The 144,179-nt window shown below is 41.1% G+C and overlaps 3 protein-coding genes and 1 pseudogene across 11 annotated transcripts in view; 2 read left to right on the forward strand and 2 right to left on the reverse strand.

Annotated features, from left to right (window-relative positions):
* Positions 1–30,200, forward strand: part of SYNJ2 (synaptojanin 2) — a 102,746-nt gene extending 72,546 nt beyond the window's left edge. For 2 of the 5 annotated variants that reach the window (XM_073894155.1, XM_073894156.1), the window contains exons 12-27: positions 1–158; positions 2,096–2,177; positions 2,926–3,066; positions 4,772–4,964; positions 7,282–7,440; positions 9,012–9,168; positions 10,140–10,257; positions 13,846–14,064; positions 14,184–14,262; positions 15,018–15,186; positions 15,636–15,809; positions 18,161–18,295; positions 19,976–20,088; positions 21,196–21,304; positions 23,112–23,263; positions 24,801–30,200. The exon at positions 1–158 is cut by the window's left edge and continues 34 nt beyond it. In XM_073894155.1, coding sequence (XP_073750256.1) covers positions 1–158; positions 2,096–2,177; positions 2,926–3,066; positions 4,772–4,964; positions 7,282–7,440; positions 9,012–9,168; positions 10,140–10,257; positions 13,846–14,064; positions 14,184–14,262; positions 15,018–15,186; positions 15,636–15,809; positions 18,161–18,295; positions 19,976–20,088; positions 21,196–21,304; positions 23,112–23,263; positions 24,801–25,535 — 2,893 coding nt within the window. In that variant the 3' untranslated portion in view covers positions 25,536–30,200. Of the gene's footprint in view, positions 159–2,095; positions 2,178–2,925; positions 3,067–4,771; positions 4,965–7,281; positions 7,441–9,011; positions 9,169–10,139; positions 10,258–13,845; positions 14,065–14,183; positions 14,263–15,017; positions 15,187–15,635; positions 15,810–18,160; positions 18,296–19,975; positions 20,089–21,195; positions 21,305–23,111; positions 23,264–23,642; positions 23,794–24,800 lie in introns of all 5 variants that reach the window. The other 3 variants (XM_073894159.1, XM_073894157.1, XM_073894158.1) reach the window with 3 other exon arrangements.
* A 12,289-nt stretch (positions 30,201–42,489) lies between these two features.
* Positions 42,490–42,933, reverse strand: LOC112815537 (large ribosomal subunit protein eL36-like; annotated as a pseudogene).
* A 4,114-nt stretch (positions 42,934–47,047) lies between these two features.
* On the reverse strand, positions 47,048–107,721 carry SERAC1 (serine active site containing 1). 4 transcript variants are annotated; one of them, XM_025866387.2, is made up of 19 exons: positions 107,590–107,721; positions 88,707–88,807; positions 88,256–88,543; positions 87,619–87,710; positions 85,156–85,192; positions 82,723–82,859; positions 81,481–81,570; positions 80,027–80,158; positions 77,555–77,676; positions 76,422–76,550; positions 70,516–70,629; positions 68,346–68,508; positions 56,711–56,861; positions 54,947–55,088; positions 53,823–53,917; positions 52,497–52,594; positions 50,885–51,067; positions 49,653–49,796; positions 47,049–48,123 (listed from the first exon to the last, which is right to left on the reverse strand). In XM_025866387.2, exons 3-19 carry the CDS (start codon positions 88,306–88,308, stop codon positions 47,987–47,989), a joined length of 2,019 nt encoding a protein of 672 aa, XP_025722172.1. In that variant the 5' UTR covers positions 88,309–88,543; positions 88,707–88,807; positions 107,590–107,721; the 3' UTR covers positions 47,049–47,986. The 4 variants fall into 4 exon arrangements, with proteins under 4 accessions (XP_073750262.1, XP_025722172.1, XP_073750261.1 ...); XM_073894160.1 differs by having other exon boundaries at positions 88,707–88,810; XM_073894161.1 differs by lacking the exon at positions 49,653–49,796 and having other exon boundaries at positions 47,048–48,123; positions 88,707–88,810.
* A 50-nt stretch (positions 107,722–107,771) lies between these two features.
* Positions 107,772–118,655, forward strand: GTF2H5 (general transcription factor IIH subunit 5). Of its 2 annotated transcripts, none has more exons than XM_025866389.2 (3): positions 107,772–107,864; positions 108,697–108,769; positions 116,104–118,655. In XM_025866389.2, the coding sequence occupies exons 2-3, from the start codon at positions 108,735–108,737 to the stop codon at positions 116,282–116,284; spliced, it is 216 nt and encodes a 71-aa protein (XP_025722174.1). In that variant the 5' UTR covers positions 107,772–107,864; positions 108,697–108,734; the 3' UTR covers positions 116,285–118,655. The 2 variants fall into 2 exon arrangements, with proteins under 2 accessions (XP_025722174.1, XP_025722173.1); XM_025866388.2 differs by lacking the exon at positions 107,772–107,864 and adding an exon at positions 107,871–108,075.
* The last annotated feature ends 25,524 nt before the right edge of the window (positions 118,656–144,179 follow it).

The following is a 144,179-nucleotide window of genomic DNA, read 5'->3' on the forward strand; positions in this document are numbered from 1 at the left end:
CCAGTCGGAATTCACGCATTTCAAGCGGATCCGCATCGCCACGGGGACCTGGAACGTGAACGGAGGCAAGCAGTTCAGGAGCAACCTCCTTGGCACGGCCGAGCTGGCCGACTGGCTGCTCGACTCCCCGAAGCGCGCCGGCCTCGCGGGACCCCAGGGTGAGCGCCGCTGCCTTGACCGCCACATGCAGATTCCGGGGAGCCCTGGGTTTCACCTCTTCCGCAGCCCGGGACTCCTGCGATTTGGTATTTGGTGTTCTCACACCTCAGGTTTAGAAAGGGCTGTGGTGCGGGTGTCCAGAGCACATCTGGACAATTACTTGACAAATGTGTGGAAGCATCGTCGGAGTGGGGGGGGTCTCTCTTTTCCTGGACGGAGGTTTCTCGGTTTGCGGTTTTGCTCACCAGAGCCGTCTTTGTCATCGAGAGGAGGACATGGCCCCTTGAGCCACGTTACTGTAGGAAACCGGGCTGGAGCCAGGCACACACACATTTCATGTTGCTGCTGACCCGGAGCATCTGCCCCCGCCTTCTCCCCAAATGCCTCTGTCTGCACATTCACATTAAGTCATCACAAAAGAATTGCGTGCCTTTTAAGAACAAAATAATTCTTAAGTTTGGCACTTCACCTTTGTCTTACATCATGCAAGGTAATGCAGAAAGGGCCTCACGGTGCAGGATTTGAAGCATAAATGATTTTCTGCTGTCAGCGTTATCGTGGGGCTGGCTTTTCCCAGCTGCCTCGGATTCTGCAAGAGAGCCGGCCTCCATTCTCTGCCGGGGGTTGGGCAGGAGCCGCGCGTTCTCAGCAGCCGCCCCAAGCCATGCCCAGAGCCCGTCCCTCACTGTCACGGGCAGTCTGCAGCCACCCTTGCTGCTGTGAGGCCCAAGCTGGCTTGAGTCCACAGGCTGGGGTTCCTGGGATTCTTGGGTCGGTGGTGACCATTCACAGTGCCCCCCCCCCCCCGTCCGGGGCAGGCCCTGTACGTGCCGAGAACATGAGAGCAGCCCCAGCTGAGGGAGCTTCCTTCCCCCTTCTTGGAAAAATGGCTCTTCATGTGCCTGCAGGGATGAGTGCGTGGTGACAGCAAGCCGGCTCTTCCTTTGCAGGGGATTTTATTGGGATGGCGGGCTCAGCAGTGCCCCCACTAGAAACTCACCGGGTTCGGGAGCGGGGAGGGGTTGTGGGGACTCTTGCCAGCAGAGCAGACAGATGGGTATTTTTTTCCTTAAACAAAGAAAAACTCCAAGCCGCTTAAGCTTGTGGTTCCAGGTTGCCCTGTGAGGCCAACAGGAAAGGAAGTGGACGGCCTGGCCTCCCCCAGTGGAGTCAGGGAGGGCGGGGCCTCCCTTTCTGCAGCGCTGGGAACCGCAGCCTGGCCTGAGGGCTCAGGGGCTGAGTGGCAGAAGGGGTTGGGGGGCGCCCTGGAGAGATGCGGCCAGTGGCTGCAGGGGCCATATTAACCCCTCTGCTTCCTTAAAGGGGCCACAGAGAGGATGGATGAGCACCACCTCACCCTGCTGTGTTCCCCATAAAATACCTTTCTGTAGGAGACCTCTGCGGTCCCCGAGCTGGGCAGGGTTTCCCCTCCGGTCACCAGGATGGCAGCCCCTGGGACAGGACCACATCAGTCTGTCATGAGCCGGGCAAGGCTGGGCCTGCACTGGGCAAAGCACGGAGTTGGCTAGCGTGAGACGTGCCTTTGGGTCTGATGCGGATGCTGGGGATGCACGTGATATGTTGGGGAGGAAGAGGAACCCACAGGGCCGTGCCCTTACTACCTGCCAGGTGGGGCGGGTGTGGATGCTTCCCGTCGCCCTCATGAGGTGGCGGTTATCGCCCCTTCTGCAGACAAGGGAACAGGGCCGTGGAGAGGTCACTAACGTGTCGCAGGATGGAGACCGGGAGAGGCCATGGGCACCGGGGGAGGTGAGGGAAGGTGGGGATCAGTGTGGAGCTTCACTGAGTCATCTGGACGAGTGCACCCGAGCAGTGGCACACCTGGGCTCAAACGGAGCACGCGTGGCACCCCACACGTCCACAAACGCAGACCTTGTGCTGTCTGATTTCCCTCAACTCCCGCCTTTCCCCCTAGATGAGGACAGCCCAGCTGACATATTTGCCGTGGGGTTTGAAGAGATGGTGGAGCTGAGTGCAGGGAATATCGTCAATGCCAGGTGAGCATCCGGGCACGAGGGGTGCAGGATTGCACCCTGAAACTCACCCAAGGTTTTCCTGAGCCAGGCGCCTGGCCAGGAGCAGGACACTGGGTCCATCCTGCTGCTGCACCCACTGCCCTGTGACCCTCGGGGTGTAGGTACTCCCGATTGCACTCCTCCCTTCCCCTCCCCCCCACACAGATGTGCACCTCTGGTTCCCCCTTCTTTGCAAATTAAGGAAATAGAAGGAAGGGCGGGTTACTACTATATATTCTTGGACATGTGTGGAGGCTGAGTCATGCTGTGAGCTGGCGTGTGCACATGCCACAGAGTGGGGGCTGAGGGCCGGCCTGGGAGGGTGCTGATTCACCTCTACTGGGGAAGGTGCTTCTCTTCTCTCTACAGATACAAAGAAAACCACTGAATTAATGTTTTGTTTGGGGTCAACTGGACCTTTTCTTTCCTAGTTTAATTTCAAGGAACTTTCTGAACAAGTAGTAAAACCTGATCTCTGCAGCTCTTATGAGCAAGGTGCTGTGTCGGGTTTTAGGTGGCAGGGGTCGGGTGAGGTGTGTGCGATGATGTGTACGACACAACCAGAAATACACGGGTAGTCCAGTGCAGGAGTGAAGGCATGGCACTAACATGGGAGTGGGGACAGTGTGACACTAGTTCTATAAAGGGAATAAGGGCGGAAGGAGCTTGTCAGTGGGAGAGCCCATGTCCAGCAGACTGTAAAGTGTCATTTGATTCTCGTCTTTACCAGTACCACCAACAGGAAGATGTGGGGTGAGCAGCTCCAGAAAGCCATCTCACGCTCTCATAGGTACATTCTGTTGACTTCGGCACAGCTGGTGGGCGTCTGTCTGTATATCTTTGTACGTCCATACCATGTCCCATTCATCAGGTAAGAACATTTCGTTTATGAACATCTGGGGGGCGTGGGGTCGTTTGTCTTGGTGTTTTGTTCAGACTTCCTCTTCCTCCTCCCCTCCTGCAACAGGAATCAGGACTTGCCATTATTCTAGATAAATGTAGCAACCCCCCAAGGACAAAGCAGGCTGAATAGAATATTGTCTGACGATTAAAAAGCCACAGTGGGAACCTTGCAGGCCAGGAAGCTGAACTCTTTCAGAAGGAGTGATTGTTGTCCTCCCAAGCTCGGTTTTGTGCAAGGAAAGGGATTCCTTATTGAAGTTTTAGACGGGAAACCTCTGACCAAGAGCTGAGTAACTCATCGGGAAACGCCAATTCTTTTGTCTCTTTTTAAAAGAGTTCTAAATAAGATGTGTGGGCAGAAAGCCTCTACTGCTGTTACCCCATTGTAATGCCCCTAAAGTGACCGCTTTGTGTGTGTCAGATAGGGAACACTCAGCAAATGGGTGTCCTCATAGGAAAGACTGTGTGCGTGCGTGTGCGCGTGCGTGTGCGTGTGTGCATGCATGTGTGTGCGTGTGTGCGTGTGTGTGTCCGCGTGCATGTGTGCGCGCGCATGTGTGTGCGTGTGTGCATGCATGCGTGTGTGCATGCGTGTGTGTGCGTGCATGTGTGCATGCATATGTGTGTCCGTGCGTGTGTCCGCGTGCATGTGCGTGTGTGTGCATGCATGTATGTGTGTGCGTGTGTCCGCGTGCATGTGTGTGCGCGTGCATGTGTGTGCGTGTGTGCATGCATGCGTGTGTGCATGCGTGTGTGCATGCATGTGTGCATGTGCGTGTGTGCATGCATATGTGTGTCTGCGTGCGTGTGTCCGCGTGCGTGTGCGTGTGTGTGCATGCATGTATGTGTGTGCGTGTGTCTGCGTGCGTGTGTGTTTAAGGTTTGGGAAGAACTCACCTTTTCCTTCAATGACTCATAGCTTCCCACTGCTACCTGGTCTCACTCATATCCATAGAATTTCCGCCCATGCCAGGCTGAAGTCACTGCCTATGCCAGGCTGAACTTTTCCCCCTCCCGGTTGAACACCTCTGAATATTTAGAGGAACAGAGGCATGCTGGGGGCAGTGCGGGGAGAGCATGACTATGCCCCATGCTCATCGTCCTCTCCTTTGACTTTGGGAAAATTTTTAAGTCCGTGTCCGCCTCAAGTGTTTGTTCTGGCAGTTGGGCGGTGTCCAAAGTGCGTGGGTGAAAGCCAGTTATCCCCTCACCTTGTCTGCCCGCTGACAGTCCCAGGGAGCAGGTGTCTGCGTGGAAAAAGCCTACAAATCCCTGCACAAATAACTGGACGATTCCTGCTTCTTGACACTTGTTGGTTACCTGATGGCACCTCCTGCGCTTTGTAGGAAAGTGAGGGGTGGGGCAGGGTGAGCTGTGTCATGGGCAACAAGGAGGACGAGAACTCGGGAGCGGAAAGTCGGGATGGAGGTGAAAGCTTCCCGGGTGCCTTTGTGAGCTCAGGGCACTTGAAAGTTGGGGCAGTGGAGACGGTCCTCCGGGCCCCACCACAGGGAGAGGAGAGAGGTCAGGAGTGACGGCCGGGGCAGTCACCGGGTGGCCTGGCTGCCCAAGAGGTGATTGAACAGCCCAGCTCTTGGCCGCCGCAAAGCTGGTTCGCGCTTCTCCGTCCTAGCTGCTAAGGAGCCACCGCATGTGCACCTTCTGTGTTGCAGGGACGTGGCCATGGACACGGTGAAGACTGGCATGGGGGGAAAGGCAGGGAACAAAGGGGCCGTGGGCATCCGCTTTCAGTTCCACAGCACCAGCTTCTGCTTCGTGTGCAGCCACCTGACGGCCGGGCAGTCCCAGGTGAAGGAGAGGAACGAAGACTACAGGGAGATCACCCAGAAGCTGAGTTTCCCGATGGTGAGAGCACCGTGGCACGGGTGTTTGGTGGCCTGGAATGTGACCGGGGCGTGCGTGCTAGCTCCCTGCTCAGTGCGGCCCCGTGCGTGGTTTTCTGAGTTGCTGAGAGAGGCCAGGCATCGGGGGTGTGACTCCGGAGGGTCCCTGCCCCCGGGAGGGGAAGTGACTTGGGCTGGGACAGTAGAGCTAAGTCCAGGGGATGTCCCTGGAGTGTTCTGTGCCCTGTCTCTGTTACACATTTCCTGAATGTCCTTATGCACCCTACATTTTCTTTGCATTTGTGTGCGTTTTCTGATTTTCTCATTCACTGTCCATGCTTTGTCCAAGTTGGTGAAGAACATCTGAATCCAAACAGTACGAGACTTGGTTTTCTTAAGATTCATGGTCTTCAGACCTACCTTCTGTTGCAGCTCAGATAAGAAGGCCTGTTTTTGTTTTTTTTTTTTTTGCAATCTGTGTATTCATGTTGGAGGAGCCCTAGATCCTCCCACCTGGTCTCCCCGGTTGCTGATAGCGTGCACCATGCTGCCCTCTAGTGGTGTCAGGGGTTTCCACCCCAAAGCCCGCGGAGGGCCTTTCCAGACTCACGTTCAGATGTTCCCCTTCCTGTGCAGAGATGATTGCCTGCACACCTTCAGCCTGGTGCAGACCCCCGTCTCCCTGCAGTGAGGGGAGGCCAACTCTTTCCGTCCCATGTCCTGCCTGTGTCTGTGACACAGCTGGCAGGGTCATGGAGCTCCTCCGTGTGAGCCCAGATAGATCCCATAAACCTGACATCCTGTGTACGGGGCTGCACAAGTACTCCAGGCGAAAACTCTTTCATTTTCACTAATAAATGCTGTAATCTCTGCTGTAGTTTCTATTTCTTGGATTAAAGAAGAAACAGACAGGGTTGGGAAATTTACAACGTGAAGTCTTCTGGGACTACAGAGGACATGGTGCATGTTTTCTTTGTGTGTCCATTTAGTTAAAAAAAAAAAAGTCCCTCTCTTCTCACTTAAGAGTGCTATTTTGAAATAGTAAACTTTGGACACATTGAAACTATTCAAAGGGCTTATAATGGAGCTTTTTTTTTCAACAACAGAAATATCGAGGATACCTATAAGTTAATACTCTATACCTGTGCTGCCCAGTAGACAAGCCACAAGCAGATATTTAAGTTTAAATTCATTAAAATTAAATGAAATAAAAAGTTCCTTGGTTACACTGGCCATGTGTCTTGGCGGCCACGCAGTGGCTGCTTGTGGCTGGTGGCTCCTGTTTTGGAAAGTGTGGATGGAGAACATTTACATCACTGTAGAACATTCTCTTGGGCAGCAGGGCTCTACACACTCATTGATTTGGTTGTGATCATGTTAATCTTCTGTCCAGATTACTGCCGTGGGTTGCAGGGAGTGGAAATGCCACAGGAGGATAGTAGAAACAGACTTTGGAATTAGGCAGATCTGAGTCCAAAGTTGCCTTTGTTACGCATTAGTGATGAAACCCCAGGACAGAGCCCAGCACAGGTAGACGGGGGGGGGGGGGGGGGTTGTGGCTGCTGTCATTGGCATGTGATTCGTGGCAGGCAAGGAGGGGTGAGGATCCCGTGCTCTCCAGGGCTGCGCTGGGGGACCACGGGCGCAGGGTGGGCTAGACAGGGCGGGGGAGAAAAGAAGGGGACAGAGGGTCACAGGATGGAAATGGATAAAATCCACGACACTTTACAAAGTTGCCCATTTCGAGCATTTTTATGTTCTTAAGCCTGATCTCATAGCACAATGTTTGGGCAACTCGTCTTTGGATGTAGACGTAATGAAAGCAGCACGGCCCGATCTCGGAGCTGGGGCGGGTGCAGTGAAGATGGGAAGCCATGCTTCCCAGTTAGAGATGAACTTTCTCCAAACCACTCAAAAACACCATCATTTAAAATGAAGGAAGGGGCGCCTGGGTGGCTCCGTCGGTTAAGCGTCTGCCTTCGGCTCAGGTCGTGATCCCGGGGTCCTGGGATCGAGCCCCGCGTCGGGCTCCCTGCTCGGCGGGGAGACTGCTTCTCCCTCTCCCGCTCCCCCTGCTTGTGCTCCCTCTCTCGCTGTGTCTCTCTCTTTCCGTCAAATAAATAAATAAAATCTTTAAAATAAAATAAAATGAAGAAAGCCACGTAAATGCTCCTCAGTAGGTGTATGGGATTAAGGAACGATGAGATGCTCCCTGGGAAGTCTTCCGTTAAGTAACATTTTAAGAAAAAACACACATCGGTATCGTCCGCACGGTGAGTCCCCCTCCCACTCCACCTCCTCTGCAAATGGGCCGAAATGACTGTGATTTTCTTTAACAGGGAAGGCATATTTTTTCCCACGATTACGTGTTTTGGTGCGGCGATTTCAACTACCGCATCGATCTCACTTATGAGGAAGTCTTCTATTTTGTCAAACGCCAAGACTGGAAGAAACTTCTGGAATTTGATCAGCTGCAGCTACAGAAATCAAGTGGGAAAGTAAGTTGGGCTCTTAAGTCAGCAGCACACTCTGCTGGAGTCGGAGCTGCTTGGAAGGGCCGCGCGTCCCCATTGAGTGCAGCGCTGTGTGAGGCTGCTGAATGCTGACCACCCCACCAGGTACTCGCGGGCCAGCCCTGTAGGGTCCGCCGTACTTATATGTCCTCAGCCACCGAGTTACACTCCAAGTGCTCTGTTTTCGGGAGATCTCTGTTTCTCAGTGGTGAGCACACACACATTAGAACAATATTTGATATACTTTATATACCAACTGCTGTGGATAATCCTCCAGACCGTCCTACACATTAGGTATTATACCCATTTTATAGACAAGAAAACTGAGGCCCGGGTCAAATGAGTCCAAGATCACACAGTCAGTACACAGAGCCGTCACACAGATGCAGTCCACAACTGTCAAACCACCGGTGGTTCATGTTTACCCCCTACATGACGCATGTGCAATTTTTTTAAAAGATTTATTGATTTATTTTAGAGAGACAGCATGAGTGGGAGGAGGGGCAGAGGGAGAGGGAGAAAATCTCAAGCAGACTTCCCACTGAGCGTGGAGCCTGATACAGGGCTCAATCTCATGACCCCAAGATCACGACCTGAGCCAAAATCAAGAGGCAGATGCTCAACTGACTGAGCCACCCAGGTGCCCCCCCATATGCAGTTTTTTAGTGACTCCTTAGGCTATGACGTGATAGGAAAGATTCAAGTATGGGATCTGTCCTCAGTTCTTCAAGGGCACCCTGGCCAGCTTCCAGATGACCCAAAGTGTATCTTCTCCAGCTTATACCGTCTGCTCGTTTTGGTGCCTCTTAGCTTTGTAGCAGGTGGGGCTCAGATGACAGAAGCATGGCCCCGCTCCATTTACCTTTTGAAAATAATACAGCTGGTCCAGTGTGCGGAGCTGGGGGAGGTAAGGTCTGTTCCTACAGCGAGATTCAGACATCCTCGAGGTTTTCTGTTCACTTCCCGCTCAGCCCTGCCCCGGATTGCCAAAGGGTGGCCAGATGAAAATGTAACCACACCTTTCCTCTCTAGAACAGGTTTTTCTTCCTTCCTCCTACCAGTATTGTCCACACCCTTCCACAGATGCACGGAGAGAAGTAGTGAGGTCTGTTCCAGGGTCTTCTCACGGCCCTGGGGCTGGATCCAGAGCTAAACAGAAACAGAATTTAGTTTCAGTTCTGTGCTTCTATTTACCCAACTCATTTAGTTAGCAGATATCAACCAAGGCCTTGTTAGGTACGGTCTGGCGTTTCACCAGGTCTGGTGCTGAACGGGTGGGCACCTGGGATCCTCGCCGCGAGGTGATACATTGGATACCCGAGGTGGGTGGGAGATCCTGGGGTGGTGTGTAAGTCAGTGGAATGAATAATCATCACTCTGTTGCTAACAAAATAGCACACACGTGTTCAGTTTTAAACATACTTACAACTGTGATGTAGATTCTGTGTCTTTTTAGGAACAGAGCACTCTGGAATGTGCTTTTCTGTTTTTTGTTTTTGCGTACGATGTACAGAATCTAGGAGAGCTAAGGTGGTCTTGGTCTTTTCTCCCAATAGATTTTTAAAGACTTTCATGAAGGCGCCATTAATTTTGGACCTACCTACAAATATGACGTTGGCTCGGCCGCCTACGACACAAGTGACAAATGCCGCACCCCTGCCTGGACAGACAGGGTCCTGTGGTGGAGGAAGAGGCACTCTTTTGACAGGACAGGTGCGAGAGATGTGTGCGCACTCAGAGCTGGCGGAGGGTGAACGATCAGTAGCGTAGAAGTCAAGTCAGTCACGTTTATTCAGCACAGCGCCCTTTGCTACATAAATAACATCTTTTTTGATAACCCCAAACTACAGGAAAGTCATTCCAGTTGGTAGCCCCTAAGCTTTGGAATTTGTGCTTTGGGGAGCCCCCCGGCTCGCCCTGCCCCCGCATCACGGCTGTCTCCCCCCCACATACACCACGCCATCTGCCTTCCATTCTGGGTGGACAGCAAGGAGAGAAGCCGCGGCTCTCCCTCCCCGGTGACTCACCCTCTCACACACGTGCACTTGATCAGGCGCATTTCATTCAACCAAGCGCTGACCTGCTTAAAGCTCCAATTCCACATCGAACGTGAGCCAGACGCAGGAAAGAAGAGTTTTTTCTCAATTCATTGTCAAGTACGTTTTGAATTGTTAGTGATGGCCAACTAGAAAGGGCGGTCGATTTAGAGCACCTAGAGGTAAAACGGCTCTGCTTTTCTGGCGAGGTGGACGCAGAGATTTCAAAGCAGGGAATCCCGTCGTTCAGCTCAGTCTTTGGACATCTGTGGACATCCCCCGGGGCACCAAGAGGCAGGCGCACCGTGATGTCCTTAGCCGCGGCTTTGCCTGCATAGGGGGCTGCAGACTTCCTGTGTTCCTGTGGGCCCTGGGACGGGAACCCCAACAGCTACGTCTGCATTCCCACTCAGCTTGTCCACTGGGGAGGAAGTAGGCAGCACTGGGTCATCTCCATAGATGATCTACCCTAGACCCCCCCAGGCCAGCTCGGCAGGGTTTCCGGCCCGGCAGGTTAGAGCAAACGAGTCTGAGGCAGGTGTGTCTGTGCCGTAGATCCCTGGTGTAGGCTTCCTCAGTCGGCATTCCCATATGTTGATACTGTTTTCTGTTGTGTGTGGGTCTCTTGATTGGAATCCCTGTGAGTAGCTGGAGAACTCAACCTTCTAGACAACTATGTAGATGCTGACAGCACCGTCAGACATTCCTGGTCTCCTGGTGCCCTCCAGTATTACGGCCGAGCTGAACTGCAAGCATCTGATCACAGGTACGGTCCTCGCCGCCTCGGGCACGTTCTCCTGGGCTGTGGAAAGCGACATCTGCTTATCCCCATAACCCCACAAAGAACGGACATGTGGTCCCCCCCGGGATGCGTGTGTGCACACGTGTGAAATATGGTAAAGAACGAAGAATAGTGTGACCAGTAGCTGTGTCCCCACCACCAAGAATGAATCCGTGTTGGTATTGTAATTGCTCAGATCATAAAGGACCTCATTTATGAAAATTGCAAAGATGCAGCCTGTAGTATTTTGCAATTTAAATTCCTATAAATGATGTCATTGTGCAACTTGCTTTTTTGTCACTTAATGTCTTTGAGATGCAATCACGCCGGCATTAACAGACCTGGCTCATTCCCTTCTAATTGCTGTTCAGTATTCCACTAAGTATATCGATGGAATTTACCCATTTACCTACTGGTGACATTTTTCTTCTAATATTTTATCATTACAAATGCGAAATGGTTTCTAAGTATTGGATTCTGAGTTCTTAAATGCTCTGAGCTGTTGGTTTGGCCTGACGTGTCTTGCATTATGGATGGAACACAGCAGCAGGGTCAGTCAGCTCGGTGTGCGCTGGGACCAGCCACAGAGGGAGATTAGTCTCATGGAACATCTTTAAAGAGACAGAGGATGGCATTTGAGGGTGTGAATAGGAAGGGTTTGATCTTCCCATGGCTGCTACCAAAACTAGCCTGTCAGTTTCAACTTCTACAAGGAAAGAAATTAGGAGAGAGAGTTGGTGATCAAGAGCTGGTCAGCCAGTAGGTCTAAAACTTCAGATATTCTAAATTCTTAGGAAACCTGTTGTGGCAAATCCACACCTAGAAAGGAACCTTGGAAAATCTCCAGTTATAGGACTTTCTATAGCAAAGTATTGGTTTGCAAGGTCAGCGAGTGTCTTTAGAAGCAATTCATTTAACTTCTATTCACCGAAGGGCCTTGTATAGCAGGCCCTGTCCCTGGCACAGTGAACAAAAGAGACAAGACCATATTCTCATGGAATTGTCTAATGAGGACAGACAGACAGTAAACAAATGTGAAAGGAAAAATAGTAGTGACAAGACTCAAAGGGTTGGTGCTCTTTTATACCCAGTGTTTAAGGAAGGCCTTTTGGATATGATGACCGTGGAGCCCTAGACCTGAAAGAAGAGTGTGAGCCATAGGGGTGACGGGGGGAGAGCATTCCAGGGCGAGGCGGCGAACCTTCAGGGATCCAGAGAATCGAGGTGGAGTGGAAAGAGTAGAGGAGGTCATAGGAGCCAGGCAAGCAGTGCAGGCCATGAGGAACCCCGTGGGCCACAAGAATGTTGGGTTTGACTCAGGCTGAAGAGTGGCATTATCTGATGAGGTGTTGACAGAATCAGCCAAAGGGAGTCCAGTGGGGCCAGGGAAGAAGCTAGTGCAGTAAGCAAGGGTAGTGCCAGCCTTGGACCAGGTGGTCACGGGTCCCCATGGCGAGAAGCAGTTGGGTTCTTGATAGATTTTGAAATTGGAGCCCACAGAATTGCCTGAGGGATTGGATGGGGTCTTGGGGGGGAGCAGATTTGAGGAGGACCCCAGAGTTTGGCCTGAGCAGCCGGAAGGACGGAGTAGCCTTTGCTCAACTGGGATGCTGGGAGCTGCAGATCTGGACATACTGGTTTGAGGTGTGACTTAGACATTTGTGGATTTTTCCGATTACAAAAGCAGAGCCTTTCAGTTATCGACAGTTAGGGGAGACATACGTCCACAAACAAACCCTCCGTAGTTCCACCCTCTGAGACAGTGTCTGCAGTGGTCTGTTAGGTGTCGTCTGCATTTTCCGTGTGCATTAGAAGACTTTACACCAAAATGTTAACCTGTGTGCGGCGTGTATGTGCTCGTGTGCAGACACCCTTTTACATACATGTATGCGTATAGGGACATTAGGAGTATATTTTGCAGACTTACTGTTTTGCTTTACTACATTCATATTTTAAATTAAACGTTTTATGTTGGGGTAATTCTAGATTGGCATGCGACTGTAAAGAATAATACAGAGCTCGAGTACTCTTTCCCGGGCCCCGCAGTGAGGAGATCCTGTCACTCTGTAGCACAGTGTCACCACCAGGATAGCAGCCATGTCACTGTCAAGACACAGAACATCTCCTTCATCAGAGGGATGCCTCCCGGCGCCTTTTCACAGCCCTGCTCCCTAACCCCTGTCCGCCGCTGCTCCTCTTCTCCCTTTCCATAATTTTGTCATTCCAAGCATGTTACATAAATGGAATCAGAATGCGGGGGGGAGGGGGGGAGACTGGCTTTTTCCCGCCAGCCTCATTCTCTGCAGATTCATGCAGTCGTCCTGCGTATCCGTAGCCCATTCGCTATGGGGGCGCTGCTGGGGGCGCTGCCCGTGAGCATCTGCACCTGCCGCTGCCTTCCTCAGCGAGGAGGCTTCTCTTAAGCATGTGCAGTTTCTCCCAGAAGGTTTTCTGCCACTCACTTAGTGCATATCCCTGCATCAGATTTTTCTCCGTCTTCTTTTTTTTTCTAGATGCCAAAAAACCCCCAAAATCTAACAATGGCGATACAAATTTGTGGGAGGAGCATACTGATTATCACTCACATCTCTTCATTTTTGCAGTGTTCCCTGGTTTTAAAGGTCACTGCCATATCATCTACTATTTTGTCTTCTGTTTTGTTTCCACTTAATGCTGTATTATAAAAGTCTTCAGGAAGATTACATAATCTTCATAATAGAGGATTTCCTAAATTTTTGTAAAGAGAGTAAACCCATCCCTATATCACAATGGCAATAAACAGTTGCATTATTTCCTGCTGATCTGTTTTCCTGGGTATGTCAACTCGACTTCTGACATTATTCTTATTAATTGTGTAAAATATTATCATATGGCTGCACCATAACCTGTTTCCCTGTCATGGGACAGATAGACTGTTTCCCCTTCCCCCTTCCATCAGCAGTGCTGTAACAATCATCCTGTGTACAAATCTTTATGTGAATCTCTGGTCACTTTCTTAGAACAGAGTCCTAGAATTAAAATTAGTAGGTTAAAAGAGATGAACATTTTTGAGATTCTTTTTTTTTTTAAAGATTTTATTTATTTATTCATGAAAGACAGAGAGAGAGAGAGAGGCAGAGGGAGAAGCAGGCTCCCAAGGAGCAGGGAGCCCGACGCAGGACTTGATCCTAAGCCGAAGGCAGATGCCTAACCATCTGAGCCACCCAGGCTCCCCATTTTTGAGATTCTTAACAGCAATTGCCAAATAGCCCTCCAAAAAGCTTGAACCGCTAGCCAAGGGGGAATTCCCACTTCTCTCCGTCCTTGGCAGTACTGACTAATACCACGTAGAAAAATCTCTGCTAATGGCTGGCACTGTTTTTTCTAAATCACCCTTAGGTGAGAATGCCAAGACAAGACTAAGATTGGGCAAAGATAGACTCTGAGAGCCTAGGACAGCACAGCCAGGTGCCGGCGCTGGGCTGGGGCCACACCCGTGGGTCATCGATGTTCGCTCTTGACAGCGGAGCTCTGGGGATTGGGACCTGCTCGGCCCCGTCACCTGTCACCTTCTTCCCTCCGTGTCTAACGCAGACCTGTGCTGGCGATCGTGGAGGTGGAGGTTCAAGAAGTCGATGTGGGTGCTCGGGAGATGGTGTTTCGGGAAGTGTCTTCTTTCCAGGGCCCCCTGGATGCCACCGTCGTGGTCAACCTTCAGTCACCGACCTTAGAAGAGAAAAACGAGTTTCCTGAAGATGTGCGCACAGAACTCATGCAGACCCTGGGCAATTACGGGACCATCGTTCTTGTCAGGTAATTAGTGCCCCGGCTGGTGCGGGTCCCATGTGCGTGTTGGGTACATGGCCGGCCAGAATCCACGAGAGCTGCCGGGTCGTTCTTGGCATTGACTTGGCCCATGTCGTTCATTCTAGGATCAACCAAGGGCAGATGCTGGTGACTTTTGCAGACAGTCACTCGGCTCTCAGCGTCCTGGATGTGGACGGTATGAAGGTAAGTCGTGCTCAGTCACCCGTGGAGCGGGGGGCTGCTTACTCCCCAGAGTCTTCTTGGGCACCACATGAGGGCAGAAACTAGCACCCTTCCTTCTGGTGTCTATTTCTGGTCCCCTCGTTGAAGTCTCTAATGTCCAGCCCTGGCCACTTGCAGAATTTGGGGGGAAGAGCAAGTGTTAAAGATTTTTTTTTTGATTTATTTGAGAGAGAGAATGAGAGAGAGAGAGAGAGCACATGAGAGGGGGGAGGGTCAGAGGGAGAAGCAGACTCCCTGCTGAGCAGGGAGCCCAATGTGGGACTCGATCCCGGGACTCCAGGAACATGACCTGAGCCGAAGGCAGCCGCCCAACCAACTGAGCCACCCAGGCGCCCCGGAAGAGCAAGTGTTAGAAGGTAGATCCCCCTGAGTCACTGGGTCTGTCTCAGCTCACACCTGCACATGGGAGAGCATTGCAGTCCTTCTCTTTAGACAGAGTACTTTGGAATATGCAGTGTGCAGGAGTTCACGTTTTGACAATATCCTGGTTTTACGTTCACATGGGATGAAAAGCTGGAGATGATAATTCAACTTTTATTTGGGCCAAACGTGAGCTCTGCTGATCTTGCCTGAGGTCTAGACCCTCAACTTTTCTTGGCAAAACATGAAGATTGGCCTGCTCCTGATGCAGGAATTTGAGCCGGATGCCCTTTGAAAGCAAAGGGGGTGGTTCTGAGGTCTGTACTTCTTCTCAGATGGCCACTCTGTCCTCACAGGTGAAAGGCAGAGCCGTGAAGATCAGACCAAAGACCAAGGACTGGCTGAAAGGTTTGCAAGAGGAGATCATCCGAAAGCGGGATAGCATGGCCTCCATGTCCCCCACTGCCAATTCCTGTTTGCTGGAGGAAAACTTTGACTTTACAACTCTGGATTATGAGTCAGAGGGTGAGTAGCTTTGCAAGGACCTCTTGGTCATTGTGGCAAGGCCAGCAGGCAAAAAGTTCCAGCAACCAGCATGAGATTTTCAAGACCCCTTGTCACACCTAAGGTGACAGACGGTCCTTGGAGCACAAGCACTATATTCCATGTGCTCAGCTGGACACTGTGCACATCTAGGGGTGATGCATGAAGCGGTAAATAAGACCTGGAGCCATCTGAAATGACAGTGAGAACAGTGTTTTTGAGGCTGTCTGGGCTGTGGGCTCAGTCCGTGTCTCAGGCCTAAATGGAATTTACGTCCTGTACCTGTCGACACGTGGGTGTCCCCAGGCTGCTAGAGGCTGGGCCACAGGTGTCCCGACGCCCAGCAGCAAGCCCTGATGGTGAAACAGACCCACTGCCCAAAGGCTATGCCATTTATCCTTATTGTGTGCTGACACATTTCCTTTCCCAAGGGGATATTCTCGAAGATGACGAAGACTATTTGGTGGATGAGCTAAGTCAGCCTGTGGTCTCAGACGGTGAGATGGGCGGGGACAGCCTCTCCGAAGCCCCCAGCTCCACAGCAGCGGTGCCTGCCAGCAAGTCACCTACGCTCACTAAAAAGAAGCAGCACTCGACCTACAAAGGTAGCTTGGCCCTTCCTTTTCTAAAGAGCCTCTGGCATCGAATCTGCTCTTTCTCTCAGCACCAGGGCATTGCATGAGGCTACCAATTAAGTGCTCACAGCCCACGCTAGAGCTGAAACCACAAGTCCTAGTAAGTGGGTGGAAACCGGGCTCTGGGCCCACATCCAGCTACCACCACACTGATTTTCTCTGTGCTTTTTATTTATTTATTTTTACCACCGGTACCACTATAGCACACCAGATCCGTGGTAATCCCTGCTTCCTCAGTATGTTTAAATGGCCACAGCCCTGAATTGGTTTTACATTTGTAATTCTGTTTTTCTTCTCCACAGTGTATGTTTCAATCCCGTAAGAGACACAATTATTTTTTTATTGAAATATAATTGACATACAACGTTATATTGGTTTCGGGTGTACAGCTTAGTGAACTGTAATTCTGTACATTACACAGTGCGTGTGGTTACCATGTGTCACCGTATAATGTTGAAACAGTATTATTGACTGTATTCCCTATGCTCTACTTTTCATCCCTGTGACTGATTTTAAACTGTAAGTTTGTATCTCTTAATCCCCTTTACCTATCTCCCTCTCACCCTGGGGGCAGTCAACAACCAGTCCTCTGTATGTATGAGTCTGTTTCTGGGTTTGGGTTTTTTTTTTTTTTTGGCTGTTTGTTTTGTTTTTTAGGTTCCACATGTACGTGAAATCATACTTGTCTTTCTATGTCCAATGTATCTCACTTAGCACACCTTCTGGGTCCATCCAGCATCTACGTCCTGAGTGCTGGGGTCTGGTTACATTCCTGTAACATGGTATTACACAGTAATATGATACATTAGCATCATTCTATCATTTGAGACTTAAGCAAAGAGGGACTGAAAGTCCCGCAGATTAAACTGCAAAGCCCTAGGTTATATGGTATAATGGCCCTTTTGAATAAGTTTTAAAGCCCGCTGGCCTTTCATGGGCTGGAAGTTAGGGTCGTTCGTGCCCCAGACTCTCCCACAGCCACAAGTGGATTCCCTCTGCCTCTCACTGTGCCTTCCCCAGTGGAGGAAAGCTCTGTCTGGTAGGTTCGGCAGCTTAGCATGTGTCAGGCCCCTTTGAGCTGCGCCTGCGAATACAGAACAGGGTGAAAGTGAATTGAGACTCTTCCCAGGGAAGGTAATTTGCCAGGAGAGGTGCACACACCCCCAAGCCTCTTTGTGCCCTGGTCCCAAAGGCGGTTAGTAGCCTGGCTGCATTGAGCCATCAGGAGCTCTCAGATGTACAGTTGCTGATCCCCATCATGGAGATGTGGGTTTGGCAGGGGTGAGCTGGGACCCTGAAAAATCTGATATTTCATGAAGCTCCCCAGGTGACTGAGATGCATGACTGGGTTTGGGGACCACTGCCCAGTCGAGGTGGTTCTGTGCACTGAACATCCAGAGGGCTCCTGCCCTGAGTAGAAGTGGCTGAAGGGGCACGCTCTTCAGACAGCAGGCGATCCTTTTCTGCGGGAGTGGCCATCATTCAGGAAGCCTCTCGAGGGGAGGGCACATATGTGCACCAAGACCTCTTGGAGTGAAAAATTAGTAGAGTGGCATGGGGCTATGTGGGCAACCTTGCCACCTGGCAGGTGTCAAGAAGGACATGTCCTCGATGCTATGGGGGTTCAGGCATTCCCATTAGAAGGAGAAACCCTGCCTCTTCCCAGCTCCAACCTCAAAAATACATGGGTTTGAGCCGTTGGAAATGTGAGGGGTGGAGTGTCTGAGCCAAAAATCGGGCTATGTTGTAGTGTGGGAGAGAAGACCTGCAATTTCCCTGAACTTATGTGTAATAAGTGTATATGTAATAAAGTCAAAGCAGTCACGTCCTCACGCCCCTCCGAGCTTTAGAAGGTATTTGCAGGACAAGTCAGGAGGCCGATCACCTGTGAAGTAGCTGGCAGTGGGTGACGGTGAGCAGGGATGCCCCATACCAGGAGCTTGCCCCCGGATGGCAGGCTACCCTGTGGGCAGAGGCAGAGAATATTCTCAGCTTCCAAAACAGCTGTCCTGTGTTAGAGTGAGGAATTCACACTGAGGGGCTCTGGTCTTCAAGCGTCTCCTCTACTCTGTGTGAGTCTCCTTCATTATTTCAGAAGGAGACACCCCTACCCTTGGAAAAATTTCCATGTCTGGACTAGAAGCCTTGTCCACAGTTCATCTGTTCCAGGCAGGCAGTGGGCGCCCCACCCCCGCCCTCCTGTGCCAGCGGAGAGGGGCCCCCTGCCCTGCGGGGGGCCCTCCTGCGGCCGGTTGGGTTCCGCGCAGACCCGAGTCCGGGCCCTGCCTCACGCCTCCCTCGCGTTCCACTGTGTCCTCCAGATGATGCTGAGCTGGTGGCGCGAAAGCGGGAGCCGGAAGCAGTTGGAGATTTCCGGCACCGTTCTCCAAGCAGGTCTCTGTCGGTTCCCACTAGGCCTCGGCCACCTCACCCACCGCAGAGACCCCCCCCTCCAAGTAAGACTTTGTTGCTTTCGGCTTCCACCATGCCTGCTGGAAATAACCCCCTATGTCCTGCTACTCAACACCTGCCTCTGAGTCGCTGCTGCCTCGCTGGGTCCCCAGCGCCTTCCCTTGCTCAGGCTCCTTTCTGTGTTGATCCCAGAGATGGTTGTGTTTCTCACAGCAAACTACGTGATTCTTGTACACAGCTCTTCGCCTTCCCGTTGCCGTGGTTTGCATTAAGGGGCTTTCTGTTGGAGATGGTAGAGAATGGAAAACTTGAGGGGGCCGCCAAGCAAAGACCTTTTAGAACCTTCCTCCACAGCCCCGCAGAAGTGGCCTTCTGTCCATGCCTGCTTCCCCCCTCCCTGTTTCCCAGGGCTCCAGGAAGCCCCGATACCTGGCACTGCAGGCGTCCTGGCTTCTGTGGGCCCACACCTGCTGCCCCTGGCGTCCGGCCGCCTGAGGGTGGGCCCTTCCCAGCCCGGCCCCGAGGACGGCGCTCCTCCTCCTGCTCTCTCCTCCAGAGCAGTCCTTGGCCCCTCAAGCTTCCCTTAACGACCTAAAAAGACATTGGCGACGGGCTTTTGAGCACTTTCTCTTTTACCTCTGCTGTTTACTTCTTCCCCCCCACCCCAAAAGTGTGACAGTCAGACACAGAGATTTTCCCTCAGGCTTTACTTTCCCATTAGGTTCATCTTGGCTTACGTCACATTAGTAATCGATGGCAAGCTGGAAGCACGTGACTTTTTAAGCATAGTCTTTCCTTTTCTGAGTGAACACTCAGAGATTAAAATACTAAATAAATAGTAAAATTTATATCGTATTGTGAAAATTTATAAAAATAGATACGTATAAAAAAATAAAATTTTAAAATGCACTTGATTGTCTACAAGTAACAGTTGTTAACCACAAGACTTCTAGCCTTTTTCTGATTATATACATCTGTACTTAACACGCGGTTATTTATTTAACACACGGTTATTTATTTATTTTTTTTACAAAACTGTATCCATTCTGCTTGGTCCTTTGTCTTTCATCTAATGTCTGTGTCTTCAAATGTTCTTTTTTTTTTTTAAAGATTTATTTATTTATTTTTAGAGAGAGAGCAAGCGCATGCCAGTGTCGGGGGAGGGGCAGAGGCAGAGGGAGAGAGGGTCCCAAGCAGACTCTGCACTGAGCGCAGAGCCTGACACGGGGCTCGATCTCATGACCCTGAGATCACGACCTGAGCCAAAAGCAAGAGTTGGACATTCACCGACTGTGCCACCCAGGTGCCCCTACATGTTCTAAAATATGCTTTCCTAATGACTGTGTCATTTAATATCATTTATTCCCCTGCTTTGGGATTTTTTAGATTTTGCCCACAAGCCATTTTTTAAAATGGAGTCCCAATAACAGCAGTATATTTTAGACCACTCAAAAATACATTGACTTTTATATCAGATTTTTGAACCCCCCCCCAGGATGTTAGATTAAAATTTGCTTTCAAATAATACTTCTCTAGAGAATAGGCACAAACTGAGAATCAAAAGAAAAATTTAATATCGACCCTGTGGATGCCCACTTGCCCCACACAGGCTGAGACCCTAACTGCGTCCGTGGTTGGCCTGGCTCTCGGCTGCCTGGGAATTGGCCTCAAAGCAGCTGGTGACTTCACTAAGATTGAGACTCTGCCCTCGTTGGTTTTCACAGCTGGTTTAATGGTGAAAAAGTCGGCGTCAGATGTGTCCATCTCCTCTGGCATCCACGGGCAGTACTCGATTTTGCAGACGGCAAAACTTCTGCCGGGAGCACCCCAGCAGGCGGTGAGTTCTTCCGTGTTCAGCTCAAAGCAAAACAGGCCAGCATTTCAAACCTAAGGGATCTGCACCATGGTTCGTCTTCGGCCCCTAAGATCCTGTGGGATTGCCTCTTCTCAGTGAACACATACACCTACATCTCTTTACCCTCCGCCTGCCCACCAGCGCACTCCCAAACCCAGAACTCAGGAGCAGATCTGTTACAGGGTTTCTGCATGGTGGTATAGAGTGTTAGAAAATCTTACTTGATGAAAAATCCCACGTGTCCCTGTGTGGTGGAACTGTTGGTTTCCAGACTCCTCTGCTGCTTTCTGAGGCTCGCTTTTGACCTTGGTGTATAGAGCAGTGCTCGATAGAAGGCAAAATAGGAGAAATTCAGATCAGTTGTCTTGAGAGAAGAGGCTAAGAAGAGGGGTAATAGGGCCTAAATAAGTAGGGGAACTCAAGTAATAACCACAGTGAGGGAGGATTCTAGAGGCAGAAAGTTCCAGAGGATGGCAGTGAGCTGCTCAGGAGGACAGGAGGTGACAGTCAGTGGCATGGAGGTGAGGGCGGTGAAGCCGGGGTGCTGGGTGGAGGCGAGCTGTCCCAGGAGGCTAGACCAGATGTCACGCGTGATAGCAGGAAGAGGGAATGACTCGGCCTCAGTAGTTGACAACAGTGAAGGCAGGTCATCAGTGGCAACCCAGAGGTTTGGGTTAAGAGGGAGCAAGGTGAAGACGTAGAAAGAGCATTTGCGAGAAAAGAGTGGAAGGTGTTTTAATAACTTTGCTGAGCTGTGGGAAAAGTGGCTTCTGATGGTGCTTTCTGGCTTTTACCTGATTAATTAAATAGATAGTGGTTTATCCACATTGCAAAGACCTGTAACCACCCAGTTTGGGAGAGGAGGCTTGTCAGCTCTGAATTATTGCATTCCTCTTCGTGGTATGAGAGTACTTCCAGGAGAAGGAGGCTTGGGGGTTGCAGTCTAGATTGGAGTTTGTGTTTAACTCCCATCTGATGGAGCCCTTTGCCCCTCACCCCTGCAAATTGATCAGTCGGCAGTGAGGGGACCCGGCGAGCCTGTTTTCCTGCCTCTGTTAATATGCTTTTTTTCTTGTTTCTGTCCTGAAGCCCAAAGCCAGGATGGGGATAAGTAAACCCTACAATGTCAAGCAGATCAAAACTACCAATGCTCAGGAGGCAGAAGCTGCCATCCGATGTCTCCTGGAAGCCAGAGGAGGTGAGTGTTCTCCTGGGGCTCTCCTTCTGGTCTTTTATGCATCTTCTTACTAAAAGGGGCCTGGTAGAGAAAGTAACTTTTTTTTTTTTCTCCTGGAGGGAGTATTAAATTGGAAGCACCCTTTAGCAACATTTTATAAAATTCCACTACAAATGTTATTTATTATCCGTTTAAAATTATATATTTAAAATTCAGTGAGAATATAAAAATAACCCAGGATTATTAAGAAGCACTTTAAGGGAGAGACTGAAATAAACAAAAATGAATTTTAGAAAAGAATAATGGTCCAGGCACTAACTCATTCTGCCAGCTCCATAACAAGAGATAATTTGGGACCCATCCCTATTTCAGGCACAAAGTCTTCTTTTTAAATCACCAGCAAGTATAGATTCTTTACTGTCAGGCAGGGACCTCTCCCCCACTATACTGCCTGTTAATTTTTTGTTGCTGTTACTTCACCTAACCCATGTTAATCATATTAATTATAATCACATTCAAAATTGCTGATACTAATATTTTTGAGGGTTGTTGTTTTCATTTTGATTTTGTACAAATATCTCTTTTAGAAAGGAGAGCTCATGCCCTCTGAAAAGCCATAGCCAATCACAACTTTCTATTTGCTTTTAGGCAGGATATGTAACTTATTTGGAATCCCAAGTAACATTGAAGGAGGGCATGAATTAAGAGGTCGAGAAACACTGTTGTAGGATAACACTATCATGAGTGGTTTCTTTTTTTACTAACCAAAAATAATACAGTTGTATGGATGTGAACCACCCACGTGACCACCAACTGATGAATGGATAAAAGGTAGCGTAACAACTATATAGTAGAATATTATTCAGCCATAAAAAAAGAATGTACTCATATATATGCTTTATCATGGGTGAATCTTGACCTTATTATTGTTTAGTAAAAGCTAAACAAAAAAGGTTATATATTGTATGATTCCTTTTATTTATTTATTTGAGAGCATCAGTGGGGTGGGGAGAGGGAGAGAGAGAGAGAGAGAGTCGTAAGCAGGCTCATGCCCAGTGAGGAGCCCAGCACGGAGCTCGATCTCACGACCCTGAGATCATGACCTGAGCCAAAATCAAGAGTCGGACGCTCAACCAACTGAGCCACTCAGGCACCCCATACGATTCCATTTATACGAAATGTCCAGAATAGGCAAATCTCTACAGAGAGAAAGTTACTAGTAGTTTCCAGGGGTTGGGGGGAGGAGGGAATGGAGGGGCGACTGCTAATGGGGGACAGGGTTCCTTTTTGTGGTGATGAGGATGTTCTGGAATCAGATAGTGGTGACGGTTTGTACACCTCCGGGAGTATACTAAAAAACCCCTGAATTGTATCCTTAAAAAGGGTGACTTTCGTGGCATGTGAATTATATCTCAGTAAAGCTACTTTTTAAAAGTGTTCTATGAACGTAGAGGTTAGGAAAGGTTTGAGATCTGAAATCTCCCGGGGATCCCAGCCTAACGTCTTCTTGGTCCTGAGCCCTGCTGAGATTTTGAGATGTTTCGAATTACCTCCCCAGAGAAATGCACACAGACATAAAACTTTGCATATAATGTCTGGGCCTCACTGATCCCCCGTGAAGACCATCCCTGTTGAGACGGTGAACATGAGAAGCTGGGAGCTAAACCTAGCTGGTTGGTCCTGACAGCCCTTAGAGATTTTTTTGTTTTTAGAAAAAAGGAAGTACGTTGCAAATTATTCTTAGGATGCGAACTGCCTACAGATTAAGTGATGCAGCGAATCGCCCTGTCCTGTGCACTTCAGCCGTCCATACGCTTGTGTGTTTCAGGTGCCCCAGGAGATGCCCTAAATGCCACATCCCTGAGGGACCCAGAGGCTTCCAAACCAGAGCCCACGGCAGGGGTGGCCCCGCCCCTGCCCCGGCGGTCTGCGCCCAGAGTCCCCGCCATCAGGAAGCCAACCTTGCAGAGGACTGGAAAGGTAAGAAGCTGTAGTGGAGCCTCTCACTGCCGAGGGGCTCCAGGGCCTGGACTCCCGTCTGTGGGGACGCTGCTTGCCCATCGCTTCCCTCCTTCACACGCCTGTGTGTCCTTGGCTCTCGCTGAGCAGAAAAACCAGGAGTCTCTCGCAGCGATGGAACAGCTGGGAGGTTATCAGGCCTCCGGAGTGTTCTGTCGGAGCCCCCAAACGAAGCCCCTGTGGGATAATTTGTTCCTGTTTGTGTGTCTCCGTATCGTGCGCACGAGGTTGCACGGGTACAGATTTTTGTTTGCCGGTCGGTGGATTTGCAGTGGGGACGCGCTCTGCGCGGCCTCTGATACCGGGGCCTGGACACCTTCTCTTGCCACTTTTCTTGCAGATTGTGTTTTGCTCTCGCTCTCAAGCTTCTCAGCCTTGCTTGCTGCTTCAGAGACATGAGTTTGTCAGGACAGTGGCAGCCCAGAGACTGGCACCTCTAGAGACATCTGGATCTTCCGTTTGATCTCGGTGTTCTAGTAACGGGACCCTCGGTAATCCGTTGGCTGGCCATTCCCGAGTGACTGCCGCTTTCCACCCGTAGAGCGTGTGCGACGTGGCTTTGGCGCTCGCTCTGTGTCCTCCGCATTGGTCTGCCCCACGTCCGCACCTCGAGTCTGTCCATCTGCCCTGCCTCCTTACAAAGCAGACCTCTCCCTCCTCCTTTTCCTTGTGCCTGCTCCATCTTTTCTTTTAAAAGCCAGGGCAGAAATGGGTCATTTTCCCAGGCCGCCGCACAGGAGTGACAATAAAAGCCTGGGGGAGAAGGATCGTTTCTGCGGTTGGTTTTCTAAAGAATCAGAGGAAATGCTGATGCTTTACGATACGAACAGCTCCTTCCGTGCAAAAGCTCCCTTTTGCACCATGCGGTTGTTTTGTGATGGTTTTGAGTCAGAACCGAGGAAGTGACGTTCCTGTGTGAGATTTGCCTTCTACTGTAGTTAAATATCAGAGATTGAAGGAGCAAGCCGATCCATTAGCCCTTCAGTTAGCTTACTGCCCTCACATAAGTTCCGTCCGCCTTGCATGGTACACGCCGAATTGTCCAAGCGGCGGCCTCAGAGATGATAGTTTCCAGAGGTTCGCTTTTAATAAAGGAAGAGCATAACCCCATTTCCTAAGGTAACAAAGGAAAAACTAGTCTCAGAATATTCACGGTGTGGCCCTGGTTTTCAAGTTTCCACTCCTATGTTAGTTGGACCTGCTGGTACTGGACAGATGTGTGTTCCTCCTGCGCTCTCTTGTACCTGGTCACACTTCGGCATCCCAGACATTCTCAGATCTCGAATTTGCTAGAATGTCCGCTTAGCCCCATCTCTGCTCCCCCTGTTGACACTGTCTTGGGTCCGCTTAGCCCCATCTCTGCTCCCCCTGTTGACACTGTCTTGGGTCCGCTTAGCCCCATCTCTGCTCCCCCTGCTGACACTGTCTGGGTGCTGACCCCCGCACCCCCAGTGCTGGCTTCCGACTGACTGACACTGTTGGTCCTGCCTTTCCTCAGCCAGAGTCACCGGAAGACCAGTTTGGGCAACAGACGGTCCACTTTATGATCGGGCCCCCAGAGACAAGCCTTGAAACCCCCCCTCTAGCAGCCGTTCCTCCCGTTCCCAAACCGAGAACACTTCAGCCTGGGAAGGGTACCGAGAGGAAGCCGAGCGGGGGCCCGCCAGCACCAGACGGTGCCCCTCCCGTGGCCGCCCCGCCGCCCCCGCTGGAGGTTCCGCCGCCCGCGCCCCAGGCGCCCCCGAGGAGGAAGAAGTCGGCCCCCGCCGCCTTCCACCTGCAGGTGCTGCAGAGCTGCGACCGCCGGCTCCTCGCGGCCCTCCCCTGCAGCGGCAGCGACCGTCCGCCCGCACACCCACCCGCCGGGGGCGCTCTCCTTCCACAAGCCGCTGGCCTCGGCGCTTCATGCGCGGCAAGCCCCGCAGCCCCCGGCGCCGAGCAGCCCAAGTCCGAGGTGGCCTCCCTTCTTGGTGATTTTCAGGATCCCTTCTGGAGCCTTCTCCACCACCCGAGCCTGTTGAAGAATGCCTGGCTCTCCAAGAGCTCCGACCCGCTGGACTCGGGGACCAGGGGCCTGGAAAGAGCGCGCACAGCCCCGCTGCAGGGCTCTGCCTCGGCTGCCCAGGGGCTGCCGCCGGGGCGCGCGCCGGAGGACTTGGATCGCTGCCCGACCGGCGGTGAGCAGGCCGACAGGACGGTGCTGCAGGTGTTTGACCCGCTGGCGAAAACATGAGCAGGAAGCTTGGGCAGCCGCTCTCCTGCAGAAAGTGTGCCTTCTTCCCTCAGGCGTCCCTTCTCAGGGAAAGCCCGGAGCCTCGGCCTCCGCCCGCCCTCACCCCTGCTAAAGAGACCACTATTTAAAGGCGCACTGAAAAAACATTTGGACTTTCCTCACTCGTGTGTACTTCGCAGAAATTGTGTCTCTTATTCAATAAGATGATTATTCAGCCACCAAGACCGGTTTCTTCGTCCACACTCGTGCATTTTAGTTTCCCCTCAGGGGTCGGAGAAACTTCTGGTTAGATTCGATGTGTGGGTTTGAGGACAGGGCATCTGGCTGATAATGTCCAAGAAGTTCTCCTCCGGTTGGATTTTCCGTGGTTGTTTTTTTTTTTCTTTGGTGGTTTTTTTGTTTTGTTTTGTTTTTTCCGATTCATGTGTGTCTGTGGTGTTTTTAAAATGTTGTTTGTGCTTTACAGATTTGGGATAACTTTCTGGCGATCCACCTGAAGGGTGATGTATCAGCTCAAAGGTGGTTGGGACCATTAAGAGCTGTACCTGGCCTGCTGACCCCAGGTTTAAAAAAAAAAAAAAAAATCGGAGTTGAAAGCGGCCAACAGATCAACCAAATGACTAGACGACACACTCCCGTGAGCCCTTGTGTTTCTGTACATGTACAGGAACCTTGATTATGTGGGAGATGGTGTCATGCGCTGTTTGGGCTCCGACGCACATACCATTGGCTTAACCGGAGCTTCAGCTGGCTGAAGACTCCTCCCCATACCGTGTCTCAGCTACTGCATGTCCCATCACGTGCTGCCGTCTTGAGCCCTGGTGCACTAGTTAAACCAGTTTGTGTACGCTGGCTCTTCCCTACTAAAGGAAGCCTCGTCACTTCTTCCCCCCCCCCTTGGGTTCCACGTGGAGGAAAAGCACCAACCGTGCAGACTCAGGCTGGCACATAATATTGGTCCTCGTCGTGACGCTAGGGAGAATATTTCAATTAGCCTGGGCTGCCTGGCTGTGGTTTCGGGAAGGAAAGTACCACCTGTCCCTGTATATGAGAGACCCCAGGGCAGCATTTTTGGGTTTGCTTATCTGTCTGTGTACTAGGTTTGTTTTTTTGTCTGTACATTTGTGACATCTCTTCTTGCCCTAGTCAGTCCTTTAGAAAGACATCACCAGACTATTTTACATTTTCAGAATAATGTTGTAAGGCCTAGAATCCGTTTGGAGCAGATACCATATTTTTGCTAACAAGAAATTCACGGGTGAAATCTTAGTGTGCCACATACCATATTTAGGAGTTTTTAATGTCCTAGAATCATACAGCAGTGACTCTGTATTATCTCTAATGTGACCGGAGAATTGGTTAGGATGGCACTAAATGCTAATGGTAGGATGGCAGTAATCGTCCTGCCTGGGGGGATAAGACTCTCTTTTTGCCTCTGGGATTTCAGAATGACTTCTCACTGCCACTATCAAGGCACCCTGCAGATTATTTAAATCTGGCACTCAACACAAAAACAAAACTACAACATTTATCGCATTTCATTTGAAAACTGGTAAAAGAAGAAGGTCTTAGTGACACACAGGGATAAACAGGTAATATACGTAGTTGACCAGTCTTAAAAAGAAGGTGTTTCTGACCTTAGCTGATTAGGACACTCTCTGTAGAGCGTAAGTACTTTCTTTCCCGTTTACCTCTCTAACAAACACAAGTAAACAACATAATTCTTGAAGAGTTCGGGGGAGAAAGAACAAAAGATGGGTAAATGGTTTGGAGAAGTTAAATAATTTGCCAGGATTCACATTGCTACTAGGAGTACAATTGGGAATGGGATCAAAGATTTCCTCATTCAAATGTACTTTCCTGTCACCTCTTTTTCCCACCAAAAAGGAAGTGAATTTGAAAGCAGATTATGTGTAATGCAACAGTTGCTTGCAAGGCTGGAAATAGGCCTAATTTTCAGGTTTCTTTGTTCTAGATGGAAGTGGCCAATAAATGGGACAGAGAACAGAATTTTAATGAAGAAAGGTGCTCCTCACACAGGTAGCTCTTAATGATCTGACATGAAGTATTAACACAGAATTGTGTTGACCTCAGGAGGCAGGTCACGAGGAAAATTCATAAGTAGTTTAACGTGAAGAATCGAACAAATACTTGATCAGGGGTGTTCAAATTCCGTGAACAACGTAGACTGGATTCTGAGGTGATCCTATGTAAGGTTCACACACCAATGTTCTCTTAAAAAAGACAATTGGAATTGCCTTACTTGGTTTTTAGATCAGGGCTTTAAGAGATGGTAGGTTTCCTAGGTTAGCAGCAGAGTTGGTTAAATATTCTGGACGAGCAACTGCCGGCCTAGGGATTTCTCTTTGTGGGTTTTTTATTTTTGGTTTTTCTGTGCCCCCACACGGGCCTTGAAGTGTCTTTTATTACTGCTCTGTAAGACAGTACAGTTCACCGCGGAGAATTTGAGGCACAGAAATTTACAATTCAACGTTGTCTCTGTGACCCCAATTATATTCCCTTTTCCAACCTAATCTTCTCTGACTTCTTGCCTATTTTTAAAATACGTTCCGGTAAATGACTGAAATTAGGACATCTGCTCAAGCAATTGCTGTAAAAGTTCTAAGTTGTTGACTTTCAAGATAGAATATTCTGGATATGTAGAAGTACAAGCAAAGTAATACATTAAAACATTCGCTTTATAATGAAATAATTTTTATCAGCTGCAAAAATTATTTATTGGGCGACTAGTAATTAAAACCCTGTAATGTTTATTTGAAGTGATAATTTGTACTGCAGTTGTAAAAAATGCCTATTAAATATTTTGTCTTTTTTTTTTAATTTGGTTTGTTTCTTTTTGGATATGGAAGAATGTTGGAATATCTTCTTCATGTTGCCTTGTATTCTGGGTGAAATGTGATTACTAGTTATTCCTCTGAGTTTGGGTTTTGTCTCTTTTATAAATGGTGTGAGGTAGGGGGGCCAGTATCACCTTGCCCAGGGATAGTTACACTATACCATTCATTAAATAACAAACTTGCTCTTGCTTCCTTGAATTAGGTTCCTTAAGGGGTTATTCAGTTTTATTGGCACTTTCAAATAACATTAGGATTTATATAGCCTTTCTATTTTATTTTTTTCTGTTGGTTTTTAAAACATTTTTCATTAACTTTAATTTACATCTTGTTTAATTTTGTTCTTAATTTAAAAGTAGCACTAGATTACATTATCTTTAGACTTTCTCACTTAACACTAAAGATATTTAAAGTTAATATATTTTCCCCTGATTATAACTGCACCCCACACATTTTGGCATGAAATATTCTCCTTTTTGTGACTTTCTAGATTAATTTGCTTTTATCTTCTCTCTCATCCAAGGGAGACTAATTTTCCAGTAGTTAAGGGTTTGACATTTAAAAATTGTTTACTCCTATTTTTTTGGATTATGACCTAAGAATATGGCCTAGATAAACCTACTTTTTAAAATTTATTAAGGTTTGGTCTGTGGTCAAGTGCAAGATTGATTTTTGAAGTGTGTTCATTGATGTGTGTGTGAGAGCGAGCGAGCAAGAGAGAGATTTGATGTATCCTCTGTACCCCAAATGGAACAGGTCTTTTTGTAAGGCAGAACCCAGGGTGGGGGGCGCAGGGGGCGGGTAGAGGATGGGTGCATAGTTCTCCAATGCAACGGCTTCCCACCTCCTCCCATTTTCTTACCAAGATTCCTTGGGTTTTGTTGAATTAATGCTTCTCGGTTTAAGTCTTTGGTCAATCTCTAGACAAATTGCCTTTACTAATTTTGACTAGTTTAATAGATGCCTCTCTGAGGGAGAGATTTCCCTCTGCTCCTCATCCTGCCACTTCGGACCTTCTGCCCCCCACCCCGCACCCCCGCCCCAAGCAGTCTGTTCTGTGCCGCAAGAGATTACTTGTCAATCTCTGAGCTGATACTACGTTGTCTTTTTTTTTTTTTAAAGACTTTATTTATTTATTTGACAGAGAGGGAACACAAGCAGGGGGAGCTGGAGAGGGAGAAGCAGGCTCCCTGCTGAGCAGGGAGCCCAATGTGGGGCTTGATCCCAGGACCCTGAGATCATGACCTGAGCCGAAGGCAGCCGCTTAACCACTGAGCCACCCAGGTGCCCCCCCCCTTCTTTTTTGACTAATTTTTATTAAGTCTTAATTTTCTTTAACTTTGGTATCTGGTAAAACAAGCCCTCCTACCTCATTCTTTTTCTTAAGAGAATCTTGTCTAGACTCTGAAATTGCATATAAATTTTAGAAGCGATTCATCAATCCCATTAAAAAAATAAAACCTATTGGAATTCTTTATTGGGAATGTACAGAATAGAATAGCCATCTTTGCAAGATTCACTCTTCAGTCTAAGACCATAACGTATTTCTTCATTTAAGGATTTCATCATTTCTCGAAGTTTTCAGCATTATTTCTAAATATATATGAAATCAGAGGGAATAGTTTGAACCCTCATATGTTCATCACCAAGATTTAATAGTAGTTAACATTTTGCTGTATTTGCTTTATATTTTTCCTTTAAAATATTTTAAAGGAAGGAATTCTGTTCTCATGACATTTGGCTTCTAAATGCTTCTAATATGTACCTCTAAATAACATTTTTATAACCTTTATACCATAACTATATCTAACAATTCTTACTTTAAAATTCATTTGCTATTTTTTGCTGGTATACTTAAATATGAGGGTTTTTTTTGTGTATGGGCTATATCAATTTTGTTAAACTCAAAATTATAACAATTTACTGTATTTCAGTATACCTAATACACCATCCATGTACCCTATTATACCATACCATTATAAGATATGCCCTATATATATATATATATATATATATATATATATATATATACACTATAATTCTGAAGAAGGTGCTATGGCCTGAATGTTTGTGTGCCACCCCTCCCCCAAATTCATATGTTGAAATCTTAACCTGCAGAGATGATGATTAGGAGGTGAGGCCTTTGGGAGGTGCTTAGGTCATGAGGGAGGAGCCTTCACGAATGTGATTAGAGTTCTTAGAAAAGAGACCTCACCGAGCCCTCTTGCCCTCTGCACATGTGAGGACACAGCAAGACAGTGCCCGTTTATGAGCTAGGAAAAGGGCTTTCACCGGCACATGCCCATGTTAGTGCCGTGATCATGGACATCCAGACTCCAGAATTGTGAGAGATGGATGTTTGTTGTTGAGAGCCACCCAGTCTGGTGTTTCAGTATAGCAGCCCAGACAGACTAACACAGGCTCCCAACTTAATCGTGACTCTTCATTTATTGTGAAATGCAGCCCATTTACAAAGATGTTAAAATAATTTTTAATGTGTCTTTAAATTGATAAAATACGGTCTCTGTAGATTCTCTTGGATTTTCTATGTAGACAAGCATATCCTCTGCAAACAAGTTTTGTTTCTTGCTTTCCCATCCCTGTACCTTTGTATACCTTTTTCTTGCCTTACAGAGCTGGCTAGGACATTCAGTACAATGTTAAATAAAAGTGTTGGTCACAGACATTCTCCTCAAATGGAAAGTGTTAATATTTTTGCCATTAAGTATGATGTCTATTGTTTTTTGTTCTCTAGACACCCTCTTAATTAGGCTAAGGAAATTCTTTTTGTGGATTGCTAAATTTCTCTTTTTCATGAATAAATTTTATCAGACTTTTTTTACATGTACTGAAATGATTATGATTTTTCCCCTTTTTGTTCATTCATAGGGTGAATTACATTGATCAGTTTTCCAACGCTAAACAACCTTGCATTCTTGGTATAAATCCAACTTGGACAGATCATATTGTCTTTTTTTTTTTTTTTAAGATTGTGTTTATTTTAGAGAGAGACAGAGATAGCAGTAGAGAGAGAGCACAGGTTGGGAGGACAGGAAGAAAAGCAAGCTCCCTGCTGAGCGGGGAGCCCAATGGGGGGCTCGATCCCAGGACCCTGGGTTCATGACCTGAGCCAAAGGCAGACACTTAAACAACTGAGCCACCCAGGTGCCCCCAGATCATACTGTCTTTTAAACTATTACTGAATTTAGATTGTCATTATTTTTGCTTCGGACTTTTGCAACTGTATTCATAATTGAGATTCTCTTTTTTGTACTGTTTTGTAGTTGTTCTTGGTATCAAAGTTACACCTCATAAGTTGGGGAGTATGCTCTTTTCTATTAACTGGAAGAATTCAATATTGAAATTACTCTCTCCTTAAATTTTTGGTAGAGCTTACCAGTAGAGTCAATTTGGTCTATAGTTTCTTTGCAAGAAGATTTTTTTAAATCACGGATTCTGTTTCTGTAATAGTCATAGGACTAGTTTCTACTTCACAGGCGAGTTCTCTACGTCACGGACAAGTTGGGTAAGTTTATTTTTCTTGGAATTTTTTTATTTCATCTAAAATTTTTAATAATATCGACCTAAAAGTATTCATTATATTCTCTTTTAATGTTTACATTATAGCAATAACTCCTTTTCATTCTAATATTGGTAAATTGTGCCTTTTTTTCTTAACTGGTCTCACTAGAGGTTTGTCAATTTTATTAGCCTTTTCGAAGAATCAAGTTTTTTGAGACTATTTTATGTTTGTTTTCTACTTAACTAATTTGTGTTCTTTTTAAATTCCTTCTATTTTTTATTTTATTTTGTTCATTTTTCTAATTTCTTGAGATCAGTGCTTAGCTCATTCAACCATTTGGTCAAATTTGAAAAGAATGCATATTCTCCATCTCTTAGGTACAGTGCTCTGGAAAGCATGTAGTTCAAATCTTGTATTCTCCCCCTCATTTTTTGGTCTGTCTGTTCTATCAGCCATATGTTAAAATCTCCCACGGTGTCTATTCTTGTAGTTTTCTCCATTTTTGCATTATATAATTTTAGGCTATATACTCACATTATATACAATTAAAATTCACTATTTTCCTGGTGAATTTAATCTTTTGTAACTATGAAATGACCCTTGTTTTCTCTAATAATTCTTGTCCTAAAGTATGTTTTATCTGATACAGCTACATCATCTTCCTTTTGGTATTTGCATGACATGTCTTTTTCTATCTTTTAAATTTTGAATCTCTCTGTGCTCTTGTGCTTCAGATGGGTCTGTTATAAATGGCATACAAGTGAATGTTGTTTTCTTACCTAGCCTGACATATTTATCCTTTAACTGGGATATTTAGTTCATTTACATTTAATGTAATAATTGCTATATTTGGGGTTAAATTTTACCATGTTGTCTATACTTTCTCTTTGCATTATCTGTTCTTTGTTTCTTTTCACCTCCTTCCATGCTTTCTTTTGGATTTTTATCATGCCTCTTTTTCTTCTAATTTGTATGTCCTTGTATCCTATTTTTGTTGATTACATTTTTTATTGGTTATCTTAGAAATTACAACATGTGCCATTAAATTTTCCAAGTCTCATGTTAACCATTACTTTACCTTCCTCTTGAATAAGGCAGTGACCTTGGAACACTTCAACTGTGTATATACCATCCCAAATATAGTTGCTGTGTATTTTAATTTTATATATTTTAATACCCACTCAAGTCATTATTATTGTTTTGTACAATCAGTTTTCATTTCGTTTATCCAAATAGTTGCCTCTTTTCTCACTCTGCATTTCTTCTTGAATCTCAGCACCTCTGGATGAATCATTTATCTTCTATCTGAAGTACATCCTTTAATATTTCCATTACTGAAAGTCAGTTGGTGGTAAACTGCTAATTTATATAAAATGTCCATTTTCTCTTAATATTTTAAATGTCATCATTTTTACTGAATGTATAATTCTAGGGTGGGAGTGGTTTTCTTTGAGCACATTGACAATACCATTGCGATGTCTTCAAGCTTCCATTGACTGATGCCTAAGCAGCAATCTTAAATGTTGTTCCTTAAAACTTGTTTCCTCTCTTGTCTTGGCTTTTCTGCACTTTCACTGTGCATGTATAGATGTGGATTTATTTTTATTTGCTTTACTTTGGAGTTGTTGAACTTCTAGAATCTGAGGGGGGGGGTTGGTGTCTTTCATTAGTTCTGGGAACTTTTCTACCATTTTCTCTTCAAATACTGCCTCTGGGACATTCTTTTTCTCCTTTCTTTCTAGGACTCTCATGAAACATATGACGGAATTTATCTTTTTATTTGACTATATCCTTAGCCTCTCTTCTGTATTTTCCATCTTCCTGTCTCTGTTGAATTCTGAATAATTTTTCTGACCTCTCTTCCAATTCACTAATTTTCTTTACTTGTATCAAATGTAATTTCAACTTTCTTTTTTAGAAGCTGCTTTAGTACTTTCTAAAATCTAAGTCACTATGTAGTTTCCTGTTACTAGGAAACTTTCAACCTTGTATTCTTAAAATAGTAAGCATAGTTATTTTATCATCTATATCTGATAGTTCCAGTATCTCACAGCCTTTTGGAGGAGGGGATTTTTCTATTTGTTCCCATTTGTGGTATCTTATTTCCTTGTATGCCAGTTATCTTTGTTTAGTGATTGTGCCATTTGGAAAAGTATTGTAGGAATAATTTAAGGGCTGGTATGAATGTGTCTTCCTCCTTTCTCAGATGTCTGGGGACACTACCAGTATGGGATCCTCTGATTAAAATTGTTGGCTTGCGATTCCCTGGACCACTCAAGAGTCATGAACACAGGATGTTTACTTCCAGGTCACCCTTATTTCACATATATAGCCCTTTGCAGTCCCAGCTTAATGAATGTGTTGGGTTATCAGACTGCCTTGGCCAGTTTTTGACTTCTGTCCCCTTCACCTTGCAAATTTGCCAAAACCACAACTCAGTCTCTCAGTTGTTTGTTTTGGCTCTAGAAATCACCACGGAGTGGGGGGCCCTTGCACAAAGATGCCCAGCTAAGGAGGGTAAGTGGGATAAAAAATGTCACCCCGCCCTATGTCACAAGCCACGTGCTGCAGGAGGAAGGGCCTTTTAAAAATTATCTGGCCACAGGGAACACTTTTTGTAACTACCTGGGCAGAGGGGCTGCCAGATATGCCAGTGGCATCCTTGCCTCAAGCAAAAGTAGTTCCAACTGCTGGTTCCCTCTCTGGTTTCTTGCCTTTTCCTACATTTTTGTCAATAATTTTTTTGCTAGCACTTTGATCAGTTAAAAACCTTTCATCCAGATTGGTTGGTTGTCCTCAATGGGAGGTGGTTCCAAATTATCAGCCTGCTACTAAAGCAGAAGTTTATAGTTAATTTTTTTAACTTCATAAATGGTTCTATTTGGGGTAATCTCATTTACAGAGCAAAAATCTACAAGAACAGAATTACTATTCAAGAGTCATTTATTCTTACTAGTTTCAGAGGTAGAATTTAGCGACTCATCAGTTGCACACAAACCCAGTGCTCATTACATCAAGTGCCCTCCTTAATGCCCATCACCCAGTTATCCCTCCCCCTGCGCCCAACCCAACTTCCCTCCAGCACCCCTCAGTTTGCTCCCTAGAGTTCAGTGTCTCTTATGGTTGGCCTTCCTCTCAATTTTCATCTTATTTTATTTTTCCTACCCTTCCCCAATGTTCATCTGTTTTGTTTCTTATTTCCACATATGAGTGAAATCATATGGTATTTGTCTTTCTCTTACTGACTTATTTTGCTTAGCATAATACCCTGTAGTTGCATCCATGTCATTGCAAATGGCAAGGTTTCATTCTTTTTGATGGCTGAATAGTATTCCATTGTATAAGTATACCCCATCTTCTTTATTCATTCATCTGTCAATGGACATCTGGGCCCTTTCCATACTTTGACTATTGTGGACATTGCTGCTGTAACCACTGGGGAACATGTACCCCTTCAAATCACTGTGCTGGTATCCTTTGGATAAATACCCACTAGTGCAATTGCTGGGTCATAGGGTAGCTCTATTTTCAACTTTTTGAGGAAGCTCCATACTGTTTTTCAGAGTGGCTGCACCAGTTTGCATTCCCACCAGCACTGCAAGAGGATTCCCCTTTCTCTGCATCCTTGCCAACACCTGTTGTTTCCTGAGTTGTTACTTTTAGCCATTCTGACTGGTGTGAGGTGGTATCTCATTGTGGTTTTGATTTGTATTTCCCTGATGCCAAGTGATGTGGAGCATCTTTTCATGTGTCTGTTGGCCATTTGTATGTTTTCTTTGAAGAAATACCTGTTCATGTCTTCTGCCCATTTCTTGACTGGATTTTTTGTTTTTGGGGTGTTGAGTTTGATAAGTTCTTTATAAATTGTGGATACTAGCCCTTTATCTGATAAGACATTTGCAAATATCTTCTCCCATTCTATCAGTTGTCTTTTGGTTTTGTTGACTGTTTCCTTTGCTGTACAAAAGCTTTTTATCTTGATGAAGTCCCAATATTTAAGATTCCCTTTTCACTGATATTTTAACTTATCTTTGTTCTTCTACGATATACTCTAGCTTATGTATTGTTGCAATAACTTGACTAATAGTGGCTATGATTTGAATTTTGACTTCTATAGAGCTTCCTTTTTAGAATAGTGTATCAAAATAACATACTCATAACAATTCAGCATTACAGAAAAGTATAAAAAGCTAAAAATTCACCCAAAATCTACCCAGAAATAATTATCAACATTATTTATCATTCTAGAAATGTTTCTCTGTGTAATATACAGTAACATATCAGATGATTAATATTTTAACATCACACTATATGTTATTGTATAATAGTGATAAGCTTAATTTATCGGAAATTAACCTAAGAGGATCAAACTACAAGAACTGATTAATAATATTCCCTGAGTTCCTTAGGCTTGAGCATGTTGCTCCATTACCTCTGTAGCCATTTCAGGGGGCAATTTAGCTGAGTACATAATTCTTCCTTTCCAACCTTACTGTTTTTTTTAACACAGGGGTTTTTTGTTTTTAGGATATTTGCTTGCATTTTAAAGTGCGGTATTTTCATCCTTTTTTTCTTAGTAAACCTGGATTTAACCAATAAGCTAATTTGTCAGAAGGGGCACATGGTTCCCTATTTATTGCCTGAGTTTATATTGGCGATGTTAAGTCTTTTGCCTTTATCGTTGAATGATGACTTTTTATCTATTCTAATTATTTTCCTTCTGTATCTATTGTGGTTGTGCATCCGTTAAGCCATCACTCTGTTGAGAGGATTTTCATGTATGTCTTTTATTCTTTAACATGGTCTCTGCTTTATGCTGTGATTGTACTGATTTGGTTTTCATTTTATTTCCATGTCTCCACCTTTTTCCCTGTATGTCACTTTTTGCTGCTGTTGTTCAGGGATTATATTTCCATTTAGAATTGAATCTTCAGCCATCTTTATATACTTGTTTTGCTTCGTTATGTTGTTTAAGTGTCATGAACAAGACTCTTGCTTGTTCATAATAAACTTCATCTAGACCCATTTATTTGGCCAAATAAATGGAGGGTGAACTCTTCTGACAAACCTTCCCTCCTATCTGAGGCTGCTTTTGGACATCTGTGTTTGACATTACCACTCATTCTCTCTTTATCTGAAAGTGGGAAGGGACAGCACAGCTGGGGTGAGTCCTATACTATCTTTATTAGAAGATCTGGCCTCTTGTCCCTCTTTTGAAGGTTTGTTACTAGACTAGAGTCCACTTAGAGTGATTGTATCTTATTTCCATGAGGGCTTCAGAAAACAAAGCCTTAGTGTTTTGGTTTTTGAGTGTTTTAACATTTTCAGTGATAAATGAGGTCTCTAACATCAAGGCTTTTTCTTTAACTTTGCTCAGCACCTTGGTCGTCCTCTTCTTCCATAAAATACAGACCTGTCATCAAAATTTTCAAGATTATATTGATTAACCTTCTTCCCTAATATCACTTATTTTTCTTAATCACTGGTTTTCAAAGTTAATGGCATGAGCTTTTAGTCCTTTCATTTTTTTGTTTGCCGAATTATTTTTTCCTACTTTTCCTCTTTTTTCTCCCTTTAGGTATTGGGGGAGAGAAATTCTGAAATCAGCTTGAAAGTCCTAGACTATTTGCTGTTGTGACTTTGTCAGTTTTTAAAAATTAATGATGTGTGAAATGTTTTATGAAGCTATTGCAACAAACATGCATAGATTTTAAAATCAAAACTGGGTTTAACCTTTGCTCTCAATAGTTTTGAGACTTTGCACCAGTTTTACGATTTTTTTAATGCTCAGTTTCCTATCTCTAAAATGTGGCTAATAAAGCTATTTTGTGTTTTGTATTTATATATATGTATAAAATACACCCAAAAGTCTAGTTACCATCCATCACCCTACAATTTACCCCTTTCATCCGCCCACCCCTCAACACACTTCTTCTCTGGAAACTACCAACTGTTCTCTGTATCTGAGTTTGTTTTCAGTTTTTGTTTTTTTAGATTTCACATATGAGTGAAATCATAAGGTATTTGTCTGTCTTCTGACTTATTTCACTTAGTATAATACCCACTAGGTCCATCCATGGTGTTGCAAATGGCAAGGTTTCATTCTTTTTGATGGCTGAGTTGTATTCCAGCGTGTGTATGTGTGCATATACACATCTGCTTTATCTGTTCTTCTGTCAGTGGACGCTGGTTGCTTCCGTATGTTGGCTGTTGTAAATAATGCTGCAAGGAACATAAAGGTACATAATTTTTTTTTTCTTTTTGAACTAGTGTTATCTCATTCTTCAGATAAATACCCAGTAGTGGATGAGCTGGACTATATGTTAGTTCAGTTCTTAGTTTTTTGAGGAATCTCCATCCTGTTGTCCATAGTGGTTGCACCAATTTACAGTCCTACCAACAGTGCACAAGTGCTCCTTCTCCTCCACATCCTCTCCAACACCTGTTATATCTTACTTTTTTTTTTAAGTTTATTTAAGTAATCTCCCAACCCAACATGGGGCTTGAACTCACAACCCCAAGGTCAAGAGATGCATACTCTTCTGACTGAGCCAGCCAGGTGTCCCGTCTTTTTGATAATAGCCATTCCTGCAGGTATGAGGTGATAATCTCATTGTGATTTTGACTTGCATTTCCCTAATAATTTATTTATGTTGGACATTTCTTCATATGCCTGTTGTCCATCTGTAGGTCTTCTTTGGAAAAATGTCGATTCAGATCCTCTGCCCATTTTTCAATTGGTTTGTTTCATTCTTAAGTTGTATCGGTTCTTTATTTGTTTTGAATATTAACCCCTATCAGATGTATGACTGCAGTTAACATCTCCTACTCAGTAGGTTGCCTGTTCATTTTTATGATGATTTCCTTCACTGTGCAGAAGCTTTTTAGATTGATGTGGTCCCCATTTATTTTTGCTTCTGTTTCCTTTGATTTTGGAGTCTGACCCACAAAAGCACTGCTAAGACCATTGTCAAGGAGGTTACCATCTATGTTTTCTTCTAGGAAGTCTGTGCTTTCAAGTCTTATATTCAGGTGTTTAATCCACTTTAGTTAATTTTGTGTATGGCCTAAGATAGTAGTCAAGTTTCATTCTTTTGTATGTGACTGGCCGGTTTTCCAAAACTTCTTTATTGAGGAGACTGTCCTTTCTCCATTGTATATTCTTGGCTCCTTTGTTGTAAATTAACTGTCCATATATGTGTGGGTCTATTTCTGGGCTCTCAATTCTGTTCCATTGATCTGTTTGTTTCTTTTTGTGCCCCCACCATACTGTTTTGAATACTATAGCTTTGTAATATAGTTTGAAAACAGGAAGTGTAATACCTCCAGCCTTGTTCTTTCTCAAGATTGCTTTGGTTGGTCAGGATCTTTTGTGGTTCCTACAAATTTTATAATTTCTTTTTTCTGGTTCTGGGAAATATGCCATTGGAATTTTGATAGGGATTGGATTAAATCTCTCATATTCTTATGTAAAGCAACACTTGGTACACAGGAACTTGTTAAGTGTTTATTGCATTACAGTTCTATTTTAATACTAAAATGAGAAGCCAACTAGGAGGTTACTATATTCCAGGCCAAGTGTGAAAATCTGAACAGGAGACTGTGGCAGTAGAAATGGAAAGGGATTCTGGTCCTTTTGAATAGACTAGGCAGTGTATTCAAAGAGAAGTCAAAACAATTGAAAAAGAGTACTGATTGAAGGAACGTAATAGATTATCTAAAATAGAAACAGAAGAAATGGACCTGACTGAGCATAAACAGAATATGTAGTTCTTAAAGCTTTCAATGAATGTTTAACATTCTTTTAATGAAAAAAAAATTAATTTCAGCTTTATTGGGGTATAATAGACATATAAAACTAAGATATTTAAAGTATACTTGTGATTTGATAGAAATATATATTGTGAAAGGATTTCCCCCATCTAATTTAACACATTCATCACCTCACATATCATTTGTATGTGTGTATATGTGAGAGCATTGAAGTTTTACTCTCTTAGCAAATTTGAATTATACATTATAGTGTTGTCAATTATAGTCACTATGTTTTACAGTAGATCCTCAGACCTTATTCATCTTATAGCTGAAAGTTTGTACCCTTTTACCAACCTCTCCCTATTTCCTCCTACCTTTAGGTAGGCAAACCACTTTTCTACTGTTTCAAGGAGTTTGACTTTTTTTTTTTTTTTTAAGATTCCACATATAAGTGATACCATATGCTATATGTCTTTCCCTGTCTGGCTTATTTCACTTAGCATAATGCCCTCAAGTTCCATCAACGTTGTCACAAATGGCAGGATTTCTTCTTTTCTCATGGCTGAATAATATTCCATTGTGTGTATATACCAAATCTTTATCCATTCATCTGTAATAGACACTTAGGTTGTCTCCTTACCTTGGCTATCGTGAGTAATGCTGTAATGAACATAAGAGTGCAGATATCTCTTCGATATCCTGTTCTCATTTCCTTTGGATATTTACAGAAAAAGGAGATTGCTGGATCATATGGTAGTTTTTAGTTTTTTTAGGAACCTCCATATTGTCTTATATAGTGACCACACCAATTTACATTCCCACCAACATTTCCTCCACATCCTTGCCAACACTTGTTCTCTCTCATCTCTTGATGGTAACCATTCTAATAGACATGAAAGGATATCTCATTGTGGTTTTATTTGAATTTGATTTGAACTGATGATTAGTGATATTGAGTACCTTTTCATGTACCTGTTAACCATTTGTATGTCTTCCTTGGAAAAATATCCATTTTAAAAATCGAATAGTTTGATATTTACTATTAAGTTGTATGTGTTCTTTATATGTTTTAGATATTAACCCCACATCAAATATATGATTTGCAAGTGTTTCCGCCCATTCAGTAGCCTGCCTTTTTAGTTGATGGTTCCTTTGCTGTGCAGAAGCTTTTTAGTTTAACAGTGTTCCAATTTTTATTTTTTTGCTTCTGTTGCCTTTGTTTTTGGTGTCACATCCAAAAAATCATTGCCAAGACCAATGTCAGGATGCTTATCAGTATGTTTCCTTCTAGGAGTTTTATGATTTGTCTTGCGTTCAAGTCTTTAATCTATTTTGAGTTGATTTTTATGTATGGTATAGATAGTAGTTCAGTTCCATTCTTTTGCATGTGGCTGTCCAGTTTTCCCAACACCATTCACTGAAGAGACTATCCTTTCCCAACAATATATTCTTGGCTCCTTTTCCATCAATTGACCGTATATATACTGGTTTATTTCTAGGACTCTCTATTCTGTTCCATTGATTTATTGTCTTTATATGCCAGTATCATACTGTTTTGGCCACTGTAGCCTTGTAATATAGTTTGAAATCAGGAAGTGTGGTGCCTTTTCTTTCTCAAAATTGCTTTGGCTTTTTGGGGTCTTTTCTGGTTCCGCAAGAATTTTAGGATTGTTTCTTCTATTTCTGAGAATAAATGCCATTTGAATTTTGATAGGAACTGCATTGAATCTGTAGATTGCTCTGGGTAGTATGGACATTTTAACACTATTAAGTCTTCCAGCCCATAAGCATTTAATGTCTTTCCATTTATTTGTATCTATTTCTTTCACCAGTGTCTTACAGTTTTTAGTGTACAGATCATTCACCTCCTTGTTTAAATTTAGTCCTAGGTATTTTTTGATGCAATTGTAAATGGGATTGTTTTCTTAATTTCTAATAGTTTGTTATTAGTGTATAGAAACCTCATCGATTTTTGTATATTGATTTTGTATCATGCAACTTTACTGAACTCATTTATTCTAAAAGGTTTTTTTGGTGGAGTCCTTAGAATTTTCTAAATAAAACGTAGTCTGCCAATAGAAACAGTTCTACTTCTTCCTTTACAATTTGGCTGACTGTTCTTTTTCTTGCCTAATTGCTCTGGTTAGGCCATCCAATACTATGCTGAATAAACAGTGGCAAAAAAAAAAAAAAAAAAGTGTGGGCACTCTTGTTCCTGATCTTAGAGGAAATGCTTTTAGCTTTTCACCTTTTCATGATGTTAGCTGTGGCTTGTCATATTAAGTTGAGGTGCGTTCCCTCTATACCCACTTTGTTGAGAGTTTTTATCATGACTGTTGAATTTTGTCAAATGCTTTTTCTTCATTTCGTTAATGTGGTGTATCACATTGATTGATTTGCAGGTGTTGAACCATCTTGAATCCCTCGAATAAATCCCACTTGATCATGGTGTATTATTTTTCTAATGTACTGTTGAATTCAGTTGGCTATTATTTTGCTGAGCATTTTTACATCTATTTCATCAGGGATGTTGTGTCTTTGTCAGGTTTTATTTCAGGGTAATGCTGGCCTCGTAAAATGAGTTTCAAAGTATTCCCTCCTCTTCTACTTTTTGGAAGAGATTGAGAAGGATTAGTATTAATTCTTCTTTAAATATTTGGTAGAATTCACCAGTGAAATGATCTGGTCTGGGACTTCTGTTTGTTGGATTTTTGACTACTGATTCAGTCTCCTTAATAATTGGACTATGCAGATCTTCTGTTTCTTCACAATTCAGTTTTGGTAGATTGTATGTCTGGGATTTTATCCATTTCCTCTGGGTTGTCCACTTCATTGGCAAATAATTGTTCCTATTAGTCTCTTATGATTCTCAGTATTTGTGTGTTGTTAGTTGTAAGTCTCTTCTTCTTCTTCTTTAAGTTCCAAAAAGGCTTTATTACTTAGAGGGGAGGCATTCAGTCCTTCCGGGCTGCCACTTTTCTCATAGCTGCCAGGACGTTGCTCAGCTCCTCTCTCTTCCTCTTGGCATAGAGGTATATTCCCACCCTTTTCTTGATGAACTTGAGGCGCGCTTATCCTTGGAGACCTTGAGCAGCTCCACAGGATGCCACTTGTATGTGGTGATGCCACACACCTCTCGGATCATGGTCCACACAAACTTGATGTGCTTGGTGAGGCACCTTCAGCAGGAGCTGTGCCTCAGCTTGGTCACATTCACTTTGTGGACCTTGTTGAGGCCCATGGCCATAAGGTAGCATGGAGCCATCCATGGCTGCTGCTCTTCAATAACTCCCCTGGAGGGACAGCTTCCTCTTTCATTTCTAATTTTATTTGCCCTCTCCCTTTTATCTTGGAATGAGTAGCTAAAGTTTTGTCTATTTTGTTTAACTTTTCAAAAAAACAGCTCTTAGTTTCATTGATCTTTTCTATTGGTTTGGTTTGGTTTTGTTTTTAAGTAGGCTCCATGGCTAGGATGGACCCCAGTGTGGGGCTTGAACTCATGACCCTGAGATCAAGACCCACGCTGATATCAAGAGTCAGAAACTTAACCAAATGAGCCACCCAAGTGCCCCTCTATTATCTTTTAAGAATCTCTTTCCTTTATTTCCACTCTGATCTTTATTTCTTTCCTTCTACTAACTTTGGGCATAGTTTGTTTTTTCTAGTTAAGATACAAAGTCAGGTTGTTTGAAATCTTTTTTTTTTTTTTTAAGATTTTATTTATTTATTTGAGAGAGAGAGAGAATGAGAGAACACAAGAGGGGGGAGGGTCAGAGGGAGAAGCAGACTCCCCGCTGAGCAGGGAGCCCAATGCGGGACTCGATCCCGGGACTCCAGGATCATGACCTGAGCCGAAGGCAGTCGCTTAACCAACTGAGCCACCCAGGCGCCCCGAAATCTTTTTTTCTTAATGTAGGCATTGGTTGCTATAAACTTCTCTCTTAGAACTGCTTTTGCTACATCCCTTAACTTTTGGTACGTTGTATTTCCATTTTGATTTGTCTCAAGGTATTTTTTGTTTCTTTTGATTTCTTCTTTGACCCATTGCTCATTCAGTTGCATGTTTAATCTCCACATATTTGTGAATTTTCCAGTTTCCTTCTTTTCACTGATTAGTTTCACACCATTGTGGTCAGTAAAGATGCTTGATAGATTTCAGTCTTCTTAAATTTATTGACTTGTTTTGTGGCCTAATGTATGACTTCTCCTGGAGAATGTTCTGTGTGCACTTGAGAACACTGCATATTCTGCTACTGTTGGATGGAAGGTTCTGTAGTGATCTATTAAGTCCATCTGGTCTAAAATGTCATTTAAGTCCAATTATTGAGTTCTGTCTGGATGATGTATACAGTGTTGAAAAATAGGGTATGGAAGTCCCTGCTATTATTACACTGCTGTATATTTTACTCTTCAGGTGGGTTAATATTTGTTTCATATATTTAGGTGCTATGCTGGATGTGTAAATATTAATAAATGTTATTTTCTCTTGGTGGATTGACCCTTTTATCATTATATAATAACCTTCTCTGTCCCTTATTACAGTCTTTGGCTTCAAGTCTATTTTGTCTAATATAAATACAGCTACCCCTGCTTTCTGGTCTCCAACTGCATGGAATATGTCTTTCCATCTCTTCACTTGCAGTCTGTGTGTGTCCTTAAAGCTGAAGTATCTTATAGCCGGCATATAGTTGGTTTTTTTAAATCCACTCAGCGACTCTGTCTTTGGGTTAGAGAATTCAGTCCATTTAAAGTAATGGTTAATAAAATGGCAATAGTAAATCCATGTCTAATTGTCTTCCTTTCTCTCTTGTGTATTTACTATAAGTTTTTGCATTGAGGTTATCATGAAACTTACATAAAACATTTATGTCATTTTAAACTAACAACTTTCCAAATGCCCACTAAAGCTGTTTTTACTCCTCCCATTCTGTTTTCAGTGTCACAAATTACACATTTTTACCTTGTATATCCAGTAAGAAATTGTAGTTATAGCTATTTTTAGTACTTTTGTCTTTTGACCTTCATGCTAGATTTATAAGTGATTTACCCACCATTACATTAGCATGTTCTGAATTTATATATTTACCCTTACCAGTGAGATTTATACTTTTCTATGTTTTCCTGTTCCTAATTAGCATCCTTTCATTTCAGCTTGAAGGATTCCCCTGAACATTTCATATAAGACTGGTCTAGTGGTGATGAACTCCTTCAGCTTTTGCTTGTCTGGAAAACTCTCTCTCTCCTTCAGTCCTGAAGAACTTTGCCAGGTAGAGTATTCTTGATTGCCAATCTTTTTCTTTCAGCACTTTGACTATATCATCCCATTTTTCTGGCCTACAGAGTTTCTGCTGAAAAATCTGCCGATAGTATTATGGGTTTCTCTTGTACATAACCATTTGTTTTTCTCTTGCTACTCTTAAGATTCTCTGATTTTTAACTTTTGGCAATTTAATTATGTGTCTTGGTGTGGATATGTTTGGATTCATCTTAAGTTGTATTGTCTTGGCTTCCTGGTTGGGGAAGAATTCAGCCATTATTTCTTTGAATAAGCTTTCTGCCCCTTCCTCTTTTCCTTCAAGGAGCCCTATAATGCAAATATTGATCAGCTTGATGGTATCCCATAATTCCTTTAAGCTATCTTCACTCTCATTCTTTTTTCTTTTTGGTCCACTGATTGGATGAATTCCACTGTCATCTTTGAATCTGCTGATCCTTTCACACAATCTAGTCTGTCACTGAAACACTCTATTGAATTTTTCAGTGTATATTTTCCAAGTTTATGATTTTTTTGGTATTTGCTTATACTTTCTGTATCTGTTGAAATTCTCACTTTGCTCATGCATTATTCTTCTGACTTTGGTGAAAATATTATTTTGAACTCTTTATCAAGTCACCTATCTCCATATCATTAAGGTTTATTTCTCAAGTTTTATCTTCTGTATTCCTCTGTTTAATCATTCTTCTCAACACTCTGTTGATTTCTGTGCATTATGTAAAACAGCCACTTCTCCCAGTCTTGACAGAGTGGTCTTATTTAGATGAAACTTGTCATTGAGTCTGCTGAGTTCTTGGTTCTCTCTCAAACCTTTGTGACTATCCAAGCCGCCGCCTTTGTTCTTAGTGTCTGCCACCAGTTGAGGGTCTGCCAAAACCTGTCAGTGTTCCAAAGGGGAGAAGGATCTGTCAGTACCTACAAGCAGGCTGATTGGAAGCTGGATTTTTAAAGTACGTAAACAGACTTCTTGCAGGGAAAGACTGGGAGATGGGTGTTTCTGCCTGCTGTCTCTGTGCTGAGCCCTGAATGGTGTTTGCTACAGTGCTGAGGGACCCGCAAACACAAGCTCTGCTGGCTACCGGAGCCAAGCAATCGAGGGGTGCATTCCCTGGGTAGCAGCCACAAAAGCCAGGGCACAAGACATGCATAAAGTTCTTCCAGGGAGACACCAGTGATCTGGAATGTGCCAGAAGGAGAATGCGGATATGGCTCCCTTCTGCCTCCCCAGGCTCCGTGGAGTATCACAGTCAGTCTCTAGATGGGTGCTAAATTAGAAGCCTGAGCCTCAGGTTGCAGCTTTTAAGATATGCAAATAGACATCCATTAGCTAGTACTTATTGTTAGCTAACTTACTGTTGTTAGCTAATGGTTATATTCACTGTATCTACATAATAAAACAAGTGGTTAAGTCACTTGTTAGGTCGGTGCATAATTAAGCAATGTTGATAGGATTTAGGGATGACCTCAGTTTACCTTCAGATGCTGTACTCCAGTTTTAGCTTTGACTATCCCATTCTACAAATGTCTGCCATCTTCAAAATGCTAAAGACAGGACCCAGCAATTCCACTCTTAGTATATATCCACAAGAATGGAAAACATGGCCACATAAAAACTTGTACATAAATGTTTACAGCTGCATTATTCATAATAGCCAACAAATGGAAAGAACCTAAAGATCCATCAGCTGATGGATATCCATAAACAAATGTGTATCTCCACACAGCTGAATAGTATTTGACCAGAAAAAGGAATGAAGTACTGATACATGCTACATCATAAATGAACCCTGAAAACAGGCTAAGAAAAAGAAGCCAGACACAAAAGGCCACACATTGTATGATTCCACTTATATGAAATGTCCATAATAGGCCAGATCCATAGAGAGAGGAAGTAGATTAGTGTTTGCCAGGAGCTGAGGGGAAAGGTGGTGAGGAATGATTGCTAATGAGTAGAGAGTTCATTTTAGGGATGATGAAATGTTCAGAAATTAGATTGTGGGGAGGGTTATACAACACTGTATATTTAAAAGGGTGAATTTTATGGTATGTGATTTCTATCTTAATAATGCTGTTACTTAAAAATAAAAAGTCAACATGATTTCCTTTTTTTTTTTTTAAGATTTTATTTTTAAGCAATCTCTACACCCAATGTGGGGCTAGAACTTACGACCCCGAGATCAAGAGTCACATGCTCTACCGACTGAGCCAGGCACTACATGATTTCCTATTTCTCAAATGCTCAAGGTCAATTGATGCAACTTTTAAATGAGCATGAAAGAAAGGTACACATTATTTAGCTAAAAAGAATCTTGATACTAAGTACTGTTAGTATATATAATGGTTTAGAATAGTTTTATTTCATATTCTGATCAATAATGGATTAGCTACTTTATCCTTATCTGGGAAAAATTACAAGTACAGGTAGCTACAGTCTGGAAAGAATTACTATAGGCTATAATTCTCTTTAAAAAAGAAGTATTTGTTCTTAGCAATATGAAAATAAAAACTTATAAGGAACTGACCCATGGATGACAACAGGTCTGACAAAGTTAACATGTGAGACAAAGGTTTACACGGATATATGTATTTTTTTAATTTACAGCACATGGAAACCCAGAACAAAACGTTTTTATATTCTAGTTCAGTCTCTAGTCTAGGTACTTTCTAAATGGTATTTTTATGGAAGGTGATGATTGTTCTCCCTTTGGAAACCATCGGTGTTCCTCCTGGCATGAGCTGGAGACCATCACAGATGACAGGCATTTTCTATCTCTAGCAGCTTGTTCCCTGCACCAGGGACAACACTGCAAAACATAAGCTGGCACACATGGAATTTCTTTCAAATCAAAAGAATCCAGTCTAGCCCTTCCTTCTTTGATTGCCACTGTTTGTGCTTTACAGTGCATGAACTGAGAACCATATTCTGTTGCCTGCAACATGCTCCAGACCACGTCGATGCCACAGTGACCGTGTTCACATGATTGCTCAGAGCTTAAAAAGAGAAACAGAACACCAAGTTTCTTGCAAAATGGAAGAAGATAATTCAGTTTTCAAGGTCTTTGGCTAAAGTTTCACAGATGAATTGTAAGGTACGCTGGTATAAAAAAGCATCCTTTTTCTTTGGCTTACAAATGTTCAAATGGTCAACGTCCACAGGAATTAGATCTCCAATGCCTAAATCTGAAGAAAACAAAAATATCAATAAAATCCAAATAAAAATCTAGACGTCCCGTCAATATTGAAAGAAGATGAATGGGTAGTTCTAAATGGTGATTTGGTTGTGATAAGGGACTCTAAAAAGATAGATACAGGAACTGGAAGTTTGACCATAGCTAAACTACATGTGACTAATCACACGAGAATGGATTCTCAGTAGGTCTAATTTTAAGCTTTTCATAAATTCTTTGTATGTAATCTGGCCTACTCCCTAATTTAATAGTGAACAGAATCTGAGCAGTAGCATGTTACTACTAAATTATTCCACACTTCTTTTAACCACCTCTTTTTTGGAGTTTATATTATTATACTTCATAATGAGCTCCCCTGTCCTGATGACAGGAATGGGAATGTCTCACATAGGATCCATTCTTCACTCTGCCAGGGGGAAGAGGATTTAGTCCTTGAGAGATCTGAAGTTGAGTTTCTGGTGTTTCAGCCTAGCAAAGTGCACCTAGATGGAAGTGACAAGAGGTCCTGGTGAGGACTGCCAGGTAAGGAATGCAGGTGGTGGTTATGAAGGAAGACAAACCTCCTCATGACCCCAAAGAAAGGGCAGACAGAATTATGACAAGGCTCTATGGCGACAAACCGGTGGTCCACAGTATTACCTTTACTTTTGCTTCCAGCTTCCAAAGTCCTTTAAGTTCTATAACTACTAAATAGTAACTCCTCACCATATTTGTGCTAAAGCCTCTTTAGGTTCTACTACAAAGTACTGAGTCTTTCATTTTATTTCAATAATACCTGATGGAGTTAGGACAAAACTTGTTATACAGGCTGAAGAACCATCTGGCAGGCACTCCAGATTCCCACTGTCCCTGAGAGCTCTCAGTATGGCCGAGTGCCACTAAGACAGCACCTAATCCTGCCTCAGAGGTCATCAGGTTGGCCAGGTGAGAGAAAAGCATTTCAAGGAAGGAAATGTGTGGGTTATCTACTATTACTGAGTAGTATAGAGGTAAATAAAGAGAATTAAGATTTGTGCCCTACCTCGAAGAGCCTATATTACAAGACACCACAGTTAAAAGGTATTGGTTATTTCCTTCAAACCCAGGATTATAAAAGAAATTGTTGCTTAAATATTCCCCATCTAAGATTCCAATGGAAAAAAATGTTTAAAAAAATCTTTCATTTGTTAAAGCTTCCACACCTTTAGCTGCATAGAGAAAGCTTTAACAAACCAATTACCAGTCTGTTAAATGCCCCTTTCGTTGTAGCTGATAGAAGGACTTTGAATTCTTAATACAACAGAGCTCACAGAGGAAGCCAATTAACCTGTGCCAGCTAAATGAAGGGAGGAAGGAGTAATGCCAAGGTTGTATGTTGGAAGAGAAATTTTAATCTATAGCTGAAAAGAATAATAGAATCTAGATCTTCATATACACTGTCTCCTAAAACTGAGAAGCTTGAATATAAAAATGGGTTGTTTATGATTAAATATTGGTACCACCAACCAGGCATCTAAGAGCAAATTTCAAAAGGAGGAGTACCTGCTGATTCCACGGGCACCACGTGCAGTTTAATCATGCTACCAATGTAAGTTGGCAGTGTCTCTACAAAATTCAGCACCTGAAAATTTTTGTCTTTAGCAAACTCCAGAAAATCATCTTGTAACGTTTTAAGAGCAGGAGAATCTGTAAAATTCCAGAAAACAAGATTGTGACAAATTCTGTTTACCCAATTTATAATAAAATGTACTGAAGAGAAAATTAGGGTTCTGGTTCAAGATAGTAACTTGTTTATTTTCTCTCCTTCCTATGAAGTCATTAAGATGGGAGCAGAGCTAAAGCCGCACCAGAACTGATAGGGGCCAGCAGGCTGAGGGAGAGGCTTCACATGTTACTGGCTGACCATAAGCATGCGGGGCAATGGGTGTGTGGGACTGGGGTCCCTCAGTGTGCTGGCTGGCACCTTCACCCTAAAGCACAGCCTCCCATCGACAAGACCTATCTATAATCACAGAGGGCCTGTCCCCCATCCTCAACTAGGAAAAGGCAACCAAGACATACCAGACCCTACAGGATAGCTTACAACCTAAAAGAGACCCAGTGAGCAAACAAAACACCTGGGCAGAGAAGACACAGAACTCAGTGAAGAAACAGAAAGGAACTTTAAGAAAAAAACTCTTAATTAGTATTGTTAGAATGACTTCAAAAGAATCCGAGAACAAGAAAGAGCTTCTGGAAAATAAAACCTGACTGCAAAAAATAAAGTTCAATAGAAGGTTTAAGAAGATAAAGTTAAGCAAGTCTCCATAAAGCAGAAGAAAGAGAAAATATGAAAAAAAAGACAACTGGCATAATATTAAAGGCTCAGCCAGGGCCTCCAAATTGGTTAACAGGCATTCCAGAAACTGAGAATCTTAATCCTGAAAATCTTAAGTCTGTTTATATTTTAACAGTTGATTTTCCAAACACATGGAAAAAAGCAGTTCATCGGTAATTTGGAATAATCCTTAAAACATGATATAACTTAAAATTTTAAATATTTAAGACAGTATTAAAATTGTATTTGAAGATACCTTTGATACCTTAAGGAAAGGTATCAAAGAAAAATCAAACCCAAACTAAAAATTTTCCATGATAATCTAAACACAATTTGTATACAAATAATAAAGTGGCATAATATAAGCCAAGTTAGAAACCGTCTTCTTTCTCCTTCTCCTGTATAACTGTTATTAATACAATCCCACTTCCCCTTCATGACAGAACACAAATATTACCCTTGCTGAGTTCTTTGACTTCCAAAGAGGGAAAAAGAAGGTAGCGAATGTTGACAGAGTATTCAGCCAGATGGGATCCGTGATGAGGCACGCTATAAAAAATTATTCCTCTGGTATTGTTTATAAGAGTACTCATTTCTGGCTTCTTAGAGGCTTCCAGCAGCATCTTTTTGACAAGAAGACCTAGCCATACAAAGAAAAACAATGCATAAGCTTTTTCTTCCTTCCATTATTCTAAAACAAAAGGAGGTGGGGAACAACACAAAAAGAGATGTTTTCTTTAAAGTTTAATTCTCTAGAGTCCAACACACGGGGCCTTAAAATACTAGCACTTGGTAATACTGCTGACCTAGAATCCAGCGGACCCTTGAAGAGCACGGTTTCAAAGGTATGGGTGCACTTATACACGTGGATTTCATACAGTACTATTAGTGTATCTTACGATTTTCTTTACTGTAAGAATACACATACAAAACGTGTTAATTGATGTCAGTAAAGCTTCTGGTCTACAGTGGGCTATTAGTAGCTAAGTTCTGGGGGAGTCAAAAGTTACAGGCAGACTGCTGACTGCACAGGGTAGTCAGTGTCCCTAATCCCCGTGCTGTTTCAGGGTCAACTGTATATAATACAAGCCTACAAACAGGGAAGATTCTAGAAGCTCACCCTAGACAGGTCTTTTACCGCAGAATACACTATGCCCTAGAAGGAGTACTGGGCACTGCTACGTTGGGTGCCCGTCCACGAAGTGAATACGCAGCACCGTGTGCCCCGTCCTGTCGCCAGGGGGCCACTAAGGACCACACCATCAGGACAGTACTGCTGTTCAAAAAAGAGCCCCACAGAGCTTATCCACCATGGAAAACAAAGTTTCTATAGGAACATGCACCTAGGAAGGCCCCATCTCTTCCACCCCGCCACCCTGGGCTTGAAGCTGACAATACAACACCAAGGTCACTTATATGGTTGGTAACCGCAGAGCTCTAGGGACACAAGGGGCTACATCTACCTCTCAGCAAAGAGCCCCGACTCGGTTTGCAATCCCGAGCATTTCATCAGATAAACTAGGCCGGAGGCAGCAGCAAGGCCCTCTCCAAGGCGGATGGTGACATCTCTTGTGAGAAATGGGCTGGGGAGTGGGCCGAGGGGAGCAGATGACACTTAGCAAGCACACACCAGGCCCCAAAGAGCAGAAATCTGCCATCACACCTCCCCCCCAGCAGGCCTGCGGCTGCGGGCTCTGCGATGCTTGGGGATGCAGGGAAGAAAAGAGAGCACAGGGACCAGCCAGGAATGCCTGAGGGATATTCACAAGTCAGGCTTATCCGAGCCACGGACTGCTGCTGATGTCCACTGATTATCGCTATATGAAAGCATTACGTTGCCAACCACATGTTCCTTTGACACAGTTTGTTACTAGTGGTCTCCCCCTCATAGAAAAACAACTAGGATGGAAGGAAAGTATAGTCATTTAAAAACTCTTAGCTATAGCCAAAAACATTTAGAGGGAAAAGGGGCCAGTAGTAGGTGAAACAGGGAGCTGTGGTAACAGGTTAGCCCCACTGGCTGACAATGACCTCACAGTGCTGGCTTCACAGAACTGAAACATACGTACCTCCCATGCTATGTGAAACCCAAATGACTGGCCTATCCCCAACACCAGCCGCTCTGAGCTTCCTTAGAAGTTCGTTGCTCCTGAACGCAATGGACTTTCTGAACAAATTGAAAACAGCAGGCATTATATGAGGCTATGGATTCTGCACCCTCCCCCCCAAATTTTACTATCCAAGTTTTTAAGGCAAGAAGTTTCATTGGGCCAATACTACATACTATATTTTGGGGTCAGGAATACCCCTACTCTGTTTGATCTCTACAATTGCTCATTCCCTGCTTCTAACTTAGTCACGGTGGCATGACTGGGAATATCTAGACCCAGAACAAGCCATTCACTTACTACACAAGCAGGGTTTGAGCATCTGTTACGCATCTGGCAATTTTTACAAGCTGGAACTCACACCGACTGCCCCCACCACTTAGGATGTGTGTCTTTGTCATGATGTGGCCTGAAAATAATGCCGCATTGTCTGCTGTGAGCTCACCTACATGGTAAGCTGCCACTCTACTTAATTCTACTGGTATTTATGCTGCAAACATTAAGCTTTCATCATTTTGGTTTATTCAGAAATACCAGAAAGCTATTAGAATCAGAAAATTCAAAGTAATTTTCAGGCTAAAAGGGAAAGTCAAAACGATCTACTCTGGTAGTTTCAAACTGTTTATCTATAAAATCCTTTCCCTGCAATAAAGGTTTGTCAGAGCTCCTCTTGGTGCAATAGGGAAGGACCCCTGAGCTCCTGCCCCCTGGCACCTATGCAGGGTCTGTTCAGAGACAACGCTCAGCTTAGTACCAGTGATTCCGACCAACGCTCTCAACTTGCAGACCAAGCTTCCCAGACAAGTTAGATGACCTGAGACCACATAGTGGGTCATAGGCAGAATCGGCTACCATCCAGGTCCCAGAGCCCAGAGGTCCAGTGCTCCTCTTCCTGTATACACAATCAGCATGTATGACATGCAAGTGACAGAGGCACCCTACGTTGCTCCACAGCTTTTCCTTTGCTTCCTGTAGCCAATACACTTGCGAACACAAAAGCAAAAAGCCTTATGTTTACTTCTGGGAGTAAAGGAGATTCTGCTATAGAATCCATGGTCCTTACTACTAGAATAGTTATAAATGAACCACTTTAGGAACCCAACACTGACACACTATCTAAGCCTTACACTAGTTCCTTGTTAATATATTACTCCTTCTAGAAGGAAGAGAAAAAAGGTTTTTCATAAAAAAAAATTCTGTCTGTGGCATCAAAAGACAAAGCTCCCCTCAATCCCTGAGGGTCGTGGACCCCGGCCCTTCCTCCCAGTCCACAGTACCCCCTGTTACCTCTCCACAGGACACCTCGTTCTCCAGTCGCTAAGGCTGGTGTCATACTCCACAGATATGATTCGGAGAGCAGGACAGTCTCTTGCCAACCATGTCTACACAAAATATAAGGTACAAAAGAACACACATGAATTTCCACTGCTCCCGTTGTTTGCTAGTGATTGACACCTGTAACTAAAGGCCACTGACACGGACAACTATAACACATCACAGAAGAAAGTTAAAAGATGACTAGAAAACCGTTTCCGGCATTTTATCTTTTTATGTCTCTGGTCACAAGGAGGCATTAATATCTTTAGCATAAAGCCAATGTGAATTTCAAGAGAATATTCTCAGTTTTAATGTGTTGTATAGCCAAAAGCAAGGAGTTTTTGGAGTCCAAATCAAATTGGCTTTTAGAAAGCATTTAATAGAAAGTTATGACCTCAGGACAGATGGTACCATCTGACGGCTGAAGATTCGAGCGGAGAACACAGAGATGCTAACTACAGCCACAGTTCCATCTGTGGACCCAGGACCGATAGCCCTCTCTGTATGTCAGTGTTGCCAGAGACAAAGTGCAAACCATGTTTTCTGCAGGATAGCCTCCGTGAAGGTGAAGAAGCTGCGGTGGGACAAAGCCCTGGAAACTACAGGCCTAGCCGTCTTCGCTGAGCTTTGGGTACATTGCGTGCAATGCGTTCATCCCAGAGTTAAGGCTCTTAGAAGAAATATCAGCAAGGAAATCCAAAGTAGAATTATCTTATAATAGAAATACTTTGAATATCTCTTCAAAGTATTTCTATTTTTATAATTATTAAAATCACAGAACTAGCAATGTATTATTTGTTACATTTTTAATAGGAGTGAACGAATACTGGTCCTTGCCGGTTTTTTATTCAATGAACTATTCTTTGAGAGTTCTAGCCCACACCCTAACCAGAAATGACACAACAGAAGGCAGGGTGACAAGCCCAGCTGTTCATGAACATACTACAAGTGTCTCTAAGGGACAGAAAAACTGCATGGTAGAAAAATCCCAGGAAAAAGAGAAAAATAAGCAAATCAGAATGCAGGCTTCAATAGCCAGAGATGCCACAGTGCATCATGAAGAGGGTGGCCTACCAGAGGCAGCACTTCCTTACCTTGGGCCAACACGTGGTATACCTGGCTTCATCCTCTAAAATCTTTTCAGTTAAAACTTGCTCGCTGTCCTGCTGGCGCCACGTTTTGAATGCTGCTCCCATAAGGCCATGAATAAAAAGGACATCTGCTTTAATGGGCTGACTGATGGGGGAGAGAGTTTTAAAAAGAAGCAGAATAAATGCATTACTGCTTTGGTAAGAGTCTACCTACTATTCTGTGGATGGTGCTTAGCAAGTTTGCATACCGGAAATAAAACTATGAAGGCAAGCTGTGTAAGCACAGGTGTGGCAAAGACATACATGGAGTGTGCTCACTGCTCTCTCTATAAAAGTGAAGACAGATCTAGCCCTAGCCAGCCAGACCAACCAAAATCAACTGTAATGAGTTTAATAACCAATGAAGTGACATATGTCATAGACTGCCCTCCAAAGAATTTCATGAGAATATTCCACAAATCAATAAAGTATTTAAGAAAGTAAATAAGAATATGCTAGTGTAGATTCAAATTGAGCATGCATGAGAGATTTTTAAAAACTTATCAAGGAAATAAATGTTTATCAGAAATGAGATTTTAGGGGTGCCTGGGTGGCTCCGTCGGTTAAGGGTCTGACTCTTGATTTCAGCTCCCGTCATGATCTCAGGGTTGATGGATTAAGCCCCATGTAGGGCTCCATGCTCAGCAGGGAGTCTGCTTGAGATTCTCTGCCCCACCCACCGCCCTGCTCACTCACACTCTCTCTCAAATAAATTTAAAAAAAATAAAGAAATGAGGTTTTAAAGTAATTCATAGTCTTTAGATATGATTTTTTTTTTTTTTAAATATGAGAGCAGGGGCAGAGGGAGAGGGAGAATCTTAAACAGGCTCCATGCCCAGCACAGAACCCAACATAGGGCTCAATCTCATGACCCTGAGATCATGACCTGAGCTGAAGTCAAGAGTTGGACGCTTAATCAGTTGAGCCACCCAGATGTTCTCAGATGTAACATTTTTAGAAACTGTAGACAGCATATGATTTGTAAGCTATTTATAGTACACACACACAATTATGCAACACATATGAAATATATTTCCGTATTATTTTGTTTATAAATTGGAATTAACCACAAAATCCATTTTTCAATTAAATGATTTTGCTATTTTCTGAGGTATTATTAAAGTACTGAGAAAAATCCAAGAAATATATAATTTTTTCATTGTGGTCCTTCTTATATTTATTATCTCAGCAATGATACAACTGGAAATGGTGACCAGAAAGAAATAATCTTAAGAAGGAGCATGAGTCAAATTTATTACAACTTACTCCTTCCAGTGAACAGTTTTATACCTTGCATAAACTTTGTCCAGTCCTTCTGAGTTCTAGAACCAGGCTAATATATAGCTACCTGCACAGGATGTCCTATCTCCTCCCATCCAGACCAACCTCTACAATCCAAATCAGCTATTAACTCAGATCTGCAGGAAACAAGTAGCGAAACAAAGAACTATGCATTACAAAGTTTAAGGGGGGCCACATCACAAGAGGTGAATGCGATCTTACTGAAGGTCAGCCCTTCGTGTAAAATCACACTGATTAGTTTAGCTAGTTCCATACTTCCATGATAGCCCGCAATTCTTCTGAGGTTATTACAGACAAATTGTGTCAGTAAATAAGGTTCTCGGGATTATTTGTAAGGTATTTAACATCTGAATTATGCAGAAATAAAGTGAAAAGATAAGCCCCTGAGGCTTTACATCCCCACAAGAGACAAAGCGACTTTCTTACCTCGTGCGATACTGAGGGTGTAGCACGTACACACCATCCTGGTACTTTTCTTGCATAGTCTCTCGGTCTAGATTAGCCAGGGTTCTGGCGGCATGTGAGGCCTCCATAATGCGGTGAGACTTCATTGCCTCTGCCAGTATGGAAACCCAACCTGGTGAAGAGAACAAACCCCCTCAATACCCACACTACTCCATCTGACACTTTCAGCAGTTTCTGACTGAAAATGGTGGGAGAAAGGCAGACTCCAGCGTCTGTCTCACAAAAAGAAAGAATACTCCCAACTCCACTCTGCACTAAGGTTCTCCACATCCCACGGCACATGAAGCCCCAAGCCAGGTACCCTATATGGGGGTCTCAAGGAAGGTAGAAGGGGTTCAAGAGCCATTTCCTTTATTTAGAAAATCTAACAAAAGTTGCAATTACTAGAGATGTCATCAATAAGAATATGATATTCTGCTTTTAGCGAGAATTACTAAACTCAGTAAGTTTGAATACTAGTTATTTCATCCTGATTGTCAGACATACTAGCAGCCTTTAATACACACAAGAAATGATTCCTTAATAATGAGCTTGCTTAGAAATAACAAGTATTGGCGAGGATGTGGGAAAAAAGGAACTGCTGGTGGGAATGTAAATTGGTGCAGCCACTGTTGAAAACAGTATGGAGGTTCCTCAAAAAATTAAAAATAGAATTACCATATGATCTAGTAATTCCTCTACTAGGAGAAAATGAAAGAAAGAAAAGAAAACACTAATGCAAAAAGATATATGCACCTCTATGTTTACTGCAGCATTATTTATAATATGGAAGAGCAAGACAGGGAAACAACCTAATGTCCATCCACAAATGAATGGATAAGGATGTGGTACATATATGTAGTGGAATATTGCCCAACCTTAAAAAAGAATGGAATCTTGCCATTTGTAACAACCTGGATGGATCTAGAGAATATTAAAGTCTTAAAAAAAAAAAAAAAGGCGCCTGGGTGGCTTAGTTGGTTAAGCATCTGCCTTTAGCTCAGGTCATGATCTCAGGGTCCTAGGATCAAGCCTGCTGCTGGCTCCCTCCTCAGTGGGGAGCCTGCTTCTCCCTCTGTCTGCTGCTCCCCCTGCTTGTGATCCCTGTCAAATAAATAAATAAAATCTTTAAAAAAAATAAAGATGGTTTTAACTTTTTTTTGCTGTACCTATGTTCTCTGAAGTATTTACCATGATAATCTATTCCCATTTTATTTATATAACTTAAAATAACACAACATGGGCCTTGAGGGCAGAGATGCGGGCTCAAAATCTCTGTCCCCTACTTACTTACTGTGGAACCTCAGTTAAGTTACTTGGCTCCCTGGGCTGGAAGAAGGTTCTAATAAGTTAATCCATATAAAAACTGCCCTTACCAAATCCAGCAGGCACTCAGTACAAAGCAGCTATCCCATGTCCTCCTCCCTTGCTCTGTGGCCAAAGTGTTGAACATCAGTGTGATGACAATCCAAAAGAAGTCTCAGGCCCAATAATTCTTTAATATTCAAATTTGTAGTATCAAAAAATGCCCCTTCCAAATGTGTTAAAGAAAGCTTTATAATAACAATAGAAGAATGTTTTAAAATTCTACCTAGAGAGATATACAGGTATATTACTGGTATACATACAAAAATATGCTTTATTTCTATTTATTTATTTTTAAAGATTTATTTATTTGACAGAGAGAGACACAGCGAGAGGTGTAACACAAGCAGGGGGAGTGGGAGAGGGAGAAGCAGGCTTCCCGTGGAGCAGGGAGCCCGATGCGGGGCTCGGTCCCAGGACCCTGGGACCATGACCTGAGCCGAAGGCAGACGCCCAACGACCAAGCCACCCAGGGGCCCCTGTGCTTTATTTTTAATGGAGTCCCAAGAAAGGAAACACAAGAGAAATCATGGCACAAGCCACTTCTATGGCTTTTTTTAATTGACAAAGTATTTTCACAATGCCTGAGATGCTTCACCTTTTACAAAACATCAAATGCCCCTTGGAGAACGCGTCTTTAAGATTCAGTGTTTTTAAATTATGTAACATCTGAATACATGATAATTATAAAAACAATTTAAAAATAGCTTTTAATAATCAAAGCCCCACTTTAGCACTCCCATCATTTCCCAGTTCCATTTATATCCTCAAAAGTAACTAGAGTTAAAAGTTTGGTGGTGACCCTTCCAAACCTTTTTAAAAATTCAGTCCTACACCTATAACTTCTACATATACACTATAGCTCTATTTGGTTTTTTTTGTTTGTTTGTTTGTTTTTTGCCTGAATGGAATCGTACTATTCCTACTGTTCTGTGACTGAATCTAGTACTTCAGTATTATGTCTTGGAATGCTCTCCACATACATCAACTTTTCTTTTTAACTATAGCATTTAACATAATTTGAGTATACCATTGTTTAGTTAACATTATTCCTACTGGCAGACATTTAGGTTGTTTCTATTTTTTCCATACTGCAAATACCAGTCCAATAAACATTTTTATACATAAATCTTTAGGAACACCCTTGAGTATTTAGGTAGGAGAGAGTCCTAGTAGTATTATTACTAGGTCAAATGGTATCTACATTCTTTTAATAACTACTACTAAGTGCCTATCAAAAAACTTAATCAATTTACATCCTCACCAACAATATATGAGAGGAGCAGTTTTAACACACCTTCAACCAGCAAGGGCTACTACCAGAATCTTTTTAACTTTTGTAAATCCGAATGGTAAAAAGTTACAGATCTGGTACTATTGAGATTTATATATATATACACACACATACATACATACACACAGACCTATATGTATATAGGTAAAGATACAGGATGCCTAAAGGAAAAAATACAAGGTGAGGCAGCAGAATTCAAACTGAAATATTCAGAAATAATGGGAGCTGAGCAAAAAGAAGCACAGATAACTTTGAAAAGTTTAGATATAAAATGGAAAAGCAGAAGAGAGGTGCAAAACCACGGGGGTGTCGTGTCGCACCGCGAATTTAGGTGGTTCTTCACAGTGTCCCCTAATCTGTGTAGATCAAAGAGTCCCGTTGAGAAGGAGCCTCTGACTATGCAGATGAGAAGATACTGGCAGTCCCTGAGAAAGTGAAAGGAGCCAGGAGCCAGGTGTAGTTGGAGGTCTCGTAAGAGATGTCCCTTTTCCTATCATCAAGAGCAGAAAAGGGGAAAACGGGTTTGGTTTTGGTAGCGGGAAACTGAGGCAAATTCCTTTCAGGGTCTCAGCTGTCTCACTGAAGTAGGAGACGTCATCTGCTGAGAGGGACGGAGTCTGTGGGAGGTCTGAGGATGTGAAGGAGGTTCAAATCGTCACTGCTAGGAATGTGAAGGCATGCTGCCTGGAGAAACAGGACTGCTGAACGACACCGAAGGTGACGACACCGAAGGTGACGACCAATCCGCTGTGATGCTGTGCTCAGCCACAGAAGCAGCAGACAGCAGGTTTTCTGTCGCGTTGGGGTCCTGACCAAGGGTGTGCTCAGAGGATGGAAGAGAAGGGAGATCCGGGGCACTGAAGAGAACGTCAGTGACACAATGGGCCACGGAATCGACATCCAGCGCGTCAGGAGGGGTGAGGAGAAAGACGACGACCGGACCGGGAGAAAATAAAGGGGTCGGCAGATAAATTCCTGGAGAGAATAAAACCAGTCACTGCGGGAGCAGATGCAAAAACAACCTTGAATGAGAGGCGGATGTGCTCAGAGAGGTGAATTACTGATTCTGAAGGTGAAGTGGTTTCAGGCCATGACTAAATCCAGGTGTGGAATGGGAGTGGAGTACCAGACAATCAGGAGCAGAGCAGAAGTCAATGCAGATGAAAAGGTCGAGGAACTGAGAGACCAAGGTGTTCAGTGGGCTGGTCCAGTAGGTACTGAAATCCCTGAATGAAAGACTTGGGGTAAGAGCCAGGGTTCAGTTCGGGGAAGAGTGTTTTGTGGGCTTTTTAAATAAAATACTGATTTGATCAGGCTCTATCCCATTAAAGAAACTGAAGATAAGTCAACAGAAATTATCCAAAGTAAAACACAGAAAAAAAAATATTTGAAGAGAAATGAAGAGAGTCTCAACGACCTGTGGAACAGAATCAAGAGATCTAATAGCCATGACTGAGGTCCCCAAAGGAGAAAAGAGCAAAAAGAAGACAAGAAAAAGTATTTTAAGATACACTGACTGGAAATTTTCCAAATTTGATCAAAAACATCAACCCACTGATCCAGTCAGCTCAGCAGACTGTGAGCAGCATAAATATAAAAAAGGAACCAAGCACTTCATAGTCAAACTGCCAAAAACCAAACATAAAAACCTTAAAAGAAGCCAGAGAGGAAACAACAAGGTACATACAGGAGAACGAAAGTGGGAATAAGACACTTCTCATCAGACAGCGGTGGTTAGGAGAGAATGGAATGACAGTTTTAAAGTGCTGATAGAAAAAGTAACACACTGTCAACACAGACTTCTTTATCCATGGAAAATCTCCTTCCTGGGATAATCAAATAAAGGCAAAGGAAAGACTTTCAGAAAATGAAAGGTGAGAGAATTTATCCAGCATGCCCAGCTCTTTAGCCTGAAGGGAAATGATATCAGATGTAAATGTAGATAAACAGAACAGAAGGAAGAACACTGGATATTATAAATGTGCAAATAAAGACTTTTTTTCTTATCGTCTTTAAATATCACTTGACTGAATAACAACAATGTATCACAAAGTCTATAACATGTGGGAATAAAATACATTATGACAATACCAAGGCCAGGGGTGGAAAGTGAATTACGCTGTTTTAAGAATGTCACACTATATATAAAGTGGCATAATAATAATTCAAGATAGACTGTGATAAGTTAAGGATACCACCAATAAAAAAAATACACAGATAATACTATATAAAAAGCCAAAAGAGGAGAAAGAACAGAATGTAAAAGATACTAAAGTAACCCAAAAAAGTCAGTAAGGGAGAAAAAAAGAAAACAATATTCATAATTACGTTAGCGGTAAAGAGAGAACACACTCCAATTAAAAGGATCAAACTGGATTTAAAAAAAAAAGATGCAACTATATGCTGTCTATAAAAGATGTACTTATTTTTAGAGTCACAGAAAAATGAAAGCAAAAGAAGGGGAAAAGATAAAAGATTGGTAATGCAAACAGCAAGCATAAGAAAAAGCCAGTGTGATCATTAGGGAAGTGAAAATCAAAACGACAATGAGCTATCGCCTCACACCAGTCAGAATGGCTAGAATTAAAGACAAGAAATAACAAGTGTTAGGATGTGGAGAAAAGGGAGCCCTTGCACACTGTTGGTGGGAATGTAAATTGGTGCAGCCATTGTTGAAAACAGTATGGAGGTTCCTCAAAAAAGTAAAAATAGAAATACCATACAATCCTGGAATTCCACTACTAGGTATTTATCCAAAGAAAGTGAAAAAACTAAATCAAAAAGATATAATAAGCACCCCTATGCTTATTGCAACATTATCTCTAAGAGCCAAGATATGGAAACAACCTGTGTACGTCAGTGGGTAAATGGATAAGATGTGTATGTGTGTAATAGACTATCACTCAGCCATAAAAAAGAATGAGATCTTTCCATTTGTGATAACATGGATAGACCTAGACGGTATTATGTTAAGTAAAAGAAGTCAGAAAGAAAAACACAAATACCATATGTTTCACTTATACATGGAATCTAAAAAACAAAACCAAAAACTCCCATAGAAACAGAGTCATACAGAGAACAAACTAGTGGTTGCCAGACCGGGCGGGGGGGGGGGGTGCTAAGTGAAACAGGTGAATGGGATTAAGAGGTACAAACATCTAGGTATAAAATAAATAAGTCACAGGGATGAAAAGTACAGCATTGGGAATATGGTCAATAATATAAAATACGTTGTGTGGTGACAGATGATAACTACCCTTATGGTGAGCATCATATAGTGTACAGAATTGTCAAATCACTATGTTGTACACCTGAAACTAACATAACACTGTATGTCAATTATACTTCAATAATAAAAATGTTTTTAAAAGAAAAAGAAAGCTAGTGTGGCTATTTTAATACCAGATCAAGTAGACCTAAAGAAAAGGAGTGTCCCCAGTGGGAGAGACATCCTTTATTAATAAAAAATGAATAATCTACCAGGAAGAGAAACCTGAAAGAACTAAAGGAAAAAACAAATTCACAATCATAGTTGGAAAAATTTCACACATCTCTCAGTAATTCATAGAACTCGACAAAACACAATGAAGACCTAGAGAAGATTTGAGCAATACTGTGAGCCAATGTGGTCTGTTATATATTGAACACTTCACCTAACAACTACAGAGCACTCATTCTTTTTAAGTGCACACAGAACATTCACCACAACAGACCATACAACAGGCCATCAAGTACGCCTCAATAAATTCCCAAAGACTAAAATCTTATAGGGTATGTTCTCTGAACACATGACATATTAAATTAGAAATCAGAGACATACGGTACCTAGAAAACAATATTTATAAACTACACAGCACACTTTTAAGTAACCCATGAGACAAAGAAAAAATTCACAAAATATGTCAAACTGAATAATGATAAAAATACAATATATCCAAAATGTGAGGGATGCATCTAAAGCAGGTTAGAGGAAATTTACCACTTTAAATACAAAATTGTAGTGATTTGAAAACATATCTTCAAATTCCTCGACACTACTCTCCATTACAAGGTGATGAGTCTACACGCCTTCCAAATCTCTTTCCCTTGAATGTGAGCCAGGCTTAGTGACTAGTTTCTAATCAATAGATCCTGGCAGAAATGACTTCCAATGTTTGATTATAAAAGGAAAAAAGCTTATACCTGGCCCTCTCTGGGGACGTTTGCTCTTTACACCTAGCCATCATGCTTAAAGGAAGCTCAAGCTGCATGCAGAGGCGCGTGTAGAAAGGAGCCAATGTCCCCAGTCCCAGCTGAGAGCCAGTACCAGTCTGCAAGCCAGGTAAGTGAGCAATCTTCAAAGTGTATCCTTCACCCCACAGCTGAGCTGCTCCAGTTAATGCTGCTTGGAGTGATGTAAGCCTTCACTATCAAATCTTGCCCAAGTTTCAGACTGATGAGGAAAATATATGACCACTATTTTAACCAATGAATTTTGTGTTTGATACACAGGTAACTGAAACAAGAGGTTAAAATCAGTGATTAAGTTTCTACCTTAAGAATCTAAAAAGTAGGAACAAATAAAACCCATAGTAAGTAGACCTTTATAGAAAAAGTTGGCTGATCCCTGAATGAGACTTCATTAAACTAAAAACTTCTACTGATCAAAACTCTCTTAAATGTAAACAAACATAAAAGCAGGGACACAAGAAAAAATGTGAATTCATAGTTTCTAATAATAAATAGCTCTAATAAAATGAGCACATATGTATGCATATTTGTGTGTGTGTATCTGTATATATTACCTTGCGTTTTCCACTGAAAGAGCCAAGAAGCAAAGACACTCCAGGACCAGTAAGGACACCAAGCACCCAGATCCTGGTCTCTGCCAATCAATCTGCACTAAAATCTACCTGCATTTCTCCTCAGAGAGATGAGCCGGGAACATCTTGTTATTCCAGACAGTAAGGAATGCCTCCCAAAATGAGGTAGGCACATTGCAAGGACACATGGAGCCAGTCTATGGGGCTCCCACTAACCAAAACTGAGACAATCTGGCACCAAATGTGAAGTGCAGTAATAAGTTATAAACCATTAAAAAACCAGGAATCTACGTACCCATACTGATGGGGGAGGGGAGGGGGAGGGACAAGAAGGAAAAACGGAGGGAAACAGATGGAAGGAGAGAGAAGGGCGGGCTCTTGCTTACAAGAAAATGCCAAATGCTGAAAAGCACATGGGGAAGGCGTGCTGCAGTTAGAAAACCATTATTTTGCAACCATCATGCTAAAGACTAGACGAGGCAAGAAGGTTCAGTAGATGAGCAGGATATCTGCATGGTCTTAAGTATCTCCCCACCATCAGTTTATTCGTTGCAAGGGGGGAAAATCACGAATTATACTCCGAGTACACCTCTTGGTTAACCAAATCATATCAAAGATGATGTAAACAATTAGATGGTTATCATGGCAAAAACTACTCTCCTGTGAGAAGAGAAATAATAAAGATCAGAGCAGAAATCAATGAACTAGAAACCAAAAGAAAAGTAGAACAGATCAACGAAACTAGGAGCTGGTTCTTTGAAAGAATTAACAAGATTGATAAACCCCTGGCCAGACTGATCAAAAAGAAAAGAGAAATGACCCAAATCAACAAAATCATGAATGAAAGAGGAGAGATCACAACCAACACCAAAGACATACAAACAATTACAAGAACATATTATGAGCAACTCTGCCAGCAAATTAGATAACCTGGAAGAAATGGGTGCATTCCTAGAGATGTATCAACTACCAAAATTGAACCAGGAAGAAATAGAAAACCTGAACAGACCTATAGCCACTAAGGAAATTGAAGCAGTCATCAAAAATCTCCCAACAAACAAAAGCCCAGGGCCAGATGGCTTCCCAGGGGAATTCTATCAGACATTTAAAGAAGAATTAATACCTATTCTCCTGAAACTGTTCCCAAAAATAGAAATGGAAGGAAAACTTCCAAGCTCATTCTATGAGGCCAGCATTACCTTGATCCCAAAACCAGACAAAGACCCCATCAAAAAGGAGAATTACAGACCAATATCCTTGATGAACATGGATGCAAAAATTCTCACCAAAATACTAGCCAATAGGATCCAACAGTACGTTAAAAGGATTATTCACCACGACCAAGTGGGATTTATCCCTGGGCTGCAAGGATGGTTCAACATCCGCAAATCAATCAACGTGATACAATACATTAACAAAAGAAAGAACAAGAATTATATGATCCTCTCAATAGATGCAGAAAAAGCATTTGACAAAGTACAGCATCCTTTCTTGATCAAAACTCTTCAGAGTATAGGCATAGAGGGTACATACCTCAATATCATAAAAGCCATGTATGAAAAACCCACAGCGAATATCATTCTCAATGGGGAAAAGCTGAGAGCTTTTCCCCTAAGGTCAGGAACGCGGCAGGGATGTCCACTATCACCACTGCTATTCAACATAGTATTAGAAGTCCTAGCCACAGCAATCAGACAACAAAAAGAAATCAAAGGCATCCAAATCGGCAAAGAGGAAGTCAAACTCTCACTCTTTGCAGATGATATGATACTGTCTGTGGAAAACCCAAAAGACTCCACCCCAAAACTGCTAGAACTCATACAGGAATTCAGTAAAGTAGCAGGATATAAAGTCAATGCACAGAAATCAGTGGCATTCCTATACACCAACAACAAGACAGAAGTGAGACAAATCAAGGAGTCAATGCCATTTACAATTGCACCCAAAACCATAAGATACCTAGGAATAAATTTAACCAAAGAGGCAAAGGATCTGTACTCAGAAAACTAGAAAATACTCATGAAAGAAATTGAAGAAGACACAAAGAAATGGAAAAACGTTCCATGCTCATGGATTGGGAGAACCAACATTGTGAAGATGTCAGTGCTACCTAGAGCAATCTACACATTCAATGCAATCCCCATCAAAATACCATCCGTTTTTTTCAAAGAAATGGAACAAATAATCCTAAAATTTGTATGGAACCAGAAGAGACCCCGAATAGCCAGAGGAATGTTGAAAAAGAAAAGCAAAGCTGGCGGCATCACAATTCCGGACTTCCAGCTCTATTACAAAGCCGTCATCATCAAGACAGTATGGTACTGGCACAAAAACAGACACATCGATCAATGGAACAGAAGAGAGAGCCCAGAAATGGACCCTCAACTCTATGGTCAACTTATCTTTGACAAAGCAGGAAAGAATGTCCAATGGCAAGACAGTCTCTGCAACAAATGGTGTTGGGAAAATTGGACAGCCACATGCAGAAGAATGTAACTGGACCATTTCCTTACACCACACACAAAAATAGACTCCAAATGGTTGAAAGACCTAAACGTGAGACAGGAGTCCATCAAAATCCTAAAGGAGAACACAGGTAGCAACCTCTTCGACCTCAGCCACAGCAACTTCTTCCTAGAAACATCGCCAAAGGCAAGGGAAGCAAGGGCAAAAATGAACTATTGGGATTTCATCAAGATAAAAAGCTTTTGCACAGCAAAAGAAACAGTCCACAAAACCAAAAGACAACCGACAGAATGGGAGAAAATATTTGCAAATGACATATCAGATAAAGGGCTAGTATCCAAAATCTATAAAGAACTTATCAGACTCAACACCCAAAGAACAAATAATCCAATCAAGCAGTGGGCAGAAGACATGAACAGACATTTTTCCAAAGAAGACATCCAAATGGCCAACAGACACATGAAAAAGTGCTCAACATCGCTTGGCATCAGGGAAATCCAAATCAAAACCTCAATGAGATACCACCTCACACCAGTCAGAATGGCTAAAATTAACAAGTCAGGAAACGACTGATGTTGGTGGGGATGTGGAGAAAGGGGAACCCTCCTACACTGTTGGTGGGAATGCAAGCTGGTGCAACCCCTCTGGAAAACAGTATGGAGGTTCCTCAAACAGTTGAAAATACAGCTACCGTACGATCCAGCAATTGCACTACTGGGTATTTACCCCAAAGATACAAATGTAGGGATCCGAAGGGGTACGTGCACCCCAATGTTTATAGCAGCAATGTCCACAATAGCCAAACTGTGGAAAGAGCCAAGATGTCCACTGACAGATGAATGGATAAAGAAGATGTGGTATATAGACACAATGAAATATTATGCAGCCATCAAAAGGAATGAGATCTTGCCATTTGCAATGACGTGGATCGAACTGGAGGGTGTTATGCTGAGTGAAATAAGTCAATCAGAGAAAGACATGTATCATATGACCTCAGTGATATGAGAAATTCTTAATCTCAGGAAACAAACTGAGTGTTGCTGGAGTGGTGGGGGATGGGAGGGATGGGGTGGCTGGGTGATAGACACTGGGGAGGGTATGTGCTATGGTGAGCGCTGTGAATTGTGCAAGACTGTTGAATCACAGATCTGTACTTCTGAAACAAATAATGCAACATATGTTAAGAAAAAAGAAAAAGAAGAAGATAGCAGGAGGGGAAGAATGAAGGGGAGTAAGTCAGAGGGGGAGATGAACCATGAGAGACGATGGACTCTGAAAAACAAACTGAGGGTTCTAGAGGGGAGGAGGGTAGGGGGATGGGTTAGCCTGGTGATGGGTATTAAAGAGGGCACATTCTGCATGGAGCACCGGGTGTTATGCACAAACAATGAATCATGGAACACTACATCAAAAACTAATGATGTAACATATGATGATTAACATAATAAAAAAATAAAAAAAAAACTACTCTCCTGTGACTATCCACACTCTGATTATCTTAGATGTGGATTATCCACATGTCTCAAGCAATTCCGTGCCCCTACTAAAATAAAATGACATGCTCTAAGGACCCATAAGTCACCCTAAAGCAAAGTCTTAAGTCTATTAAAAAATTAATGTATCATGACGGGTGGAGGTGGGAGAAGAACAAAGGACCAAATCCAAAATACTCAGCATATAAAAGTGTTACCTGAGCGAACTATAGTAGAATGAAGATGTTCATTCAAAGCCATATTTCCAATGATACGCATTATATTTCTCTGTATTTTAGGACAATCCTTGTGAAGTTGGTACAGCCTCTGAAGTAGTTGCAAGCCTCCGTTTGCTTCAATTTTATCACAATGTGTAGATATCTAGCACAACAAATTAATAAAAGCTCACTTTATGTTGCACAAATTCACTAACCAGGTGACAAAGTATGTGATGGCACAGCTAGGGGGCTCCTACTCAAGGACAGAGACCTACCTAAAACTCTCATGTCAGCTTACTTAAATAAATAAGCAAACCCCTATGTTAGAGGTGATTCAAAATCACTGAAAAAATGAAGACGTATCTCACCAGGACTTCTGGAATTTTAATTCTTATTCTGTTGAGCTCTTGGTAGGATGTGTAACCTGATGATGTCATTATTATAGAATTGTTTCAATTTATAGTGATACTTTGGCTGGCTTGAAACTACCTTAAAAAGCTTTGCTCTGCTTGAGAATGCTGCCACCTGGTAACAGGGAAAAAAAACTCCATACAAGTGGCAGATTTTGCTTCTGCATACAAGAACTCCCAGAGATAAGCACCATTTGCGGCCCTGCACACCACCCCACACAAGTCCACAGCTATGGGGCTCTCCTAAAACTCAGGAGTCAGAACAGTTTTTAAAGAGAAAGATCAAGTAGTGAAAATAAAAAAGAAAGAAAAAGGGATGTGAATTTTTAATGGAGAAAAGAGATAAAAGAAAGCCAAAGGAAATATGTAATACTGTTATAAGTCCTCACAAGGTGCCAAGGTCACTTGGCATGGCCTGGGCCCCTCCCATCACCAGTTGTACTAACATGACACCATGTCACATATATGCAACAATATCCATTCTCCAAATTTTTATTGAATTTTATCACATTTTAAGTGCATTTAGAAGTATGTCTTTTAGACATACGTCAGTGAGATATGTAATGACTTGAGAGGTTTCTGGAAAGGTATTCCACGCACTGTACTTTCCACTGAAGATGCATCTATTACTTCAGAAACTAGTCTGAAGTTGTAAAAACTCCAGCTCATTTTCCCACGTGCCCTTTTGAACTACAATGCTAATACCTCTGCTTTGTACTCAATTCCTAACTCCACTGGTGGGAACTAGACATGACCAAAAATGCTTCTGAGCCGTGACTAATGGTTCCCAAAATTAAACTGGAGAGTTTAAGAGTTCTAGGATGGGGCTTCTCACGATGTGGGATGAACCACTTCCAGCAGCCTCACCAGGGATGCCTGTTAAAATGCAAATTTCTGGCCATAACCCCACATCTACTAAATTAAAATTGCTAAAGGTGACCAGGAAATATGCACTTTTAAGCATGCTTCCTGAGTGATTTTTATGCATTCATATTTGAGCACCACAGTTTGTTGCTTTTTTCTTTTTAAAATCAAGAAGGCACCAGGGGGCACCTGGCTCAGTTGGGCATCCAACTCTTGATCTGAGTTCAGGTCATGGTCTCAGGGTCCTGAGATCAAGCCCCATGTCAGGCTCTGCTCTTGGCAGGGAGTCTTGCTTGAGATTCTCTCTCTCTCTCTCTCTCCCGTCTGCCCCTCCCCCTTCTCTCGCTCTCTCTAAAAATAAATAAAATCTTTAAAATAAATATAAATAAATAAATAAAATCAAACTATGATCATGACAGCAAAGTCATAAATGCCAAAAAATTTAAAAACCACTAATACATGCTCTGGTTAAAATTCAAGAGTATAGTCATCCAAATATTTACTTTTTTTCTATATGCTGCATCTCTAGCAGATGTTTTACTGAAAACTAACTACCTGGTAATATTATTTGTAAAAATGATCTCAGAAAGGCAGCAGGAGATAGCATAGTTCAAAGGTCAATGCCGTATTTAGACAATGGGTTGTTTTCTTTATGTACAATTAAGATTAAATACATTTTTAGAACTACTTGGCAAAAATGAAATACATGTATTGGTGCTAAATTAGGATTATCAATTCTAATAATGAAATGGGGGAAAAGCAGAAATTTTAAAACGAGCAAAAAGCTTTTTTTTCTTCTACAAAAAATGAGGGTTACTTCGCTTGACTGAGCCAACATGTACAATTTTTTCACTGTGATCATAAAAACTAAACCACATTTTGAAAATGTAAGTTACCTCAGAATGTTTTACCAAAGCTTCTAAACAGAACATTTCCACTGTAGCTGAAGGAACCTCTCCAAAACTTTCAGCATAAGGAAGTCCATTTCCTCCAAAACACCATAAGCCACCCTGAAAGATAATTAAGGTGTTTACTAAAAAGAGTGACTCTTATTTTTTGTTTGACAAAAAAAAAAAAAAAAAAATCCCTGAGCTATACACGACATATTTTGGAAGCTGCTTACTAGAACAGAAAACATAAGGAATCATTTCTAGAAGAGGCAATCTTTATGTCTTTCTTACTTCTCTCCTCTGTGTCCTCTTCTCTCAAAGTATGAAGACTAACACACAATTCTTTAACAAGAAAAGCCCAGGGTTGGCCATAATGTTCTACTGTCAGATGATGTCATAGCAGAGTCTACTTGAAGTCTATTAATCAAAATAATAATGAGAAAAGGCATTACTGGAAAAATTTAAAATGAAGATAACCGATGAGAATGATCAGAGAGCTTTCAATTCTTCGTAAACTGAAATTCAAGTTCATATGGAAGAATAAGCAGAAGAGCTAGGAAAACCATGAGACAGAACAGGAGTGTGTACTAGCCCTCGTAGATAGTGAAATATAAGAACAAACAGGGAACGTGTGGTGATGAGCACCAGGTATGATACACAACTAATGAATCGTTGAACACTACATTAAAATTAATGATGTATTATATGTTGGCTAACTGAACATAATAAAAAAAATTAAAGAAAAAAATAAACGGGGAAAAGAAAATTTCAACTCTTGCCATAGATCAAATGCTAATGTCACTAGTATACAACACTTCCCTTCAAATCAGTGGCAAAAACACCAACAATGCTACGGAAAAATGAGCAACAGTCATAAACAGAAAGTTCCTAGGAAAGGGAATCTATGACATGATGCCCAACACTGCTCTTATGAGAGCATGCATGGTGACACTACATGAGAAAGAACAGTTTCATCTATCAGAGGGGTGGGGAAGCAGGCACTCCTATTACCCTGCTACTTCTGTGGAGGACAACTCAGGACAGCTGTCTAAATTGCAAGCACCTGTGCCCTTCAACAGTTCATCCTACACACAAAGGCAAAGATATACAAGTATAGGTTCCTTCACTGCAGCAATGTTTGTAAGCATGATGTTCATTCTAAAATAGGAACTGCTGACCCAGGGACATCCTTAAGCGCCTGGGGTAGATAGAATTCAGGGTAGGGAGGGCATATGCTTGGATGGAAAAACGTTATGTCTTTATTCCTGACATCTCACAGAAATTCTGCATTGCATTCAATTATAAACACAGACAATAAACCATAGTAACTATAGCAATCTGTGTGACTCTGTCAGCAATAGAGAGCGCAGGTAATTTCCTATCACATCTCATTTGCTGGAGCTTTCTGAAAATAACACTAGGATCTTCATTCCTCTGAATGCCAACTGCACATCCTCATACTGGTGACCCAGAATTGACATTGCCATCTAGTGTCCACCTACCAGCAATTACTTGAGACCCATACATGGACAGACTAGTCCTCGTTTAATATTCTTATTCAGCCCAGCAACAACAGCATTCACAGTGATGTCTTTAAGAAGCAAAATTTACACACTGAATTGAACCACATGAAATTGCAATTTTCCCCAACTCTGTCCGCTGAAAGGGTCTAAAAGCAAAACCAGTAGCAACGAGCAAGCTTACACCCAAAAGGTGGTTTCTAACGACCACTGGTTGTTCCTTCCCTAGAAGGAACCAGGGCTTCTTGAAGATTCAGCTGACTCCAGAGCTGGAGCAGAGAAAGTTTAAGATGGGGTCTGGAATGTTTTCTAATGCCAGAAAATAAGGAGGTCCTCAAAAAATAATGGAGACAATTCCAAAAGGCACAGGAGGCAACCTGAAGGGGTTTCCACACCAAATCTGAGACACTTTGAGCATCAATATGAGTAACAGTGGTACTGGGTTATAATCCAGTGAATAAAATAATCCATGAGCCCCTGGATCCATGGATCAGGAAGGAAGGAGGGCGGAAGGAAAGCTTTTCCTTACAGTAGACAGAAGTAAAGAGGGATGGATAGAGTTGGGCAGGGGGGAGATCACCATTTTGCAACCATCCAAGAATAAACATTATCAGGCACGATTCATTGAGAGGATACTGAAACCAATGGCTGAAAGTCTGAAGAGGAACAGGATAGACTAATAGTCTCAAACATCCCCTCTCCCCTCAGATCCTATATTCATTACAAACAAAATATATATTAACATTAAAGCAGAGAAACCTGGCAAGTTAACATCAGCAACAAGGGGACCAACTGGCATCATGTGCTTCTGGATGTGGCACAGTGGGAAGGACACAGATCACCTCTGCTGTGTTCCTGCAATAAATGCATAAGCGGACTCTAACCCTGAGGACACGTGAGACACACTAAATTGAGAACATTCTGCAAACCACTACTTTGTATTCTTCAGAAATGTCAATGACATGAAGACTAAGAAAGGCTGAAGCATTTTTCCAGATAAAAGGAGACATGACCATCAAATGCAATGTTTCATCCTAGACATGGATCAGATTTAAAACAAAAAAACAAACAATAAGCTGCCATAAAAGAATTACTGCGATACTTGGCAAAATTCAAACATCGAGTCTATATTAGATCACAGTATTCTATCAATGTTAATTTTCTGAGTTTGATATCTGTACTGTGGTCATATCTCAAAAGGTCCATGTTGTCAGAAATACAACACACTTAAGTCTTTAGAGGTGATAGGACATTATTTCTACATCTAACTCTCAGATGGTTCAGGGAGGAAAATAGTAAATAACATGTGAACAGACATATAAAATATATCTACAGAGAGATGGGCAGTAAATTGGGGGTCAGAAAACAAATGGGACAAAATAGTAATAATTGGTGAATCTTAGTGAAATGTATTATTTCTGCAATTTCTGAAGTTTGAAATTATTTCAAAACAGTTAAAATATTTTAAAAATAAACTTCAACTTTCCTGTTTTAAATGTATCTGAGGCGCAATTATTGCTAATTAAATGTATTGTTATTTAAGGCATCAATAAGGAGTACATGTATTATACCACAAAAATTATTTTTAAAACACTATTTCAATATAATCGGTTTCCTTTGTAATCCTATGTATTGTGTTTTATGCATCTAGAAATAATTCCACAGACTTCACTAAACCACCGGGGGGATCCAAGGCATACAAAGCTTAAGAAGCTCTGCTCTAAAACGAAACAGCTGTGTAGGTTATCTGCTAAGGCTAAGTAACCTCCTGAGGAGGTAGTTTTGTATAGAAGCAGCATATTGCCCCTTGAAAGGTGCTTGGAGACTGTCACAGGGCAGTTTTAGCAGATCTGTAAAAACTAGATGGACACCCCTCCTATCTCTTCACTCACAACTTCTTGGTAAGTAAAAAATCTGAGAAACCTAACTAAATGGGGCGCGGGGGAGGATGATGGGGTGGCAGGGTGGGAGAGGCGATGAGAACAACTAAAATGGAGTTGCTTACTGATGGGGCCTCAGAACTGAAACTAAATTAAATATTTTTTTAATGTTTAATTAAAGATGTGCTTTTTGTTGTTGTTTTTAAAAAGCATTCACCTCTTTGATTAGGTTTATTCCTAGGCATCTTATTGTTTTGGGTGTAATTATAAATAGGATTGACTCTAATTTCTCTTTCTGCTGCTTCATTACTGGTGTATAGAAATACACCAGATTTCCGTATGTTGATTTTGTATCCTGTGACTTTACTGAATTCATGTATCAGTTCTAACAATTTTTTGGTGGAGTCCTTTGGGTTTTCTATAGAGAGTAGCATGTTGTTTGCAAATAGTGAAAGCTTGACTTCTTCCTTGCCAGATAAACCTAACCAAAGAGGTGAAGGACATAAAGAACATAAAGCCCTCAATCAGAATGGCTTTCCCGTGTGAAGGTAGTCTTACTCCCAAGGTGTGAAGGACCCTGAAGAGTACTTTGAGGACTCTGACAAGATGGCACGTGCAGCTGGGCATGCTGACCTGCGCCCTTCTGACCTGCTCTCAGGCTCCCTGTTTGCACACCATCTGCCACGACACAAACTTACTATCCTGTAACTGCCTACTGGCACCTTCTTACCAATTTGGTCACCGCTCCAAGGGGAGCCACTCTGATAAACAATGGCCAGTCCATGCCCTGATCACAAAAAGTAAAGGGCTCAGACTTAGCATGTAATGGGAAGCCATTTGGAAGGCTTAATGCAGGAGAATGAGTGGATCTAATTCATGTCTTGTTTTGTGTTTTTTTTTTTTTTAATCACTCTGGCTGCTGTGAAGGCATACAACTGGAGAGACAAGTAAGGAGCTTGCTGTGGTGTCTGAGATGATGGAGATGTGATAAGGAAGCTTTCTAGATCCAGCAAGATGCTGAACGTGGCTTCTAGTGAATCCCTCCCACTACAAACATCTAGAAATGTCTAATGAAATATAATACAAGCTATTTTAAAACACAGCCAAGTTCTAAAGAGAATGGGAAGAAGAAATAAAGGAGAGTCCTCAGGTGACAGATTGAAAACAGAACCTTCAGCAGAAACATTGAGCACGGGGCGACTAATATAAAATGCCTACAGGCTCCTTGGATGGGATTCTGCCACTTTTCAGTGCAAGAGATGTGGTTTTGGGTCTCACATTCAATGGGAATTAAATCTGAGATACCTATATAAAGGCAAGGCCCTGGAAAGTTTGCCCTCTAAGAGAATCTAGAAAACTCTGCCCACCAGCCCATGAAAGCAATGAGAAAAGCCTGTTTCTGCTTGGGGCTTTGGATGAGAAATCAACCCTAAGGCTATTCTATCTACAGATGTGTTGAATTTATACTCCCTGTGTGCCACAGAAATCCCAAACCAGGGAATGAATATGAAACTAGTCCATTAACAGTGAAACCCCTGGGGTATCCAACAGAAGTAAACACAAAGGCTGCTCTGTGAGGACAGATTTACAATCCAGGGTGCTTGGGACTCCCACAGAAAATCTGTTCAGCTAAAGACAAATTCACAGTAAAAATATATAACCCATGTTAACCCACAATCTAATATGAGAGTCAATGCCACCCCAAACAGAGACTAATACCTCAACAAACTGAAATAACAGAAGACACTGAAAGAGACTTTAAAATTATTTTAAAAACAACAGCAAGAACAGAGCCGAGATCAAAGAACAGGACAGTATGAGAAAGAGATGATGGCAGCCAGGGGGACATGGTTACAGTGCAGATAGTGAGGCAAACGGGCTCAGGCTGTATTTGAAGGGACAGTTTGCAGGAACTGCAGATTGGCTGAATGTGGAAGGAAGGAAGAACAAGAGTTCCTAGCCGTTAGCTTAAGCAACTAGGTGGGTGCTGTGCCATTTACCGAGATGAAAAGGCTAAAGGAAGAAGAGCTTAGTGGAGGAAGGGTGGGCTCAACATGTTGAGTTTGGGACATCAATTAGACATCCGAGCAGAGACAACAAGGAGAAGGTTGAATGTTTAAATCTAGAGCTTGGGTTAGAATATAGGATTAGAGGTATCACTTTAGGCATCAATAGCATATAGATGGTATTTAAAACCTTGTAAATTACTATCTATTCATTCTTCAAGATGTAACTTCAGAGTGACCTTCATGGAGCTTTACATGACTTCTTAAGCAGAGTGAAGGGCTCTCGGAGTAACCCATATCTCTCTTATACATTCTGTGATTTTGTTTATTTACCTGTCTCCCCCCCATCCCTAACAGTGCCTGGCACACAACCAGGAGCCAACATGTTTATTCTGTTCCTGAATGGATGACTGTTCTAAGGTTCTAAGTGCTAGCCCCTGGCACAGTATCCTAGAAAGGGTGGACGGGCACTCCAAAATATTTACTGAATGAATAAATGAGCTAACCTTCTGAGCAGCTAGACTTTGACTGCTTTCACTCAGAGCCAAAGATGTAAAATACTGGATACACGCATCTAGCTCCGTTTGAGGTAAAGAAGCCAGCAACTGTCTGAGCTCTTCTTCAATGGAAGAATCCTGTAATAAAAGGAAAGGAAATTTTTCATAATTAAGCTCAACAACTGAATACAACAAAAGTACCCAAAGAATCAAAGCCAAAACAAAAGAGCAAAGATAAATTAGTGCTTTTAGTCTTGAAAACTGTTGCCCACCTAAGGACATAGAGAATCAATTATGAGTTCTGTACTTCTATGTCTGCTACCTCAGTCTGAAAGCCTATTGCAAAGTTTAGCTCTTGACTCAAAATGGATTATTACACTCTTTCTAACTAAACCTTGCTTCTATAAATCCAGAACTCATTACTGATTTTCTCTAATAACTTACATCTAGCATATTCATTTTTCTATTTTTCAATAACTGCAAGTTTTCACATTTTCATTTTCTAGGAAAGCCTTGGAAAGGTGAATAAGCACACTCTAATACCTATTAGTGGTTAGTAATTAATATCTACGTGGAGTAATACATTAATATCTATATGTAGTGGTTAGTAAAAACCTATGCAGAGTGATATGTTAGTATCTACATGTAGTGGTTCTCCAGGAGCTTTTTGCACCCCAGGAAACACTAAGCAGTACTGGAGATAGTTTTGGTTGTTACAACTGAGGGGACTGCTACTGGCATCTAGGGAGTAGACCACGGATGCTGCTAGACATCCTACAGTGTACAGAACAACCTTCCACAATAAAGAATTATTTGGCCCAAAATGTCAGTAGTGTTGAGAAAAACTGATCTACAGCAATATTAGAACTAGGGCCTAATTCATCAATGTCGATTGGCTATGAAGTTACCTTCTGGTGTATAGAGATTCACAATGCCCCAAAGGGGAAAATAACACAAGAGAAACAACATCTCCTGATAAATCAAGAAATCTTTGTATAGGAACTACAATTTCAGGTTTCCATCTAGTTTACCTGCTTGTGAAAAGTAGCCAACAGACTGCTTTTCGAATGGTTACTTTGCACCCAAAGTGAAGATGATATATTAATCTATTTTTCACTCACTGGACTAGTTTATTTACTTACTTCTTTTAAAGATGGCAAAGGAGGTGGTGGAAGAAAAAAGCGAAGATCACTCTCTTTGCTTCGTGCCAAACCAATAAGAGTTCTCAGATCACAGGCTTGAGCAATTATCCTATACTGGTAATCTATTGTAAAAGTATGTTATTAGCACCCAAATTAGCTTATAGTTGTTTCAAGAATTAAATGAACATTTAATTTTTAAATTATAATTTTGTGATTCAAAATTTCCCACGTCTCTTTTCATAATCACAACTGCATTTACACTACCGGTAAGCCAGATATCCAACATTTCCATGCCTGATCTCATAATTCTCAACATATATGTAAGCATATCGCGGTCTAACTAACCTTTTGAAGAACTGAACTTCAAATGTGAAAACTGATAGGTCAGAACCAATTTAACTTCTCCTTTTCTTTGTAATAATTCTAGGTTTAAAAACTGTTTTGATCACTACTTAAAAAAACCTGAGGTTGCACTGAGATCTACTGTCCCTGGTATGGTGTGGTGTTCTGCATTCCTTGATGTCCATGAATAATGTGAGGTTTCAGATGGTGGTACTTTGTTTGAGCCTTCATGATTTAACCAGTCCAGCCTTTATGTATTGCTCTGAATGACTGTGTCCCCCCGATTCATATGTTGAAACAGAATTCCCGATGTCATGGTGGTATTTGGAGGTGGGAACCTTTGAGAGCCCCCATGACTGGGATTACTGTCCTTATAAAAGAGACCCAGAGAGATCCCTTGTCCCCTCTGCCATGTGAGGACACACAGTAAAAAGCCGGTCATGTATGAACCAGGAAGCAGGTCCTCATCAGACATCAAGGTGGTGATGGCACTATGATCTTGGATTTCCCAGCCTACAGAACCGTAAGAAATAAATTTCTAGGGATGCCTGGGTGGCTCAGTCGGTTAAGCATCTGCCTTCGGCTCAGGTCATGATCCCAGGTTCTGGGATTGAGTCCCACATGGGGCTCCTTGCTCGGCGGGGAGCCTGCTTCTCCCTCTGCCTGCCTCTGTCTCTCTCTCTCTCTGACAAATAAATAAATTCTTAAAAAAATTCTTTTTCTATTGTTTATAAGCCACCCAGTCTACAGTTTTGTGTGATAGCAGCCCAAATGGACTAAGCTATGTATCGAAAACAAAATTACAACCACTGAAGCAGGCATTATTTTTAATAATGTCAGTTCATGACCTGGATGAGTTCTTTAAGATCAAGTGGGGAACTTTCCCAAAATCTACATGCCTGGGCTCCAACTCTGATTTTTCTGATATAGTAAGTCTGAAATGGAGTCCTGGAAGGTAGATATTTTTTTTAAGATTTTATTTATTTTGAGAGACAGAGAGAGAGAGTGTGTGTGCACAAGGGTGGGGGGGGCAGAGGGAGAAGCAGACTCCCTGCTGAGCAGGGAGCCCTATGCAGGAACTCGATCCCAGGACCCTGAGATCATGACCTGAGTTGAAGGCAGATGCTTAACTGACTGAGCGCCCCTGGAAGGTAGATTTTTAAAAAAGATTTTTATTCTAAGTCTTCACCCACAGTGAACAAGCTTATAAGTTATATAATATTATATATATATATATATATATATATATGTTATTGTAATTACAGCCACCAATCAATCAACTTGTATGGAGGCAAAGATCTTATTCTGATACTTTTCTCTGAAACTATTCTTTTTTGTTTACCCCATTTTATAAGATGACTCTATTGATAAAGTATATTTTAGTCCCTGTACTATAATCAGAGCAGATCTGAACTCTTGCTCATGTACTTTTACTGCAGAACTTGCAATTTTTAAATACAATTAAATATTTAAAATTTTTCTTTAAAAACAATAAACACACAAATCAGGTACATTTGGCTCAGTATTAGAGCCAAGTAAATTGTCAAAGTGAAAAAAGTATAACTGTATGGTGCAGCAAGCAATTAAAATATATTTCGTGGGGCACCTGGGTGGCTCAGACTTGGTTAAGCGTCTGCCTTCGGCTCAGGTCATGATCTCAGGGTCCTGGGATCGAGTCCCACATTGGGCTCTCTGCTCTGCGGAGAGCCTGTTTCTCCCTCTCCCCCTGCTCTTCTCTCTCTGTCAAATAAATAAATAAAATATTTAAAAAAAAATAAAGTAAAATAAAATATAAAATATATTTTGTTAAATAGGAACCAAAAGAAAATGCAAATATAATATTAGGCTATCACTATCAGCACCAAGAGTTTCTCTCATCAAGTAAAACTTCGTTCTGGTAGAAAGTTACACAAATACATCTTCCTCAGTTTTAAGCCTGTTCTGATCAAACACATCTGGATACCAGGCCAGCAGTTTTCTACTTGCTCTATCACTGGAGTTTCTTTTTTAAAATTTTAATATTCAGATTCCCTGAATTATTTTCCTTCCCTGACATCTCCTTTCCTTTCCCTGATATCAGCGACCAGGAGCGAGCAGGCAGCGCGGCAGGTGCTCGGCGGGCCGTGTTACCGTGCCAGTGATGGGTCTCCGACATTTCCTGCACGGCCTGCAGTCGTGCCGCTCTGTCCCCCGACTGGCTCTTCCTCAGGAGCAGCCACGTAGCACACTCGTGATCCTCGACATCAACTGTACTGAAGGTGTCTTTGTGAAAAGAAAAAAGAACAAGACAACGATAACAGTGCCAACAGTTAACACAGGTTACCCTTCCACTTATGTAAGATGGTAATTTTTTTTTTTTAAAGATTTTATTTGTCAGAGAGAGAGAGCACAAGCAGGGGGAGTGGCAGGCAGAGGGAGATATAGGCTCCCCGCTGAGCAATAAGCCCAAAGTGGGGCTCGATCCCAGAACCCTGGGATCATGACCCGAGCCAAAGGCAGACGCTTAACCGACCGAGCCACCCAGGTGCCCCAGGATGGAGATTTATAGGTACTTGAAATCTACCATAAGAGACTGAAATCCATTTCTGGGTATTGATAATGACTGGTAGGTTTGTTCTTAGTTCTGTCATATTATTTTGTTAGTATTTATTATGTATGTTATCATGTGCTTTTGTTTTATATACTACGTTGCTTTCACCACCTGGTCTCTTATTTGTTGTTGCTCTTTTTCCCTAAAAAACTTTTCACGATGAAAAATATCAAACATATGGAAGAATTAAAAGAATACATTAACATCCACATGTTTACAGCTATATTTAATAAATTTTATTTTTCCATATTTGCTTAACCTATATGGATGTGTATTTTTTTCTAAACCATGTGAAAGGAAGTTCCTGATGTAATATTTGACCCTTTCTTAGTCAACCTGCATCTCCTAAGAATAAGCCTGCATTCTCCTATATACTCACAATGCCATTATAACACCCAAGAACACTAACAAAAATCTTCCATAAATCATCTAAAATCCAGTCTAACTCCATATTCAAATTTCTCCAAGTGTTCAAAAAATACCTTCAGAGCTGTTCATTAAAACCAGGATTTGATTAAGTCTCTTTAGTATCTATCTTTTAATTCTTAAAAATTTTCTCACCTCTCTTTTTCAATGATGGTAACTTTTTAAAGAGATCAAGTAAGCTCTTTCATAGCTAGCTCTATATTGTAGATTTGATTGTAAAATCTACACTATTGATGCAATATTCTCATTATGAGAAAGCATGGGAGTGATTTTCTAACAAATTTAAAATTTTAAAACACTCATCAAGAGAAAATGGTATATTTAATCTCAATATTTATTATTATACTATCTAACAATACATCCACAAAGTGGAAGGAAGAAGACTGTCCAAGCCATCAAAATTAAAATCACCCTTAAAATTAAATCTAGCCCAAAAGAATAATGTCACTCAATTTTCAATAGCTATAATTAATGTCAGTATAAGAAATGGGAAAAAAAGATCTCAAGTTGATCATCAAATGACTTTCAGATCATTGATAACGACTCAAGTTAAATATTTGATACTTACCAGCAAATGGGTCCCGCAGTATCTTGGCTGATGTTGCCAATACTTTTCTTACAGCTTTGTGAAGCTCTTTTCTTGCCTGGTAGGTGATTCCTAAGATGATTACAAATTTAGATAAAACCAAGTATATATTCTTAATGCTACACTCCACTACTTTAAAGAAAAATGTATAAACTAAATTTTTTCAAAAAATATAAAATAGCATTTTTTCTTTTAGTGTCACTATCAAAACAACTAAAACCATTATGTGAACACAGAGCTCTAGATCCCAAAATAAGATTGCTCTCCAAGTCAGGAAAAAAGTAAAAAACTAAACAAAAACAAAAACACTAATTAAAGCTAACAAAATCCTCATATGCAACACAGGATTAGCTACATTCAGGAGAATGTCCCAGAACAACAGCCCTTCTCAAACTGAAATTTGGAGATGCCTTACTATGGAGATGAAGCTTTGCTATATGGATAAATTGTAAACTATAAAAATTATCTGTATAATTGAAATTGTAATGCAAACAGGACTGATGGTGATTTATACAGCAGTAGAAAGGGAAGAATAGAATGTGCCTCACTCAGAGAACATAATGTTGTAACAGGCAAGGTTAGTCTGGCCGACAGTGTAGGAACAGGCAACTGTAAATCAAGGTAGTGCCTCACCAGGCTACCCATACCCTGATGAAAAGATATGCCTCTGCTCTAAAAGTTCATGTTCATCAAGCAACTGTCTGGTTACTAATTAGGTTTCCCTGTGACCTAAATACAGAGAAGAGGAATGTTCTGACTCATAAAGACAGGTTTTCTAGCCTCTGTGACAGATTTTTTTCCCTCTTTAGTAAGTTGGTATTCAGATTTATGAATCCATGTCATGATTTTAGTTTGCATGAATAAATCCCTTGAAGCAAGAATATATCTAAGCTAAGTGACAAAATCATGTTTTTATACTTGCCAAACTGAGGGCCAGCCTCTGAATTGACCTCCACTAAGGTGTGGCATTCCAAATTTAGATTAAAATAGCCAGCTAGTCTTCACTTCACTTAGTTAAAGGAGAGTTGCAAACCTGAATTAAATATGGAAGTCCAAAATTTGGTCTTCAATTACTTCTTTAGGAACTTGGTTCTCACAGGATTTGTTGACTCTTAGAATGAGCTGAACCTACCTTGCTAATACTGTGTTTTAAATACTCATTTTAAAATTTAATAACTAGCTTCCATCTTTCACAGAAATGGGATTACTTTACCATAAACTTACCATAATTTTCTCTTTTATCTAAAGAAACCGTGTTCACATATATATATGACTTCATTTTTTCTCTTTCTACTACTTGAGTATCTAACGTCAAAGATTTCTTCAGGGCCAGAACTTCATATGTAAGAAATAAAGAACCGCTGAAAAAGAAACAAAAAATTCATCATAAATAAGTGATCTAAAGGTAACACAAGAGCCACTTTTTTTTTTTTACATGACAGAATAACAGAATTATATTGGTTATGGAGCTCATCAGATTACTGAGTATCACATAAATTGAATGGCTCAATCTGTACAACAGCTGACCTCTTGAGCCTATGGATTGAGAATAATATTTCCTACAAGTGGTGAAAAAAGGTTAAGGGCAGAATTTCAAAAAAAAAAAAAAGCATGGCAAAAATAAGTGCTTAGGAAACACTGAATGAAATAAAATGTTTTCTGAATAAAAAGTTTCACATACACTAGTGATTTGCACCCCATAACAAACAGAAATTTCCTCAACATACACCCTGTTGATTGAGCCACACTTTTATATTAAGCTTTTTGTTGTGGAATTTTCCTCCTTCTTATTAAGAACATAATATATACACAGTAATGTGTATATTACACTATATTTATATACATATGTATAAATGCATGTACACACATTTCCACTTAATGAATAGTAATAATTACAATATCCAAGCAAAAAACAGAACATTAACAGTACCCCAGAAGCCCAGAGTGTGTCCCTTCCTGATCTGGACCCACTCTCCCATCTCCATAGCTAATTATTATTTTGACTTTTATTACAATAATGTCCTTGTTTCTCTTTATAGTTTGCCATCTATACATGCATCCTTAAACAACAGAGCCTAGTTTTGTCTGTCTATGGACTTCATCAGGATGGAATCACACTGTACGTATTCTTTTGCTCAGCCTCTTGTTTGTGAGATTCATTCACAGTGCTGCATGTATCAGTAGTTCATACGTTTATATTTTCATATGATATGTGACTCAGCGATTGGATGGATATACCACAACTTACCCATTCTACCACAGATGGGTATTCAGGGAATTTCTAGTTTGATCTATTACAAACAATCCTGTTACACACGTTATACATCTACACTGTACACATGTGTGTATGTTCCTCTAGGATACTCATCAAAGAAGGAGAATTACAGACTTTCTAACAGTATACACACTATTCAACTTTATTAGATACTGCCAAACTGTTTTTCTAAAAAGCTTAGCCAATTTGTACTCCCATCATCAGCATATTTCTCCTAAGAGCTATGCATAAAGTCAATTTTTAGATGTGAAATACAACATTCTTTGTTATGTACCCAAAATGAAGGGTTTTTTTTCCTGAACAGACTGACCTACACTCTCCCTAAATCCAGACACAAAGGCTGCACTGTCTAGATTCAGTTATATAAGCATTCTCCTGACCTTTGATTTACATCCCAAAGTTAAAGCAGGTAAGACAGAAGGACCAGACACTGGCCAGCACCAGAGAAACAGAATCCTCTCCTCTCTTAGAGAACTATCTGAGCACCCAGAAAGAGCAAATGCATTCAATATTTTTATTGTGCTTTCCATGAAAGACAAAATTCTTTACTAGGAATTATGTGATTAATTTTCACTATACTCCTGAACATAACTGTGAAACAGACAAAGTACATACAAAATACATGACTATATATTTTGCCTGGAATGATCCAAAGGGAAAAGTCATCTAACTATGTTTTGTCTTACATTAGTGTCATGGAGAAATGTACATATTTGAATAAAATGCCAAATCCATCTCCTTTATCATTTCAGCATCTAAGAGTCATATATGTATGTGTGTACAGATGTGTGATCTCATATGTATAATAGTAAAAAAAGAGTATTAACAAATACAGAATAGAATTAGACATATATTAACATATATACCCCCCCTTCCAAAAAAAGGGAAGAAAGTCACTCCATTCATCAAGCATGCGCCTCTGAAGAGCATGAGATGGAAGATGTCAATCTGGTTTTCTCAGTCAGCCTCCATCTCCTTTCACGAGCGCTATATGGTGATTTAAGGGGTTTTCAAAAATAATTTTGACTACAGTCAATTTTTACCTTTCTGACCACTTTAGAATCACAAGATGTGATTTTAATATGTGAAAGCTAATTAGTGAGCACCTGCTCTGTATAGGTCAAGCGCTTTCCTCAGAGCAACAGTGCCTGGCAGGTAGAATCCCCATTGTACCCTTGGACCCAAGATACCTAAAACAAGACACTTCTCAGATAGTAAAGTAACTGGATCGAGACAACACTGAAGTGGTAAAACCAGTGATTAATCCACCTAATTCCAAAATCTATATCTAATTGCCACCCCATTCTACTGTAAATCACTGCCATTGGGATTTCAAATAGTAGTATAAAGAAGCCAATTAATATTTCATAGTTGACACTTACCCTAAAATAAGTGATCCAGTAAACTTTATTATATTTCCTTCAAAAAGAAAGGAAAAAAGTCAATGTGATGAGTTTCATTTTTTAAAATGTGACAGGAAACAGGCAACAGTGTCTCTACCTATATTATATAATTGGATAAGAAGTTACTGATATTTTTCCATGATTATGATCAATTACTTTCCAAAAGGCTTCCTATCCCCAGATGTAGACAAATGAAACAATAAGCACTGGGTATAAAAATATACTCTGTATTTCATACTCATTCTCACTTCCTACTATTCTGCCTTTCTTGAATCTCTTATTCTGTCATCCCCAGCAAACCATTAGAGACCCCGGTGCTACTGCACCTGGGACATTGCCAGGCCTTTATTGCTTCCACTGAATGAGACAGCCATGAAGCTAACTTGCCTTCTGACTCCTTCTAGTTCACAACCAGTTAAATAAAGGAATGGGGAGAATTCTCTCTATCACTACTAGGATGATACTGGTTGGGGGGGGGGGATCATATCTGTGAAGCAGGGGCACAAAACGACTTTTCCCAGAGTAATTATGTCATAGTTGGTGGTTAAGTGCCATATGTATATAGCCCCATTAAAAATACTGGTTACAGGGGCACCTGGGTGGCTCAGTCCTTCGGCTCAGGTCATGATCCCAGGGTCCTGGGATCAAGCCCCGCATCGGGCTCCCTGCTCCACGGGAAGCCTGCTTCTCCCTCTCCCCTCCCCCTGCTTGTGTTCCCTCTCTTGCTGTGTCTCTGTCAAATAAATAAATAAAATCTTTAAGAAAAAAAAAATAGTGGTTACATTCTACAAGTTTACTTATAAAATTTTTTGTTTGGAACTTAGAAAACTTTTTTTTTTAATATAAAAAAAATCTCCTAGTGGAAGACACATCTAGCTGCCTATTTGATACACATAAGCCCCTTAATCCTTACAAACACAACCTAATTACTATCTAAAAATATTCAAATTCCTTACTCTTACAGCTAGGGCAGGCCATGCAAGACAGTTGTAGCCAGTCAGCTATAGATGGAAGTCTGTACATAGAGATCCCTCCCCAAATAAAAAGACACAGCTTCATAAGATGACTTTTGGCCTTTCTGCCTTCTTGATGTCTAGAGATTCAGCAACTATCTTGTGACCATGAGGACAATAAAGTTAATGGAGCAGGAAGACAGGAGGATTGCTAATCTGTGGTTCCTGCTCTAAACTGTCTCTCTTGACTCCCTGTTATATAAGAAAAATGAAAACTTTACTAATTTAAGCCACATGCAGTGAACATGCACTGAACACAACCTTTACGGATACATTACCCATAATCATCAGGTATTGCTACCTGCCCGCAAAACTTACATAACCTTTAATTCATTGGATGTGTAGAGGTTGCAGGTTGCTGTCAGAGTTTCAACTTAGGCTACTGAAAATACATTTATCCTCCCTACAGAGGGATAAGGAACTCAACTCGACTGACTTCTCTAGACATCAGGCAAGGGAGATGGACATTCCTCCCAAACTCCAAGACCTTAGTAGTGGTTCCAGAACTGGGAAGGGGACAGTTCCAGGAGGTCGGCAGGAATGAGATCAGAAGTTGTGACAGAGCTTCCTGACTGTGCGACTCCTCTAGGATTTTTTATTTTTTATTCTAAGATGGCTTCCTTCCCACCCCCCCCACCCCCCCGGCCCCCGCCCAACCCTGTGGGCCCCGAGAGCAGCTTGTTTCCTTCTCTACTGCTACCACTTGCTGTTTCTTTTTCACTGGCTTTTCTCCTATCCTAAATTCACTACTCTTTGGTCTTTAGGAATGATGAGAGAGGAAAAGCTCCCTTCTCTGTCACAACCCCTCTTTTTATATTTAAAATACAGAATCATAGAATTTTCTACATGAAAAGGAGCTATCCTTAAAAAAAGATCTATCTTAAAACAAACAGAAGCTCCATGAAAACAGGGACTTTGTCTTAATCCATATTGTATCCTCAGGGCCTAGAATAGTACCTGGCACAATGAATGAAAGATGATCTAGGCCTATCTCCTCTATTACAAATAAAGATTAGTAATGAATAAGGTAAATAAAGATTTACAAATAAAGATAGTAGACCAGCACTACGTCCTAACCTCCCATAGGGCAAGCACAACATCTTTGCCCACTGTTGAATTCCCAGAACCTAATCCATGTGCCTGGCACCTTATTTTGCAGAAACTTAATAATGAATGAGAATGTAGTGAAACTTGAGTTTGAAAGGATGAGCCTGAATCTGAGGGGAAACAGGGGAGGGGAAAAGCTTCCCAAGAAAAAGGAGTATTGATGGCTCTGGCCTACAAATTTGGGGTGCACCAATGGTATAGAAAAGACAGAAACAAATCTGAGATTTATCATGGATTAAGTAAGTTTGTGTGGACCACCTGGAAAACTAAGCCACAATTCTATCAATGTTTCCTTTAGAAATACTGTTTAAACTATACTCACTGATATCTCTCCAGTATGTGGTAGTTTTGGGTGGAGGAATTAAGGTTCCTATTCTTCTCCAACAGAGGACACAATAAGCAGCCAGGGACATTCTGTGTATTTAGAACAATTAAAACAATTTTAACTTGACAGCTAATTAAAAACATTTAACTATAAGAATGCCACAATCACAGTGGATTGCCTATAGAGTTACATTTTTTCAAGACCAGGAAAAAAATTGTTCCATTAAAGAAGAAATTTCATCCTTAAAAAAGACATACTAGAGGGGCGCCTGGGTGGCTCAGTCGTTAAGCGTCTGCCTTCAGCTCCGGTCATGACCCCAGGGTCCTGGGATCGAGCCCTGCATCGGGCTCCCTGCTCAGTGGGAAGCCTGCTTCCCCCTCTCCCACTCCCCCTGCTTGTGTTCCCTCTCTCACTGTCTCTCTCTGTCAAATAAATAAAATCTTTTAAAAAAAAAAGACATACTAGAATAGTATTTTGTTAGTACTTTATTCTTCTTCAAACTGAGTCCAACTGTGAACAATGATTACAAGGAAGCAGGAAAACACCATTAATCAGAATGTCAATATATGAATTTTAAATTTTTTCAATATCTTTTAAAATATATATATGTATACAAATAGGTATTTATATTTACCTTTGATGACTGAAGGCCCTACAGAAATGAAAAGCGCTCAAAATGGAAGACATACTTAGAACCCATGGAAGTATTTAGCTCTCCTCCAGCTCCTTCAGGATGGTACCCAACATGGTTTAAAATCTTTGTTAACTGTTGGCATCCTATCCGAGAAGGAGAACCGTCGCTCAACTACTTCATCGACTAAGTAAAGATGATTGAAATATGATGCAATCGTTTCTAGAACAACTCAGTATTCTAGAATCATATCAGATTGTCTTTGGATAAGACTTTTTTCTTTCATTTTTGCTATAAAGGAAAAGAAGAAAAGCACATTGAGGAATTCATGTGAGAAAAGGTCTTTTGGTTCAACATATAAAAAGTTCTAGCAGCTTTACAGGGAATAAGGAGGAAATTACTTGGTGTAAATATCTAAGAAATGTCTCTTAGAGATAACACAAAATAGGGGCACCTGGGTGGCTCAGTCAGTATTGACTCTTGATCTCAGCTCAGGTCTTGATCTCAGGGTTGGGAGTTCATGCCCAGCGTTGGGCTCCACATTGGGTGTGGCGCCTACTTTAAAAAAAAAAAAGAGAGAGAGAGAGAGAGAGAGAGAAATAACACAAAATAAAAAGCTTTTGCATTTTTTCTTGTAATTCCAACACATCAATTGATGGCTAAGCAAACTGGTTTAGGCAAGAGGTAAACTTGTAAAGGTCACTATTTTAAAGGCCATTGTTTCTTATTTTCTCACTTGTTTAATGGGTTGCTACTACTACTCCATGAGACATAAGGACACTGTAAAAAATGATATAAAGACTGCAATGAAGTAGATGCTCATGATACTCAGCCAGAATGCAATGTGAACTACTTTTGAGATTGTGTACAGATTTGTATTTTAATTACTACATGACAATTTAAGTAAAACAAAAATACAGAGCAAAAATACCTATTGCTTCTTTCAACCCTGACACTATGAAAGCAATCAACTATAAAACATTATACAAATACTCTCTGCTATTACTTCTCTGGCCTAAAAAGCTTCACGTTGTTAACTTAAACATCCCCCCCCCCCCCCGCCACCAGCCCAGGCAGGCTTCCCTTCTACTAAATCCTGGGAATAAATCTAAGTCTGCTGGAAATATGTCCTCATCTTATTTCCTTCTGGGTTTCCTCAGATGACATCACTGGCCTTTCCAGCTCTCTCCAGAATAAAATGCTCCATTTCTAACTCTCTAGCAATTCACTCAGAGTCTTGATGGTTTCTCTGCTCTCCAGCCCCAACTAACCTTCCATCCCTTCCTTGTCTGGGAGTGAGCAGCCAGTCTTGTGGCTGTCCTTCCCTCCCACACATCACTCTCTGGAGTCAGATGCTTCAACCAACTACACCACCGAGGCACCCCTAGACCCCTCCTCTTTCTAGTAGCCCGCAACCCTAACCTGAAATATGCTTTCTTTGTTCCTACACATTGAGAGCCAAAATGGGGTGCAGGGGAGGGGCGGGGGAGGGGGTGGGGGAGAGTCAGGGAGTGGTTCAGGGATTATAAAAGACAAATTGGGAGTGAGTTCTCAGAATCATTTCTGCTGTTCTTAATCAGTTCTCTCCTCATGCCCACAATGACTGTTCTAAATGACCCACATCCCCTTCTAAGCCCCCTTCCTACCTCCACCCTCTCAAATGAGCTTGTCTCTTATTTGACTGAGAAAGTTAAAACTATAAACTCCCTCAACTTCTGCCCCCTTACCTACAAGCAAGGATGTATCCAGGTATTGAGGGGCTTAACTTTTATTCAAGGGGGGGCTCTTCAAAAAAAAAAAAACAAACACAGAATCACAAATACCAAATTAGGTACTAAAATAAAAGTTATTTAGGATGAGAAAAGATAACAATAAATGACCGGAGTCAGAAATTTTGATACCTTTCTTCTGAGATTTTGTTAGCGTTCAGAAATACTTGTACAGAAATGTTTCTGGGGGCACCTGGGTGGCTCAGTCGGTTAAGCGGCTGCCTTCAGCTCAGGTCATGATCCCACCAGAGTCCTGGGATCAAGGCCCGCATCGGGCTCCCTGCTCAGCAGAGAGCCTGCTTCTCCCTTTCCCTCTGCCTGCTGCTCTGCCTACTTGTGCTCTCTCTCCGTCAAATAAATAAATAAAAAATATCTTTAAAAAAAAAAAAAGGAAATGTTTCTGGATTACAATCTGGCATTCCCTCTCCCCGCCCCGGACATTACAACTCCTAGTAATTCACAGCACTCAAAGGGGCCCATTCAGGTAAGGCATCCAAAAGCATAAGGTTCATAACTCCCTGGTAAATCCATCTTGGCCTATAAATGTCTATTCATCTATATTCATCTACACTGCCTTTTCCAGATTCCAAATGGATCTTCTTCTGCATTGTTCTTCCCAGTTTCTGAGGGAAAAATCTTATTCCCTTTCCAAGGGGAAATCTTATTCTAGGTCTCATCTCTTTCACTTCCACAGGGACCTTAATTCATTAATTAGCTGCTTTTCTCTTCTTAATCCTCACTCCCTTTCTTTCAGCTTTCTATGCCTCCTCCCTAAATACTGGATTTCCAATGTTCTCCCATTAAAACACAAAAACAAAACAAAAAACAAATGACTAGGGGGGAACAAACCATCCCTCGATCCAAGTGCCTCTTGTAGCACCTTCCTTCCTGAGACTCTTTGTCCAGTGTCCTTCCCCAGCACTGACACAGCACTCCTGAAGGTCATCAGCGAGTGACATCTTTGTTCCTAATCCACTTTTCAGGCATCATTCTGCTTTTTCTGAAACATTTCATTTCTCTCTCCTGCTCTAGCTACTATGACTCCTGGTCTTCTGGTTTTCCTCTCACACTTCTGGCTGCTCCATCCCATTACTCATTCAACAAACATTTATTAAGCACCTCACCTACCATCTGTTGGGAATGTAAACCTGAGATGTGAATAAGACAGCAGAGCCCCTGCCCTCACTGGGCTGCCAGGTGGCTCGGCTGTCTCCACCTGGCCCTTAAATATTAGTGTTCCAGGGGCTTCCATCTATGCTCCTCTTTTTCTCTCATGCTACATTCTCTGGCTGAGTAATTTCAGTTTTGTTTTGTTTTTTAAATTTCAGGTTTTTCCTCACAAAGCTCTACCATAAGCTTATGATTCCCAAATTTCTGTAACTAACCCAGGTCTGTCTGCTAAGCTGCAGGTGCATACATATTCAACTGCCTAATGCACACTTCCACTTTAAGTACCACAAACACCTAAAACCCAGAATGTCTAAAATCAAATAATCATATTCGTAAAACCAAATATCCTAAGACCATTTATTACCAGACCATAGTTTCCTCACTGAATAGAAGAGTCCTCCATACACCAAGGTCTAATATACTTAGGGTTCATTTCTGGACAATTTTGCTCCACTGATCTATTCGTCTAAACTTACATCAATGAAGTAATATCTTTCTTAATTCCTACATTTTTTAAAATAAGTCTTGATAGCTTCTAGAGTGAGCCCTCCCATCCCCATTCCTTTTAGGACTGTCTTAGCTATTGGATTTTGACTGGCATTGAATTGGATTTACATATTAATTTGGGGAGAACTGATATTACATGGAGTCCCCCCATTCGTGAAAAGTTACATCTTCAAGTTTTTTAGACCTTTTGTAATTTTCTTCACAAGGGTCACACACACTTTTCCTTTCTGTTTCTTCCTTTCATGGAAAATGCATACGCAAATGTATAAAATGGAGAAAGAGAAATCAAGTGGATCTTATCAGCATCAAAAATCACCAACACGTGGCCAATTTTTTCATATAAACCTGCTCTATCCAACTGAACTTTGGCGTGATAGATATTTCCTATATCTGCACTACCAGTGAGAAAATATGGAGTATGACTAAGGAACTAAAATTTTTATCTTATTTAATTTTAATTACTTTTAATTTAAATAGCCACATGTGGCTATTGTACTGAACAGTGTAAGCTATACCAAAAACCACATTCATTTTCCACCACCACCATACCCTATTATTTTGAAGCAAATCTAAAATGTCTTATCATTTAATCTGCAAATACTTCAGTATATTTTTCCTTAAAAAAAATTAACCACCATATGTCAAAACAAATTCCTTAGTATCATCAAATATCAAGAGTGTTTCAATTATTTAATAAACTTTTGTTTTGTTTAGTATTGGTTTGCTACAATTAGGATCTAAACAAGGTCCACACATTGTATCTGATTGCTAACATGCTTTTTTGTCACTTATTTCTACAATTACTGTTTTATTTAGATATTTCTTTCTGAATTTGTCTTGATAATATGTATTTTTCAAGAAAATAGGCACTTAAGTTTTCAAAATCATTAGCATAAAATTGTTCATGCTATTCTAGATTTTTTTCATGCCTAAAATTGTCTACTTTTTGTTGTTGTTCTTGGCATTGCTTATTTGTACCTTTTTGGGGGGGCAGTCTTGTAGAAGTTTATTAATTGAAATATTTATTAATTTTTAAATTATCTATTGGTTTTGCTAATCATCTCTATTTTATTTCCTATTTCTGCTCTTCACTATGTCCTTCTTTCTTTCTTTGGGTTCATTCTGTCCTTTTCCTAACTCCTTCAATAATGCTTAACTAATATATTAAGAGTATTTCTTGAACTTTCATAAATGAATTTAAGACTATAAATTCCCCTCGGGGCACCTAGGTGGCTCAGCTGGTTAAGCGTCTGCCTTTGGCTCAGGTCGTGATCCCGGGGTCCTGGGATGGAGTCCTATGTCTGGCTCCCTGCTCAGCGGGGAGCCTGATTCTCCCTCTCCCTCTGCTGCTCCCCCTGCTTGTACTCACTTGCTCTGTCAAATAAACAGGTAAAATCTTAAAAAAAAAAAAAAAAAAAAGGATAGTAAATTCCCCCACTAAATTTTGCTTTATCTAAATTTCACAAGTCCTGATATTTCCACTATGATTTCCTCCAATCCATGGGTTGTTTAGGGTTGTTTGTAGTTTCCAAACATGAAATTTCTAAAGATTATCTTTTTATTGCACTATATAGCACAGATTCTTTGGAATTGTGGAGACTTGTTCTGCTAGCTGGTAATAATCAATAGTTATAAATGTATCACACAAATTTATTCTTAGTTAAAAGCAGAATTTAGATATATCCATTATATCAAGTTTGGTAAGCATGTTGTTAAAAGTTTCTATAGCCTTACTAATTCTTGTCTCTATGATCTACCAGTACCTGAGAGAGGTTTTTAACAAGCTTCATAATGGCTTGTGTATTTGTCAACTTCCCCTATCCATTATTTCTTTAAATTATTTATTCATTCAACAAATACTTCTCTAAGTCCCTATGAACTGGGAAGTGTTCCAGGCACTGGAGGTATAGCAATAAACATGAAAACTATGTCCTTGCCTTCATATATCTTACCCTCTAATGCAGAACTCCCCAATTGGTGAGCCAAATGAATACTATCATTTATCATGATGTGAAAAGGTGTCATTATGTACATGCAAATTCATGATTAGAACCTTACTACCCTATTCCTTCTATCATCCTATATGTGCCCTCTTTTATTAACATTTATTGCCTTAACTTCTATTTCATGTATTAGTATGTCCTTACCAGTTTTCCTTTAACAAGTATTTAACTTTCCCCATCATGCTCATAAGCTTTTGGTATTATTCATATTTAATTTCAAAATTGTTTTTTAGTAGAAGAATTGAATCCATTTACATTTATTGTATGTTGGACAGATCCAAGTTTTATTATCCTTTAACTGGTTTAAAGTTATACTATTTATTTCTATTCATTTAGAAAATAATTGCATTTTAAACATGCTATATGAAGTATAACTTTAAGCAATACTGTTATGCTCCCAAATGAGTCATGTTTAAAAGCAGTCAAGTATTTACCAACATTTTTGCCAATTTCTTTCCTTACCATTGCTTCTTACATCTACAACCTCCTCCTGGGGTCAAACCGTTCTTGATGAAGCTACATCTCTTGGTAGCCCCTTCATGAAGGCCTACATGGAGTTAGCACCCTCACTCTCAGCATGTCTGAGTATGTTGCATTTCACCCTCTTTCTTAGAACACAGTTAGCTGGGTTCAGAATTCTAGATTAACAGATGGTTTCTTCCAGCAAATCAATGATACTTCCACTGACATTTCATCTGATATTTCTTGTTGCTCATGAGAAACCCATTGCAAGTCTAATCTTTCTTTCTTTATAGGCAAAAATAATAAAGAGGTTAAGAATGTTCTTTGTAGAACCATGCTGCCTAGTGTCAAACTCAGCTCCACTAACAACCGGTACTGATTGTACCTTTTATAATGCTTTGACATTTTGGGGTCTTCAGGACCCAGGTTTAGCTAATTCCTAGAAACTGTAAACAACTTGCTTGTGAGCACATCTTCCATATGCAAACCAACTAATCCATAGTCCGCACTCCCAAACACTTCCTTTATCTAACCATTACACACCAAGCCAATATTCCCTCTGCCCTAAATAATCCAGGACAAAGTATCAGATATTCAGGGACCACCACTATAGCCCAGAGCCTACCAAAATTATTCAAACTAGCCAATCCTAAAATTGTTCAACTTGCCTATCCTGTCTCATCCATTCCTTCTAACAAATACCATAACAAAGGCTCTGGCCAGTGGTTTCCCCTCAATTTTACTTCCTGACCAACCCTAATACTTCTCCATGTGGCCCTGCATGGCGTGGCATAGCCCCTCCTCTTGGGAACTACAAATAATAATACCTCTTAATGTAGTTGTCTCTATTTCTGTCATCTTAAAATACATGATTAAAACAAAATCCTGGGAATATTTTAAAATACAACTAGACATATGCTTATGAGCCAGTTAATTAATCTGTGTGTCACTTTCCTACAGGACTACTTTAAAAGGTTGTTATCAATATTATGAGTTAATACATGTAAAGCATATAGAATAGTGCCTATTTCAAGTTAAGTGCTCAATAAATGTTATTTATTGTGATTGTGATTATTATATTCCATCTGGCAGTTTTAAAATCTGTTTTTGACGTTCTTAAACTCCTCTACTTTATGTCTGGGTATGGGTTTGTTTTTATATCTTGCTCAAGATCTGGTGTGTTCCTTCAATCTTAGAACCTGTAATTTTCTTCAATTCTGCAGTATTGGTGACAATTACCACTTTGACCCCCCCCCTTCAATTTTTTCTTTCTGGTCTCCTATTATATGTATATTAGACTTTCTTATTCTGTTCTCTAAATCTCAATTTCTTCCATACTTTCTTTTTATATATCTGACATGCATTATGGATTAAGATAGAGCCCCAAATTTATCTTCCAATTCACCATTTTTTTAAGCTGTATTTAGCCTGCCATTCAACCTATCCACTGAGTATTTAAATAACCTTCTAAAATTTCTAATTGGCTCACCTTCACACTTGCCTGCTCTTCTGATACACTATTCTGTTTCTGTCTTCAGGTATTGTAGAGTTTTTAAAATGGCCATAAGTTATTCCTTTTCCTATTTCCTTGTTTTTTGGTAGTACCCTCCCACACTGACTCTGGACTGGCTTATATCTGACTTTGGCCATGAGGCCATTGAGAAATGATGCAAGCAGAGACTTAAGAAGCACTTGCAGTGAGGCTTCTGTCTTTGCTGCTCTTGGGAACCTTGTGACCATCATGTGAAGATGCCCAGATTAGTCTGCTGGATGACAAAAGAAACGCTGCCCAAAATCCCCATTAGCCCAGCCACCAGTGACAACTGACAGCATCAACTGCCAGGCATTGAGGCCATCCCAGACCAATTCACTCCTAGCTGACCCTACAAACCCTGTATCCAACCTTCAACCTTGTAAGCAATAATAAAATGATTGTTTTAGCTATTCGGCTTTGGGGTAGTTTAAAATGCAGCAAATAGCTAACACACATAGTTTCTAAGCCTTCCTTTACACTTTAAACGTACTTTAATGTTTGTCTGTTGGAATCACTATTTCTAAAAATTAGGGCTGGTTATCCTTCTTGGTTTATTTGCTTAAATTCTTTGTAATCTTTAAGAACTCAACTTCAGTGGGAATATTTCCTATGGAGGTTCTATATGCTCTGAGCTATGGCACAGTTTCAGATTTTCTCAGCCAAAATATAACAGGTATTACTAATTTACAGATTTCTCAACTTGGGTCCTCAGCACTAGGAAGATAGTGTCAATTCAAACACCACAAGCATAAGTGGTGTAGAATTAGAGTTCTAATTTCCACTCTTTCATGCTCCTGGTAAAAAGGAAGTTTCCAGTGTTCTTTCTATAGTCTAATGGGAAGACATTTTCTAGTCCCTATCTCCTTGAAGGTGTATGCCTTTAGATATCAACTCTACATGCATGTTAGGTCCAAGTAATTAAGTTTTCCATCAGTTTCTAATAATCCTGTAAATTCTTCAAACTTCCCTCAGTGCTATAACTTTCTTCCGGAGTTTCCTCTTCTCTTCCTTCTCACAATTCCAAGTTCTTCCATTACATTTTAAATAAAGTTTTCATGTGTATGAAAGCAGAGGGTGCTGCCTGGAAGTAAAAGTAACTTTATAAATCTAAGCACATTTTTCCCTTGCTTCAAATCTTTCACTAATTCCCCATTGTCTAAATCAGTATCTCTTAAAATTTTGGTCTCTGGGAAATTAGTGGTACTAAGTTATCAAGAGTACTGCAGATTATCTCTCAGTTTCAGAGGAAAAAGTGATAAAAATTTTGTTCATACACATTTTTGTTCATTTTAAGGTGATTTAGATAAGGTAATATTCACCTTTTAAATATTCAGTTCCAAAGTTTCGCCAAATGCAATCAAATCAAAATCTAACATTCTTATCAACCCAAACATTTTTGTCCCTTTTAATCAAATCTCTTCCATACCAGTTTTGGAAACCACTGACTTGTTTTCCTGACCTTAGTTTTACCTTTGCAAGAATGTTATATAAATGAAAACATATAGCACGTAGCCCATGAGTCTGATTTCCTTCACTTAGCAAAACGCAATTGAGAATTACCTGTGTTGTTGTATCAGTAATTCATTCCTTTTATTGGCTAGTACTATTCCATTATATGGATATTACTAGTTTGCTTATATGTCCCCCAGCTGAAGGATATTTGGGTTGTTTCAGCTATAAACATTGCATACAGGCTTTGTTTTTTTTTTTTTTGTATGAACATAAATTTTCATTTCACTTGGGTAATAACCTAGATGTGAGTCAAAAGGTAAATGTATTTTAACTTTATAAGAAACTGCCAAATTTTTCCAAACTGTATGTACCATTTTATATTCCCACCAGTAAATTATTAGAATTCCAGTAGTTCTGCAGTTTAATTCATACTTGATATGGTCAGTTGCTTTTATTTTACCTATTCTAATAGGTGTGAAGTAATAGCTCATTATAGATTTAACCTGCATCCTCTCAATGGTCAATGATATTGAGCATCTTTTCATGTGTTTATCTGCCATCTTTTTTTTTTTTTTAGTTTTTATTTAAATTGAATTTAGTTAACATATAGTGTATTATTAGTTTCAGGGATAGAATTTAGTGATCCATCAGTTGCATATTACACCCAATGCTCATTACATCAAGTGCCCTCCTTAATGCCCATCACCCAATTACCCCATCCCCTTGCCCAACTCCTCTTCAGCAACCCTTAGTTTGTTTCCTAAAGAGTCTCTTATGATTTGCCTCCCTGTTTTTATCTCATTTTATTTTTCCTTCCCTTCCCTTATGTTCATCTGTTTCGTTTCTTAAATTCTACATATTAGTGAAATCATATGGTATCTGTCTTTCTCTGACTTATTTCGCTTAGCATAATACTCTCTAATTCCATCCACCTCATTGCAAATGGCAATATTTCATCCTTTTTTGATGGCTGAGTAAATACTCCATTATATATATGTGCCACATCTTCTTTATTCATTCATCTATCAATGGACATCTGGGCTCTTTCCATATTTTGTTTCTGCCATCTCTATTCTTTCATACAGTTAAAATCTTTTGTCCATTTTTAATAAGGTTGTTTTCTTGAGTTTTAGGAATACTTTATATATTCTGGATAAAAGATCTTCATTAGATATACAATTTGCAAACATTTTCTTCCAAACTATGGCTTGTCTTTTCATTCTCTTGTATTTTTAGAAAGCAAAAGTCCTCTGGGGCGCCCGAGTGGCTCATATGGTTAAGCATCTCTCTTCGGCTCAGGTCATGATCTCCAGGTCCTGGGACTGAGCCCTACATTGGGCTCCCAGCTCAGCGGGGAGTCTGCTTCTCCCTCTCCCTCTGCCTCTCTCCCTACTTGTGTTCTGTCTCTCTCTCTCTCTCTCAAATGAATAAATAAAATCTTTAAAAATAAAAAATAAAAAAAAGCAAAAGTTCTCAACTTCGATGAAGTCAAATTAATCAATTTTTTACTTTATGGATCATGCTTTTGCTGTTGCATAAAAGAAATCTTTGCCTAACCCAAGGTCACCAAGATATTTTCCTATACCTTTCTCTACAAGATTTACAGTTTTAGGTTTTTACATTTAGATTTATGATCCATTCTAAGTGAATTTTTGTATAGTGTTAAAGTATTGATCAAGGTTCCTTTCTTCTTTTTCTTTTTTTGGCATACAAACATGCAATTGTTTCAAAATCATTTGAAAAGACTACTATTTCCTCATTTAATTGCCTTTGCATCTTTGCCAAAAAATAATTGATCATGTGTATATGTGTCTACTACTACATATTTCATTAATCTATATGTTGACCCAATCTTTTCTAATGCCACACTGTCCTGATTATTGTAGATTTATAGTAATCCTAAAATTAAGTAATGTCTCTGAATTTGGCTGTTCTTTTACAAAAATTTTTTGCTATGCTCGTTTGTCATTCCATATAAATTTTAGAATCAGCTTATTTCTACCAAAAAAAAAAAAAATCTGAGTTTGTGATTAATACTGAGTCTTCCAATCCATGAACATGGATCACCTCTCCATTTGTTCTGTCATCTTTTATTTTTTTCACCTATGTTTGGTCACTTCCAGCATACAAACATTGCCAGGTATTTTAAAAATTTTATACCTATTTCCTGGGTTTTGGTACAACTGTAAATAATACTTCCAGGATTTTTCTTTTTTGATTTCAATTCCCAATTGTTCTTTGCTAGTATATGAAAATGATAGACTCTGTGTATTTCCTTATATCCTGTGACCTGTTAAACTAAACTCATTAATTCTGGGACTCTTATTTTTTTTGGGAGGGTGACTATTTAGGATTTCTACATATCCAATTATGTTGCCTGTGAATAGAACAATTCAATTTCTTCCTCTCCAATCTATATGCCTTCTATTTCTTAATCTTGCTTTATTTCATGGGGTAGGACCTCTAGTAAAATACTGAATAGCAGTGAGAGCAGATATCCTTATATTGTTCCTGATCTTAGGAGGAAAGCACCCAGTCTTTAATCATATTAAGGATGATGTTAGCTGTAGACTTTTTTGTAGATGTCCTTTACCTGTTTGAGGACATTCCCTTCTATTACCAAATTGAATTTTGACAAAAGCATTTTGTGCCTCTATTAAGGTGAATATGTGATTGTTAATACATCACATTAATATTTCCAGAATAAATTGAAGTAATGATACCTTAGATATTTTTAATTTGATTTGCTAGTATTTTGTTAGGGATTTTTCTGTCTTTGTTCATGAGAGATATCAATCTTTAGGTTTTTTTTGTGAGATCTTTCATTTTCCCATCAAAGTATGCTAGTCTTATAAAATAAGTTAGTAAGTATTCCATCTTCTCCTATATTCTGGAAAAGGTTATGTAGAACTGGTATTCTTTGCTCCTTAAAAGGTTTTAAGTAATATTCCTGTATTATCTTTTTAAGGCTAAAGTGAGGCCTTCTCTTTCATTCCATTTTGGCAATTTGTGTCTTGTCTTTTTTTTTCTTAGCCTGTCTGGCTAGAGGTTTATCAATTTTATTGATTTTTTTAAATTTTATTTTGTTTTATTATGTTAGTCACCATACCATCATTAGTTTTTTGATGTAGTGGAAGCAGCTTTTAGTTTCAATTAATTACCTTGTTGTTTTTTGATTATCAATCTCATTGATTTGTGCTCTTACCTTTATTAGCCTCTGCCCTCTGCTTGCTTTGATCTCAAATACCTCTTCCTTCTCGAGCTTCTTAAAATTGAAGCTTAAATCACTGATCTAAGGTTTCTTTTTTTCTGTCAGTATTTAACACTAAAAATTTCTCAAGTACTGCTTTGGCTGCATCCTTCAAATTTGGATATACTGTTGTTTTTCTTTCATTCAATTAAAAATATTTTCCGGGGTGCGTGGGTGGCTCAGTCAGTTGAGCGTCTGACTTTGGCTCAGGTCACATTCTCAGGGTTCTGGGATCAAGCCCCCGCATCAGGAATCCCTGCTCAGAGGGGAGTCTGCCTTTCCTTATCCCTCTTCCTCTGCCCCTCCCACCCCACTCATGCTCTATCGAATAAATAAAATCTTTAAAAAATATATATTGTGACTTCCTTTCTGATGCATGGAATATTTAGAAGTGTGTTACTTCCCAAATATTTGGTAATTTCCAGATATGTCTGTTGATTTTTAGCTTAATTCCATTGTGGTTGGCAAACAGGCTTTGTATATTTTCAATTCTTTTAAAACTTGGTTTGTTTTGTGACACAGAATATGGTCTGTCTTGGCGAATGTTCCACATGGACTTGAAAAGAATGTATATTCTGTTGTTGGGCAGAGGGCTCTACAAAAGTCTATTAGGTCAAATTGGTTAATAGTGTTTTTCAGGTCTTCTCCTTACTGACTTTATGTCAGCTTATTCTGTTGATTACCAAAACAGGAGTACTGAAGGCAGGGGCTAGCAGATCATCAAAGTTCTTTTTAGCTAAGTTAAGGAGTCTGAAGTTTACCTTGAGTTATGGGAAGCTCTTGGGAAATTAACCTTAAGAAATGGAGTAACAGAGGTGCCTGGGTGGCTCAGTCAGTTGTCTGCCTTCAGTTCAGGTCATGATCCCAGGGTCCTGGGACTGAGCCCCACATCCAGCTCCCTGTGCAGCAGGGTACCTGCTTCTCCCTCTCCCTCTTCCCCCCGTGCTCCCCCCCACACACACACACCATGCTCTCTCGCGCTCTTTCTCTCAAATAAACAAAATCTTTAAAAAAAAGAAATGGAGTAACATGGTATAAATGTTTTTTTAAACTTGACAAGATTGAAAATACGTTGGAGGAAAGCCAAAGCAGCAGTGGGGGAAAACTACTGGGGAGGCTTTTAATGATAATCAAGAAGAAACATGTACTTGATTTAAAGCAGTGGCTCTGAGAATGATGAAGAAACAGATTTAGGAACTATTAAGAGAATAGAATTAATAACCACTTGAAAAAGGAGAATAATGAGTAACAGGGAGGAGATGGTTATGGTTCTCAGTTTCCAGTTTGGAATACTGGGGCATACCGGGGCATATATGGGTAACATTTATCAAAATAGGAAAACACAGGAATAGAAATTGATTTGAGAAGAAGGATGAATTCCCAATTTCAACATGCTGAGATTAAGGTTCCTATAAAATATTCATGTAAGATGTCCATTAAATTATGTGGGTTCAGCAGATAGATCTAAGCTATATAGACTTATGAGTCATTAGCACATACTATTAACTGAAACCATTTGTTGGGGTGAATTTACTGAAGAATAGTATATAAAAAAGTGCCTCTCAAAATGTCATTTTAGGATTATCAGATTATTAAAATGCAGATTCTTAGGAACTACTTTAGATTGAATTTCTGTTTTCAGTCTCATAAGGCTGAAACCACGGTGTTAGCAGGGCTGCATTCCTTACTGAAAGCTCTAGGGGAGAATCCACTCGCACACTCACTCAGGCTGTTGGCAGAATTCAGTTCCATGCAGCTGTCCGACTGAAGTCCTTGTTTCCTTGCTAGTTGTCTGGGTGCCACCCTCTGACCTTTGCAGGTAGCCTTCTACAGCTCAGAACCAGCAACAGTTTATCCTTTTCACATTGCCTTATCTCTGACCCTTCTGCTTTCCTATTCCACTTTTAAGGACCCATGTGATTATATTAGGTCCTCGCAGGTAATCTAAAATAATCTCCCTAGCTTAAGTTCTAGAACTTTAATTCCACCTGCGGAGTCCTTTTTTGCCATAATAACATAACATATTCACAGGTTCCAGGGATTTGGGCATGGACACCTACGGGAGGCCAGTATTCTGCCTACCATAAGCTACTACGAGCATTCTGATTTAAGACTTTTTGTAGACCCATGTTTTCATTTTTCATTTATCTTGGGTAAGTACCTAGGAGTGGAATTGCTGGGTCATAAGGCAGGACTATGTTTAACTTTATAAGACACTGCCAGATACTCTTCCAACATGACTGTACCATTTTACACTGCACCCAGTAATGAAAGAGTATGAGAGTTCCAGTTGTTCCACATCCTCACCGATACTTGATGCTGTCAGCCTTTTTGGTTTTAACCATTTTAGTGGGTACATGGCAGTATCTCCTTGTGTTTTTAATTTGCAATTCCCTGAAAACTAACGATGTTGAGCACTTTTTCATATTCATGTTAGCCATTTACATTTATTTTTATGTGAATCTGTTCTTTTACTCATTTTTAATTTGGATTGTTGGTGTTTTAAATGAGTTATCAGCTCTTTATTCATTCTGGAAACAAATTCTTTATCAGATATATGTACATATATATTGCTAATATCTCCTCTTCTGTGACTTGTCTATTCCCTTTCTTAAAAATACCTTTTGATGAACAGGTTTACTTTCATAATGTCTCTTTTATCAAATTTTTTTCTTTTATTGTCATCGCATTCTGTGTCCTGTCTCAGATATTGCTGCCTACCTCAAAGTCACAGAAATTCTCCTGTAAGTTTGTTTTACCTTTTACTTTTAGGTCTTTGATTCATCTCAAATAATTTTTGTGTATTGGGTGAAATGGTTCATTTGTCCCCCATATGGATATCCAATAGTTCCAGCATTATTTGTTGAAAACATTTTACTTTCCTCACTAAATTGTGCTTTGTTGGAAAATCAATTGTCTATGTAAGTATGGGCATACTTCTGGACTCTATTCCATTTCATTGATCTATTTCATACCATACTGTCTTGATTACTAGAGTTCTAAAATAAATCTTTAAGCTAGGTAGTACAAGTTCTCTGGTTTTGTTCTTCCTTTTCAATATTGATTACTCTAGGTCTTTGGCACATTCATATAATTTTAACGTCAGCTTGTCAACTTCTGTTTTTAAAAAGCCTTTCGGATTATGATTATGATTGCATTAAATATGAAATACTAACTTTAAGTAGAGAACAGAGGAGAAATTCTGAGGACACAGAAAGTAAAAAGGGAGAGATTATGAGTACCAAATGAAACAAATACTCAAAAATTCCATTAAATTTAACAACAGGGAAGTCACCAGAGCTTCGCAATGGTAGCTTCATTGCCCCGGCTGGAGAAGAAACCAAAGTGAAACTAAACATCCAATGTCCTCTTCATTCCTATTAAGAAAACACCTGAATTGTAGCTGGGCATACAGATAACTGAATAAAGACAACATTACATATCTCTCCCTCTACTTAAGTGTGACCGCTGATTAGAAACCGGCTAATGGGCTCTAAGCGGATGTGTCACATGCAACTTCTTAGCAGTGTCCTTAAAACAGTATGTGCTTTTCTTCACCTTTTCCTTTTCCCCCTTGCTATGAGCAGGTGGCAGATGGAATGAAAGCAGCCATCTCAACCATGAGGCAGCATGCTAAGGAAGGCAGAACGGCAAGAAAGAGGAGCCCAAGTCCCTGATGATCATGGCGCTGCTGCCACACCAGCTATGGCCTGCCTACCCACGGAATCATATGCAGAGTTAAGGTTTTATTAGCATCTACTTTCTTTGTAATGCAGCCAAGCCTGATTCTGATACATCACAGTTTTAACTATCTATATGCCAGTGATCCCAAAGTTGTACCTTCGGCCACAATCTTTCCAGACTCATCTATCCAACAGCTACTGGAACATTTCCACTTGAATGTCCAACAGATCTTTCAAACTTAACTGTCCAAAACAGAATTCTTTATTTTTTCCTCCCTGAAGTCTTCCTCCACGCATCCTCCCCACTGCAACCAAATGGCCAATGGTTTTTGGTGATAAATGATAACTGACCTGTCTTGTGGCTCAAGCAAAACACCTAAATGTTGCCTGATTCCTTGTTTTCCCCTCACCCCCTGTCCAACTCCTGCCCAATGCCATCGAAATACATCCCAAACCCATCTGCCTTTCTTCGTCTCTACCATTACACATCTAGTTGAAATCATCATCATCTCTCACCTGGAATAATGCAATAGCATCCTCAACGTGCTTTTTGTAACTTAAGAAATCCTTCCCAGAGAGATGAAGGAGGTCTGGAGATAGACAGTAGTGACAGCTGCACAAGAACATAAATGCCACCAAACTATACACCTAAAAGCGGCTAAAACGGTAAACTTTATGTTAGGTGAAAAAAATCTTTCCTGGAAACAGTATAGCCTCCTATATATTTTTCTAAATAATATATAGATGTCCTTCACACTGAAGTCTTCATCTGGAAATCACTGCTGTGAATGGACAGTAATAGGAATCTAATTTAGTCTTTATTCTATATGGATGCCACGTATTTCAATATCATTTAGTGAACAGGGTACACTTTCCCGTTTTAAAAGACCACTTAGTGGTATGCTAAACTCCCATATTTATGTGGGTGTGTTTCTAGCTTTCCATTCTATTCCATCTGACCACTTTTCTATCCCTGAACCAATATTAGCAATTAACACAACAATTAAGTAGTCTTAATTATCATGGCTTCATATTAAGTTTTGATACCTGGGAGGAAGGGACTTCCATTTGATTTTTTTTTTTTTCTCAAAATTGACTTAGTGATTCCTAGTCCTTTGGATTTCCATATATATTTTAGGTTCAGCATGTCAAGTTCCATGAAAAATCTTGTACAATTTTAATTAGAATTGCACTGAATTTATAGAATTGGGGAAAACTGACACCTTTATGATATGGAGTCTTCCCACCCATGAATACCGTGTATCTCTCCATTTACTTGGGTCTTCTGTTATGTGTTTCAAAAAACATTATAATTTTCTCCCTAGAGGACTATACAGCTTCAGTGTGATCTATTTCTAAATACCTTTAGCTTTGAACACTGGTATGAATAGTACCTATTTGAAAATTAAAATTCCTAGTTATTGATGGTACATAGAAGTTATTTTTTAATTCAGAAATCTTCCTGAAGGCCATTTTCCCCCCATTGAGTGCTACTTCCCTTTCCCAGATTTGTGATCTCTTCCCTTACCTTATAAATGCATGTATATGTATGTCTACACATATACACACATTTTTCTTTTGTTTTGTTTCTGGGATGTTTATTCTGTTCCATTGTTCTGTCTCATACTACTACCACACTGTATTAAATGCTGTAGTTTTATATTTTGATAGCATTACTCTTCTGTCTCAAACTTTTCTTAGCTATTTGTTTATTTACTTTTCCAAATAAATACTGCAATTATTTTGCAGGTTCTTCCCCAGAGCCCAATCACTCTTTATTACATCACCATCTACCTTCTTGTTAACTGATTTTGCTTTCTCCCCCCACTGTAATTGGCTGCCTGTTCATCATTGTATTCCCAGTGTCTAGAACAGTGTCTGGCACATACCAGGTGCACAAAAATGTTTGCTGAATAAATGGACGGAGATTTTAAACCTGGATGATTCAGAGAAACACAGGAAGAAAAGCAGGTTTTGAAGTAATGGTGAAAGATAAGAACTAGCTCAGTTTTGAGAGGTGCTTAGATTACTCACAGGTGATTAATGTGTAGGCCTCAGGCCAGCACCTGGGGCACAAGAGTGGAGGTTCAATGAGATGGTCAAGGAGGAGAATGCATGCAAGAGGGTCGGGGGCAGGGAGGAAAGAAAAGATACTTGGAAATAACAAGTGCTGACAAGGATGTGGAAAAAAGAAACCCTTGTCCGCTGTTGGTGGGAATGCAAGCTGGTGCAGCCACTGTGGAAAACAGTATAGAAAAAATTAGAATTACCATATGACCTAGTAATTCCATTACTGGGTATTTACCCAAAGTAAATTAAAACATTAATGCAAAAAGATATAAACACCCTTATGTTTACTGCAGCATTATTTACCATAGCCAGGATATGGAAGCAGCCCATGTGTCCATCCACAGATGAATGGATAAAGCAAGGGTATGCAATGGACTGTCAGCCTTAAAATACAATGGAAACTTGCCATTTGCAACATGGATGGATATAGAGATTATAATGTTAAATGAAATAAGTCAAAGACAAATACCATAAGATTTCACTCATATGTGGAATTTAAGAAACAAAAAAGAGACCAAAAAAAAAAAAACCCGACTCAAATATAGAGAACCGGTGGTTGCCAAAGAGGAGGTGGATGGGCAGATGTGTGAAAGAGGTGAAGGGGATTAAGGGTACACTTACAATGATGAGCACTGAGTAATGCACAGAATTGAATCTTTATATAGCACACCTGAAACTAATGTTACATTCTGTTTATACTTGAATAAAAAATTTTTTAAATTAAAAAAATTGTAAAAAATATTTTAATCAAAAAAAGACACTTTGTAAGAACCATGCCTAGGGCGAGCGCAGAACCTGCAATACGGAAACCAAAAAGAGGGAAAAATTTGAGGGCTAAGAAGAGGGAAATGAATATAAGAGCTGGGTTTATTAATGACAAACACATTAAGTAGTAATGTGCAGCATTCGCTTAATTGGGAAGTACAATGACCTAAAGAACCTAAGCAAGAGCCTCAAACCTCCACCGGTAAAAATAATTAAAGAGAGAGCTCTATTAGACTACACACCAAAATTTGGGGAAAGGATTAATTTTATGAACCCTCTGGGGTCTTACAATGACCGTTCGGGGTTTAAAAACCTACCAGCATTCGATCTATGCACCCCCTCGGGTCACAGCTAGAAGCTGTGGTCTGGCAGGTTCCGATTTCAACGAGACTGTTTCTTACTCCTCCTCCTCACCTTTCCGTGACTACCCAGTGGGGGCTGACGGTACCGGCAGGGGCTTTGGGGGCCTCAGGGAGGAACCAGAGCTGGGCAGCGACCGGGAGAGAATGGTCGGGCGGCCCAGGCTCGGAGAGGCCCTCGCTCCCGGCTGCGGGTCGGCGGGTCAGCGGGTGTGTCAGGGGCCGCGCCCCCGCGCCGCCTCCCCACTCCCAGCTGTGCCGACTTCGCCGAAGCCCTCGCCCGACCCCCACGAGCCCGGGCTCCCCTTCCTACCTGCCGGCACGCGGACTCGGCCTGCCCTCAGCCGCTCACCGCTGACTCAGGCGGCAGGAAGCCCACCCTTCTCGGCGGTTGCCAGCCGGAGCCCGCCCGCCGGTCACCGGCGGCATGTGATACCACCCCCGTCGCGCCCCGCCCCGCCCCCTCAACCCCGCTCGTGCTCCGCCTCCCGCCGGCGTGCCCCACCCACAAGAGCGTCGCTGACCGATGACGTAGCCGGCGCAGGCACGCTTGGCAAGGCCCAAGTGCTGCTGGTTTTGAGGGCGGAGGTACGTGGTTTCGGCTCTCCCAGCGAGAGGGGAAAGTGGGGTGCATGGAAAACCGAGGGCTCCCGAGGAAAGAGGGGAGGGGAAGAAAAGTCCTAGAAGCTTGTCCTCCAAGTGCTGGGTTACAAGGCGGTGTCCGGCACCTCTCGGGGCCCTTCCTGAAGAGGCTTGGAGGCTTCCCGCAGTAATTGAACCGTGGATTTCATTACGGGAGGTAATGGCTCGCGCCCAGGTGAAGTTTAAGGATTAAGTTGTCCGCCGCGTGGGATATTTTCCTCCTCGGGCAGATCATTGGGGAACCTGATTTATGTGGTAAAAGAACACGAGATCTGGAGACCTGGCTTCTCTCTCCCCCTCCTTCCTCTCTCCCTTCCCCCTCCCTTCTCCCCCCTCCCGCCCCCCCCCCGGAGCTACGGCTTAGTCTCTTCGCTCCATCTCATCTGTGAAATGAGATAGTCGTCCTCACCATCCCTTTCACAGCTACCGTTCTGTGATTTTTGCCTCCCGGAATCTTATCTTTTATCATTATCCTGGGTGGGAATAGAAATCTTGTGACTCGTGTTCTAAACTTGGTTTGGGTACGCGGGCGTAGAGTTAGGTTGCTTGCTTTCATTAGGATTGACCTGGGTAGCATTTGCAAGTAAGATTTCTGCATTAATATTCCAATAGACTCATCTTCATTTTAAAAATCAGAATATCTATGTTAATGTTAGCCCTGTTTTTCATAGACTTAAATGTTTAATGTGACATTTAATATTTTGCCTCATTTCAAGAGGCAAATCTCCAAAGTATATTGAAAAAGTTGATGTTTTTTGATTTTACCTTTTTTTATTAGCATTTTAAAGGTCATCTGCACCTTCTGACTGGGAAAAGATGGTCAACGTCTTGAAAGGAGTGCTAATAGAATGGTTAGTAGTTTTGATACTTAATGAAATTTAAATCTCCATATTTAATTTTGATGTATATGTACCTCTAGAATCCATGTTTTCATTTTGTTTTAAGATCTAAAGGAATCAGGGGCGCCTGGGTGGCTCAGTCGTTAAAGGTCAGCCTTCGGCTCAGGTCATGATCCCAGCGTCCTGGGATCGAGTCCCGCACCAGGCTCCCTGCTCCTTGGGAGCTTGCTTCTCCCTCTCCCACTCCCCCTGCTTGTGTTCCCTCTCTCGTTGTGTCACTCCCTGTCAAATAAATAAATAAAATCTTTAAAAGAAAAAAAAGATCTGAAGGAATCAAGTCTTTCAGCTTTCTCAACTTCATGTTTCTTTTTTTTTTTTTTAAGATTTTATCCGTTTATTTGAGAGAGAGAGAATGAGAGATAGCATGATGGGGGGAGGGTCAGAGGGAGAAGCAGACTCCCCGCCGAACAGGGAGCCTGATGCGGGCCTCGATCCCGGGACTCCAGGATCATGACCTGAGCCGAAGGCAGTCGCCCAACCACCTGAGCCACCCAGGCGCCCTCAACTTCATTTTTCTTATATAACAGGTGAGACAGATTGTATTGCTGTGTTTCTTCCTAGTGCCAGATTTCAGTGTCTCAGTCCAGTTGATGTAATTGGCGTATTTCCAGCATGTTTTGGTCAGGGGCAGTGTATTTTTTAGATCAACGCTCTTTAGAGGAACAGTGCTCGTATTGTCCTCCAACCATCAGGGACTAGAATTTTAAGGTCTGCCTATGTCTTCACCATCACAAACTGTGGCCTTAAAAAAGAGTAAAAATCAAGAGCCAGTTGAAGATTGTCTAAACTAGGCACACATTTCATAGGAGAAGCTAGAGACCTTAATGGGTAGCAGTGAATTCCTCAAAGCAAGCTACTAAGGGCTTTGTTATCACATAGTCTGAAAAACTAAATTATTGGACCAGTTCTTGCTCAGTCCCCACTTGTTTGTGATGGCAAGGCGGGGGGAGGAGCAAAACCAAACTGTAGGATACTCTGGCATTTAGGACAACGTTGTCCTATAGAAATACAATGTGAGCCACATATGTAGTCTTAAATCTTCTATTAGCCACATTAACAGTAAATTGAAGCAGGTGAAATTAGTATGTTTTATTTGACCCAGTGTGTCCAAAATATTTTGACATGTTCTAAATCTTCAAAGTTCTTACTAAGATTTCAAAATTTTGCTGAGTCTTTTTTCATACCACAGCTTCAAAATCCAGTGTGGAGTTTACTTTCACAGCCCATCTCACAGGCTGGCCACATTTCAAGTGCTCAGTAGTGAGCAGTGCAGATTTAATGTTTGGACAGACACAACAAAGACAAGAAGAAAAGAGCCAGTGATGTAGGAGGGAAGCTAAGAGGGAATGTTTCATAAAGGTGAGTGGGCCATGTCCAGTGGTGATGAGAGATGGAATAAGATGAAGACACACTAGAAGTCAGCGATTTCTTTTTTTTTCTCGGTTTTTTGTTTGTTTGTTTTTTTAATGAGAACTGTTTTAGTAGAGAAGTGGAATAGATTTCAGATTGGACTACTGCGTCAGGGTTCCCCACTTAGCGGGACGTCTGCTTGAGATTCTCTGATTCTCTCTCTCTCTCTGCCTCTCCCCCCACCCCAGAGTATGCTGGCGTGCGTGCACGCGCTTTTTCTCAAATCTTTAAAAAAAAAAAATGTAGGTAATTGAATGTGCTAATAGTGTTGAGGGTGGAGCTAGAGAGTGTAATGCTAAGCGAAATAAGTCGGTCAGAGAAAGACAAATAATGATGTGATTTCACTCATGTGGAATTTAAGAAACAAGCAGAGGGGAAAAAAGCAAGAAATAGACTCTTAATTATAGAGAACAAACTGATGATGATGGGGAGTAAGGAGTGCACTTGTGATGAGCACCAGGTGTTGAATGGAAATGTTGAAATGTCGAATCACTAAATTAAGCATTGATTGTGACATTTTTATAATCAAATAATGTAGCAATTAAAGTATTTGAAAACATTTTTAAGTGTTATGGGACAATGACATTGTGTAATACAATGGTAAATAAAAAGTCTGAATGCCTTCATGAAATGACACTGAGCATTTACCAGGTATTATACTAAGCACACGGTAATACTCAGTTCTCACAACAACCCTATGAAATATAGGTATCCTTTTTTTTTTTTTTAAGATTTTATTTATTTGAGAGAGATACAGATAGAGGAGAGGGAGAAGCAGGCTCCCCACTGAGCAGAGAGCCTGACAGGGCCCAATCCCAGGACCCCGGGATCATGACCTGAGCCGAAAGCAGACACTCAACCAACTGAGCCACGCAGGCGCCCCCCAGATACGGGTATTCTCATCCCCATTTTTAAGATTTTTTATTTATTTATTTGACAGCACAAGCAGGGGGAGCGGCAGGCAGAGGGAGAGGAAGAAGCAGGCTCCCTGATAAGCAAGGAGCCCAACATAGGGCTCGATCCCAGGACCCTAGAATTATGACCTGAGCCAAAGGCAGACACTGCACAGACTGAGCCACCCAGGCACCCCTTTATTGTGTTTAGTTTTTAAAAAGAATGTGTGCATGCATATTCTTAGAATATCATATACACAGGCTAGTAGTAACAAAAATATTTTTGGAACAACAAATCCTTTAATAGGGATAGAAATGGGTAATTTAAACCTTTCTACCTGTATCCTCCCACACACCCAGAAACTCTTGGCATTTTAATTGCTTTTCATTTGAGTATCTACCATGAACAAAGTGTTTTTAGATGTATTCTCTAAATCCAGCAACCCTGCAATATATAAGCATCTTACTACCTAGGACCCTAAGACATGGAGAGGTTCAGTGATTTTATATATCATACATATTTTGGTTGACTTAGCTGGGCTTGGAGTTAGTCTGAGTCCAGTATTTTCTTTAGCATCGTGTCTTTTTAAGAATAAACCTATTGTATGTCATATTGGGAACTTGGGACTGTTATTCTGGTTAGCTCAATGTCCCCTGTGGTGGCCCTTTCTTTCTCTTAAGACCCTACTCATTGCAAATATTTATTGAGCACCTACAATATGCTGGACCCTAATAAAGGTAACTATATCTCAAGCTGGACAATACGCTTATTCCAAAAACACTTTGGAAAATGCTTGTAAGAAGGAAATAAACTAAGCAAACAAAGCCATTTCATGTTCAATAACAATTTTCTAAAACATTCTGTTCTCAGTAGATATAGAATTTGGAGAAATACTTTTAAGATTTTTAAGTAATTATACCTGTTAGCTATTTATTATCAGGAAGGATAGTTTACCATTGACTGAGCCAAGATTATCATTCTTTTTTTTACTTTTTTTATTTTATTATGTTATGTTAATCGCCATACATTACATCATTAGTTTTTGATGTAGTGTTCCGTGATTCATTGTTTGCGTATAACACCTAGTGCTCCATGCAGTACGTGCCGTCTTTAATACCCATCACCAGGCTAACCCATCCCTCCACTTCCCCCCCGCAAGACTATCATTCTGATGGGATGGACAGTGCTGACAATTTTGTGCAGGTGACCAGTGAAGTCTCTGGTCTGCTTTACATCTAACTATGTCATCCTGGTAGAGCCTTTGTGGTGTAATACTTTTTAGAATCATGTTTTATAGAGGTTAAACTCAAGTTATGTAGGAGGGAGTTTGATTGATATCTACCTTCACATCTCCAGGTCAAAGACCTTTTTTTCTTGCTCACTAGCCCTGATCCCAGGACTTTAACCAAGTATGTCTGTGGGCACTTGGTTTTGTTTTTCTCTCTTACCAGCAGGTTCTCCCATAGAATCTCTTCATGAGGAAGTAGAATAAATAGCCCTGTATTCAGGCAATATATTCCAGTTCCCTCAATGTTTCATAATAAAAGTCCCTTAAACTTTGACCTTTTGAGTCGTTATAAATTATATTTCAGGTACATGCTTGAGAATTCAGCCTCAGATCGCTTGCTCCTTTCAGAAAGTTGAATTGAAGCGATTAATAAGGGAGGTAGTTATTTCAGTGCCTCACCACTTTCTAGGTATCTCATTTGTCAGTTCGCAGTGTTTCCCCAGGTATGGGCAATGGTGCTGGTTCAAGACGGTTTGTGGGAGAACACAAAAGGGAGGGGGAGAACACAAAACTTGTTTTTATATGACCAGTTTAGCTTATTTGAGGATAAAAACACAGTGGGATGACTGGTGATTCATACCAGGCAAAGTTAAGCTTAAAAGTTGATTTAAAGGCAATATAAAGAAATATAAGAAGTAATAGGTAGCTCAGGTGTTACAAGAGATGGCTAAATGAGCAAGGATAGTATGCAAATGGCAAAATTTGAAAACACCAATGTGCTGATTCAAAGCGCATTTGCGAGTCCCCCTGGCACTTAGGTCTCCATCCTCTTTAACTGTTCCTGTCACCAGCACCTGACACAGTGGATCGCTTCCTCTTCTTGAATGTCCTTTGTTCACTTACCTTCCAGGACTCAGGGTTTTCTTCCTACCTCAGTGGTCACTGCTTTATAATCTACTTGGCTGATTTGTCCTTTTCTTCCTAACCTTTTGACATTAGGGAAACTGGGTCTGGGTCTTGGTCCTTGGTCTCTTCTCTGTAGCTGTGTTAATTCCCTTGTCAGAGCTTGATGACTGACTTTTTCTCTTCAGTCCGGACTTCGCTGCTGAAATCCGGAATTGTCTATCCGCTTTCCTACTCAGTTTCTTCACTTGGGTGCCAGTAAGCATCTCACAGGTAACATGCCTAAAACCCAATTCTTGATTTTACCAGCAAACCTGTTCTTCCTCCTTCCTCCTCATCTCCGTAAAAGGCAACTCCACTTTTTCATTTGCTCTGACTGAAAATGTTGGGAGTCTCCTTAATTCTTCTCCTTCAAAGCTGGAGTCTAGTCTCAGCAAGTTAGGCAGGCTTTACATTCAACATATGTCTAGAATCCAGACACTTCTCCTCCTCTCACTGTTACCATGTGGGTCCGAACCATTATCATCTCTTGCCTGGGTTACTACAGTCACCTTCTAATCAGTCTCCCTGTTTCTACCCTTGCCCTCACTACCCTCCAGTCTTTTCTCAACCCTGCAGGCAGTATGATCCTTGCGTTTAAAATTGAAGTCAGTCTGTAAGTTAAATCATGTCACTCAATAAAAGCCAAACTGCTAAAATCACCTCCAAGGCCCTTTGTGAGCCGGCCCAGCTCTAACTTTCTGACCTCCTCTTCCACCTCTGTCCCCTTTAGTCGCCCCTCTCCAGCCTCATGGCCTTTACTCTTCACTCTGCCTAGGATGCCCTTGCCTGAGTCACTGCATGCCTCGCTTACTGCCTCTTGTTTGTTCAGATGTCACTGCTCAGTAAGGCCTTTCCTGCCTCCCCTGTTTAAACTTACAAGACCCTATCACTTTCATCCTGCCATTTCTCATCCTACTTCCCTACTTTGTGTGCGTGCGCATGTGCGCGCGCGTGTGTACGTGTGTGTGCGCGTGGTGATCGTAGTGCTACCAGTAGAATATAAGCTCCGTGACAGGGAGGATTCTGACTTGTTTTGTTTACTGCTGAAGACCCAGGACCAGAGTAGTGCCTAGCACATGACGGGTGCTCAATAAATAGTTACTGAATGAGTGAATAAAGCGTAAAGTAGCAAATTTACTTCTGAACCAATCAATTCTGCAGATTAGAATGCTCATTCTAATACTGCAACCATAGAATATGACTGAATTTTGCCAAATCTAGGTTATTGTTCCGAACTTAAGGTAACAGGCATACTAGAAACTAAATTTAAAATTTATGTCAGTTCTGATGTGGGCAGACTTGTTTGTTTGTTTGTTTTTAAACTTTTTATTTATTTATTCATGAGAGACACAGAGAGAGAGGCAGAGGGAGAAGCAGGCTCCCAAGGAGCAGGGAGCCTGGTGCGGGACTCGATCCCAGGACCCTGGGATCATGACCTGAGCCGAAGGCAGACGCTTAACCATCTGAGCCACCCAGGCGCCCCAGACTTGTTTGTTTATTCACATTTTATGGTTTAGTAAATTATTAATAAAATTGTAATGGTAAGTTACTGAAAATAATTAAAATCATCTCTAGGAAGACTTGACTTTATTAATAGTTAATATACCATGAACCATACTCATTTAGTGATTGAAATAAGTCCTTTACCTTTGTTAGCTTCACTTATACCCAGTTTGTACTTGAAAAAAGTAAAACTTGTTTTTAATCTTCTCAGGAAATTACACTGACCTCATTTTTTGCTAAACACATTATTGTACATTATATTAGGTCTAGCGAGTGTCCTCTGTTGTGATTCAGGGTTTTTATGACAGATGTTTCTGTAAAAACTAGAAATTGTTTTTTTGGTTTTTTTTTTTAGATTTATTTATTTGAAAGACAGGTGTGGGAGAGCTGGTGGTGGGGGGCGGGAAGAAGGGGAGAGAATCCTCAAGCAGACTCCCTGCTGAGCTAGGAGCCCAACATGGGGCTTGCTCCCAGGACCCTGAGGATCATGACCTGAGCTGAAATAAAGAGTTGGACACTTAGCCAGCTGACCCACCCAGGCACCCCATGTAAATCCTAGAAATTGTATCCCTCTTTTCCTTGTGACTTTATTCATTCCAAACTAAAAATCACAAATAGAGTTAAATTTGTGTCTCTTCTTTGAGCTCAGTATTCTGAAGAAGATTTTGGTAGGATTTCCTTTAAAGATTCTGAGTGATAGTTCAAACTTAATAAAGTTCAGAATTTTAAGGAGGAGAAAAAAAAAAAAACTTGAGAACCTACTGCAAGCCAAACACTATCCTTGGCATTATTCTCCTCTAATTTTTTAACAGTTCTGTCATGTAGGTTCATTTTGTGGCGTTGAAGATTAAGTACATATTAAGGTCACACAAGTAAGTGATAAAACTGAGATTGAATCCAGATCTGACTTTTACTATTCACCCTGCTTTATCACAGTGACTGTTTAACTCAAATTAATTTTTCACTGGCAAGGTCGTGGAAATCTATTGGCGTCTTAAATGTTATGGTCACGGGCAAGTAAGGAAATTAATTTTTTAAATCAGTTAAGGGTGCTGTGATTCTAGGCCCTATTAACTACAAAGCTCTGAACATTACTTTTTCACTTGTCAGTGACAAATTACTCTTTTAAAATCTTATCATTGGCCTCTTTCTCTAAAACTTGATGGAACAGTTCTAATACTTGAGACAGAGGGAGTAACAGTTTAGAACTTTTAAAGCTACCCTAAAAATTCTGCATACCCAATTCTCATTGCTCAGGTGTAATTTCACAACTCAGTGAGTGGTTATCATGTGTTTCTCTCTGCAGTGACCCTGCCATGAAGCAGTTCCTGCTGTACTTGGATGAATCAAATGCCTTAGGGAAGAAGTTCATCATTCAAGACATTGATGACACTCATGTGTTCGTTATTGCAGAGTTGGTTAACGTCCTCCAGGAGCGAGTAGGTGAATTAATGGACCAAAATGCTTTTTCTCTTACTCAGAAGTGAAGATACTCAATATTGATCACTTAGGAATTACAAGTAACAAATGTGAGAGATGGTCACCATTCAGTGTCCTGTGTGACAGATGAGACTTAGCGGCTTAGGCACATATCATGGGAAACCTGTGATGTCGTTTGTTCAGAAAAAAGTCCCTGAACTGATTTTCTTGTTTTTGTCCCCAGTACATGTACCCTAGAATTTAAAAAAAGAAAAAAAAAACCTCAATGTTGTCTGTAATTTGGCTTTTATTATCCTACATTAAAATATAAATGTAAATGGTTTTTGAATACCAATTTAACACATGAAGAATATAATGGAATATGCCTTTATCAGTTTAACCTAGGTGTTTGTTTTGCTTGTTCCTGTTAATGTGGGATTTTATAGTGTGGATGTGGTTTGTTCTGATCTAATTAGAAACTTCACAGATTGATTACTTAAACATGCCAAAGTGGGACCTTTGGTAATATTTATGTTTTTGCAAATAATATCTGCATAGTGGCCAGCTCTATTGGTGAAGAAGATGGGGAAGAGAACCATGTTACATTAGTGTAAACTACACTTTGCATTTCCCTAAAAATACAGTGTTTTAAAAGTACAGAGGGTTTGGGGTGCCTGGGTGGTTTAGTTGATAAAGCGTCCAACTCTTGATCTCAGCTCAGGTCTTGATCTCAGGGTCATGAGTTCAGGCCCCACGTGTAGAAGATTAGAAATAACCAATGGGCCTGTTACGTTGCATGCTTCATCTTTAACTTGTTCAAACTTTTTTGGTCACATTTTCCTTTCCCATCAGGACAAGTGTTCTTTTGTTTAAAAAAAAAAAAATTTGTTTTATTTGTGCCTTATTCCACATGAGAATCCGTTTAAACCCTTTTTATAAAGAAATAAGGACTGTAGAAAGAGTACAGCATAAGGAATATAGTCAATAATGTTGTAGTAACATTGTATGGTGACAGATGGTAAGTAGACATACTGTGGTGAGCGTTTTGTAATGTATGTAATTGTCAATTCACTGTGTTATACACCTTAAACTAACAGAATATTGTGTATCAACTGCAATTTTAAAGAAAGGGAAGGAGGACCAAATAGAAACAAAGTGAGTCTTGTGGGAAGCGGGATGATCGGGTTAAGATATATTGCATATGGTTTTATGATTTTTTGGAGGCAGAAATAACACTGATAGGAGCTTTGGTTCCCTTCCTGAAGATAGTGTTAACGAGGATGGGTTCATGTGATGCGAATTTTCTAAGAGAGAAGAGGACTTTTGTGACGCCATAATGCAGTTTTCCTCCCTCGTATGGTGTGCTTATTCAAAGTACCTGTGTACCATTTTCACTCACTCACACAAGCTGGACACTTCCACTGTTTGGTACAGTAGGTCCTCCTTTATCCGTGGTTTCACTTTCCACCGGCAACCAAGGTCCAGAAGCAGATGATTCTCCTTCTCACTGTCGTCAGAAGGCTGATAGTAACCTAATGCGACCGGTCACGATGCTTACATCATTCACTTCACTTCCTCTCATCATGTGGGCATTTTGTCATCTCACATGAGGATCCCCAGGAGGAAAGACAGTGAGTGCAGTACAGTAAGATGGTTTGAGAGAGAGACCAGACTCACATAACCTTAACTACAGTTTGTTGTTACTCTGTTATTAATTATTGTTCTTAATCTCTTACTGTGCCTAATTTATAAATTAAACTTTGTCATACATATGTACATACAGGAAAAAACATAGTATACATGGGGCTCAGGACTTTCTGTGGTTTCAGGCATCCACTGGGGGTCTTGTAATATAATTACCCATCTATCATGATTCCCACCAAAATGATCCACAGAAGTTTGATTCTCATATAACAGTGCAAACAATTTTGTGGCATTATTGGTACATTTTGTACTACAATTTGTTGAGTAGAAAATACATTTTTTTTTAAAGATTTTCTTTATTTGACAGAGAGACACAGCGAGAGAGGGAACACAAGCAGGGGGAGTGGGAGAGGGAGAAGCAGGCTCCCCTCTGAGCAGGGAGCCCAACGCGGGGCTCGATCCCAGGACCCTGGGATCATGACCTGAGCCAAAGGCAGACGCTTAACGACGGAGCCACCCAGGCCCCCCAGAAAATACATTTCTTTAGAATTTCCTGCTGTACTGAAATGGCACTGAGTCTTGTATTTCAGGCATATCTAAGTCAATTTCAAATAAACCTCAGGTATTTGTCAGCTAATACCTTTTATATTAACATGAAACCTAAGAAAATTTTTCTTAAAATCCCAGTTTAAAAGGTATGGAAAAAACAGTATTGGACAATGAATGCAAAGAGTCTTATGTGAAGGAAAATCTTTTTTTTTTTCCCCCAAAGATTTTATTTATTTATTTGAGAAAGAGCAGAAGCGGGGGAGGCAGAGGGAGAGGGAGAAGCAGACTCCTCCACTAAGCGGGGAGCCCAACATGGGGCTCAATCCCAGGACCCCAAGATCATGACCTGAGCCGAATTAATCGACTGAGCCACTTAACCGACTTGACTGAGCCACCCAGGGGCCCCAGCTCTCATTTTTTAAAAAAGCCATATTGGAGCAAATGTTAACTATTTCTCTCTGGACACTGCGTTAAGAAAGACAGGACATTGTGATACTAGGAAGCCCACTTGCAGCTGTTTAGTTGACTTGTTCAGCTACGAGAGAATAGGACATAACCAACTGACATTTTACCTAGACTTTCCTTTTTGGAATCTGATTGACATTATTTGATTTGGCACACTTTAGATGTTGAGAACAAGAGATGTAGGCTGCTTGGTAGTGGAGAAATTGACTACTGTCTTTTAAAAATAAAGTCCTGAATATTATGAAAAGGTAGTATTAACTAAATTGTCTTACCTGCAAAAAAGAATCATTTTAATTGACGGAAGGTGACCAGTCACAGATATCTGTGTACTGAAATTGTGATACTTAGAGTTATACTAATTTCTAACTTCTTAATAGTTTTTTCTTTTTTTAAATACTGTATCAGGTCAAAATTCTTAATTCCTTGAACCCTGATTTCCTTGTGAAATTTAATGTGATCACTTTAAAATTCCAGACATCCTAAATATGCATCACGGTTCATGTAAAAATGTATATTGAGGAATCAGTTTTGGTGAACAGTAATTGAAAACTACTGATAATGGGCAACAAAGCCTACTCCCCTTTATTGCTGATAGACACCATAGGTGGTAATCAAAATTATTAATGATTATATTGCTCTTAACATCAGCTGTAACAGGTGATTTGACATAACTTTATTATTTTCTGAAAAGATGGTAAATAGTGTGTACTTCGGTTTGTAGTTACTCAGTAAACCTCATTTACCTCTCAAGAAACTAAGTAAAAGTTCTGATGTGATTCCTTCTGATTTAACTAGAATACTGGGATCATTCTCTTAACATTCTCCTATCTTAACAGATAGGAAGAGCATATATTTTAAAAGTGAAAAAATTATGCAGTTTGCAAATATAGTCAATAAGCATTCTCACATGTATGTAACTGTACTTCATTTGCAGCAAAGATAACACTGAAAGATCAGAATGCAGCTGATCCTCCTGTGTAAGCTAAAACCAAAGATGAACCAAATTCAATGAACCAAATTCAGAGGTTACTGAATAAGCTTTTTAAGTACTTTATTCTCACTATAGGAAAGTGATTAAGGGACAACCTGCATCCAAATGTCTGCTCCCTGCTTGCTGGCCCTGGGATCTTGGACAGGTCATTGAATTTCTCTCTGAAAATAGGAATACCTGTCCTTAGAAACAGTTTGGGTGATTGTAAGTTAACGGGTGATTCTAAGTTAAGGTGGCAAGCACATGATTCTGAACTTCAGTTACTTTGAATCTAGAAGAGCACAGGGGAAGATGGGTTGGGATTTCAGCACCCACCCACACACACATCCATGGACACTTTAAAAACTTTCTGTGTAATCAATGCAGTGAGAATGAGCATATGGAGGGAGGAAGGGAATTCTTAGAAAATGAGCATTGGATACATAGCATACTGTGGCCCACTACCTTCACTAATCTTGAAGCTGCTTTTGGGCAACTTGAACCTTGTTGGGAAATACCCAAATAGTTCATTTTTCCGAGACTGTCCCCAGGACCCAAGGGTGCAAGAGCACCCAGCTCCTGGGGTCCCAAACGAGATGCGGCTCCTGGCTGCTGACCAAATCCAAAGGCAGAGAGACAGTGGTGAAATAAGAAAGGAATTTATTTCAGTGAGGCCAACACTGGGAAGATGGAATAACATTTCAAGGAGTGTTTCTGAAGTGCTAAAAATATTTATGGGTTCATATAAGGAGAATGTGGGACAAAGGTCGGTGGGCCCGTGCAGGTTGGACAGTACAGGTCACGTCACTCATTGTCTTGGGGTCAGGCATGTGGGGGCTTGCTGGCATCCACACAGACATAAACAGATTGAATCACATAACATCTGTACCATTCAATGTTAACATTCATATTAATTCTGATTATTTAAGAGAAAACAATTACAGAATTAAAGTCCTGTTTGTATTCTTCCTCAATCACAATCTTTTTTTACTTTCCCAATACAAATGTGACCCTGACGTTGATGAATCATCATCCATGGCTTTTGCTTATATTAGTATGTATCCATCAGAAATACATACTCTTGTGTGTTTTAAACATAAATGATACATGAGGTATAATCATGTAAACCATCATTCTATAATTCTTTTCACACTATTTTTGAGATCTGTCATGTTATATGGTTTCAGTTCATTCATTATCACTTACTGTCCAATCATATGAATACATACAATTTACACATCTGTTCCTTTATTGATGAACTTTTAGGGGATCTCCGAATGTTACTACAGTGAACATTTTGATGTGTATCTCCCCCTGCTCCTATGCAAGTGTTGTACGTTGTTTCTCAGAAATGGAGTTACTAGGTCAAAGGTCAGACACACTTTCAGCCTCAGGAAATCTTGCCAGATTATTCTCCAAAATAGTTGAATCGGTTAAAACTATACCAGCGAAATGTGAAAGTTCTGTTTCTCCACATCCTTGCCAGCACTTTTACTAATCTAGTGGATTTAAAAACTGTGTTTTTATCTTTTTATATTTATTTTCGAAAGCTGTTTCAGTCTTGTGTATGTGTAATGGGTCATTACACACCTCATGTTTAATGGAAAATTTATGGTATTTCAGCTTCATTATTATTTTTACAGGTTGGCCTCTACCCTACCCTTTATTCTAACACTAAACCAGTGGGCAAATACCATTTGTAACAACTGAATTGTAAATGAGCTATTATACAAAGACAGTTTATGTTCATAAATTGGAGACTTCCTGCAATAAGCTAGTTTTCCCTCTTCATCTAAATTTTGCTAAAAACAGCAAACCATGTTGTGGTATTTGTAAGTAAACATAGCTTAAGAGGTTTAGCTGCTCCAGTTGATTGATAAGATGCGATAGATAGAAATTTTCAGGTTGAATTTTTCAAGCACACTTTTTAATTGAAGTATACAAACAAAAATGCACAAATCAGAAATGTACAGATCTCTGAATTTTCACCAACTGAACACACCTCTCTAACAGCACCCAGACCAAGAAAAAGAAAATTAAACCACCATCCAAGAAATCCTTCCATACAAACACCTGCTGTCACAACCTACCCAAGGGTAAAGCCTGTCCTGACTTTGAATAGCACAGATTTGTCTTGCTTCTTTTTTAACTTTTTATCAGTGCAGTCATTGAAGCATGTACTCTTTGTGCTTGGCATCTGTCACTCAGCATTGTATTTGTGCGATTCATCTGTGCTGTTGCATGATGTAATAGTGTTTCAGTCTCGTTGCTGTATGAAAAGTATTGTTTCTCAACAACACTAGAGATTTTTTGGTTAATCCTAAAAATTAAGAACTATACATGTATTAAACTTCATTTTGAACTTGACAAACATACATCAAAAAAACTTGTCACTATCAGTCATGCTAACATTTTTTTCTTCCAATGTCAGAATGTATATAACTTTGAGAGAAGAAATGGAAGTACAAAGTGTAACTGCAAAATATGTTGGCATTAGTTACATTGATCTTCTAAGTTATTAGAAGAGCTCTTTCAATTCATTCAGCCCTTCATTCAAAAAACAAGTGCCTACCATGTCCTAGATGTGGAGGATAGACACAGTTGTAATAAGGAAGGATGAGGCACCATGTATCAGAAATGTTTTTGACTTCAAGGAACAGAACACCAACTAAGAGTGACTTAAGCAATAATGAAGTTTAATTGTCCCATATAATAAGTCTGGAGACGGTTCCAGGGAGTTCAACCCTCTTCTGCTCTGCCGTCCTAATCCTGCTGGCTTTTCATTCCTGGCTTACTGTCTGCTGCTGCTGCAAGGGTTACATGTGCATGGCAGGAGCCCAAAGAAGGGAAGGCTCCACTTGCCTCCAGACAAAACAAGGAAAAAACGTCCTTCTGGTAGAACTGAATCTTCCCACATGTCCTTCCCTAGACCACTCACTGGCAAAGATGAATGGAATAATCATAATTGGCTTAGATCAGTGATTCTCGACTTTTAAATCACCTGGGGGCTTTCTTACAGGAGAATTCCAAATAATTTCTATAGATGCTGTCCAGTCTAGGTGGAGCTTAGTGCCCTGCCGTAAGTGTGGGCTGCACTATTAATGACTTGCTTCCAAGAGTAGATTTGGACAGGGTTAGGAAGTAACTGGACAGTAGACTAACCGGGAAAATACTGCATTTAATCAGGATTAACATCAGACATAAGTCAGCTTGAGAGCATGTACCCCTAAAATGATGTGATGAGACGGGCACTTCACCTCTGTAGTTTTCTTCCTAAAAAACAAAACAAAAAAATCGTGATCCCAGTCTTAACCTTGAGAAAAGCATCAAATAAATTGAAGGGAATTCTACAAAATACTAGACCAGGACTCAAACCCAACAAGGTCATGAAAAACAAGGCAAGACTAAGAAGCTTACAGACCACAAGAGATGAAGGAGACATGATGCGTATGTGAAGGAGATTGCAGATAGGATCTGGAATAGGAGAGGGGCATTAGGTAAAAACCAAGAAAATTTGTGTAAAGTGTGCAGTTTAGGTAATAATTACCAGCATTGTTTTTCGGTTGTAAGAAATGGACCATAACTAACGTAAGATGTTAAGTATGGTGGGGGTGGGGATGGGGCTAGATGAACCAAGACTGGCAACACGTCGAAGCTGGGTCACAGGTCACTCGGGCTGCCATGCTGTTCTGCCTGCTTTTTTGTATATCCTTGAAGATTTTCTTAAAAGTTTCAAAATGTGAGTATTTTCTTCTAGTACATAATATGCCCTGCATTTGTTTCAATAAATAATAAAGTATAGGGTAATGTTTAATAGCACAAATATTGGTATCAAGAATTATGTATTTGAATCTCAGTTTTGCCATTTAATCGTAGGTGACTTGGGGCAAATTCTTAAAACTTTTCTAAATCATGGTTTCTTTATGTGGAAAATGTAGGTAATAATATAACAAACACTGGACAATTTGAAAGTTTCCTCACCGGCATATAAACTTACCTCTTTCAGTTCTAATTAACTGAAATACACTTCAGTTCGATTAAGCAAAAAAAAAAAAAAATTATAAGGTGTATATGATAAAACCCAAGGACAGAATGCCGCTGATCCTCCTGTGTAAGCTAAAACCAAAGATGATCTGGCTCCTCTCTCCTTCCAGCGAGGATCAACGTTCTCCACTTCTCATGCTTAAATTCAAGAGGGAACATGGTGTCCCACATCTGTTAGGTTCATATCTGTCCGTTGAAGATTCCTGCCAGACTGATACTAAGCTCTCTTGGTCCCAGTGCCTAATTTCCTAGGAAGGGCTCATTGCTCCCAGCCAACTGTGGCCAGGAAAACCGTTGCATTATATCAGCATAACAAGTTAACCACGTGGTTGGATGTGGACAGCCCACAGAAGAGGTGTTCCCCAGAAACAGCTAATTTACAATCATGGGCTTTGCAAAGTATAATATCTTCACCAAATTCTCTATGTAAAAACATTAGAATATAAAAATCCAATTAATATCCATGCTTTTTTCATTCATTCAACAAATGTTTATTGCACACCTACTAAATGCCAGATACTGCATAACAAGCTCAGGATAAGGGCACCGGTGGCTCAGTCAGTTAAGCATCTGCCTTTGGCTCAGGTCATGATCCCAGGGTCCTGGGATCGAGCCCTGCGTTGGGCTCCAGCCCCATATTGGGTTCCTTGCTCAGCGGGGAGTCTGTTTCTCCCTCTCCCTCTGTCCCTCCCCCTGCTCTTTCTCTCTCAAATAAGTAAATAAAATCTCTTAAAAAATAAAAAAAACAAGCTCAGGATCTATAGAATGAGACAGATTTAGTCTTCATTTGGCAACATGGAGAGCAGAATTCAGTTATTCACCTGCATGTGCCTGTGACAAAAGTACAAACATTCAAAACTCTTCCCAACTTCTGAGAAAAATTGATGCTCTGAGACAGATGTGGATGTGCTATGTTTATCCTGTGGCATCCCTGTGTTCTCTAGCACCTTGCTGTGTACTTCCCAGGAGTGCACATACCCTAACTTCAGAGGCATAGGGTCCAGTTATGTAGATAAAAATAAAATGAAGGCCATCCTGTTGCTCTATCTCCCTGCAGATGTTCATTGGGAACATTGACTATTCTAATCCTATAGTGAGCGGGCAACCCCCTGACCTGACATTTGATCACCAGAAGACAGTGGTCAATGCATATGATTGTCGTGGTTGTTAGTGGTTGTCCTCTTGTTCAGCTTTATTCTAGAACCAGAGACGACCTGCTTGATCATTGTGGTTACATAATGAAAAAGCATAATCTTAAGGTTTGAAGATTTCTATGTCTGTAAATAAATTTATAAACATCTGATTTCTGGAGAAAATAGGTAGTACACCCTCAAGTCCTTTTCTTTTCTTTTCTTTTCTTTTCTTTTTAAGATTTTATTTATTTATTTGACAGAGAGAGACACGAGAGAGGGAACACAAGCAGGGGGAGTGGGGGAGGGAGAAGCAGGCTTCCCGCGGAGCAGGGAGCCCGATGTGGGGCTCGATCCCAGGACCCTGGGATCACGACCTGAGCCGAAGGCAGACGCTTAACGACTGAGCCACCCAGGCACCCCAAGTCCTTTTCTTTTAAGGATTTTATTTATATTTGAGAGAACTGCGGGAGGACTAGAGGGGAGGGAAAGAGACACGCAGGCTGTTCGGAGCCCCACGTAGGCTCGATCTCACAACCCTGATTTTTGTTTTCTTAAAACCCAGATGAGGTCCAATAAGGTATTTAATAAAGCTCTTAAGAAAAATAGAAGTTTATTCTGTTTGGTGGCTCTGTCCCACCATCTTATTTACTCACATGACATTTATATTTGGGAAGAAAAAAGGCAATTTGACACATTAGCTCCTCAAGTTTTTTTTAATACTAGTTCTAACAGCTGATCTTGAGATCTACACATGGCCAGGTGGTAAAACTCTAGAGAAGGGCTTCCAAATTCCAAATGCACAAGAAGCCAGTTGAGGTTATTTTAAAATAACCTCAGAGACCGAAAGTGCCCGGTCTTTTCCTCTCTTACAGTCTCCAGGCAAGCAACCCTTCAGAACCCTCGGCACTCCCAAAGCCCCCAGACTCCATGACCCCAACCTGATTAACAGAATATTGCCTCTCCCTCTTCCCCTGCACCGTCTCTCCTTGTGAAACTAGAGCCTCAGATTAACCACATCAGTGGCCTCTTCTTCCCCAGAAAGCCAAATTTTGGAAGCTGCTAAGCTAGTGTTCTAGGATGCCCTGACGAGTCCCCAATCTGCTCTGGAAGGAGCCACTCTGGGTCAAGGGAGAGGACTAGAAAACTGACTTGAGGAGCCCCAGGAAGAGCAGATTAGGGTGTCAACGAGGGTCTTCCCAGCCTTCATCATGTGCCTTTTGATCACCCTCGTGCCTTTCCTGCGTGTGACCTGAAACTCTCCCTTCTGCCGCCACCCGAAACTGGGGAGAAACGTAGGGATTAAAGACGTGTGATACGGGGGTGGTGTTACTGCAAGGAAGCTTTATAATGTCACCCAGTCCACAGAGGAGCAAATAACACCTTTACCAAAGCAAAGCCAGGCTCATTTCTTGACAAGAAATAGGGCCAAAGTTGTGTTAGTAAAAGAAATACAAAAGGAATTCTAAGATGCCTCATTTTACAGATGCTGCCCTGTCCCAAGCCTTTGGGTGACTTGCCCAGAGGTGGCTGGTGCCTGGCTTTGCTACTTGTCAGTGCCTTTGGGTGAAGAAAAGGGTACCCTTTCTAACCTGGGACTTCACAGCTGTAAGTAGGAAAGTAAGTAGGACTTGGAAACCCTCAGTTCAGAAGAGAAATGACAACATGTGACAGGATGGCTAGGTGGCTGACTTTGCCTACCAGCTCACTCAATTTCCCTCCAGCCATGCCAGACAAGTAAACCGCTTCATTTGCCAATCCTACACAAATTCTATGACAGAATTTACCGTTATTGCCTCTAGAGTCATTAGATGTCCACTTCTTATTTTTAGATGTTAATTTCCCCCTTTTAAAGGCAATATATCATGGGGCGCCTGGGTGGCTCGGTTGAGCATCCGACTTCAGCTCGGGTCATGATCTCAGGGTCCTGGGATCAAGCCCCAGTTTGGGCTCCAGGCTAAGCGGAGAATCTGCTTGTCCCTTTCTCTCTCCTTCTGCCTCTCCCCCTCCCCCTGCTCATGCTCACTCTCTCTGTCAAATAAATAAAATCTTTTTTAAAAAGCAATATATCATATAACATGAAAATAAGAAAAAATATTTGCCACAACCTCACCACCCTTAATCCAGCCAAAATTAGCACTTTAATGTATTTCCTGCGAATCTTCTCCAGTGTGCTCTACAGCTCTGTGGACATCCGACGGCCCAGTGAAACATCCCCGGCCATGCATTTAGGGAAGAGGGACCACCTTCTAGAAACTAGTGTCCCAACTGACCTTCCAAAACCCTGCACCTTGACATGGGCTCCGCCCAACTCATTCCCACATTTTCTCCATGTGGGTGTCTTCTCATTGCCCCTGCTCTTTTAATTTAGTGATATTGGGACACCCCTTCCCTTGACCCCACCTCCTGGTTGCCAACCCACTTCTCCCCCAAGTCCATCTGCAGGCCACTGGAGAGAGTTCCCTCTTGGCTCAGTCCCAAACACATCTCACCATAAACTCTACTTTCACCAAATGGTATAGTCCAGAACAGTTCCCTCTCTGCCTTCCAACAGGAGGGTCGACTTTGGGTCCTTTGTCCATTATGCATATGTCGCCTTATTTGATTACTGTCGGCCTTCACCCTGTGCTGTAATCTCAACTTCATCTCAGCTTCTCAAATTCATTTCAACTTCAAGGCCCAGAAGACCAACAGTGTCCACTGCAAATGCCTGAACTCCCCTGTTTTTACCCATTCTGCCTTCATTGCAGCCACGATCCTCCCCCACCCTTTATTTTCAAAGATTTTATTTTTAAGTAATCTCTATACCAAACGTGGGGCTCAAACTTACAACCCCAAGGTCAAGAGTCCCATGCTCTACCAACTGAGCCAGCCAGCATCCCACTGATCCCCCTTTCTAAGATTGCATTGTGACTTTTTAAACTAAGAGATTGTACCTTCTGGCTTCTGACTTTTGGTTCCCCTTAAAGGATATTGGTTTACACTCAAGTTGCTAGAGCTCTGCCTGACCCAGACAATTCTAGGAGCAGACCTAATCTTAGCTAGGTCCTGGAGCAACCCTTGGGGGACCATTGTAACTGGAGTATGCATGCAAATGTGTACTCAATGGTGTTATAAGCAATTCTCCATGCCTAGTATTTCCTTTAAAAATCATGGATTTTAAATGACCACTGGGTACCTTCATATATCATAATTTATTTAGCCATTTCTCTATTGCTGGAATTTAGCTGGTTTCCAGTATTTTGAGTGTCTAAATAATACAATGATGAATAAACTGTACAAAAATTTAAGGTTATTTCCTTGAGAAAGATTCTGAGATGTAGAGTCACTGGGTTTAAATATTAATATTTTTATGATATGTCTTGATAGAGGTTTCTAAAATTGCTTTCCAAAATGATGGTACCCCCTGACAGTGCCACCAGCAGCATCTGAGCATCCTAGTTTCACAGTACACTGACCAGAATGTCTTCATTTCTTCACTATAACAAACAGCACTGTTAGGGACTCATTAGGATTTGGGGAGATAAAAACAAAATCCTTGCTGCCACAGAGCTCAGACTCCAGTGCAGCAAAGAGATCGCAACATGATAAATACCATAAACTTAGAACATGCTGTATGAGAGATGGGAACATCTAATTCTTAAAAAAAAAAAAAATCCATTTATTTGAGAGAGAGGGATTGCGAGAGTCCAAGAGCAAGTGGGGGGAGGGGCAGAGGGAGAAGAACCACATGGGCAAAACAATGAGGTGCACAAAAGTGTGTCATGTTCAAAGAATTGCAAGCTATTTAGTAAGACTGGAGGACCAGCAGGGTGTGTTTAGGAGAGTGGCAGGGGAGGAGATCCCACAGGACCCTGTGTTTGTATGATAGGATGTCTGAATTCCATCCTGTAGGCAATGGAAGCCACGGAAATTTTTAAGTGAAATAATTTCATGATTTTCCTTTATTTATGCTGATATAGATTTGTTTCTCGCACCTATTAAAAAGGGCCAAAAGGGCCATTGGCAGGAGTATGCAAAACGAACGGGAGCAGTGTGGACTGGCGGCACAAGATCTGGTTAAGAAGTTGTCTCAACATACCAAGTGAAAAATCAAGGGTTCTCAACTACCAAGGTTGCAATGGTGCAAAGGTACCTAAGAGGTGGAGTTGACAGGAGTTGCTAAGTAATTGCATTTGGGGGGTGCCTGGGTGGCTCAATCGGTTAAGCATCCGACTTCTGATTTCAGCTCAGGTCAGGATCTCAGGGTCCTGCAATCCAGCCCTGCGTTGGGCTTGCAGAGCATGGGGCCTGCTTAAGATTCTCTTTTTCTGGGTGCCTGGGTGGCTCAGATGGTTAAGCATCTGCCTTCGGCTCAGGTCATGACCCCAGGGTCCTGGAATTGAGTCCCGCATCAGGCTCCCTGATCAGCGGGAAGCCTGCTTCTCCCTCTGCCTCTCTCTCTCTCTCTCTGTTTCTTATGAATAAATAAAATCTTTAAAAAAAAAGATTCTCTCTTTCCCTCTCCCTCTGCCTTCCCCACCCCCACTCGTGTGCACTCATGCACACACTCTCTCTGTAAAAAAAAATTTAAAAAGGTAATTGCATTTGGGAGGAAAAAGAGGATTGATTAACCCATTCACAAGCAAGGGAAGAATTAGGGAAGAAGATGTGTTTGATTTTGGAATGTTTAAGCTGAATCCATGCAGATGAAGAAATCCAGTAACACACGGATATATGGTTCAGGAGGGAAAAAAAACAGGGTAGCTATATGAATTTGGAAGTTAGCATAAGGGAGGTAGGTATAGTTTTGACTATTTCCTCTTGTGGTTTATCTAGGTATGACCTTTGCCTATTTAATTTTGGGGGTCTTAATAGTTTTCTTATAAGTTTGGGTGAGCTTATTTTATATTATTGTCTGTCATATTTGCCAAAAATTAGATGTCCCTTTAAGCCTGTACTTTCTATTTTAATCCTTTCATGTGGAGGAAAAATAAAGGTTTAATAAATTGATGTTGTCTATGCAGACAATAAGCTATGTGAGCTGCAAATATGGAGAAAGAGATAGGAAATAGCTACTAACATATTTTAGCCAAAAAAAAAAAAAAGAGAGATGAAGATTTGTAGTATACATCTTACACTCAGCCACAAAAGAGAACAAAGCAAAGACACCAGCACGGGGCGTAGAATCATAGCTGTTGTCAGCAAGTTGGATCATGTGTTCTCGATGGAGAGGTAGCACATGATGAAGAGAGGGGTTTATGGAGTAGCCAGTCTTACGCAATAACACAGCAACAGACAGCTTGCTCCCTTGAGCCCGCTCCGTCTTTCATGGTATCTATCCTTTGCCTCCCTTGTATTTCCCTCCTCCAGCTGTGTCTCCCTTTGCTCCTCCAGTGGGCTCTAATGATGTGGAAGCTTTGGACAATGAAGACATAGGACCACAGACTGCTTGCTTTTTATTTTATTTTATTTTAAGATTTTATCTATTTATTTAAGAGAGAGAGACGGAGAGAGAGCGTGAGCAGGGAGAAGAGCAGAAGGAGAGGGATAGGGAGGAGGGGAAAGAATCTCAGGGAGACTTCACATTCAGGGTGGAGCCTGCTGCTTGGCTCGGTCTCACGACCCTGAGATCATGACCTGAGCTGAAACCAAGAGTTGGACACTTAACCAACTGAGCCACCCAGGCACCCCAAGACCGCTTGCATTTTATTCTTTTATTATTTTTTTAAAAGATTTTATTTTTTTATTTGAGAGAGAGAGGGGGGGAGAGAAAGCACAAGGTGGGGGGGGGCAGAGGGAGAAGGAGAAGTAGACTCTCCGCTGAATTGGGAGCCTGATGTGGGACTCGATCCCAGGACCCCAGGATCATGACCCGAGCCGAAGGCAGACGGTCAACCAACTGAGCCACCCAGATGCCCACTTGCATTTTAATAAAAGGTTCCTCTCCGGGCAAAATTTGAATCTGACTGTAGTACATTTAATGTTTATCAATATATTTTATTTATTTATTTATTTACGTATTTATATTCATATTTATACTTACAAATTCAAAACTAAAATGCAACAATATGTTTATCATACACTTTTCAGATCAAACAAAAAATCAAGATTAAAAATAATTGTAAACTTCTAGTCCCATTTAGTAAAAGTTGCAAGACAACATCACTCTTGTCCTAACAATGAGAAATAAACTAGGTATAGTACCAAATCATTTGTTTCATAAACTCATCAGCAAGCTGAGGCCACAAAGAAGCCTAACTGAACTAAACTTCAGAAAGTGACGAGCCCTTTCCAAACAGAAGAGGCCTACAACTGCTGTCTTTCTTGCCACTGTGGCAAGAAGAGGCAGAATCTGCCATGATGGAGGTATGGAGAAATGAGCCTAACGTTTAACAAACTTTTAATGGCTCTGTGTGAGACAGCATGGATTGAACTCCAGTCACCCGGACAGTCTGCATCTACCTGGCACCTCTTCCACTGGTTTTCACCAATGTGCACAAGGGGAGTATGGGCCAGAGACCTAAGAAAAATCCCACTGCAACTGTCTGGGCCTTTACCTAGTGATGTGCTTGTCCAAAGGCTGGGGACAGAGCAGGAGAGCAGAAAGAAATCCCTCTAGTAGATTTCTGGCCTTACCAAGTACACTAGAGTAGCCTTCTGAAAATTGAGGCTAGAGTAGCAGGGTGAAAAGAGACCTCCTGAGTACAGAAAGCCTGGAACAGGACTTGAGAAAAGAGAGAACCATCTAGCAGTACCCCAAACCTGGAAGCCAGGCTAGTAATTAACCATAAAGCACACAGATCTACAGTTCATGGGGCTGGTGAACTGGGTTGCAAAACAAAGAGATCCCTGGGGTCTCACTGATGCTCAGATTCCAAACCCCATCAAGAGGAAAGTCCAAATTCCAATCTCAAAACGTTAAGATAGGAGAAAATCTAGAGCTGTCACAGAGCCCAGACCTCGCTTATCTATAGATTATTTTCAATCAGTCTCCCCCTTCTTCATTAGTGGCATGACAGGAGAAGCAGCAGGCTCTTTTCTGAGACTAAATGTCTTTTCCATGTCTACTGTTCTTTTGCTCATACTGTCACTAATACAATAAAAATTATGTATGTAAAACATACAAAAAGCCAAAGGTGACTCATGGTCAAAAGAAGAAATGATGAATAGAAATTGACAGAGAGATGCCTGACTGTTAGACTTAGCAGGTACAGAACTTAAACATACTATGATAAATATGGTAAAAGATCACATCAAAAAGGTGGACAATAAGCATGAACAAATTGGGATATTCAAGCAAGAGATAGAAACTATAAAAAAGAACCAAATGGAAATGCTAAAAATAATTTTTAAAAATATATCAGAAATTAAAATTCAATGGCCTTAACAGAAAACTATATACAACAGAAGGAAGGATCAATGGACCTGAAAATAGGTTAGTGGAATATATTTAGGCTGAAATATTAAGAGAAGAAGAATTTTAAAGGAAAAAAAGGCGGGGTGCCTGGGTGGCTCAGTCGTTAAGTGTCTGCCTTCAGCTCAGGTCATGATCCCAGGGTCCTGGGATCAAGCCCCGCATCAGGCTCCCTGCTTGGCAGGGAGCCTGTGTCTCCCTCTCATATTCCCCCTGCTTGTGTTCCCTCTCTCGCTGTCTCTTTCTGTCAAATAAATAAATAAAACCTTAAAGAAAAAAAAGAAAGAACCCCCAAGATCTGTGAAACGCAACCATATGGTTTAACATAAAGGAGAAGAGGGAGAGGATTGGGCAGAAGAAATAGTTGAGGAGAGAATGGCTGAGTTTTTCAAAAACTGATGAAGGATATCAATCCACAGATCTAAGAAGTTCTTGGAACTCCAAGCAGGAGAGATGCCATAAAAAGCCATACGTATGCACAGTACAGTCAAAATGCTAAAACCAAAGACAAAGAAAAATCTTTAAAAGCAGTCAGAGGAACAAAATACTCATTACATACATCATCAGAAACAATGGAGGCCAGAAGACAACAGAAATACATCTTTAAAGTGTGAAAAGTGAAAGAACAGTTAAATTGGAATTCTAAAAATATCTTCCAAAATCGAAGTCAAGGGGCACCTGGGTGGCTCAGTCAGGTAAGTGTCCGACTCTTGATCTCAGCTCAGGTCATGATCTCAGGGTCGTGAGATTGAGCCCCACATCAGACTGTGCTGGGGGAGGAGCCTGCTTAAGATTCGCTCCCTCTCCCTCGCCCCTCCCCTCTGCCCTCTCTTAAAAAAAACAAAACAAAAAAAAACAACAAAAACTGAAGTCAAAATAAAGACATTTTCAAACAGACAAAAGCAGAGAGAATTGTCATCATCAGACCTGTATTTTAAGAAATCCTAAGATACGTTCTTTAGGCTGAAGGGAAATGATGCTTGAAGAAAGCCCAGATCTGCTGGAAAGAATGACCACCAGAGAGAGTCAATACATGGACAAATATAAAAGACCTTAACATTTTCTTTCTTTTCTTCTTTCCCTTCCCATCCTCTTCTTCCTCTCCCTCCTGGCACAGAAACTTTGGCATTGGAGGAAGTGAGGCAATTGGAGAGAAGGAGTGCTGCATGGGACCCCCAGGGCAGAAGGCCCCAGGGTTCCAGAGGAAGTGTCATTGTGGAGGGCTAGGCCGTCATACAGAGACAGTCACTGATGCCCTGGTGGCTGAGGACAAGGGCAAATGAGGGAAGGATGTCATGCAGAGGCTTTGGTGGAAGAGTAAGCTGAGCAGTGGAGGGAGGATGCAGAGGTCGTTAGGGGGAGTCATTGGAGAGAGTGGTTGGGAGACTGGTTACATTGAGCACAAAAGTCAATTGGTTGAGCAAAGAAGGAAATATATTGAGGATATTAGGAGCCAGGTTTCTCACTGGCTGAGAAGAGATTTACAAACACAGAAAAGAGGGAAGGCTAGAAAGAAGATAGGAATGTTGAACTGGAATTAGAAATGATACAAACTCAAGAGCACCTGGTGGCTTAGTCGGTTACGAGTCAGACTCTTGGTTTCGGCTCAGGCCCTGATCTCAAGAGTGGTGGGATCGAACCCCGAGTCAGCCTTTATGCTCAGCAGGAATTCTGCTTGATATTCTCTCTCCCTCTCCTTCTGCCCCTTGCCCCCCTACCCCTGTGCACAAACTCTCTCTCTGTCAAGTAAATGAATAAAAAAAGAAACTGTGTAAATTCATGAATATATATATATATATACACAAACCTACATACATATACTTATTTTATTTATAAATTTTATATCCAGATAGTTCTAAAAATAGCTGTAGATGTGTTTACAAAATTTCCTATCTCTGTCTCCAGAAAGGGCCTAGAAAGCAATGACAGCCTCATAGCAAAAGCACCTGATGTTGGTTTCAAATGCTATCCTGTACTAAAAAGAAGCAGAGTTCTTTGGAGAAATGGCCGATTCAAGACAGAGCACAGAAAGTATAAGATGTGGAAGGATATAGAAGATTTGAATAGCACTCTTAACCTATTTGATATTTATAGAGTACTTCACCTGACAAATGCAGAATACAAGTATACCTCAGAGATATGGCAGGTTTGGCTCCAGACCACCACAATAAGGCAAATATTGCAATCAAGTGAGTCAAATGAACTTTTTGGTTTTCACAAAGTATACAGAAGTTACATTTACCCTATACCGTAATCTATTAAGAGTGCAATAACATTATGTCCAAAAAAACAGTATCATTCATTTAAAAATACTTTATTGCTAAAGCACGTTAACCGTCATCTGAGCTTCTGTGGGTCATAATTTTTTTGGGTGGTGGAGGGTCTTTCCTCCACGTTGATGGCTGCTGACGGGTCAGGGTGGTGATTGCTGAAGGGTGGGGTGGCTGTGGCAATTTCTTAAAATAAGACAACAATGAAGTGTGCTCCATCAATTGACTTTCACAAATGATTTCTCTGTAGCATGTGATGCTGGCATTTTACCCATAGTAGAACTTCTTTTAAAATTGGAGTTAATCCTCTCAAACTCTGCCATTCCTTTATTAACTAAGTTTATGTCATACTCTAAATCCTTTGTTGTCATGTCAGCCATCTTCAGAGCATCTTCACCAGGTAGATTCCATCTCAAGAGACCACTTCCTTTGCTCACCCATCAGAAGCAGCTCCTCATCCGCCCAAGTGTCATCCATGAGATTGCAGCAATTCAGTCCTATCTTCAGGCTCCACTTCTAATTCTAGTTCTCTTGCTATTTTCACCACATCTGCAGTGAAGTTGTGAACACTTCCAAGTCATCCATGAGGATTAGAATCAACTTCTTCCAAACTCCTGTTAATGTTGATATTTTGAACCTCTTTCCATTAATCACCAATGTTCTGATCAGCATCTAGAATGGTGAATCCTTTTTAAAAGGTTTTCAATTTTTTTGCCCAGATCCATCAGAAGAATTACTATCCATGGCAAATATAGCTTTATGAAATCTATTTCTTCAATAATAACACTTGAAAGTCAAAATGACTCCTTGATCCATGGGCTACAGAGTGGATGTTGTGTCAGCAGGCGTAAAAACAACAATAATTTCATTGTACATCTCCATCAAACCTCCTGGGTGACCAGGTGCATTGTCAATGAACAACAGTATTTTGAAAGGAATCTTTTTTTTTTTTTTTTTTCCTGAGCAGGATGTCCCAACAGTGGGCTTAAAATATTCACAAACCATCTTGTGAACAGATGTGCTGTCATCCAGGCTTTGTTGTTCCATTTGTAGAGCACAGGCAAAGTAGATTCAGCATAATTCTTAAGGGCCCTAGAATTTTTGGAAGAGTAGGTGAGCATTGGCTTCAACTTAAAGTCACCAGCTGCATTAGCCCCTAGCAAGAGAGTCAGCCTGTTCTTTGAAGCTTTGAAGCCAGGCATTGACTTCTCCTCTCTAGCTATGACAGTCCTGGATGGCCTCTTCTTCCGAAAGAGGCCAATGTTTCATCTACATTGAAAATCAGCTGTTTAGGGTAACCATCTTCATGAACCATCTTAGCTAGATCTTCTGGAGAACTTGCTGCTTCACCCTACACTTGTATGTCATGGAGATGTCTTCCTTAAACCTCACGAACCCCACCTCTGCTAGCTTCAGACTTTTCCCCTGCAGATTCCTCACCGCTCTCAGCCTTCACAGAAGCAAAGAGAGTTAGGGCCTTGCTCTGGATCAGCCTTTGGCTCAAGGGAATGTTGTGGCAGGTTTGATCTTCTACCCAGACCACTAAACCTTTCTCCATATCAGCAACAAGGTTGTTTCACTTTCTTCTTATCCGTGTGTTCACTGGAGTAGGGCTTATTTCCTTCAAGAAGTTTTCCTTTGCATTCACTACTTGGCTAAGCGTTTGTCACAAGAGGCCTAGCTTTTGGCATATCTCTGCTTTCAACATGCCTTCGTCACTAGCTTTTTTTTTTTTTTTTTAAGATTTATTTATTTATTTATTTATTTATTTGAGAGAGAGACTGAGAGCCAGAGAGAAAGCACGAGCAGAGGGGAGGGGCAGAGGCAGAAGCAGACTCCCCACTAAGCAGGGAGCCCGAGGCGGGGCTCGATCCCAGGATGATCATGACCTGAGCTGAAGGCAGACGCTTAACCGACTGAGCCACTGAGGCACCCCGATGCTAGCTTTTGATTTAAAGTGAGTGAAACTCTTCCTGTCACTTGAACACTTAAAGGCTATTGTACAGTCAATAACTGATCTAACTTCAATATTATTGTGTCCCAGGAAATAGGGAGGCCTGAGGAGAGAAAGAGAGATGCGGGAATGGCCTGTCAATGGAGTGGTCAGAACACACACAACACTTATCAATTAAGTTTGCCATCTTGTATAGGCATGATTTATAGTACCCCAAAACAATCGCAATAGCAACATCAAAGATCACTGATCGCAGGTTACCATAAGTTTGAAATATTGCAAGAATTACCAAAATGTGACACAGAGATATGGTGTGAGCAAATGGTGTTAGCAGGGTTGCCATAAACCTTCAGTTTGTAAAAAAAAAAAATGCAACATCTGCAAAGTACAATAAATAAATACAGCAAAATGCAATAAAACGAAGTGTGTGCATACACATTCTTTTCAAGTGCATATGCAACAGTCACCAAAATAGGGCATACAGTCTCATAAAACAAGTCTTGATAAGTTTCAAAAGATAGAAAAAAAACCCATAAATTAGAAATATCAGGAATGAAAGAGCAAATATCGTTATAGATCTTACTGACATTAAAAGCTTAATAAAGAAAATTACAAAGAACTTTATGCCAATCAATTTGAAAACTTAGAGATCATGCACAAATTCCTTGAAAAAACACAATTTGTCAAAACTGACACAAGATAGGAAAGCTGAGCACCTTATAATATTAAAGAAATTGTTTAACCAAAGATCTTCCCATAAATAAAACTCCAGGCCCAGTTGAAATTACATCACACATTTAAAGAAGAAATAATGCCTTTCTTAAACTCTCTGAGAAAATAATAGAGGAGAGAATACCTCCCAACTCATTTTATGACGTCAACATAACCTGACACCAAATCTGAGCTAATGTTATAAGAAAGATTATCAAGTAAGATCTCTCATGAGAATAGATACAAATATATTTACAAAATATTATTCGGTGGGATCTAGTGCTATATAATAAGGAAAGATAGGTACAGGTATCTAGATATAAAATCTGAACTATATAATAAGGATAATACATCATGACCAATTGACCAAGGCCAGTTCAATATCCAAAAATCAATCAGTGTAACTCATAACTCACTACATGAACAGAATAGAGGAGAAAAACCATATGATAACCAAATATATGCTGGAAAAGTGTTTGACAAAATTTAACACTCATTCATGATAAAAACTCTCCACAAATTAGGAAAACATGGGACCTTCCTCAATCTGATAATTGCATCTATTGGAATAACCACAATTAACATACAATGGCAAAACACTGTGTTTCTGCCTAAAAATTGGAAACAAGGTAAGAATATCTGCTTTTGGGCACCTGGGTGGCTCAGTCGGTTAAGCGTCTGCCTTCAGCTCAGGTCATGATCCCAGGGTCCTGGGATCGAGTCCCATGTCAGGCTCCCTGCTCAGCGGGGAGTCTGCTTCTTCCTCTCTCTGCCCCTTCCCCCAACTCTCTCTCTGTCAAATAAATAAATAAAATCTTAAAAAAAAAAAAGAGTATCTGCTTTTACTATTCCTATTCAACATTATGCTGGAAGTCCTAGCCTGTGCTCTAAGTCAAGAAAAAGAAATGACACCTATGCAGATTGCAAAGGGGGAAGTAAAACCGTGGTATTCACAGACAAACATGATTGTGTATGTTGGAAACCTTATGAAATCTTTAAAAAAAAATGACAACTGGGCGCCTGGGTGGCTCAGTTGGTTAAGCGACTGCCTTCGGCTCAGGTCATGATCCTGGAGTCCCAGGATCGAGTCCCGCATCGGGCTCCCTGCTCAGCAGGGAGTCTGCTTCTCCCTCTGACCCTCCACCCTCTCATGTGCTCTCTCTCATTCTCTCTCTCAAATAAATAAATAAAATCTTTAAAAATAATAAAAATAGAAAAATGACAACTGATCATTAAATTTAGCAAAGTCATAGGATACTATATCAATAAAAAAATCAATTAGATATATAAATTAGCAATATATATTATATAGAAGCAATAAAAATTGAAAAATGAAATTTTAGAAATGCCATTTACAATAGCATTAACAATATCAAATACCTGGAAAATAGATCTATACATGTATCTCCTTTCCTCACCCATGAAATCAAGATGATAGCAATCCCTCTCTCAATATAGTGGTTGTGAGGGTTAAATGAATAAACACTTAGAATTCTGCCAGACAGGTCTTAAATTCTTTGTAGATAGTAACCAAAACCTCAGCGCACATATCAGCTGTAAGGTAAATGGAAGTTGTGACATGGATTTTTAAAAATCACAATGAAAAGACTTTCCCGCACCACAAAGAAGGAATATGTGATTTATTGACTATGCCACACGGTGTTAAATCTGTGAAAAATGTGAATCTTGACCAGGAGTCTGATATGATGGTACTGAATAAGTTATTCCAGTAGGGGGAGCTCTGACCAAGCGTTTTAAAAGCACAGACCCATGCTTCTGTCTCCGCTCAGGGGATCCAGACCTTCCACACCCTAGAATTTGTCCTTCCTTTGCTCCTTGTGTCATGTGAGTGAAATAAAATGCTGCTACAAAATATTTTTTTTTCTCCTTAAGAGCAGTATACTGTAATAAATGAACTTGATTTGGATTTCAGACTTAATTTCTACCAGAGAAATAATGAATTTACCTTGTTTTGGGAAAAAAGTATAGCTTCCTACTTTATAAACATGCACATTTGGGGGTTACCAACGGTATCTTTGCTATTTTTTCCTTCTTTGGAGACCACTGTATAGAAGGTTTTACAAAGGCTTTCTTGGCCCGAGACCTCAAATTTACCCTTTTGCTTCCATACTTCCTTTACTAATTTTTTTTTTAAGATTTTATTTATTTGACAGAGAGAGACATAAGCAGGGGGAGTGGGAGAGGGAGAAGCAGGCTTCCCCCCTGAGCAGGGAGCCCGACGCGACACGGGGCTCCATCCCAGGACCCTGGGATCATGACCTGAGCCGAAAGCAGATGCTTAACCTAATGAGCCACCCAGGTGCCCCTCCCTTTACTATTTAAAAAAGAAAAGAAGAAAGCCCCCCCACAGAGACTCTGGAGAGCCATGACTTCATCAGCAAGAGCCATTCTTTGTTGTTGTGTTTTAATTTTATTAAATTCAAAACATTTTTCCTATTTTCTTTTGACTTGTTCTTTACCTGTGTAGTCTTTGGAAGTGCAGGATTTTTGTTTTTATTGATGTATATTTGACAATTAAGAATTATATATATTTAAGATGTACAATTTGATGACTATATATATAGTAATCACCACATTTGAGCTAATTCACATGTTCATCTCTTCAAATAGTTACCACTTTAGTAGGAGCCATTTTATTATTTATTTATTTTTAAAAGTTTATTTTTTTTTTAGTAATCTCTACACCCAACGTGACACTCCAAGTTAATGACCCTAAGATCAAGAGTCACATGCTTTTCCGACAGAGCCAGCCAGATGCCCCAGTAGGAGCCATTTTATTTTATTTATTTAAAGATTTTATTTATTTATTTGACAGCGAGAGACACAGCGAGAGAGGGAACACAAGCAGGGAGAGTGGGAGAGGGAGAAACAGGCTTCCCACAGAGCAGGGAGCCTGATGTGGGGCTCCATCCCAGGACCCTGGGATCATGACCTGAGCCGAAGGCAGACGCTTAACGACTGAGCCACCCAGGCACCCCTGTAGGAGCCATTTAAATAAATTTAATCATTGCAGGGAAAAGATAGAATATTCCAAACTAAAATTAGTATTTTCCAAACCAACCTCAATCTCCTAATATGTGGACTACATATACAGCTTTGTTCCTAAAGCTCACTGCATGGTGCTAGCATTATGAGTTTTATATTTTTGTCATTCATCTCATAGTTGCCCTTGAAGAGCTTGATTTAAAATCAAGTCAATGAAAGGGGACATGTCTCACTAATTTCAGGTTGCTAGGCAACTAGTCTACTCCATGGCATCTCTTCTGTTGCTCAGGAGATTGGGGAAAGTTAACAGAAAACATGTACCATTTAAGACAAATACATACATATATGTTTATTTACATATCACAAATGTGTATTTATATATTTTAACTTTTTTTTTTGAGAGAGAGAGAGAGCGCATGAGTAGGGAGGGGCAGAGGGAGAAGGAGAGAGAGAATCTCAAGCAGGCTCCACATTCAGCACGGAGCCCGACAGCAGGGCTCCATCCCACCACCCTGAGATCATGACCTGAGCCGAAATGAAGACTCAGACACTTAACCAACTGAGCCACCCGGGTGCCCCATATTTGTATATTTTAAAAAGAATTATTTCTAGGAAAACGATTTAACCTGCAGACTTTGTGTTGTCTTATTTTTCCAAGGCAACTCCCTACTCCATCTTTTAGTCCTATTAAGACAAATAAAACTAATATTTAGAATTCTACTTTAGAGAAATGAACAAATGTCAACCATATATTTTCTTTCTCATTCCCTGAAATTTTTCATATAGGATCTAAGTTTTTCTTAAAACTAATATCTAAAACAAATATTTTGGGCGCCTGGGTGGCTCAGTCGGTTGGGCAACTGCCTTCGGCTCAGGTCATGATCCTGGAGTCCTGGGATCGAGTCCCGCATCGGGCTCCCTGCTCAGCGGGGAGTCTGCTTCTCCCTCTGACTCTCTTCCCTCTCGTGCTCTCTATCTCTCATTCTCTCAAATAAATAAATAAAATATTTAAAAAAAAAACAAACATTTTTCTTACTGTTTTACCGATATTCATTATTATCACTGTATGTGTTTAGAGTTGCAAGGTCAGAATTCCAGAAGCTGACAATTTCCTGTAGGGTACCTTGCCTATAATTATATGTACTTAATTTAGAATGATTACTTTGGTATGTAATCTGAAAACCATTTAGAGATATGGATTTCTTATGTCATCTATTTTTACTTCTTAAAATAATAATTTAAAAATCTAAAAATGTACTCATTATTAAAATAACTAAATATAGAATCCTTAATTAGTATATCTAATCACTTTATTTAATAGATCAGAGAATATCAAGACAAAATTAGTCCAATTATCTTTCCAAGTTAAATTATCTCTATCATGTGTCCTACTCTTACCAAGTAATTGCCAGAAATAAATACTAGTTAACATATGAACCTTTCCCACAAATATTTGGGACAAATATTTTCCACAAAAATTCAGTATTATTTTATTCTAAACTATTGTAGCTTTCACACGAATACCTAATTTATCTATTATCATCTATTGATTTATTTATTCATTCATTCAATTAGTCATCACAAATTAACCACTGCCTGCCACTGTTCTAGGCACGAGAGATGGAGATACAATAGTAAACATGAGATTGTTCTTTTTTCTCCTAAGGTCAAAAACTTTTCTGATGCCTACTTAGAGCTTCAACACTTTAAAATAGCTTAGACTGTATGTTAACATGAGCTGCATTTTTCAGAAGCTTAACAAAATGAAACTTGTTTTGTACTCCTCTAGCAGTCTCATGTAGGCACTTCTTGTTGGCAGTCAGCTCTCCATTAGGACTGATTCAGAAACCCAGGCCCTGTACATCTGGTGGCTCTGTTTCCTGGGGCCTCAAGCTCTTTGCATCTAGCTGGCAGAGGATGGCAAAGCACACTCATTTAACTGCCCTGACCAGAAGCAACACGCAGGACTTCTTCTCATATTCCGCTGGCAAGCATTGGTCATATGGCCTCGCCCAGGATGGAGCAAGGAGGGCGGAGGATAGGAAATAGTGTCCCTAGCTGAAGTCCCTAGAGACTTCCTAGTTAAAACTCTATCTGATGGAAGGGCTTTGGGCAGATGATTAGCCATCTCTGCTACAATATCCCAAACTCTTGCATTGTTTTGTGGCTGTAAGATTATTACAGTGTAGGTAAGTCATTGCTGGGACTGATCTCTTCTGTAGTCTGACTCTTTTTTAAAAATATTTTATTTATGTATTTGAGAGAGAGAGTGAGTGGGAGAGAGAGAGAGAGCACAAGCGGGGAGAGGGGCAAGGGGAGAAGGAGAAGCAGACTCCCTGCTGAGCAGGAGCTCGCTCATAGAACTCTGGGACCATGACCTGAGCTGAAGGCAGATGCTTAACCACCTGGGTCACCCAGGTGCCCCTGTAGTCCGATTCTTAAATAGTACTTAAATATTTAAGTCTTTCAGAGATGGTCTTCCTCTACTTGTTGTTTTTTTTTTTAATATAACAAGTTACTAAGTTTCTAATAAGTGATTCTCTTTGGAGCAATGCTTAATTATATAGGTATAATTTGATATTTGTCACCGTTGGTCCTATTGGTAAACATTCCTTTCATCAGACTATGATTCTCAGAATTTGCAGTTAAAAGATCTAAGTTTTTTACTGAGATAAACTAAAAATGGCTAGCATTAACATAACAAGACAAAATTAACATGCATACAACATTGGAATTACAGAGGCACATGGGTGGCTCTGTCAGTTAAGCATATGACTCTTGATTTTGGCTCAGGTCATGCTCTCAGGATCATGAGATCGAGCCCCACCCACGTTGGGCTCTGTGCTCAGCGGGGAGTCTGCTTGAGAGTCTCTCTCTCCCACTGCCTCTGCCCCTCCCCCAACTCGTGTGCGCGGGCTCGCTCTCTCTCAATAAAATAAAATGAATAAAATCTTTTTAAAAAAATAGGAATTCCAGGGCGCCTGGGTGGCTCAGTTGTCTTCGGCTCAGGTCATGATCCTGGAGTCCCTGGATCGAGTCCCGCATCGGGCTCCCTGCTCAGCGGGGAGTCTGCTTCTCCCTCTGACCCTCCCCCCTCTCATGCTCTCTCTCTCATTCTCTCTCTCAGATAAATAAATAAATAAAATCTTTAAAAATAAATAAATAAATAAAAAATAGGAATTCCAAAGTATTAAGCACACAGTCTTAATCAAAAGATTTACTTTCCTAAATGTGTGTCGATTCTAGTATATTTTCATTATGTTTTGCCTGGTTTTTGGCATCTGTGTTTTTAGAAAGCTGATGATTTCTGTTAACTGCATTTACTTGTGTCATGAATCTTGTTTGTGGAAACATAAACCAAACGAGTGTAAAAAGTCATCGAGGTCCTCAGAGCTAAATGTAAATTACAATGGTTGGGAAGATTTTTCAGATTGTAAAAGGAAACTCGACCTAAAACTGCTTAAGCAAAAAGAGGATTTATCATCTCTGAGAATAAGAAGCTTCAAGATAGTGAAGGTGTGTAGGGTTCACACTGGGGTTGGGTCTTCAGAGGGTCAAATGGACCTCATGAGCCGGTTCTCTGGGCCCCACCCTCCCGGCTGCCTGGGCTGGTCCCTCTCATGGTCACAAGATGGCAGCAACAAGCCCCAGGCACCACAGTCTGGTGGGGAGAAGCGCTCTCAGACTTCCTCAGGACTTCTTCACTTTACACTTAAAAATTTAGGGCGCCTGGGTGGTTCAGTTGGTTAAGCCACTGCCTTTGGCTCAGGCCATGATCCTGGAGTCCTGAGATTGAGCCCCACGTTGGGCTCCCCCTGCTCTGT

This window comes from Callorhinus ursinus, unplaced genomic scaffold (assembly GCF_003265705.2).
Source record: "Callorhinus ursinus isolate GAN/ISIS: 27379988/994484 unplaced genomic scaffold, GSC_fseal_2.0 scaffold6, whole genome shotgun sequence".
Lineage (NCBI taxonomy): Eukaryota > Metazoa > Chordata > Mammalia > Carnivora > Otariidae > Callorhinus > Callorhinus ursinus.

What these genes read in the sequence shown, in the direction of transcription:
- SERAC1 (XM_025866387.2), bottom strand. Translation starts at nt 88,308, where the DNA reads ATGTCTTCCATTTTGAGCGCTTTTCATTTCTGTAGGGCCTTCAGTCAT. An exon ending in CTTTGCCATCTTTAAAAGAA is followed by an intron (nt 76,551 to 77,554) that starts GTAAGTAAATAA and finishes CTTTTATTACAG; the next exon opens with GATTCTTCCATTGAAGAAGA. An exon ending in GGTGCCCGTGGAATCAGCAG is followed by an intron (nt 48,124 to 49,652) that starts GTACTCCTCCTT and finishes TGTTTTCTTCAG; the next exon opens with ATTTAGGCATTGGAGATCTA.
- GTF2H5 (XM_025866389.2), top strand. Translation starts at nt 108,735, where the DNA reads ATGGTCAACGTCTTGAAAGGAGTGCTAATAGAATG. An exon ending in AAAGGAGTGCTAATAGAATG is followed by an intron (nt 108,770 to 116,103) that starts GTTAGTAGTTTT and finishes TTCTCTCTGCAG; the next exon opens with TGACCCTGCCATGAAGCAGT.